At 39.1% G+C, this 144,179-nt stretch overlaps 1 protein-coding gene across 7 annotated transcripts; it reads right to left on the bottom strand.

The window, feature by feature from the left end:
* Positions 1 to 47,395: 47,395 nt before the first annotated feature.
* Positions 47,396 to 122,876, bottom strand: DDHD1 (DDHD domain containing 1). 7 transcript variants are annotated; one of them, XM_055131058.1, is made up of 15 exons: positions 121,843 to 122,876; positions 96,493 to 96,666; positions 95,966 to 95,986; positions 88,875 to 88,976; positions 86,612 to 86,740; positions 85,513 to 85,660; positions 79,432 to 79,538; positions 76,258 to 76,364; positions 72,458 to 72,720; positions 69,568 to 69,646; positions 65,573 to 65,722; positions 62,819 to 63,071; positions 61,085 to 61,276; positions 57,899 to 57,982; positions 47,396 to 50,217 (listed from the first exon to the last, which is right to left on the bottom strand). In XM_055131058.1, exons 1-15 carry the CDS (start codon positions 122,678 to 122,680, stop codon positions 50,036 to 50,038), a joined length of 2,829 nt encoding a protein of 942 aa, XP_054987033.1. In that variant the 5' UTR covers positions 122,681 to 122,876; the 3' UTR covers positions 47,396 to 50,035. The 7 variants fall into 7 exon arrangements, with proteins under 7 accessions (XP_054987033.1, XP_054987035.1, XP_054987037.1 ...); XM_055131060.1 differs by lacking the exon at positions 57,899 to 57,982; XM_055131062.1 differs by lacking the exon at positions 88,875 to 88,976.
* Positions 122,877 to 144,179: the final 21,303 nt, after the last annotated feature.

Genomic DNA, 144,179 nt, shown 5'->3' with positions numbered 1-144,179 from the left:
GCTCTCTGAGCGGGGCAGAGGAATCGAACCCGGGTTGGTCGCATGCAAGGCAAACACCCAATCCGCTGTGCTATTGCTCCCGTCCCTCTTATCTAGTAAATGTTAGAAAAGTGAAGGAGTAGTTCATCCAATTTAGGATTTCCAAAGTGAACACTGGTGGGAAGGGAGGAGTTACTCAGTGAGAGTTCCATAAATCTATCAAATAGATATAGTACCATTACTAACAACTTGAAAAGGAGATGCTACAGTTCGACATGAAGTCAACATTTGTTAAAATTACTCCCCAAAGGGTTTTCAGCTCACATTCATTAGCAATTGTTTCCTCTGTTTTAGACCTCTATTTTTGTCTTCATGTTTGTCTTTTAATTTACGTTCCTAAATTGGAAGAAAAGTGTCACACTGAAAAGTGGTGTGTAAAGAGATGATGGAGATAGATCCTCTCCCTGCTTTAAATAAAATTAGCACACCTCGGCTGAGGCTTAGCTGTGTCCACAGATGGCCTAGCCTTCCTGAAGAAAGATGTGTTTGACTTCATGGGTTTTGTCTCATGCCCACTCTTTGGGTTTTGTTTTCCATATTTGCATGCAGAAGATTTAGCTTAGATCCTCTTCAGTGCACCTGGTCCCCCTAGAAGGGGGACCAGAAGGGACTCCTAGCCCCACTCTCCAAACAACTAGCCAGGAGTAGCTCTTGGATAATGCTGGATATGGACAAAAATAAAACAAAACAAAATTTCAAAACAAAATTTTCAAAAGCAAAACAAAAATTTCAACTTCTCATAGAGCTGAGTAGTATTCCATTGTGTCTATTTACCACATCTTTACTCACACTTCTGGCATTGAAGCCCAGGCAGGGGTGGAGATGCTCTCCCTCTCCTCTACCATTTGGGGACAATGAGCTCTTGTGGACCTGTAGTTAGTTCTAATGATATTTGATTCAGACTCTTCAACCCACCAATAGATGCACACGTGCTCTTCTCATGGGCGTTTCTCTCTAGGTGACTCTGCCAACCAGATGCACAGGAGGGAAAAATGGAGGCAATTCTCATTTGACCAAATGGACTCCTGGTGACTACAGGAGTAGGAAGGTGCCCAATAGACATGCAGCATTTCACAAGAATCTTTTTTTTTGTACTTTCCAGAATAGATCCTGGCACTCTGTTTGCAGATTGATGTACCGAGGTCTCCTTTTTGTAAACCTCTGCAGAAAACTATGCATTGGCATTCTAAATTACATCAAAATCCTACCCATGGTTATGGCTTAATGGGTGGCAGTGCCTTCTTTGCATACATCAATCTCGAGTTAGATGTTCATCACTGCATGCTCCCCTAAACATGGCTGGAAAAGGCCTCTGAGCACTGGACCTAACGCAACCCTCTGAGCACTTCCAGATGTGGCCCCCAAATGACAACCAAAAAAAATTAATGATTAAACATGTCAAAATATTGAGCCTTTTCCCCAAAGGGAATGCTGCCTTGTCCAAATGATGTTGGAAAAAAACTCTGAAGTTTACACATATGCTCCCTGCTCCACACAAATGAACTCATACTTTGCTGTACTCTCCAACACTCTTATGGACCAGTGCCCAGAAATGAACTCATAAAGTTAAGTAACTTTTTCAGACCTTGATCTATGGTTGAATCTTAATTTATTCTCTAGCAAATGTCATGCATTGGCTAGTTCACAGATAAAAGGTTTTAAAAAATAAACTGTATATCAAATATTTAAAAAGTCATACATTGATCATATAGCATCATATAAAGAAAAATATACACTATCAAAAGCATTATTTACAGAAATGGCTAGAAGCTAGTCAAATGTCTATCAGTGAAGGTTTTTATATAGGCTTGGGTGTAGCCTATTTTTTCTTCAGTTCTATTCTTAGCACCACAAATCATTTTTAACACGCACATTCTGAAATATTATGTAGCTGTATCAAAGAACTAGACATCAAATTATGAAATGTGGACAAGGAGGAAGCACTAGTGTATATTTAAAATCTGCTAGTATATGCATTAAAAGTTCCAAAACTAAGTGTATATACAATACTAAAAAGAGTGCTTACATATAAAGTGTAGAAACTAGGCTTCATCTTCATCTTCATCTTTCATCCTTCAGGATAGAGGGATCATTTCACTAATAACTTTTTATACATTAAATTTTTTATCTAACAGAATGTATTACCTATTCAGAAAACTAAAATTTAAAAAGAACAAATGTATTCAACATGAAATTCTACTTCACAGAGCAGGGAGAAAGGTCTGCAAAGTTTAAGAAGAGAACTCCCAGAACGACCACCAACTGGGAGCTCTTTGGCACTACTGCAGCAATATGGGAAGGTGCCATCGTTGACAACATCGACGAAGAATATGATCGACTGGTTCAGCACCTCCATGATTGCGCGAAAAATGCCAAGAGTGGGAAAGTCATAAACAAGAGCTTCGAAACTCTCGAGCTCATTCACCAACGTGGTTTGGCATGAGCCTTAGGCAACCACAAGCTAACATCCAAGCTTGAAAAGCTGTGTAGAGAAGTGATAAAGGAAGACCTCAAAGAGAGAAGAGCAGCAGTGTTGGCCGATGCGGCAAAAGCAGGGAAAAGTATTCGCAACACTCACCTGTCCTTCACCAACTACAAGATCAAGATGACTGCCCTCCTACGTCCTGATGGATCTATCACATCTTTCAGAAGGGCAGTGGAAAAGGTTATCCATGACTTCTACTCAGATCTCTTTGATAACCACATCCACCTGCCCACATACCAAATTCCACAGGATGGATATGTCATTCCCAGCGTTCTCCTTTTCAAAATTTGCCATGCCATTTTTTTTTTTTTTGGTAAAGAAGCATACAACACCTGGTCCAGACAAGGTCAGACCCAAACACCTGAAGAATCTGCCGCCAATATTTGTCAATATACTGGCTAGGCTCTTCACATGCTACCTGTTTGAATGCAAGGTTCTGTCCCAATGGAAAACCAGCAGGACCCTCCTGTTGTACAAGAAGGGAGACATCCACAACATTGGCAACTATCGCCCGATCTGCCTATTGTCCGTCGTCTACAAGATATTCACTTGAGTCATCCTGAATAAGATTGGCAGAACACTAGATGAAGAACAACCATGCAAGCAAGCTGGGTTCCGAAAAGGATTCAGCATGATCAACCATATTCACACGGTAACCAAGCTCATTGAGGTTTCGCCAGAGTTCAAGATGCCGCTCTGTCTAATGTTCATCGATTTAAAGAAGGTCTTTGATTCTGTTGATATTGAAACGGTCATCGAAGCCCTAGGCAAATAGGGTTTTCAAACTCAATACATCAGGATCTTCCATGAGCTGTACTATGGATTTACGACCAAGATCTCACCATTCTACAAAGATGTGATCATCGAAGTAGAGAGGGGTTCAGCAGGGCGACACCATTTCACTGAAACTCTTCAGTGCCACCCTCGAGAACATCATGCGACAATTAGAATGGGAAGGAATGGGAGTAAAGATAGACGGTTGGCAACTACAACACCTCCACTTCTCTGATGACATAGTTCTCATAACACCAAATATCAGCCAAGTGGCACGAAAGCTGGCTGACTTCTACTGTGAGTGTGGAAAGGTCGACTGCAGCTGAATCTCACCAAGACAATTTTCATGAGAAACACACTAGTTCCTGATGTTCCATTTGCCCTCAACGGAATGAACATCTTCGTCTACAGCAATTATGTGTACTTAGGTCGAGAACTCAACATGACAAACAAACTGGCACCTGAACTGTGCAGAAGGAAGAGAGCAGCATGGAACGCCTTCAAGAGTGTCAAAGAACTTGTTAAGAGAATGAAGAACCTCTGGCTCTGGGCACATCTTTTCGACTCCACCATTCTTCCTGCACTAACATATGCCTCAGAGACCTGGACCCTATGAAAACAGGATGAGAACGCTATTCGGGTATCCCAAAGAGCTATGCTTGGAGTACCACATTTCACTCAAGTGAGAGAGGGAATCCGGAGTTCTGACCTCCATCGATGATCAAGAATCAGGGATGCTGTCTCATTTGCCAAGGCATCGAAAATCAGATGGGCTGGACCCCTAATGCGATTTAGAGATGACCGCTGAACTAGAGCTGTTATCGACTGGATTTGATGGAATGTCAAAAGGCCACCCACCAACGAGATGGTCAGACTTCTTTGTCAAGACCCTGAATGAATGGTTTGAGGCTCTTTGTGTTCCTGGAGTGAGCAGACGCCATTGGACTACACTAGCACGTGACAGGGACGAATGGAGACGTTACTGGCACCTGCTCAAACAAATTGACAAAAAACGGGATGACAAGTGACACAAGTGAAATGTATTTAACGTAAAACTTTGGTTATTTAGATTCTACTCATTAGAAATTTGTGGTGAGTGAAATAAAGGCCAGGAATTATGTGTTGCCCTTCCTATGGGCATAAAGGAGACGCAGAGACTTTGGTAGAGTATCAGGTTTCTTCCTCCAACTCTCCAGATCTTACAGAGGAGTGATTGGGAAAGAATAGGGTCATACTTCCATCCTCATCCCATCTTTCTTTAAGTTCATCCAAGTTTTCATAAAATTTTAACAAAATCTAAAACCACTGTAGACATACAAATCAATACAGAGTGTTTGCTCCCAGAATAATAGTCAACTCTAGTCCTTAAGAGAATGAGGAGTGAGAGGGCAGATAGTAAGTATTATGAAATAGATTCACCTAATGTAATAGAGGAACACCTACTCCAGCTGGGATGGTTTGACTGTGCCTGGATGGACAGAGATGTGGGTTGGGATATGTGTCAGGATAAGGAAATGTGTTGGGACATGTGTCAGGATGAAGGTCCCTGGTGAAGAAAGATGAGCTGAGTTTGTACAAAGTATCTGTTCAAACTCTTGATACAACTAACTGCGCTAAATGGCTTTTTAGCGCAGTTAGTTGTTTAGCGCAGTTTGAAGCTTGTGTCCAGCTCCTGTGATAATTGCTAAGTGTAGTCAAGAATGTCAGGTTTTAATTTCAAAATATATAGCTCCTTTATTTCATGTTCCTTAAGGGCAATCTCCCTACTTCCAATTTTTATCTTTTATTTGATGGTCTTTGTCCTCCCACAGCATATAATACGCGAGCCCAGTCATGTCTTTGAAAGTTGTTAATAGCACATGGGGAACGGAGACTGCCAAGAATCACAGAAGTGATGCCACAAGAGGGAAAAAGATGACTCTCTTTAGATGACCAAGTTCTATAGTACATTATTATAAAGTTAGTTTTTCACGGATCCATTAACAAAATTAATCATCTGAATGACTTTTATTGTATAAGCTGTACTCTTGAAGAGTTCCTGAAAAAATCCCCCATGACTATTCACTCCTTTCATGTGGTTGATGATGTGTGTTATAATTTTGTCCATGGTAGTGAGTCCCACACACTCAGTAACACGATCTGAGAGCAGATTCCCTGCCTCCTGGCTTCATCCTCAGACACATTACAAGGCAATAGCAGGCATCACATTGAAATGAAAGAATAGGTGAATACTATTGAAAACAACTTTATTTTGAGTATCAAAATTATTTAAGCGAGTGAAGAATCCTGGCCGGCAGGCGCCTCAACACAGGAGAATGCTCTGGACCCCAAACCGAGCCGATATCACTGGGGTGCCCCAGATGGAGCAGGCGCAGTCTCCCCGCCTTCTTCAGATGGAATCCCAGCAACCATTAGCTTCTACAAGCAAGGCTCCGGTATATGGGGACCGGGACTATTTCTCCGAACTGCATGGAGGCACAGAAACCTGGCAGATCCATTCCAGCTCCAGCTTGCCCATGACCCCGGAAGTCATGCCCTCAACCTTTCCTGATATGCAAAGTGAGCAGTGGAAAATAGATGATCTAGCATCTGCCCCTAGAAGGCTGGATTGTATGGTGGTGGGAATATCCAAGCAAAATATAATGCCCAAAACTATAGAGAGTATCTGAACAATTGTCTGCTGTAGAGGCAGGGTAAGGACTGAAATGGAAAAGGAGGGAACAATGGGGATATTGGTGGTGGAAAGTTTGCACTGGTGGGGGGTTGGGTGATCGATCATTGTATTGGGTTTGGTGTCAAAATGTTGAATGTAATCAAAGTAGAGAGAGAGAGTAATGTGGAAATCGTATGCCACACAAGTAGGAGAGGGTGTGGGATGGGGGGGATACTGAGTTTTTTGGTGGTGGAAAATGTGCACTGGTGAAGGGTCGGGTATTTCATCATTGTATGACTGAGACTTAAACCAAACACTCTAACTGCTCTCACAGTGTTTCAATAAAAAGAAAAAAATTTAAGCACGTTACAGTGGAAATGAAAGACGCAGTCACCTCCATAGGTACAGTCTAAGAGGTGGTTGGATTGATTTATATAAGTGGCTGATCTAATTAGACTTCATTTGGATGATCTGACTGGTTGTTAGTTAGGTGATCTGATTAGTCATTTCCTGCACCCAGTCAAATTGGTGGGTTTTCAAACCTTCACTCACTTATATAGGGACGTATCCTGAATGCAGGCTACCAGGGAAGGCTCAAGAACAAGGAAGCGCTGGGTCAGGAAGGTAGTGGTGCTATTGCTGAGTGCTGACTGCCCTCTAGAGACACTCCGCCTGTGGAGTCAGTCTTTGAATAGTACCTTTCTTTTGAGGCTGTGAATGCTAGAGTTAGTATTATTGTAGAAAAATTCAAGGGGAAAGAGGAAGTCTTGACATGGTTTCCAAATCACATGAAAGCTCTCTTCTCGGTCCTTAGGGTTTTGGGAAGGGTCTTTTCTCTTTCTGTCCATACCTCTACGTTTTCCCCCCCTCCTTCCTCCAACCTACTAAAGTCTCCTCTCCAGGCAAGAGGCTTTGAAACATGTTTTCAGGGAGGTATAAATAATTGATGAGACAAAAATCAATAGGCTTTCTTTATGTCAGCTCTATGCAACTAGAAAATAGAAAAGATAGACCAGAGCAATAGCACAGCAGGTAGGGCGCTTGCCTTGCACATGGCCAACCTAGGTTTGATTCCTGGCAGCACATATGGTATACTGAGCACCACGGGAAGTAACTCCTGAGAGCAGAGCCAGGAATAATTCCTGAGCATTGCCTGGTGTAACACCCAAAGCAAAGCAAAACAAAACAAACAAAGAAGATAACTTTTAAGTTGCAACACAATAACGAAAGCATCTAGGAATGAACAAAAAGTGTTTAGAACTCAATAAGAAAACACTTTGTTTTAATTTTTGGTTTTTGGGTCATGTCCTGGTGGGGGGGGGAACTACTCCTAGTTTAGTGCTCAGTGCTCTGGGGTCATATCTGGGTACTTCTTGGAGACTATACAGGTCAAATCTGGGTGTCTTGCATGCAAAACTTGTACACCAGCTTATTTGGCTTTCTGCTTATAAGGAAAAGTTTCAAACTGTTAAAAGACATAAAAGATATTTGAGGTCCAGGGAAGTTACTCTGTGCTAAAGCACTTTCCTTTCATGTGTGAGGCCCCAAGATGAATCTCCGACACTGCCTGGTGTTCCAGGAACACCAAGAAAAACCCCTGAGCATCACTGGGTGTGATCCCTAAACAAGTAAACCAAAAGACCATCTGAATAAATGGAGAGGTATGTCATATCCTGAAAAGAATGTTTTAATACAAAATGTAGATTTTTCTCCAAACCTATTAACTCAATTTAACTCCTATCAAAATGGCAAGTTTTCTCTTTATTTCTAGAGGAACACTTAAAATGTATTTAAAATGTACATGGAAAAACAATTTCATTATTTATATATGTCTACTTTGAAAAAGAAAGGCAAATGGGAATATTTGAGACAAACTGCTAAGCCCTAATAGCTTAAAAAATTCTGGTTGTCATTTTTTCAGACCACGATGCGCTGAAGATAGAAGCTAACCACTCACAAACACGGAAAATCAAATCAAACACCTGGAAACTAAACAATTCAATGTTGGCCAATGAGTGGGTCAGGAAGGAAATCCAGGAAGAAATCAAAAGATACTTAGAAACTAACGAGAATGAAGACACGAGCTACCAAAACCTATGGGACGCAGCTAAAGCCGTGTTAAGGGGAAAATTTATAGCTCTCCAAGCATTCCTCAGGAAGGAAGAAAGGACCCACATAGATAGCTTGACTTCACGACTCAAGACCTTAGAAAAGGACCAGAAAAAGGACTCCAAACCAGACCGAAGGAAAGAAATAATAAAAATTAGAGCAGAAATTAATGACATCGAAACCAAAAAAACAATCCGAAAGATCAATGAAACAAAGAGTTGGTTCTTTGAGAAAATAAATAAGATTGATAAACCGCTAGCAAGACTCACAAAGAAAGAAAGAGAGAAAACTCTAATAAATCGAATCAGAAATGAAAAGGGGGACATCATAACAGAAACCAGTGAGATTCAAAAGATCATTAGAGACTACTTTGAAGGTCTTTACGCCACAAAAAAGGAGAACCTAAAAGAAATGGATGGATTCCTTGATTCCTACAATCTCCCAACACTGAAGAAAGAAGACCTGGAATACCTGAATAGACCCATCAATGTTAAGGAAATTGAAACTGTAATCAAAAACCTCCCCAAAAACAAAAGCCCAGGCCCAGATGGTTTCACTGGCGAATTCTTCCAAACATTTAAAGAAGACCTATTGCCTGTTTTCCTCAAACTTTTCCAGGAAATTGAAAAAACAGGAACTCTCCCAAACAGTTTCTATGAAGCACATATCTCCCTAATACCAAAAGCAAACAAAGACACCACTAAGAAAGAAAATTACAGACCAATTTCCCTGATGAACACCGATGCGAAGATCTTCAACAAAATACTAGCAAATAGGATCCAACAACTCATCAAAAAGATCATACATCACGACCAAGTGGGATTCATCCCAGGGATGCAAGGATGGTTTAACATTCGGAAATCAATCAACATAATCCAGCATATCAACAAAAGTAAAGACAAAAACCATATGATCATATCAATAGATGCAGAGAAAGCATTTGACAAGATCCAACATCCTTTCATGATGAAAACCCTCGCCAAAATGGGGTTTGGAGGAACTTTCCTCAAGATAGTCGAAGCCATCTATCACAAGCCTACGGCAAGCATTATCCTCAACGGGGAAAAACTAAGGGCCTTTCCTCTGAGATCGGGCACAAGACAAGGATGCCCACTCTCACCACTCCTCTTCAATATAGTACTGGAAGTACTTGCGATAGCTATTAGACAAGAAAAAGAGATTAAGGGCATCCAGATAGGAAGGGAAGAAATCAAACTCTCACTATTTGCAGACGACATGATACTATATCTAGAGAAGCCTAAAACCTCTACTAAGAAACTCTTAGAAACAATAGACTTATACAGTAAAGTTGCAGGCTACAAAATCAATACCCAAAAATCCATGGCCTTCATATATGCAAACAATGAGGCAGAGGAAAGGGACATGAAAAAAGCAATCCCATTCACAATCGTGCCCCAGAAAATCAAGTACCTCGGAATCAGCTTAACCAAGGAAGTAAAAGACCTTTACAAAGAAAACTACAAAACGCTACTCCATGAAATCAAAGAGGACATGAGGAAATGGAAACATATACCCTGCTCGTGGATAGGGAGAATCAATGTTGTCAAAATGGCAATACTCCCTAAAGCATTATACAGATTCAATGCGATCCCTATAAGTATACCCATGACATTCTTCAAAGAAATGGATCAAGCAATCCTAAAATTCATATGGAATAACAAACGTCCAAGGATAGCTAAAACAATTCTTGGGAAAAAGATGATGGGAGGCATCACCCTCCCCAACCTCAATCTTTACTACAAAGCAGTAACAATTAAAACAGCATGGTATTGGAACAAAGGCAGAGCCGTAGACCAATGGAACAGGGTGGAATATCCCTACACACAACCCCAAATGTATGATCATCTAATCTTTGATAAGGGAGCAAGAGATGTGAAGTGGAGCAAGGAAAGCCTCTTTAACAAATGGTGCTGGCACAACTGGACAACCACATGCAAAAAAATGGGTTTAGACCTTGACCTGACACCATGCACAAAAGTCAGATCAAAATGGATTAAAGACCTCAACATTAGACCACAAACCATAAGGTACATTGAAGACAAGGTCAGCGAAACCCTCCACGATATTGAAGATAAAGGTATCTTCAAAGGTGACACGGAACTAAGCAATCTAGTAAAAACAGAGATAAACAAATGGGACTACATTAAACTAAAAAGCTTCTGCACCGCAAGAGATACAGTGACCAGAATCCAAAGACTATCCACAGAATGGGAAAGGATATTTACACAATACCCATCAGATAAGGGGTTGATATCAATGGTATATAAAGCACTGGTTGAACTCTACAAGAAGAAAACATCCAACCCCATCAAAAAATGGGGCGAAGAAATGAACAGAAACTTTACCAAGGAAGAAATACGAATGGCCAAAAGGCACATGAAAAAGTGCTCTGCATCACTAATCATCAGAGAGATGCAGATCAAAACAACCATGAGATACCACCTCACACCACAGAGACTGGCACACATCCAAAAGAACAAAAGCAACCACTGTTGGAGAGGATGTGGGGAGAAAGGGACCCTTCTACACTGCTGGTGGGAATGCCGGCTAGTTCAGCCCTTTTGGAAAACAGTATGGACGATTCTCAAAAAACTAGAGGTTGAGCTCCCATTTGACCCAGCAATACCACTGCTGGGAATATATCCCAGAGAGTCAAAAAAGTACAATCGAAACAACATCTGCACATGTATGTTCATCGCAGCACTGTTTACAATAGCCAGAATCTGGAAAAAACCCGAATGCCCCAAAACGGATGACTGGTTGAGGAAACTTTGGTACATCTATACAATGGAATACTATGCAGCTGTTAGAAAAAAGGAGGTCAAGAATTTTGTAGTCAAGTGGATGGGCATGAAAAGTTTCATGCTGAGTGAAATGAGTCAGAAAGAGAGAGACAGACATAGAAAGATTGCACTCATCTATGGTATATAGAATAACAGAGTGGGAGACTAACACCCAAGAACTGTAGAAATAAGTACCAGGAGGTTGACTCCATGGCTTCGAGGCTGGCCTCACGTTCCGGGGAAAGGTCAACTCAGAGAAGCGATCACCAACTACATTGTAGTCGAAGGCCATGTGGGGGAAGGGAGTTGCGGGCTGAATGAGGGCTAGAGACTGAGCACAGCGGCCACTCAACACCTTTATTGCAAACCACAACAGCTAATTAGAGAGAGAAAACAGAAGGGAATGCCTTGCCACAGTGGCAGGGTGGGGTGGGGGGGAGATGGGATTGGGGAGGGTGGGAGGGACACTGGGTTTACGGGTGGTGGAGAATGGGCACTGGTGAAGGGATGGGTTCCAAACTTTGTATGAGGGAAGTATAAGCACAAAAGTGTATAAATCTGTAACTGTACCCTCACGGTGATTCTCTAATTAAAAATAAATAAATTTGAAAAAAAAAAAAAAGAAAAGTTTCATGCTGAGTGAAATGAGTCAGAAAGAGAGAGACAGACATAGAAAGACTGCACTCATCTATGGTATATAGAATATCAGAGTGGGAGACTAATACCCAAGAACCGTATAAATAAGTACCAGGAGGTTGACCCCATGGCTTCGAGGCTGGCCTCACGTTCCGGGGAAAGGGCAACTCAGAGAAGCGATCACCAACTACATTGTAGTCGAAGGCCATGTGGGGGAAGGGAGTTGCGGGCTGAATGAGGGCTAGAGACTGAGCACAGCGGCCACTCAACACCTTTATTGCAAACCACAACAGCTAATTAGAGAGAGAGAACAGAAGGGAATGCCCTGCCACAGTGGCAGGGTGGGGTGGGGGGGAGATGGGAGTGGGGAGGGTGGGAGGGACGCCGGGTTTACGGGTGGTGGAGAATGGGCACTGGTGAAGGGATGGGTTCCCGAACTTTGTATGAGGGAAGTATAAGCACAAAAGTGTATAAATCTGTAACTCTACCCTCACGGTGATTCTCTAATTAAAAATAAATAAATTATAAAAAAAAAACAGGAAAAAAAATTCTGGTTGAGAACAGAAAAAAGGGACAATTGGGATAGAATAATGGATGGCTCAAGAAATAGCTGTGTTTCTGATTTTTTTTCACTTGGCCTCACATATAAGTATGGAAAGGATGAATAGTTTATGACATGGGAAAACTGGATTACCATACTGAGAAAATAAAACTGAATTCTCACAGTCTACATAAATAAATGTTGGTTCCATCTGGGTTAAAATAAATGAAAAAGTTAACATAATAAAAATGCTTCAGAGTACATACAAAACAAAACTAATAAAAATCTTTAATTCTCTACCAATCAGAAGGAAGTATTGGGCTACAAGAATCAGAAAGTCTGACTTAGAAGAAATCCATTAAAGGATAAAAAAAGTACTACAAAAATGGCAGATGAGTCAACAGACTCAATTATGCAGATGCTGTTTTCTGCCTCTCTTCATTCTTGTTTATAGGATTTGTCTGAACACTATTCGCTTGTGTTTCAAACCGACTTTCTACAGCAATTTGGCTATGTAATTCCATTTCATATTCACTAGGTAAGAGAGTAAGTCAGCTCCCACTGGGACACCTTATTTCACATGTCTGTTTATGAACCTGTTGACTGTCACCAAAGGGATTGTCACGTGTAATTTTGACACAAATCTGGGTTACCAAAGCAAACACTGGACAAAGAAGGAGAAGAGATTTCTGAAACTGGTTTAGATCAGTCAGAACCCACTTCTTAAGTGGGAATAGAGAGGACGGGTCCTTTGTGCCTTGAATCTCCTGGTCTGCATGTGGGAGTATTGAATGCCTGAGCAAAACGGGGATTCTATTAGGAAGAAGAGAAAGGAGAATGGATACTCAGTGAACAGCCAAATGTGACTACTGCAAGTCATGATCTAGGACTGCAAGGAAAGGCATCCTGATGTAGCAAGACCAGTGAGGTCTGATGCAGATACCAGCAGGGAATCTGTAGTTTGAGACTCAAATTCCCTGCATGGAATAATTTGGGTGAGAGTGCAATGCTCCTTGTTGGACATGATGGGGACAGGATGCTTAGGCTGACTGTAAGGGTGTCTAGGTGGTATTAGGGAATAAGAAGAGGGTTGGCATAAATGAAAAATGCATATGTTCTTTCTATAGTTGCCAAAAGTGGTCTTATCAATGAAGTGTGGGAAGAAAAAATACCTATGAATTGTGAACAGTCCCACCACTGATTGATTGTTAATTGCCACTGAGTGGAACTTCTCTCTTTTTCTCTCTCCCTTTCTCTCTCTCTCTCTCTCTCTCTCTCTCACACACACACACACACACACACACACACACACACACACACACACACACCTTTGCATTACAAAGGAATCAGGGAGAATTTTTGCCATCGAAAGACACCAGTTTAGTTCCTTTTTCACTTGAACCTTCTACAAATTGCTCTTCTGGAAATACTCATCTCTTGCCTGACTTTATGGCCTGTATGTTCTTAAAAAGCTGTTTACTTTCTCTGTAATTTTGCTCTGTATAAAAAAGTATAATCATACTACCCTCATTGGGCTATTATAAGTACACAATAAATTTATATATATGTATATATAAAGCACTTATAAAAAGTATTTGTATTTTGTAAGCACAGTGTAAGCGATTGCTGATGGTGGTAATTAAAAGAGGAATAATGTAAAGGAAATTCTAGGAGCCCCTAGAGAGACAGTACAGTGGTTAAGGCACTTGCTCTGCATATGGATGATTCTGGCTTGCTCAGGGTCGATCTCTGGCATTGCAAATGGTCTCTTGAGTCTTGAACACCACCAAGAGTTGTCTCTGAGCACAGAGCAAGGAGTAAACCCTGAGCCCCAAATATGGAAAAAAGCAACAAACAAAAATACAAAACCAAAAAGGAAGATATAGATAGATAGAGATATATAATACATGAAAAAATCAACTAAATGGAATAATATTGCTATTGAGCCATGGGAATTTTGAACGTATCTTGATGTCTTTAGATGCTATCAGTTGCCTGTGCGACCACTGTCTGGTGGGTATAAAAAGCTACTTATCTCATTGATTTCACAGGTTCATATCTGGAGAGTAATTGTGTTCTGGGAACTTCACTCAGTGAATCACATCTGAGAAGCCCAGTTACTCTGGGGTCTGATAGCAATGATGAGATCATGGAATTCAACCACTCTGTCATGGGATGACAATTTGGGAGAACTGGAGAGGGGTTGAGTGTATTTTTGCAGATGAAGGGACACAAGTCTTTGGAGGCCAAAGGGTAGGTTGTGACAGACAGACCTTAGAATGTACCTCAACGAATCCCCACCTCCTAGTATTCACTCCTTTATGCCCCTTCCCTTGAGTGAGAGCATGATCTATGACTTGCTTCAGTGTAATCTGGCATAGTGATGGGACATGATCTCAGAGATCACAACAGACAAAATTGGAACTTACATCCTGCTGGCAGATGAAGAGAATAGGCTTACTGAGAAGCACATGTGGTGAGAAAACTAGACTGGCCTGCAGCAGTCACTGAAGAGCAGAGACCTCTGTCTGACAACCTGAGATGAAGGGAGGGAATCCTGCTGACAGCCACGTGAGCCTGGACGCAGTGTGTTTCTCATCCTGCTCCAGAACGCCCCCATGCCTGCTGGCCTTCAACTGCAGGTGTGCAGATCCCCAGGGAAGCAGTGGACCTGGCTAATCCAACTCACAAAACCTGCCAGGTGATAAGTGTGCATTATTTGAAACCATTACATTACATTCGTGGTAATTTTTTTACATAGCAATAAATAACAAAGACATGAAATGAAGTTTCTGATCAGGTAACATTTTAACGTAATGGGAGAAGAATTAGATTATTCATTTTCTCCAGTGTTGGAACATGGGAGAAAGATAGAGCCCAACTTATCTCATCACTGCATCTCATATTCTAGTTGGATCACAGATTTAAATGATAAACACAAAATAATAATTCATAGAGAAGGAAATAGGGGGAAATTTTTTATAATTTTTCTAAATATAAAAATTTTACCAAATTACCATCTAATTATTTCTGAATAATGAATTGATTATTCCCAAAAATATAAAACAATTAGAACCTTATAATCAGGCGGATGCTTTTGTTTCTTTGGCTGGAAATAATAGTTTTGTTATTTTGTGGAACCCAGTCATGTAGAAATTTCAAAATTTATGAAATCTTTTGGGATACCCATAAAAAAGCAATGATACCAAATAAATAACAACATTATGGAAAAAAACATCTTGGTGCTCAGGATAAAATAAATAAATAAACTCAATAAATAAATAAAGTCAACAGCATGAAACTAAAAAAAGCTTTAGTTTTTAGTATGAAATAAACATTGCAAGTATGGAGGGAAGAAAAAATTGCGGGAGGGGGAATCATGTATTATACACGGAAAAAGGACTGTTTCCCTTCATACACAGAATTCAATGAATAAAAGCAAATAATGCAATAGAGCCTGGACTGAGAATGCAGCTCACAGAACAGAAACCCCCAGTGTGGGCGGGGATGGGGCAAGCCACAGGACCTTCCAAGCAGTGCTCAGAGTCCCAAACTCCACTACTCTCCAATCTGAGGAAGGGGTTCAATGTAAGGGCTGGAGGTGGTGTTGCTGCTGGGAATTAGTTGGGTCATTCTGGTGTTGGCTGGGCGTGGGTGGGTGGGGGATTAAACCATGTTATTACAGATAACTTTGCATGTTATCTATATGCAAGGAAGGAAATTTATCTCCTATCTCCTCCTCTTCTGTCCCAGTAAGAAGGAATCAAAATGAAATGAGAATGAGATATCATTTCCGAACCTGTCAATTTGTGAAGGAAAAAAGGTCTGAAAACCCCACACTGTGGAATAGGGGGCATCAACTCTCCCACGCAAGTGAATCTGATTTGCCATAATCCTTTTGGAGGGCAGAGTGATAAATAGCTATAAGAAAATTAAATTATGACACAGCAGTTCTGTCTCCAGAAATTATTTTCACATAATATTGTTCAAAGATAGTCACTATAGTCACTGTCACTGTCATCCTGTTGCTCATTGATTTGCTCGAGCGGGCACCAGTAACATCTCCACATCTCCATAGTGAGACTTGTTACTATTTTTGGCATATTGAATATGCCACGGGTATCTTGCCAGGCTCTGCCGTGTGGGTGGGATACTCTAGGTAGCTTGCCGGGTTCTCTGAGAGGGACAGAGGAATTGAACCCCGGTCGGCCGCAAGCAAAGCAAGCATCCTACCCACTGTGCTATCTCTCCAGCCACTATAGTACTGATTATAATTGGGAAGAGTGAAAAATCTACAACGTGTGTATTAACATGGCACTATTTAAGTATTTAGTCAAAATGTATAATGAACAGGGTAATTTTATTTGTGCTGACATGAAATTGTTTCCCAGGTTGTTAAAAAAACAAAGAATGGAACATTGTGCAATATATACTCTCTGTTTAAAAATGTTTTACATATGCCAGACATGCTTGAACATGCAAAGAACGGTTTTGGAAAAATACACAAGGAACAATGGTTGCTTCCAGGATGGAGAACTAGGTGACTGGGGTGGGAAGAAGAGCGGCACTTCTTGATTTATAGTTTCTCAAATATTTTGGATGAGTATAGTGAATGTACCCTCTAAATCTAGTCTTTACTAAAATTTTAACATACTGGGGTCTGAGAGATCATTCGCCAGTTAAGAGACTTGCTTTGGCAGCCACATGGGTTCAATTCCTGGCACCACATTTAGGCCCTGAAGTCCTCAGAGTGATTCCTGAGCACAGCCAGGTTTGACCTAAACCCCTCTTCCTCAAAAAATACTCTCTTGGTACCCAAATATTCTGCAGGATTTAAAAAGAGTCATTTCAGGCAGAGACAAAGCAGGTGAAAGCCAACTCTGTCGACATTAAAGGAAAGCACAATGCTATGATTTTATAGCTCATCTCAAAATAGACAATTTCTGAGTTCAATGTGTTGGGCCCTTTTGGTATTTGGGGAGAGGGACTGTCATGGATCATTTTCCAAAAGCCAACTGGCAACTGATGGTTCTCTATTGTCAAAGCCTTTCTTCCTTGTGAACACTGAGGATCTAGAGAATGTGGCTGGATTAACTGGCAGCTCATGTTGGGGATGGGGGTGGGGCTTGGGGAGTTTGATAGGGTGTTTGAACTCCCTGAGCGGCTTTGTCTTCTTCCCACTATCCCCCTTCCAGCCAATACTGCTGCTCTGCTAACCTGGCTGCTGGCTTTGCCATAAGCCCCCGTAGCAGCTGTGGCGGGTGCCTCCTCCCGGTTCCCTCTCCAAGTCTGGAACAGCCTTGGCTGGCACCTCTGCAGCTGTGACTCATTGCAAATGCTTTGCATTCCAGGATGCTCTGCAGGGTTCTGGGTCTCCCCAGTGGCTGGAAGCATTAGGCAAGTTGAAAGGGAAGAAAAAAGAGGCCTCACAGCTGCCCAAACATTGCAAGGGTGAAAGGGAAACTTAGAAAAACTGAAGGGGTTTCGCACCTATTCCAGCCAGCAGCTCCTGCCTCGGGCCTGAGGGGAACATGAGCAGAGGGCTTTGGGGTGCCACTAAGGCCAGGGAGCTAAGCCAACCCTGGTGAGACCCAGTCACCTCCAGAAGCTACTACTCACACCATCTGGAGTCCGGCTCCCTCCACCTGGGAGGCTCTGGGTTGAAGCCATTCTGGAAAGCAGAAATATGTCTCATCCAGCACAGCTGTTTGTCTAAGATAGTGGTTTTTTCTTCAAGTCATTGAAATTATCTTCCATTAGCTTATTCCTCCACCCCACTGTTCAGTTGAATACATGGTTATATTCAGGTTCATTGGCAAGTTTTAATTCTTCTTTATTTTAATTTATCATGTATAGGCCACACTCAGCACTGCCGGGAGACCTAAGAATGCCCCACAAGATGTTCTGTCCAGTGACTGTAGTGAAGATGGGAGTGTTTGTGATGCTGGGTTTGAACCCAAAGTCTTGCTAAGGGCAGACTTTGCACCATCTGCACCATCGCTACAGCAATAGCTCTATTGCCCAGGCTCTGACAGCTACATTAAAATACTGGCTTGCCTGCCTTCCTTCCTTCCTTCCTTCCTTCCTTCCTTCCTTCCTTCCTTCCTTCCTTCCTTCCTTCCTTCCTTCCTTCCTTCCTTCCTTCCTTCCTTCCTTCCTTCCTTCTTTCCTTCCTCCCTCCCTCCCTTCCTCCCTTCCTTCCTTCCTTCCTTCCTTCCTTCCTTCCTTCCTTCCTTCCTTCCTTCCTTCCTTCCTTCCTTCCTTCCTTCCTTCCTTCCTTCCTTCCTTCTTTCCTTCCTCCCTCCCTCCCTTCCTCCCTTCCTTCCTTCCTTCCTTCCTTCCTTCCTTCCTTCCTTCCTTCCTTCCTTCCTTCCTTCCTTCCTTCCTTCTTTCCTTCCTCCCTCCCTTTCTCCCTCTCTCCCTTCCTCCCTCCCTTTCTCCCTCCCTCCCTTCCTTCCTTCCTTCCTTCCTTCCTTCCTTCCTTCCTTCCTTCCTTCCTTCCTTCCTTCCTTCCTCCCTTCCTTCCTTCCTTCCTTCCTTCCTTCCTTCCTCCCTTCCTTCCTTCCTTCCTCCCTCCCTTCCTTCCTTCCTCCCTTCCTTCCTTCCTTCCTTCCTTCCTTCCTTCCTTCCTTCCTTCCTTCCTTCCTTCCTTCCTTCCTTCCTTCCTTCCTTCCTCCCTCCCTCCCTCCCTTCCTTCCTTCCTTCCTTCCTTCCTTCCTTCCTTCCTTCCTTCCTTCCTTCCTTCCTTCCTTCCTCACCTCCTCCATCCCTCCCTCCTCTCCTCCCTCCCCCTCTCTCTTACTCTCTTTCCCTTCCTTTCTCTTTCCCTTTCCCTTTTCTCCCTCCCTCCCTTTCTCTCTCTCTCTCTCTCTCTCTCTCTCTCTCTCTCTCTCTCTCTCTCTCTCTCTCTCTCTCGGATTAACATTGATTTGTCATTCTCCCTGACCACAGGGAGCTTATGTTTATTGAATTACACCATTCACACTGCTCCTGAGACGCTCATATTCCTCCATGTTTATCTTTAGTTTCTCTGTGCTCTCTTCCCCAACCGGTTAATCACTCATTTTCCCTAAACAGTGATGTATAAAGTGACTTTTAAAGATAAATTACGCAGAAATTTATCTGGATAGGTGTTTGAAAGTGAACTATTGCTTTTCTCCTTCCCTTATGTCTTTTTGCATAGTTTACTTTAGAGCAATGCCCATTTTTTGGATAGACACAGGAAGACAGTTAATGCTATGCTTTTGTAACTTGGGAGTTAACTGATTTTGAATAATATTCACTCCTGGGCATCTGCTTACCCAACTTAAGCCTTAGTTGCCCTTAGTTCCTAGCACCCTCAAAGCAGGGTCCTGACAAGGAGCTGTGAGCTACCATGGCATTGAAATGGATCTGGCCATAATCCCCGTTGCTCATCGATTTGTTCGAGCGGGCACCAGTAACATCACTCATTGAGAGACTGATTGTTACTGTTTTTGGCATATCCAATATGCACGAGTAGCCTGCCAGGATCTGCTGTGCAGGCTCCATATTCTCAGTACCTTGCTGGCCTCTCCGAGAGGGGCGGAGGAATCAACACACGTCGGCTGTGTGAAAGGCAAACGCCCAACCACTGTGCTATCGCTCCAGCCCCTGGCCATAATATTTAACTATAAGTTAATGAACAAATTCTGTCATGATCCAAAGAGCAACAACTGGATTAGGACCCTGCTAGGGTTAGGAAAGACTTATCTGGCTGAGCACTGTAGTCTGGGATCTATAGTGAGATGTCTCCAGGAGAGTCACGCTATAAGCTTAATGTATTTCTTACTGTGTCCATACAAAATGACTAATATTAAGAAGTAGAATTAAGATGAATGTTTAAATGGTTGTTGGACTAAGGAAAGGAGAAACATACCCTTAGATGATATTTTGCCCTTGAGCATATCTGCCATAAATTCTGCTTTACAAGACATATTTCCTCCCTGAAGGAACCTGTTGAAGAAGTTTGGAAGGCCCCGATGTGGCTCAGTGGTGACTCTACTCCCTGGCGTGTAGGAAGCCCTGTAATAGCCCTCGGTGTCAGAGTGGGTCTGGGCACTGTCAGTGATGCCAACTCTGTCAGGAACCCCAGGAGCTGTTGGGGATCCCAGGATTTGTCAGGGGATTTCCAGGCTCTCCGACCGACCGTGTGTCCACCTTCCCACCCCCAACACACACATACATACACCACAGCAGCAGCAACAGTGATAAGAAAAGAAAAAAGAGGGTAAAGATTTTGAAAGTTGTTAAGGGATTTTTTTGTTTTGTTTTGTGGTGCCAGGGTCTCATGCACGGAGGGCATGGGTTGACTCCCATTCTACACCCCATTCTGCATTATTTGAGGGGAGATGACACACCTGCTGATGCTCAGGGATTGCTCTTGGCTCTGCACTCAGGAATTATTCCTGGCAGTGCTTAGGGGACCCCGTGGGGAACCCAGGATTGAACCAAGTTTGGCGGCATGCAAAACAAGCACCCTACCTGCTGTGTTATCTCTTCCTGTGCTTCATTCTGCATTTTGAATCTTGTTTCCATGTGGCCAACCAGGATTGATTCCTCCATACCTCTCGGAGAGCCTGGAAAGCTACCGAGAATATCCCGCCTGCACGACAGAGCCTGGCAAGCTACCCGTGGCATATTCGATATGCCAAAAACAGTAACAACAAATCTCACAATGGAGACATTACTGGTGCCCACTCGAGCAAATCGATGAACAATGGGACGACAGTGCTACATGCTTTCCATGTTCCGTGTTATGTGTAATTCTATAAAAAATGGAAGTAATAACATTTAACATAGTATTCCCTTTGATCTAATGTTTATGCTATTTTTATCTTTTATTTATTTATTTATTGGTTTGGGGGCCATATCTCTAGGTGCTCAGGACTTACTCCTTGCTCTCTGCTCAGGGTCACTCCTGGTGATGCTGGGGATTGAATCTGGATTCTTGATTGGCCACATGCAAGGCCAGTGCATTAACCCTATGATATCTTATGGACCCCTATACTATTATTTTTGTATTGTTGGGCTTTCTACATAAACATTCTTTCCATGGGCAGACAGTACAACAAATATGTACTTAAATGAATTTGGAAGTCACCAAATCCTTTTCTTATGGCTTCTCTGATCCTTTTCTTATTCTAATTCTGTTAAAAGTCAGGATATTGTTACTAAGTAGTTTTTTTGGAACTACTGTGATGGATTTCCTGGGTTTTTCATACTGTTTTTTTCTTGTGTTGCCTATTTTCTGAATGATAGCTTGGGTTATCTTGGGATAACTCTTGGGTCACTATTCTTGTCTACTGCCATAGAATTCTGAGGTTAATCTGTCCTCTGCAGATCATTTGAATGCCTTTAGAAATCATTCTATAGTTTTGAATTTCAATAGGTGAGCTCACTTCATTTCAGTATTGAATGTTCCATATTGAAGTTTGCTGAAAAACAGTGTATATTTTTATTCTGTAATTCACTTTTGTTTCAAGGGTAGTCTTAAGTATTTTGTTTAATTTGATGGGTTTACTTCATGAACACTTAATGTCATTCCATTAGAAAATTATAATTTTGTCTCCACTACCTACTTCCTTTATTCTACTTACAGTAATTTCATCTTGGTTTAAAAAAAATTGAACTTGTGCTTACTGGGATTACTTCAAACTTTTGCTCTATCTGCTCACTGCATTCTAAAATTTCTTAGTTTTATAATTATGTTATTTTTGTCCTCATTTTCTTTAGGCAAGTCTGTTCTTTCTTTTTTTTAATCATAGGATATTGAGCACTTGTTCTATTTAATTTACATTCTTAAAATGTTGTTTTGCAGTGGAAAGCATTTGTATGTGATTTTCTTGTTCCTAGGGTTAATCTAAATAGACTCTCTTATTGTGTTTATTCCTTTCTCTTTCCTTTGAACTGTTTTAAAGGCAAGGATGTTTATAAAATTGCTGTGAATTTTAAAAATTCTATCCACATTCTGTATTATCTACTTTAAATTTGCTTTGAATTTGGATTCTTTATCTTTTAAAAAATGTCCATATATGAATCCAGCTTGTTCGGTTTTTTTTTCTTCTCTATACCACAGTGTGAGATCTGGAAATAAAATGACTTAATATTTTACTGTGTGACCCAACGTGCTGGCAGGGCATGGAGGGACAGATATCAGCTAAGGAATATAGTCCTAGACATTCTAAGCTCTGCTTTTCTAAATTTTGTTAAATGTCCTATACCAACTTTATTTCACTTAGTTGGAGACTGTAGTCTATTCTTGGGGAAAGGAAACAAGTTTAGGATTATTTAACAATTAGTAGTAGTCATCTTAGCTGTATTTAATAATTAATAATGGATGTGGATGGTTCTTCCTCAGAGTTAGTTGGCAATTAGTTACTGCAATTCATGGCATTTTGTGAAGTTCCTTCTCCTAGTTTAATTACTGCAGGTAAATATTTGTTTACTATTAAAAATTATGTTTTTATTTTACTTGACTTTGGGGAACCCTTTTAGACTGGATGTCTCAATAGTTTCTCCTATTTTAAAAATGTCAAAGGAAATATTTAGATTAATAATTTCAAACACAGAGAAGAATTTCAAGAATAGCTCTATACGCCAAGGAAATGTTCAAATACATCTCTGATGTTGAGAACCTGGAGTGTATCACCTAGGTTTTCTTCAGCATATTTTATGGTTTTATGTCACGATCATGATCACGATCACGAAATCCCGTTAATCATTGATTTCTCGAGTGGGCTCAGTAACCTCTCCATTCGTCCTTTCCCTGAGATCTTGGAAGTCTCTCTCAACTCGGCCCTCCCAATGATGTCCCACTGGAGGCTCTTTCAGGGTCAGGGGAATGGGATCCAGCTTGTTACTGGATTTAGCATATAAATACACCATGGGAAGCTTGCAAGGCTGTCCCATGTGGGCAGAAAACTCTCAGAAGCTTGCCAGTTTCTCCCAGAAGGAGAAGTAGGCTACAAGACATAAGCGGCCTTGTGCTTCTAGGAGCTCGCTTTTAAGTCTCTGGATGTTGGCCGTTGATGGGATTACACACACCTGGGTTCCTCTGCCAGTACCTTCATGCATGAGGCCCGTCCGAATGTGTGGAGAGGGGCCTCGAGCATGGCTGTAGCTAGGTTCCAGTGGTCTTCAGCCGCCGGGAGCTCTGCTCGGGGTGGGGAGGGAAGCTGGAGCCCATCCCCTTTGAGGGGCCCCGAAGAAGACAGCCAGGCATGCGGGCAAGAGACTCTCTGGTTTTATGTAAAAAAAATTAATCCAGTCTGAGCTGATTTTGTGTATGGCACTAATGATCCAGTTTGATTTTTTTGCACATTCAGTTTTCCCAACACCACTTATTAAAGAGGCTTTCCTTTCCTCATTGTGTAGATTCGACATCTTTGTCATAGAGTAGAAGCTCACAGATGTGTGACTGTACTATAAATATGTCATAGATGTGTGGCTATCTTTCTGGGCTCTCTATTCCACCCCTTCCACTGGTATGTGTACTTGCTTTTGTTTTGATATCATAAGATTTCATTAACTATTGCTTCATAGTATCTTTGAAGTCAGGGTGTATGATGGTTCCATTTTTCTTCTTTAATCTCAAAATTGCCTTAGCTATTTGGGATCTTTTGTGGTTTCACACAAATTTTGTTTCATGCTTACCCTGAGAACTCTATTATTACTCTCATCTAAGATAGTGTGTGTATGTGTGTGTGTGTGTGTGTGTGTGTGTGTTGGTATTGATTTGCTGTCTTTAGACTAAATAAAGAGATTCTATCCTGTTTTCCTTCCCTTTGATGCTTTGTTGTTTCATTTTATTCCTGTTTATATTTCTGATTCCGTATTCTATCCCCAGGCTCAAGGTTTAATATTCTTCTTTCCTTTTCTAGTACAAGGACTCCTTTCAGCATTTCTAGTAGTTCTAAACTTCAACAGCTTCTTCTGTCTTTATTTTCCTGTCATATTTGAATGATAATTCTTGGCTGGGCATTTTTATATTTTTGAATTGTAAACATGTCATTCCACTCTCCTAAACCAACAAGGTTTCTGCTGAGAAATCTGAAATTGAGGTGATTGTATGTTCCTTATATTTTTAGAGAACAGCCTTTAGTATTTCTGTTGCTATTTCTGTCTATTTTTTTATACTTTAGTAAGGATTTGTCTTGGTGTCTGTCTTTTAGCTTTTAGAAATGTGTGTATTCTCCCAGTTTCCTGGACTTCCATGGTTAGTTTTTTCCCCCAGGCCTTGAAAGTTTTGTTTTTATGTCTTTAAACTTGCACTCAGTTCCCTTATATCCCCTTTTACCTTAGAAGATTCTCATTATCCTAATAATGCCTCTTCTAGTAGCGTCTGATAATTTTGTAGGGTGATTTTTTTCCTGGGGGCTGGAGGGATAGCACAGCGGTTGGGCGTTCGCCTTTCACATGGCCGACCATTCGATTCCTCCGCCCCTCTCTGAGAGCCGGGCAAGCTACGTAGAGTATCGAGCCCGAGTGGCAGAGCCTGGCAAGCTATCCATGCGTATTGGATATGCCAAAAAACAGTAACAATAAGTCTCTCAATGAGAGACGTTACTGGTGCCTGCTCAAACAAATCAATGAGCAAGGGGATGACAGTGACAGTGATTTTTCCCTAAATCTTATTTTCATCTTCTCTCTCATTTAAGTCATTATTAGAATTTTATCTGCAATTTCACTTATTTATTCCTTTGCCAGGTTAAGCCTATGAAGTTTTCCATGGAGGTTTTCATTTCATTCATTATTCTGCATATCCATTATGCTTGAAACATTTTTCTAGCTTCAATTTCAATTTCTCTCTGCTCTTGAATTTCCTTTGTTATTTAATTAATGTTTCCTTTTATGTTAGTGGGAATTTGATATCTTATTGATTTTCTTCATAAGCTCATCCTTTGTTAAACTCTCCATTTCTGCAACATTCAGATTGATATCTGAAAAAATTTATTGTCACTGATTTTAATCTTTACTTGGTATTTGCTCTATCTTTCCACTAGGAGGCGCTGTCTTTCAGGACCCCAGGTATGTGGGGTGGGGTCCATTAGCCCAGGTTTTGTTCATTGCTACCCTGGCTGGGGAGGATTAGCCTTGGTAGAATCCTCTTAATGTTCCCTCTCTCTTGTGACCAGAGGCACACCAAGCTTAGTGGGCCCAGTCAGGGGCTCTTGTTTCTGCACTTCGTGAAGGATGCTTCCTGCCTGATTGCCTCTGCAGGACCTGAGCTATGGGGTGGAGTCTTGCACCCTATAAAAAGTAATAAGCTACAGATGCTTATCACTGCAGCAAAGGTTAAGAGGTTTCTCCTGCCATACTGAAATAGCTGGAACTTTTGTGTAGCCACAGATCCCCCCCTTAGAGCTGTATGGATTGGTGAAGGAATCTGCTGGTGTCCCAGAGACCTGCATGGTTCCAATGTCCATACACCTTCTCTTCTTGGACCACAAACCAACTCAGTCAAGGGGACCCATTTTGTAGAGCAGAAAAATGCTGCCCTAGGCTCTCTCAGACTTGGAGGTTCAGCACCAGGGCCTTGGGGGAAGGCATCTCATGCAACAGGTGCCAGGTGTTGTTTTTAATTCAGAGTCTAGCAAGCACTGACATTTGAAGGGTCACCTGAGGTCCTGGAGCGACCCCCCCCAACTGTCCCTTGCACTGCAAATCCTACCCTTCGTAGTTTCAACCTCCTTTGTCTAGGGAGTAACAGGAGATTCGCAACCTGTTTCATCAACACTGCAGATTATTAGTCACCCACATTCAAAAACGCTGGTGTAAAGTGATAGCGAAGAATTCCCAGGTGGGATTTAGTTGAGGAATGCACATTGTGTGGACACTTCTAAAGCTAATTGTCTAAAGGGACCATTCCCGGACTCAACCAGACTACTAAATACTTTCTCTTGAGTCCAGTTTTATTGTTGTATTTTGGTTTTTCAGCCACACCTGGCAGTGCTTGCTGTCTACTTTTGACTTGGTGCTGGGTGCTCCTGGGTGAATGCTCAGAGCTTTTTTCCAGTGATGCTTAACCCAAGCATTGCATGTGTTTGGCCTTTTGGGCCACCTCACCAGCCCCTCTCATTGGGGGCTTTCAATCATGGGGTCCAGATATCTTCTTCAATAGTATTCAAAAGCTGACTAGTTCAGACACTCCAGATGCTTTACCTTTTTTTTTCTTCAGCTTTTGGGTCACACCTGGCGATGCACAGGGTTTACTCCTGGCTCATGCACTCAGGAATTACTCCTGGTCATGTTGCTCGGGGGACCATATGGAATGCTGGGAATCGAACCCGGGCTGGCCATGTGCAATGCACACGCCCTACCTGCTGCACTATTGCTCCAGCGCCTGATTTACCTTTTTCATTGTAGAAGCCAGATAAGATGCAAATTTACTAAATAAACAAAGATACACTACCACATTGACTTGCTTTCTAGTTTCTAACCTGTCAAATGTGCAAAAAGCCCCAAGCCCAGTTCTTTTCCTTGTAAATTCATAACAAATCTAAGGCCCTATTCTTTCTCAGAGTATCCCTGAAGGTAGACTTTTTTTTTTTGAATGCACAAGTTCAATAATAATAGCTCCACATTTCCCCTAACTTCTATGTGATAAGTTAGAGAATTGAAATAATTGAGGAGAATTTGCATTTGTGGGAAAACCAAAAAAATCTCTTAAAGTGATTCAGCTTCTTTCCTATTTGTGTGTAAATTTAGTTCTCTTATGCTCAGGCCCCGCCTGGCAGCAAGAAGTGAGAACTGTGAAGGAATGGAGGCTGCCCACTTTCCACTCTCCCTGCAGAGCACTTAGGACCAAGCCTTCTCACTGGGAAAATACAATCCGGAGACTTAATACTGGTGGGTGTCGAGAGTCAAACAAGAGCTTCATTCAGGATCCTAAGGGTTGCTCCCAGTTACACTGCTGTGAGGATCTCTCTGACCATGGATCATGCATATTAACCAGTTTAACTTTTGTTCCTGTTTCTACACTTACAGCAAATGATCTGGGCTAAGCATCCCTCTTCTCCCAATCCTGTCTTGTGACACAGATTTCTGCCAAGTATGACTGAGGCTAGAAGCATATTCTGAATAATAAAACAGGCAATTAGCTCCTTGGGGAGGAGGTGGGGTGGCTTGACTTGCCAAATTTTCAGCCCCTAGCACCTAAGACAGTCTCATGGCACACAGTATATGATTGTCCAGTTGAATTGAACTAAAAGGAATGGGGCTAACGAACCCATAATATCAAAACCATACACAAACAGAAAACACATAATAGTTATTTACACAACTAAGTTAATAAAGCAATACCAAAAGATAAAGCAACTTTTAGGTACGGAGAGAAGCTGGTATATATTTTTCCTTGTTTCACAATACTTCAGAAGTCTTGGCTCCCTTCCCTCTCCCCTCTTCTGCTCCCTTCCCCTCTCTTCCCCTCCCCCACCTTCCCCCTTTCCTTCCCTCCCTCCCTTCCCTTTCATCTCCCCTCCTCTTCTCCAGGGAATTTTCTTTTTTGCAGAACACAAAGCAGTGAGTAGGTATTTTTTTTTTTTTGCTTTTTTTGGGTCACACCCAGCGATGCTCAGGGGTTACTCCTGGCTTTGCACTCAGGAATTACTCCTGGCGGTGCTTGGTGGACCATATGGGATGCCGGGGATCGAACCTGGGTCGGCCGCGTGCAAGGCAATCGCCCTACCCGCTGTGCTATCGCTCCGGCCCCGAGTAGGTATTTTGGAGCTGTTTAGATTACAATGATTTCATTCAGGGTGAAGCATCCATCATTTAATAGTCTTAAACTACAGAGATATATATATATACATACCTCTTGGAGAGCCCAGCAAGCTACCGAGAGTATCCCGCCTACACCGGCAGAGCCTGGCAAGCTACCCGTGGCGTATTTGATATGCCAAAAACAGTAACGATAGGTCTCATTCACCTGACCCTGAAAGAGCCTCCAATCATTGGGAAAGACGAGTAAGGAGAGGCTGCTAAAATCTAAGGGCTGGGGGGAATAGAGACGTTACTTGTGCCCACTCAAGTAAATTGATTAACAACGGGATGACAGTGATGACAGTGACAGTGTTTCACAATATAGTAGATTGAAGATTTATTTATAAAGATTTATTAAGAATTAGGGGAATAGAGGCCAAAGCATTAGTACAGCAGGTAGGGCACTTGCTTTGCATGTGGCTGATTCCTAGCACCTCATAAGTTTCCCCCAAGTCTGCCAGGAGTGATCCTTGAGCACAGAGCCAGGAGTAAACCTTGAGCACTGTTGGGTGTGTGCTGAAGACAAAAAAAATTAAAAGAACAAAGAAAGGTCAGTTTATTTTTAAAATATTATTTTATTTTTTCATTGAATCACCATGAGATACAGTTGCAAAACTTTCGTGATAGTTTCAGTCATAGAATGTTCCAACACCCATCTCTCTGCCAGTGTACATTTCCCACCACCAATATTCCTTGAATCCCTCCTGCTACAACACACCCTTGCTCCGCCTGCATCTGTGGCAGGCACTTTTCTTCTCTCTCTCTCTATCTCTATCTCTCTCTGTCCCTCCCTCTCTCTCTCTCCTCTCTCTCTCTCTCTCTCTCTCTCTCTCTCTCTCTCTCTCTCTTTCTGAGCATTTTGGGCATTATGGTTTGCAATACAGATACCAAGAAGCCATCATGTTTGAATTTTTTTCCCACTTTCAGCACACATCTCCTATACAGAGCATTAGAAAATTTAGTTTAAAGAAATGAGGAAAGATAATAGAAATGAGGGCCATGAGGACTGATCCATGGACGGAAGCTTGCCATAAGGAAGTGGAGTGCACTTAGGAGAGAGAAGGGACCACTACGACAATGACAGAGTGTAAAAAAACTACCAGGGCAGCTGGGGGAGAAACCTGGTGGCTCTCCGCATGAGCACCCAGGTTCGGGCGAGGTCCCCGGCCACTTGCTCAGCGGGGGCGGCCCAGGTCATGGGGCAGACAGAGGAGGAAATGAGGGCCAAGCCAGTTGATCAATCAGTTGCCGTTTATTCCATTCTCTCCACGCACCTGTTCCAGTCTCTCTTGGACCCCCATTCTAGTCTCACACTGCCCCTCATTCCCGTCTCGTCCCGCCTCTCCTGCTCATCTCGAAGCCTGGGCTCTCTCTCTCCTCTCTGGATTCTGCCTCTGACTCTGACCTCTGGATTCTGACTCTGCCCGGCTTCTTCAATGAGTCCCTCACTCTCTCTTTCTCCTCTCCCCCACTAGTCTCTCCACCTTGCCCTCTGGGCCCACTCTACACCTAGTCTGGTAGAAAAATAAACATAAGAAAGCCCTTCCCAACAGCCCATCAGACTCAAGAGTGGAAACACCACATAGAGGTATTCCAAAGCCCTTCCTGACTGCCCACAGGCAAAATATCTCTTAAGGTGTTTTTCTCCTTTCCTCAGTCCAATAACTCCATCAACATCTTAATCACTGTCACTGTCATCCCATTGCTCATTGATTTGTTTGAGCGGGCACCAGTAACATCTCTCATTGAGAGACTTATTGTTACTGTTTTTGGCATATCCAATAGGCACGGGTAGCTTGCCAGGCTCTGCCGTGTGGGCACAATACTCTCGGTAGCTTGCTGGCTCTCCGAGAGGGTCGGAGAAATCGAACTCGGGTCGGCCTCAGGTCGGCTGCATGAAAGGCGAACGCCCAACCACTGTGCTATCGCTCCAGCCCAACATCTTAATACTAGTTATTTTTGTATGGACACAGCAAGAGTTACATTGAGGCTTGTAGGGCAGCTTTCAGGTCAGATTAATCACTCCTAACCCTAGTAGGGTCCGAATCTAGTTATTACTTTTTGGATCATGACAGCATTTGTCCACAACCAAGCTCTTAACTTATAGTTAAGTATTAGGCACTTTGGCCAGGCCCATCTTGATGCCAGGGTAGCACATAGCTCACCGTTTGCCCTGTGTCCATCCCGTCCTCATCGGGACCCTGCCTTTGGGGGTGCTAGGGCAGCTGAGGCTTAGGTCAAGAGACCAGATGCCTAGGAGGAAAATATCATTTAGAGTCAATTGACTCCCACGTTACAAAAGCATAGCATTTATTGTCTTCCTGTGCCCATACAAAAAGGACATGGCTCTGAACAAACTATGCAAAGGACTTAAGGAGAAAAGGAAAACAATATTTACAAGTCAACAGAGTACAAAGAAAGAAGTTACAAATAAACACAGAGGAATGGGAGCACTGTGATGGGAGTAACCCAAATAAACCTAAGCGTCCTGTGGCAATTGGCCAAGGACTGGGTGCTGGGTGGAGGTAAAGTGATATGCATATATGTTTTATAATGCCCTTTCAGTAACAGTATTGCAAACTGCAGTGCCTAAAAGGGAGGGAGGGGGAGAGAGACAGAGACAGAGAGAGAAAGTGAGAGAGAGAAAGTGGGAGAGAGAGAGAATGAGAGAGAGAGAGAGAGAGAGAGAGAGAGAGATGTCTGCCATGGAGGCAGGAGGGAAACTGGGGACACTGGTGGTAGGAAATGCACTGTACACTGGTCAAAAGATGTACAGAAACTCAATCATGAACAACTTTGTGTATCTCATGGGGGTTTAATTAAAAAATAAAATATGTAAAAATAAAAAAGTTCACGAGCATGTACACACCCTTTGCTGTTGCTGTGTTGATAATGGGAGTCACCTTCACTCCGTGTGACTCACTTCAGCTACCACTCTTTAGCTATGGTGCTTGCACACAGGCTTGCTGGGATCACACTGTTTTGGCCACGGTGCTCAGGCACATTCTGGTTGTGGTGCTCACTGGGGGGTCTCCATAGTTCTCAAGCATGTTCTCATCGCTTCCTGGCTGTAGTGCTCAACCGTCTTTTGAACTGAGTTGTTTGCCAGGAGTTGTGCCACTTTGGGGTGCTCGCACACACCTGGCTGTGGTGCTTGCAATCAGGGAGCATCCAGGATTGCACTTGACCATAGGCCAACCCTGAGGATTGACCTCGGACCTCACAAATACAAAGCAGGAGGTCTAAGCTTCAGGGCTCTTCCTTCAGGATCTGAAGTGGCACTGCTTAAATGTCAACACAGTCTGTCACTGTCACTGTCATCCCGTTGCTCATCGATTTGTTCGAGCAGGCACCAGTAATGTCTCCATTGTGAGACTTATTGTTACTGTTTGTGGCATATCGAATATGCCACGAGGAGCTTGTCAGACTCTGCCATGCGGGCAAGATACTCTTGGTAGCTTGCTGGGCTCTCCGAGAGGGGCAGAGGAATCGAACTCGGGTCGGCAGGGTGCAAGACAAACGCCCTACCCTGTGGGCTATGGCTCCAGCCAAAGGTCAACAATAGAATTTTATTCTATTTTTATGTCAACTTATTTTTTTCAGCTTTATTGAGATATCATTAACATTGTATACATTTAAGGTATACAACATGGTGATTTTATATAGTTACATTATAGAATGATTACAGGTTTAAATTTAATTAACAAATCTATCACCTCACATCCTGGTGCTTTTGTTTGATTTTAATTTGGGCTTTGGGGCCAGACCTGGCAGTGCTCAGGGCCTTCTCGTGGCTCTGAGTTCAGGGATCACTCCCATTGGGGCTGCGGGACCATATGCGGTACTGGGGTTTGAACTGGGTTTGGCTGTATGCAAGGCCAGCTCCTTACTTGCTGTATTATCTCTCCAACCTAATTTCATTTTGCCCTATCGCAAAAGCCTAACAAAATAAAATGCAAGCACAATTGTGCAGTGTATTTCTTGTGTGAAGATCTGAGGCTGAGCAATGACGAATGCATTCTAATCGTGGAGTAACAATCTCAAAAGAATTTTGGAACCCGAGTTGGCTTGAATGCTGTACAATGAAACCCTGGCTCTTGGCCTCCTTCCCAGATCTTTCCTTTTTGGTTTTTGAGCAAGTTTGGTCATGCCTAGGAATTTGCTGAATATAGTACTTGGATCAGTGGCTTTCCAAATGTGACCTAGGGGTCAATGACATTTGACTGGGTAGAGTTTTTAAGCTAAATATTTAAGGTATAAAATAGTTGTAAATGTGTTCTTTATTAAACTGGTGCTGAAGAAGTCCTGACATGAGGATGTAAGCAAGAAGGGCAGCTTGTGAGTTATGGATGGCAAGGATCTTGAGAGAGAAGGTAATTTTGTAAATACTTGAGCACACTAGAGGTCTGGTTAGAGGATCTTCAGGTCTTTAAATAAATTACTAATGGAGTAAGAAGGCTATTTTTAATGCCCCACAAATTGCCCCTCAGGAAGGATCAGACAAGACTCTACATAGTTGATAATTTGTAACAACCTGGGCATTTCCCACCATCCCCTAGTCCACTTGCCACCAGGGAGCTAGGAGACAGTTACATTAATTTCTTAATTACTTAGGATACAAATATGTGCTGACACACTTCGGAGTAAGGACATTTTTGGATCGTAATACAAATATTTTCATTATTCTGTTTCAGTCAACATTTTTTTCCCTCATCAACGCTATAAGTAATTAAGAACTGACTTACATAAAATATTTTTTAAAATGTAATATGATATGCATACCGAGGTAATGTCTGAGGCTTTTGGCCACATCCTAAATGAGAACATTCTTTAGCTCTTCATTCTGTAACAAAGACTACTGTGTTCTAAACAAGAACGTTATGTAAGAATATGAATAGCATATAGTTTACTGAATACTGAGTCTGTTTAGTTACACGCCAAAAAAGTAGGACAAAGGCTAAAAGCAAAAATGTGGGGCAAGTCTTAAGCAATGAAGTTTAAAGGCTGATGAAATCTTTAATTATTAAGGATGAGACCAGGCTTTAAAATCTAGTTAGTGAAAGGATAAAGATGAGTTGAGAATGAGGCTGCTGTTTAATTCAGTGATCTTACTGATTTGTTGAAGACTGTTGTCAAAATCTTCATCAGGCCTTTCTGCATAGAGAATGGAATAGTCTAATGGTTATTACCATTTGTTTTTTATTTCCAATATAATGACACCACCTCATGTGACAAAATCAAGAAATTAAAAAAAATGATGGGGGGGTAATATGAATGTGGCAACAAAAGTATTGTTGGACTGTGGAGAGCATACCTTGCATGTATGAGGCTCTGTATTTGATTCCCAGCACCAAAATAGTTAATAAAGCAAATTTAGCATGTGGCATTATGTTAGGAAAGCATTTTGAAAGCTAGAGATATAAGACTAATTTTATAAATTTCTTATTGGAATTTGCCTCAGTTCTTATGAGAATGTTCTATAAAACAACTGTGCTTTTGAGTCTTGACACCATTTTTGAATTATAATGGAATTCTGTGGTTAATAGATCTAACAAATTTCAGATAAATGGAAATCTGTCTGAGAAGCCTCGCAGAGAAATGCAGAACATATTTTATGCTACAGGGCATCCTAGTTCCTTCTGATATCAACTTTTTAGATTTATGAACACCTTAGGGACCTCCAAAGAGCCAAGAACCTGAATTAAATATGAATATAAATATCTATATTTACATAAGCATATGTGAAATATATACATATAACCATGTATACACATATAGTTTTATGTATATAAAATATATTTATATAACTATGACATCACTTTTATATACCATATATATGCACACACATAAAATTATAATTGCCTTACCTTTCATTAATTTATTTTGCTAAAATTTAGATATACATATATATATACATATACATATATATACACAAACACACACAGAACATACACATTCACACCAAAGAACTATGTAATACAACTATTGAAAGCTTGCAGTGTTGGTCTACATTCTGGAGAACACTTCACACCATTAAACATGTGTTTCCAGTCCCAAATTGTAATTTCAGACGCAATTTGAAATGATGTATGCACAACTACTGCACTGCAGCATTTAGTACACTAGCCAAGTTATGGTAACAACTGAAATGTCCAACGACAGATGGATAACTAAATGTGGTATATATTCGTACAACAGAATACTATGCAGCTCCCAGAAAAGATGGAATTATGAGTGGTGCAATGTGGATGGGACTGAAGGAGATCACTGATAAGTGAAGTAGGAGTGCGTTGACAAATACTGGATGTTCTCACTCACCTGTTCAATACAGAGATACAAAAACAAAGGAATAGGGCCAGAGCAATAGCACAGTGGGTAGGGCGATTGCCTTGCGAGACCAACCTGGGTTCAAGCCCCCGGCATCCCATATGGTCCCCTGAGCAACGCCATGAGTAATTCCTGAGTGCAGAGCTAAGAGTAACCACTGAGGATTACCGCATCGCTGGGGGTGACTTAGAAAGACAAAAAATCCCAAAGGAATAGATAGCATCAAACAATGGATAAACCTTGAATCACATGCTAATTTATATCCATCTGCAAGCATTGTGGCTAATATTCTCATTAACCAATAGTAAAGATGACAAGTTGCTGGAGTAGTAAGCCAGAATTCTGCATTCTGATCCAAAGGGCTCTAAATACAGACAGAATTTGGTCTTGAGGCTCAGCCTGAATGTTTTCTACATATTACCCTGAAAGAGGCAGTAGAGAACAGGGTTTTAGCACATGCACTCTGGGGTTCCACCATCCTCTTGAAATGTGGGTTTGGTTACCTAAATCTTTTTTTGGCTTCCTCATTGAAAAAGGTGACTAGAACAGTATTTCCCTTATAGGATTATATTGAATATTAAATGAAGATACACCTAAAACATCTAGAATAGTTTAGAATATATAACAAACACATAATTTTATTTAATTTGACTTTTGGACCACCCTAAGCAGTGCATAGGGGCTATTCCAGGCTTTGTGATCAGATTCCTTGAGGCGCTCAGGGTATCAGGTGTGGTGAAGGGGATTTGAACTAGGGTCGTGATGAGTTTACAAGTACACAAGTCATAAGCATCTTCCTCTGTGAACTACCATATGAAAATAAAATGTATAAAAAAAGAAAGCATCTTCCCTATTGTATTATTGTTCTGATTTTAAGCAATTGTAAACAATGATTTAAGTAAAAGCCACAGGATTAAGCAATTAATAAATTTGGCAAGAAAGTACTGTCCCATGTGTGCAATTAATTATTCTTGGTTGAGAAGGGGAAATGAGAAGAGATTTCTTTCAAACAGGTGTTGGAAGTGAGTGTTCACAATCACAGATGTAGATGAGAAAAATCCACAGGCTTTGATGTGTCAGAAATGGGTGTTCTTAAGGCTGGAGCTGGTACAGCTGGTAGAATGTTTGTCTTGCACACAGCCAACCTGGGTTCGATCCCTGATCCCTAGCATCCCCTATGGTCCCCCAAGCACCACCAGGAGTAATTCCTGAGTGCAGAGCCAGGAGTAACCTCTGAGCATTGCTGAGTGTGACCCAAAAAACAAAACAAAACAAAAGTGTTCTTCAGAATCTCAGGCTCAGTCTTAGTCCCATCAAAAATACCCCAGTTGTTCCCATGACCTAAGCAGCTTTTCACTGCCAGTACCTGTGGGAATGGTTTCCCATTTGCAGGGGAATACTATTTTTTCACCCCATTGAAGCCATCCTTATTTATTTATTTTTAAATTTATTTTTAAAGTAAATTTTATTGGATTACCATGAGATAGTTACAAACTTGCATGATTATATTTCAGTCATACAATGTTTGGGCACCCATCCCTCCACCAGTGCATATTTTCTACCACCATTGTTCCCAGTGTCCCTCCTGCCACCACCCACTCCATCCCACTCCCTGCCTCTGTGGCAGGTACAATTCTTACTCTAATTTTGGGCGTTAATAGAGATATTAAGAGGTCATTATGTTTGGTCCTTGGTCTACTTTCAGCACATATCTTCCATCCTGGGCAATCCCTCCAATCATTTACTTAGTGATTCCTTCTCCATCCCAACTGTCTTTTCCCCCAGCACGTGGGGCCAGCTTCTGAACATTGGCGTTATCCTCCTGCCCTTTGTCTCTACTGTCCTTAGTGCTAGTACATATTCCACAATGGTTATGGGGGAGGGCATAACCATGCTACCAGACTCGGTGCCAGGTTGTTTTCACTCGGGGTGCCCCAGAGGGGGGAGGGTGATAGCCCTCCCTACCCCAAGGGACCCAGCCCCGAAAACCGACCTTCACAACCTAACAGCTGCCACACTCCAGGCCCCTTCCCACATGCTCAGGCCAAGCTTCATACATGAGTGAAGTCTTATGGAACCCAAGTAATGCAGAACTTTGTGACCTTGGGCTCTGGACTCAACGGGATCTGGGATCAGAGATCCTCTGCCTGCTTCCCCCAGTCTCTGGTGCCCAGGGGTCACGCCCATAAGCCACCTCCTGCTGGTGCCAGATAATTTCATTGGCCACTGTCACAGCTGCTTCTCCTGGAAGGGAGCAAAAATGAAGCCCTCTGTAACCATGCCACCGGATTCTGTGCCAGGATGCTTTCACTCGGGGCACCCCAGAAAGGGGCGGGTTAGAGCTCTCCCCGCCCCAAGGGACCCAGCCCTGGTAGCCAACCTCCACAACCCAACCACTGCCACGCTCCAGGCTGCTTCCCACATGCTTGGGCTGGGCTTCACATATGTGTGAACATACTCCTGGACCACGCAGTGTCAAAATGGCCATGCATCATAAGACACATCATTAGACACTTCCTACTCATTTTTCATACCTCTTGGAGAGACTGGCAAGCTACTGAGGATATCCTACCCACATGGCAGAGCCTGGAAAGCTACCTGTGACATATTTGATATGCTAAAAACAGTAACAATAACGTGCTATTCATGTTCCTGGAGTAAGCAGATGACATTGGGCTACACTAGCATGTTACAGGGATGAATGGAAACGTTACTGGAGCCCACTTGAGCAATTGATGAGCAACGGGATGACAGTGACAGTGATACAGTGATATTCCACAAATGAGTGCAGTTATTCTATGTCTGTCCCTCTCATTCTGATTTCATTTAGCATGATACTCTCCATGCCCATCCACTTATATGCAAGTTTCATGATTTCATCTTGAAGCCATCTTTAGCACAACATGAGGTCAGCTGGCCATCATTGCAAACTTTTTGTCTAAGAACTGACTTGAAAGTGCACTGTATAGGTACAAACTATGACCCTCAGTTTCCAAAACTATTTTTTGCAATACAAAAATATCTTAGTTTGGGATATGGCCATTATTTTAGAAACAAAATGCGACAAAATACTGTAACTCACAAGAAAGCAAATTAACCAATATTTCCCACAAACAATCCTTTTCTTTATCTCTTTCCATTATGTTTCAGCAGTGGACAGGGTAGATCATAAAATGACTGGTATTGGGAGAAAATAGTCTTCAGATGGAAGGCACTGGGGATTTTTTCTTTTTAATTTTGATTGAATCACCATGAATTAGTTACAAAAATATTTGAGTTTCAGGTGTGTATTGTTCCAACACCAATCCCCTTCACCAGTGTCCACTTCCCTCTACCAGTGTCCCCAGCTTCCCTCTTGCTTGCCCCCCAACCCTACCCTAGCCTACATTCATGGCAGACATTTTTTTTTAATTTTATTCTTTAATTAGTGAATCACCATGAGGGTACAGATACAGATTCACACGTTAGAGCTTGTTTTTCCCTCATACAATGTTCACAAACACATCCCTCCACCAGTGCCCGTTCTCCATCACCAATAAACCCAGTATCTCTCCCCCCATCCCATCTCCCCCCTACCCCACCCTGCCTCTGTGGCAGGTACTCCCTTTTGATCTCTCTCTCTCCAATTGGGTGTTGTGGTTTGCAATAGGGGTATTGAGTGGAATGGCAAACGTTTTCCCCCTCCCCCATTGCCCTCGTGTTCTCTTCCCTAACTTATCCCTCTTACCTCTGCCCCAGCACTGGGAATTTCTTTCCCCATTCAATGGATACTTTAAAAATTTTTATTTTTATAAAGTTGTTCACAATAATTTATTATTCAATATTTCAACACCAGTCCCATCACCATTATGCCTTCCCACCACCATTATTTCAAATTTTTTCCACCATCACCCAAGCGTGCCCCAAAGACAGATGCTAAATCATTTATTTTGTGTAGATTGTTATGAATATCTACTAAAAATGATCCAGAAAGTTTTCCTTAGAAGAAAGTACGTGAAAATTGTTCTATCTTACGTTGGAGCCATTAAGCACCTTATAAAAGATCACTAACATGTTGAGCTTTGTGTGCTTATATGTATGTTTGTGTATATATACTATCAAAGTCAGTTATCTAAAAGGAGAGAGAGAACAAAAGGGAATGCTCTGCCACAGAGGTGGGGTGGGGGGGTAGGGCAGGGGGTGGGTGGGTGGGAGGGATGATGGCATCATCAGTGGAGAAAAGGCACTGGTGGAGAGATGGGTACTCAAGCTGTGTATGATTGAAACACAAGCACAAGAAGATAAAAAAAATCGGTTATCTTCTACCTTACACTCCATCAAATGTGCTACTATTGATTGGTACATCAGTGCACTCCATAAATTCCAAATTTTTTTTTCTTTTTTGGGTCACACCCGGCGATAAACAGGGGTTACTCCTGGCTCATGCACTCAGAAATTACTCCTGGCAGTGCTTGGGGGACCATATGGGATGCTGGGAATCGAACCCGGGTCAGCTGCATGCAAGGCAAACGCCCTACCCGCTGTGCTATCACTCTAGCTCCACGAATTCCAAAATTTTAAATAGGGTGCTAGAGCTGGAGTTAAATTTTTTTTGGGGGTCACACCCAGCAATGCACGTTACTCCTGGCTCTTCACTCAGGAATTACCCCTGGCGGTGCTCAGGGGACCATATGGGATGCTGGGATTAGAACCCGGGTCGGCCGCGTGCAAGGCAAACACCCTACCCGCTGTGCTATCGCTCCAGCCCCCGTGGAGTTAAATTTTTAACTGGATGGTGATTTGGGGATCAAGGCATCTCTGCGGTGTGTTGCTTTCTTCCGAGACTTATTTGTGAATTTCTAGATCATGGCCATTAATGGCGCCCAGAGGCAGTTCGTGGGCATGACTGCCAGGCACCTGGAAGCACAGTGAGATGCAGAGAGGGAGGCCATTCTCGACTCTGTTTGAGCCCGGAGGTTTCGGTAACAAAACCTGCATACCTGGGTTTTTCAGCGGATTCATTCTCATGCATGAGGGACTTGTCCCAAGCCTGTGAAGATCAGCCATGAGAATGGCAGCTATTGGGTTCTGAACTTTGCAGCTGCCAGGGTTCTGTTGGGGCAGATGGAGGGACACAAGCCCCAACCCCCGCCTTACTCCAAGGTACCCTGGATGAAGTCAGCCTGGTGCAGGGTGAGGAGGTATCTTTGCAGCGTGTTGCTCTCTTCCAAGATTTATTTGTGAGTCCTGACTGGTGATTATTGACTTCAAAAGAAGTACTATTTTATTGAAGGGGAGGAGATGGAACACATTGAAGGATGAAGGAATTGCAAGTGCATAGGTACAGAGAAATTATATGCTTAGGAGCAACATCAGACAAGAAGAAAACAATACATGGTCTTCATAGGAAACTGCCACTGAGTTAGTATTGGGCCCAGTTGGAGAAAGTCTGTAATTATAAACGTCTCATTAGTTTGGAATACATAAGAGTTCGTCTTTGAAAATAGCACACTTAGTTCTTTACTCAAGTTCACCCTGATATCTACTCTTTGATGCCACCCTAAGAACTTGGCTTTCTCTGAGTGTAGAAAAAGTAAGGCACTTTTTTCCTGAGTCTCTTGGCTCTAGGTAGCTTGTCTTCTCTCAATGTGTCTTCAAATTCTGCAATTCCTATGAATTCTGGTTACATACTGTTTCCTCTTCGAATGCAAACTCCATGAAAGGATTTAATATTTCAAATTTAGGTTTATTCCTACCACACAGAACTGCAACATAGCATTAGCCTAGATGTAATTCAACAAGTTACAGCTACGATGGAGTGCCAGTGGAGACTCAACTGACAATTTATATTTATTGCCATTAAAAATTTGCAAACAAGAAGAGATAATCAAATCCATTATTGAGACCCACATTGTTAAGAGGTGGTGTTATACAGTCTATGTCTCACTCAGATCACATTATGTGAATAAATCTGTAACGTGCTAGTGTGTGAGGAAGCAGCTGATATGGTGATTAATCACTTCATGTTATTAAGTATCTTTCGACACTACATTCATAATTCTGCACTTCCCAGTCTCCAGAATCCAGAAATGTTTACAAAATACACTCATGGTACTTTAATTTTTTTGCTAGAGCACCCCAGTTATCTGGAGACTGGGGGCTCACAAGTCATTAATATTAATCATAGTATTAGAGAAAGACTTTTGACATTATCAAGAACAGAACTTCTTTTAGGGATGGTGAGGTAAGTTTTGATTACATTAATTTGAATTCTACTGGATTTGAGACACAAACTTCTATCAAAGCAGCTTAAGCAGGATTGGAGCAATAGCACAGCAGACAGGGCACTAACCTTGCACCTGGCTGACCTGGGTTAGATCCCAGATACCCCTTTTTGTTCCCAGAGCCACACCAGGAGTGATCTCTGAGCAGACAGTAAGGAGGAAGCTCTGAGCACTGCTGGGTGTACCACCCCTCTCCTACCAAAAAATAAGCTTAAGTGATAAAACAAACTTTTAACTGGGAAATCTGGGGATAGCATTAGCTTTCTCGTGGAACTCTTGGCCCTGCCTAGGCAAATGTGTTTCCTTGGCTCCTATAGTGGGTGGATACACTTCATGCCACTGAAGAAAAGGATGGGATTTGGCGCTAGATGACTTATGCTCAATTTGTATCACATGTCATGTGCCAATGTTAACAGCTGTCTTCACTTTGGGGTCAGCAAATAGAACTTTGTGTAAGAACTGGTGTAATTTATGTCATGTGCCGATCTCAAGGTTAATCACTGAGGCCCATGGGGAATGAGGGGAAAGAGTCTGACCTAACTCACGTACTCATCAGAGTCACAGGGCAGTGTTATAATTGACACATGTATTAACAAGGATTCACACAAAACAGACCATATTTCTAAGGGTGCAAGTAACAAGATTTTTATAGGATGGGCGCATTTAGAAATACATAAAGGGCAAGGTTAGGGCAGTGTGTGGTAAGGAGATGGGGATAAAGGACCTTAAAAAAGGGTAGTAGGATGTAGGGTATATCCAAAATAAGAGGTAATCGCTACATTAACTAAAATATGTGCATTCCTAGATGTATGTTGCAGTTTGCACAACAGAAATAGTTTTTTTGTTTTTGTGGCCACACCCAGCAATGCTTAGGAACTACTCCTGGCAGTACTCAGGGAACCGCAGGAGATGCTGGGTATTAAACCTGGGTGGACTGCATATAAGGCAAGTGCTAACCCGAAGTAGTATCTCTCTGGCCCCCAGAAATAGCTTAAGATAAACAGTGGACAACAGGCAGGAGTGAGGTTGACTAGATTTAAAGAATGTTGTGATTGGACTTATGTGACCCCAGTCCTCCTTTTTCAGCAACAGTTCCTAGGATATTTCCTGAAATGTTTAAGCATTTGACTACCATGACCATGTACCAATTGGCTGAGTACATAAGGACTTTCATAATATTGGCTACCTTTTCTATTCATTGTTCTCCCCCAGATATATTTCCTAAATCCTGGGATTTACTACCCAGTCTACTGGCAATTCACCTTCAAAAAATTATTTTTGTCAAACAATAAAATTTCAAATTCTTACACATATGCCTAAACTTGTTTCTCAGGTACCAGCCCTTAAAGGGTGGAGAAATGAGATATGCAGTAGTAACTGGCCTTATTTGTAGGTATTCTTGGGGTTATTTTCTGTTATCTCATATCCAATGTAGCCTGAAATCCTGAGAACTGCAATCATCTTTTGAACCCTATCCTAATCCTAATGCACACACATATGCATACATATATATTACTCCTGACAGTGCTTGGGGGACCATATGAGATGCCAGGGAACCCAGGTTGGTGGATTGCAAGGCAAGCACCCTACCTGTTTTATACTGCTCAGGCCCCAGATTGAATTTTTTCTTTTTGGGTTACACCCGGCAATGCACAGGGGTTACTCCTGGCGCTGCACTCAGGAATTACTCCTGGCGGTGCTCAGGGGACCATATGGGATGCTGGGAATCGAACCTGGGTTGGCCCTGTGCAAGGCAAACACTCTACCTGCTGTGCTATTGCTCCAGCCCATATTGAATTATTCTTACACTTTCTTCTCATTGCTTTAACTCAGCGAGCAGTCTTGTTACTTTGAAATTTTCACCCAGATGAGAGAAGACTTCTGAGTTTGAGGTTTTTCTTGGGATTTTGTTGTTCATTAATGTTGCTGGATTCCTCTGCTTCCTTATATTTATTATACTTCATTGTAGCTGCCTTTCTAGGCAGGGATCTGGGAGGTCCTCAATGGGTGGAACTGTGCTTCCTCTGGGTAGTGTGGAGCCAGAAGCCATGCAGGGTTTTACCTGGTTCACCTGGGGATGGAGGTCCCTAGTATATTTTGAATGGTCTACTCTTTAAAGTTTTTTTTGGGGGTCACACCCAGCAATGCTCAGAGGTTACTCCCGGCTCTGCACTCAGGAATTACTCCTGGCAGTGCTTGGGGGAGTATATGGGACGCTGGAGATTGAATCTAGGTCAGCCGCGTGCAAGGCAAGCACCCTACCCACTGTACTATCACTCCGGCCCCACTTTGAGGTTTTCCGATATATAGGACACACTTACTCTTGGTGAATGAGGCAAGTCAGAAAAATGCACTGTGATCCAGGAGAAAACCACCTCTTGCTCAAATTACATGAACTTGCATTAGTTCCAGTTGAGAAAAACAGGATATCGTTAAAATTTCAGCCTCCTCTCCCTTCCTGGTCAAGCGAATTAATTCAGACATAAAAAAAGAATAATTTTTCAGTAAAGCAAGGTTTGATGAAGTTAACTTGCTATGCTGAAATGAGGTAACGAGCTGGAGATGTGGCTCAGATGTGAGGTTACTGGGTTTGAACCTAACCCCACTCCCACCCACTCCGAACACTGGTGCCATCCTAACAGCAGCAAAGTGGGAGGAAACATAGGAAAGGAAAAAGATAACAGGCACCTTTGAAAGCTGTTACTAGAGTCATTGCTCATTTTGCACTATTAGAACACGATGTAATAGACGATAAAAAAGGAAACATTAAAGGTCTGTCACAGCACAAGCAGTGACAAAGAGCAAAGAGCCCCATACGTGAATTTTCAGCACATTAATATCTTGGTGAGGTCTGTCCCCAGATGGTGGAGTTGGGCCAGGGGAATTGCTGGCAATTTGGGATTGTGGAAGTGGCTGCTGGGGCTCTGGGTGGGCTAACCTGCCTGCCTCCCATGTCCCCTGGTCTGTACAGCCTTGTGCAGATTTGAAACTTCTGGTGGTTTAATTTCTCAGGAATCCTGGTTCTGAGTTGTTGGAGTCCAGCTAGAGACACAGTGGTGATTTTGGGGTATCAGGAATGATACCTGCGGGTCAAGGTTGACCAGCTGTCAGCACCGCGCCCCAGACTGCTGCTGTTTGTGGTCTAGGTATTCTGTAGCCACCAGCCCAGCAGATCCTGACCAAGGGTCACATGCTCCCACAGTTGGTACTCAGAGAGGTTTTCTTCCATAATATGCTCTGGGCAGTGCAGGCTGGTCTGGGGAAGAAATGGCAGTGGGGCTGCCCACCAGCAGGGAATCGCCAGGGGCCCCATGGTTGGAACCCACACTCTACAGTGGTGCTGAGTTCAACCAAAAAGTCCTATTCAGACATCTTAAATCTCTGCTGCCACCCAGAGTGCTGAGAGCTGCAACAGCTACACCAGCTGGCAGCCATGCCACCGCCATCCTCATGAGTCCTCATTACTCCAAGATGCACCACTAGTCAGTGTTGTTTAATGGCGCTCTCCCACAGACGGGATATCCAAGGGTCAACCCACATCCACTCATGCAAAAATTTCATGACCCCATCAGTCAGCTCTGGTGCTTGCTGCTGTGCTGCCACTGTATTGACTGGAACTCAGAAAATGCTTAAACTTGTCTATCACAAAGTCCACAGGAAACTGTTTTCAGAGACCAAGCAGGATGGTAATGGGTAATGGAGTCCAGGTGGTGTGAATGAAGCTCATGTTCAGTTTCTTCGAGGAGAAAGTATTAAAGGTGAGGAATTTATATACTGTTTTTCACCTTACTCCAATAGAAGACCAGATAATCTTCCCGAAGAATAATTTCTCAATACATCTTTCAACTGAAGGGTGTGGAGGAAGCAAATTGTCACATACAAATGAAAAACTCTGAGACAACATATAATGCTAGGCACACTCCCACCCATATTCAAACACAAAGGCAGAGGAAACGCTCATGCTAATTATGTCAAGACACCGTTTTTTTTTTTTTTGGGAACACACACACACACACACACAGAATCACACACACTTTCTCTTAAAAACTATTGTTCCCCAAAAGTATATTTTAAAGTTTTTATCAGCTAACTTATGTTGGAACAATTTTTTTAAGTTACTTGTTATAAATTGATAAGGTCAATGTTATCAATACTGTGGAAAGGAAATATTAAGTATTTAACACTGTATAATTTATTTCCCTACCCTACTTGTGTGTATATAACCAGGACAGCATATATCTCTACATATATTTTAGTTTTCTTTTTCCTTGAACATTTGTTAATTTGACTCTATCATTAGCTGACAAGGGATCTTATGGAGTGTACTTGTCACTTGTTACTTACACTTATAAGTGTACCTACTTATAGAAGGTACTTGTAAATGAAGGAATCATTTGATGGGTTACACTACTGTGGAAAAGAAGAATTAGGGATAGTACAGCAGGTTAGGTGCTTGCCTAGCATGAGGTCAACCCAGGTCCATTACTGGCACCCCATATGGTCCAATCCCCTGAGGATCACCAGGAATGGTCCAAGTGCAGAGCATCACCAGGGTGGCCAAAACCCAAAATATACAAAAAAAAAAAAAAAAAAAGAATCCCACCAAAACCCAAACCAAATTAAACATAACCAGCATTTCTTTAAGTATATTCCAGTTGATTTTTTTTTTTTGAGGGGCAGGAGACTTAGTACAGTGAGTTACAGGGGGTAAGGCACTTGGGCAGTCTGGGTTCGAGATCCCCCCCCACACACTGCTGCTTCCAATTCTGGTATCACCAGAACTGATATCTGAGTGCAGAGCCAGAAGTAAGCCCTGAGCACAGCTGGGTGTGGACCAACACAAAACAAAACACTTTTTTGTTTGGAAAAACTCCCCTCTTCCCACAGCACCAGATAAATTCAAACTGCATTTAGTGTAGCAAAGGCTCTTAGAGATAATGATTTATAGTGATCCTTTAAATTTAGCATTTCACAAACTTATTTTCTGGGATATCTGTGGAACTTGCTTTGATAAATTTTGGTGTCTAACTCCTTCCAGCTTTATGATTCTATATTGTTGAGGAAAATGTTCTTGGAGACTTCATCACTTTTCTCTCAAGCTACTGTGCAGTCTTTCATTGAGGTTTTGGGCTGACCCTAACATGTCACCCCTCTTTACTTTTACCTTTACTACTGTTTAAAAGTTTTACAAAAAACCAAGACTGTTGGATTTTATCTGGTCAAGCCTCTACATACTCTGAAATTTTAGAACTCTTTGAAAACAACTACAAAAAGATTGAAAAGGATGCACAACCCAGACTGTTAACCAAGACAGCAATGGCAGTTTACTAAATGAGAACATGGAGCTGTAATTCTATACCTGCCATTCTCTAAACTGATAAATTCAACACTATTTTCTTGGCATCTTCCTTTCCCCTTGACTAATGCAAAGAGAGGATGTAGGGAGATAGTGTGGGTTGAACTGGCTCCCATCCACCCTAAAAGTAACACTGTTAAGAATTTAGTGGGGGTGCTGCCTGCCAAATCTGTTCTTCATAGGTGTGGCATAAGGTGGTTTTTTTTTTGTCATGTAGGTAAATTACCATAAAATTTTAGGATATTATAAACTTTGTTCAAGACCTAAATAGAAAAATACTGAATGCCTTTGTTTCAAATTTAGTCAGTGTACTATCTGATGCTGGGTAAAAGAGGTCAGGTCCAAGTTGAAGATAGGTAAGTAGTAATTTTTTAGGGTGTGGGTTATACCTGGTGATGCTCAGGGGTTACTCCCGGTGGTGCTTGGGGGACCATGTGGGAAGTCGAGGATTGAACACTGGCTGGCCGTGTGCAAGGAAAATAGCCTACTCTCTGTACTAGCCACGCTCTGGCCCCAGATAAATAACTTAAGAAAAATTATAGAAATGATTAGTTATTTCTCCAGTACAATTATTGTATCCTCTTTATAGCTGTCTTGACCCTTCTTTAACATCATATACTTTAGTCTATGCCAACAAAATTGTCAAATAGTTTAAAGTATATACTCAAATTAGTTTTCTCAGTGAAGTCTTGTTATCAGCTGAGAAGACAGGAATGTCAAACAATTATATTAATTGAAAAAATTAAATTATATGGCTGGTTTGAGGGTAGGGTGCTTGCCTTCCATGTGGCTGACGTCGGTTTGATGCCTGGCATCCCCTGTAGTCCCCAGAATACCACCAGGAGATCCCTGAGTGCAGAGCCAGATCAAGTTCTAAGCACGGCCGGATATGACCCCAAAACCAACACACACACACACACACACACACATTCTATAATAGGCCTTATGGTGAAACATCTAGGACCCAGGTTTAGCTATTTTTTTTTACCTTTCAATTTTGGATATAATGCATAGGGGACCAACCTGGGTCTTTCATTATATAAACTGTATGCGTCCACCCTTTGAGCTGTCTTCCCATTCCCTGGTCTGTTTCCATTTCAATTGGCTCAAGTGCCATCAATGGAATAATTTGTGTAACTGGGTGTGGCACAACACCGATCTTTACTTTTCCTCCTACTCTTTGGGGAATGTGAAGCTGGGGGCATACTGTACTCCAGGAAACGCTGCCCCCCTAGTGAGAACACAAAAGAAAAAAGGAGGATGAAGATAAATATTTACAGGTACTATCTAAGGGGTCTACAAAATGTTCCATGCGACAATTTCAAAAAGCTGACAGATGCTGTGTAATATGAGTAAAATATAAGCTTTAAAAACTTGCTTCACATATAAAGGAGTGGCTACTGGAAATTATGTTGTAAAATAGAACAGCACTGTAAGCACTATTACTGGTAAAAGTAAACTTAAGAACTAACCAAAGGCCTTAGAAAAGATTAATCTTAAAGTAATAATAAAGCAAGATTTAACCCCTAAGGTGTTTCACTAACCATCTGAGAATCTAATAAGTTGGATTAAAATGAAATGATCAGATCCACCACACTCAGAAGAACCATCATAGCATGTACACAAAATAGAGAATAAAATTTTAATGGTATCAAAAACAACTTTTTGGCTAATTTAGTACTTGCTGGAATAAAGTTGCAAAATGTTACTCAGTAACTGACTTAGCTTCTAAATCAAGCCAGAATTACACATACTCTGTATATCACTTGAGTATATACAAGTACATTCCATGATAACATGCAGAGACATGGAAATAAGAGTACTGTAAAATCAAAATCACCATCTCTATTGATGAAATAACTGAAAACAAAAAACACATGTTCAATAATCTAACATCTGATTTAGAAAAGGGGATTTTGAATGTTATTCTTTTCAAGAATTCAAGTAAGTTCACATGGTTAAATTTGACTTTGTTTTCTCAATGTGAAAAATAGGAAGCAGATATACGCCAACAGCTATGATAATATACTTTTAAACTCAATCAAATGAAAGGGTCTGATAGATTTTCTCTCTGCATGGGTACAAAGGGTTCTTTGCATTCTGGTAACTAAGGATTGTGTCCCCTAAAGCTTAGTCAATTTGAACGTCATACCACATACAGCAACATTTGCTCAAGTACCTTTAATGACACAGTCATATGAGACATGAATTTAGCTTGCCTGAGAACTAAATTAAACCAATGAAATAAACAGGGTGTGCAAATGACCTGAGTTCACAGGAGTCTAAATTTGAAAGTGATTACTTCAGCTTTGCTAAGAATCTCATCAAAAGCCTCTTATAGCAAGGGTTTCTTAGTGAGTTACTCATTTTGGTCACGAAGTCTTGGGATATTTTTCTAAACACTAAAAAGAAGTGCTTTATGTTGTGCAAATTTAATAAAAGGCCAAAGGCCAAGAGGACATTGATGGTGCTGAGTAAAATCTGTAAGTCACAGATCCTACCATCTTACAAAGAAAGGAGCAGGTGAAGTGTCACTAACCAACTTCTCTCCCAGTTTGACAATGGTGACTGGGAAGCTAAGAGAATCCTTGCAAGATAAGCAAAGACAGCACCTTAAGTGGAACCCAGTGGAAGCCACTCAGAAGTGAGGATTTAATGTGGCAGAGATGGCTACTGATGCCCTCTAAGTCTCCTTCTCTGTATGTGAGAAACCAAGAATGCAGAGAATGAAATACTGGTTTCACAGTTATTTCTCCAAATTATCAATTATAACTTGTCATTACTGCTTGCAAACTACCAAGAGGTTACATGTAAATTATTAGTCATTGAACGAGAGCATATAAAACAGTTTGCTTTCAATCTAAGTTCTTTTGATTTTCTCTGTAATCTAATTCAAGGCACTTCAAATGTTTTGGTGCCTTAGTTTATTAGCTAGCCTGTAACATCAGAGTAACATTTACTTACCTCAAGGAGCTACTACATAATTATTCAATCTGAAAGCACTTTGAGCTCCTCAGATGAAAAACACTGTGGAAACAATGATAGATCAGGAAAACTCTTCCTATGCCTCAGAATCATGATCTATTGTGCCTTATGTCTCAATCATATCTTCTTAAACACTTTAAAGTAAAATTTGTTAGTGGCACGCCATTTTTTTTTATATACATTTGGCACACAGATGTTTATGTACTTAAAATAGTCATCATACTCCCCATTCCAAATAAGTCTACAAAGTTTCCATTAATGAACTGTACTCATTATGGAGTACTGTCAAATTTAGAAAAGCTTAACTTTCTCTAAGGTACAATTGACAAAAACATTCCCCTCCCTTAAAGTAACGGACTAGTGTTATTTGGGTGAAACAGTAAGTCCCCCCCACCTTGGTTTTCGGGGCACTTCTGATAGTGCTCAGGGCTTATTCCTGGCTCTATACTCGGATATCACTCCTGGTGAGGCTTGGGGGACCAGTGAGGGTGCTGGAGATCAACCCAGTCAGCTGTGTGCAAGGTAAGTGCCCTTTCCCCTTGTACTATCTTTCTGGCTCCCGAAACTGCAAGTTTTTAGTGGAAAAAAAAAATACAGGAGTATACCACAGTGTCTATATATTCATCTGAAGAGTACAAAGATTAATTTCTGAGAAAAGATCTGAATATCATAGAAAATAAAGATGCTTCTTAAATTGTTTAAAGGAAATATAAAAAAATGTAATGTTTCATACAATGACATAAAGCAATTAGAGGTAATAAATTATACAGTAGCTCAAATATCTCTTTTTAGCATTAATCTTTCTAAACAAGTTAGAGTCAAAACACTTTAAATCCATTCTTCTTTCAAAGAAATTGTGGAAATATAAGCTTTCATAGCAACCTAAAACAATGATACCACCTTGTGATCACAACACTGGATTGTGACCATTTGGGATTACAACATATTTGTGGTTAATAGAGTCAAACTTGAAGATATCTTGATATTAGGGAGAAATTATATATTTATAACCCTTAAGTTTTCCCAAAGCTTCCTCACTTCCAGGTCCTTGTGCGGCTCTCTGCAGGGGATTTACTGGACTCACAACCAAAATGGTAGAAACGGTAAATAACTCCTTTTGGACTGGAAACTTGTTTTGTTTTAAATAAAGTGCTTTCAAATTCAAATATTTTCTTGCCCTAAGCAAAACTGAAACATACATAAACCTGAAATCTCCATATCTCAAACACATACTTTAAGAGAAAAAAAACATCAGTTTTGGGAAACTAATGTCCTTCAAGAGTTCAGATTGGATCTAAATTGGGTTTTGCATCATTATCCTGCTCATGTTTATACATGAAAGTTAAAAGAAAGAGTGCAACATCCAAGGACGACCAGTAGGCAGTATGCGATGTGACAGCTGACCAATAGCGGCTCTCCACAAGGCCTTCTCTGAGTTCAAAATCAATTCTGTGATCCAGTTCCACTAGAAAGAAAAGAAGTCAGCAAATAATTAAAGATTATAAAACAGAATGTTGTACACAAGTTTACTAGAAGTGAATAGAAAAATTTCGGTAATAGCAGTGATTCTCCTAACTACCATTTCTTCTTTCTTCTATTATCTAATTTAGAGGGACTTTCCATTCTAATCTTATGGGGAAAATATTCAGTAGCTCAGGATTCTAATTTGGTAGATTCCTTTGTATGTATGATCAGGCCAATACTAAGAAAGGAAGAAAACACAATGTTCAGTTTGTATCACAGGACTTTCAAGTTGATCCCCCTTATCCATCCACGGGAAAAGAGTTCCAATGGAATTCCCACTAGACACCGGAATTGACATATATGCTGTTTTTCCTACATACGTAGCCAGAATAAACTATAATTTATATATTAATGATGTTATGTTTAAAATAGTAATAAAATGTGACAATTGTAACAATATTTATAATGAAAGTTATATAAAATGTGATTTTCTCAAATATCTTGCTATACTTAATATTTTCAGAATTCAGTTGGGTTCTGAGAGGTAAATAAGATCATAGAAAGCAAAAAGGTGGATAAGGGTGGAGTACTGGATTAAAAAAACAAGATTGTATTGAATTAAAGAAACTAGGCTCAAATCCTGGCCTTCCCATTTAATCTTTCTGTCCAATCAAAAAATAAGGAAGAAAACCCTTTTGCAAAATTATGGGCCAAGACAACATGCCACAATGCTTGTGGGAGTCCAAGAGGCCATTGAAAGTCTCCTTGGGTGGCCTTCTATTCAGTGGACACTGTGGGCTAGAAGATAACCATTTATAGCTGTCCTCCCCACTTGGCTGAACTCTTCAAAGGCAAGCCCTATCACACTCTGGTCTCCATCCAGTCAGTACTAATGTGCGTCTGTGACATATAAGTACTCATCAAATGCTTAGTGAGTAAAACAATCTACTGAGTTACTGGGTAGGTTAAACAGGGAGGAACAACTGCAATGTTAACAACAATGCTATCCTCAAACAATTCAATGAACTCAACAGCCTTTTTAAAAATCAAACTCACAGATAGTCCTGGTAATTAATACCTGTCAGGAAAAAAAATCTCAGTGAATCCTTAACTATCAGAGAGGTGCAGTGGATTCATTTAATAAATCCTAAGAGATACAATACTAAGAAAAAAACGACCTTCTCATCTGTAGGAACACTTTAAGAACTTCCATCGAGGCCTGGGAAGACAAGTTAAGGAGCTGGAGTGCATGCCTGGAACTGCCCCTGGTATGACTAGGCCTGAGCAGCGCCACATCTCTGAGTCCTCAGACCTATACAGTCAGGCCAAATATTTCTGGGAGCAACATATCTAATATTACCAATATTAGATTAATATATTAGAGCAACATGTCTAATATCAGATCATACATGCTATTAATCTAATAATCACTGTCACTGTCATCCCGTTGCTATCGATTTGTTCATGCAGGCACCAGTAATGTCTCTCGATTGTGAGACTTATTTGTTACTGTTTTTGGCACATCCAATACGCCATGGGTAGCTTGCCAGGCTCTGCCATGCAGGCTCGATAGTCTTGGTAGCTTGCTGGGCTCTAATCATACTGATTTAATATTAATTAAATTAATGTTATAGTAATCTCATATTAATTTAAATATTTACATTAACCTAATTCTAAGTTGATATATTAAGTATATTAGAGCAATGTATCTAATATCTCCAGGTGCTGGAACAGTGCTGGGAAGGTTCTCCTCTGCTCCTGCCCCCTGCCATAAAATCAAACCAACAACAAAGAACAAAAATAAAAAAAACTTCAACAGAACCACAGAGTATTTGGAAGGATCTATTTCAAAGACAAAACAAAGATGACTAAATAATTACCTCACTGAAATCAGTATAAATGAGGAACTTTCGACAGGGATTCTAATGATCACTCATACAAAGAAAATCACCTAATTCTAAAGAATTATATTATTTATATGCTTAGCAGACCCCTACTTTATATAGGTAAATTGTATCAATGCCACTTAGTAACTTAGCTTTTCTGATAAAAAAAAAATGTCCATGGAACTTACCAAACATTGTCACCTACAATTTATACATAGCCCAAGCAGTCAGCATAAGTACCAATTAGACAGGGGGGAAAAAAACAGCCATACAAAATATTGACATAAGGTAAATATTTTTTCTTTAGATTATAAACTAATCCATATGGATAGGAATTAGCTGAAATCTGTAGTATAGGGATGGCAATTTTTTTTAATCCGTTATCTTTTCTATTCCATGGGCATTTGCGTTAGATCTTTTTAGGTACATTCAGATATAACATGAAGGTAAAGATGAAAATTAAAATTTTCAAGTATGATGAAGATGAAAGAGTCTGGGAAAAAGTTATTTTAAAAAGGGAGGAAAGGAGAGAAAAGGAGATAAGAAACAGGCATTAATATTGGTGCAGATCAAGTTATAATTTCTAAGAATTCATTCTCAAATGCCACTATAGGATGCTTTGTTTGATCAAGAATCTTAGTTGTCTTAATGTCAAAGAAAGGAGTTTTCCTGTTTTAACAGTTATTTGGATTAAAAAAAATATTCTCTGGAATTTAATAATATGCTTTAACAGTTGTATAATACTGTCTTTTATTGCATACATAGACACTCGGGTGTTAAATTTGGTATTTTCCTGTTACAAACCATCGTTCTCATTGCCTACAGTGGCTTTAGTGAGAATCAGTAACTAGACTGGCCCTCCTTTTTCTATTTATTGGTAAGTTTCCCTACTGAAATGGGAATATGCACCTGTTGGTCACACAGTATGCTCAGAGCTTACTCATGGGCTCTGAGCTCAGAGATCATTCCTGGCAGAGCTCTTGGGACTACATGTGGTGCCAGGGACTGAACTTGAGTAGGAGGTACAAAGCAAGTGCCCTACCCTCTGTACTATCTCTTAGGACCCAATGTGTACCTCTTTTATTTCTTATTGACTTTAAAAGGTTACCTCTTGTAGTCTTACTGCCAACTTAGTTGACCTCACTGTGTACTGGTTTTTTAGGTAAATGGATTAAACTAAGCAGGCCTGTGGCTCTCTCTCTCTTTTTTATGTAGAGCATGGAATTCCCAGGGAGTAATTTTATATATATATATATATATATATATATATATATATATATATATATATCAGCATTTCATATATGCTTTTGGTTTGATCTTAACCAAAGTAAGCACAAAACTAGATGGAGTAGCTTTTGACCTATTTTCTCATTATTACTGCATCAAGAATGGGTGGTACTACACAGGATGACAGTTTTCTCCCTAGTTCATCTCAAAAGTTAGATTGAAGAGAAACAAAACATAAAATTACCACTTTATGCGGTTTTCTTCTTTTTTTAAAATTTAGAATTTTTTTTTTTTCAGTTTTTGAGTCACACCCGGCGATGCACAAGGTTCACTCCTGGCTTTGCACTCAGAAATTACCCCTGGCAGTGCTCAGGGACCATATGAGATGCTGGGAATTGAATCCGGGTTGGCCTCGTGCAAGGCAAATGCCCTACCAGCTGTGCTATCGCTCCAGCCCCTATCCTGCTTTCTTTCTTCAGGGCTAAAACTCCTTTGCTTCTAAAGAAAGTAATGAGATTCCTGAATAACTGAAGCAAAAAGGAGAAAAAGTCTATTAGCTTTCTAAAAAAAATCAGCAGTAATTTTCTATATTATTTTAAAAACATGTTCTTTTTTCCTGCAGAGTCATGCACACTGGCTTATTCTTTCTTCTTTACTCCGCAAAGTGATTTTCTGTAATCTACAGCAACATAAAGGCAAAAATGTCATCAGTATTGTGCTTTCATCAGAGAATTCTCTTGTACACAGGTCTACAACTGAAGAAAAATTACGTACATAGAAAGCAAGCATCTTAGTAGTATAATGTGTACTACAGGGACAAATTTCTCCTATTAAAAATACGGAAGAATCTTAACTTACCCAGAGAGAAAATTTCAAAAAATCTTATAAAAAATCGAATATAAAAAGTTATCTACTTCTATAGCAATAATTCAGGCATAATTGCAAGTAAAATTGTTTTTGTTTCTAAGCAGCAGGTTATTTATTTATTTATTTATTAACCTAACAGATATTCTCAAGAAGTGATCTTACATAATTGCTCTGTCTGGCCCTGCTCATGTTATAATTACTTCCAACAGATATAAATCTGTGCTTTTTTCATATTTAAAGCAAAACTACTTCATAACATTTGACCTATAACCAAGAAACCCTTATATAACTCAAGTAAAATGCATAGCAGACTATCAAGTAACTAAAGCATTAGTAGAAAAACTGTTTACACATACTTGTGAAAGATTCATTTGTAATAAATATTAAGCTCAAACTTCTAGTTGGCTGATGTCTTATTTGTGTTGCTCAAAGCAACTATCTATTTTATGTCGTTAGGTACTCAGCATTCGAGAACTACTTATATTTTGTAAATTACCACAGTTTCAAATACTAAATTTAATAAAGCTCTCCAAGTACGTGATTGAGCACACAGGGGGAAGACAGGTTGGATCCCTGGCATCACTTGGTTCCCATGGAAAAGGATGTGTCCCTAGCACCACTGGCCCAGAAACAAAAACGAGAGACAAAATTCCCCATTTGATATTTGGAAAAAAAAAGAAAACGGCAACAAAATTAGTTTTATAATTAGCTGTCTTATATGCTAAAAAAATTTGTTTTCTCCAAAAATAACCTACCCCCAAATATAATGAAATAACAAAAGTTTATTAAGAGGGGCTCTATATAGATAAGTATAGGTTAATCCTGAATAAAAAAAATTAATCTCTAGATAAGGGTCAGATTCTCGGAACCCTCTCATTTTGACAAAAGGTTTTCCAATGATATTTGGAACTATTCTCTTCTACTCATCTTTGGTACGTCTTAAGAAAATGAACTTCTGGATCTCTACATTCTAGATCTCTACATGTGAGTACCACTCCTGTCTTTTGCTTATTCTCCTCTCCCTGCAATGTCTTTTTATCTCTGCATGTCCAAACACTTCAACAAAGTCTTATTTTCCCAGGTGAGAAAATTTTTCTCATTACTTAAAATTGATAGACTTCTTTATAAATATCTCTATTATGTGGTTCATCAAAAAATTTAGCATAATTATTTATGTCCTATCTACCTTCCTTATTAGTATATATTCTCTAAAAAATAATTACCACAGCGCACACACACATACATATGTATATATTGGCAGTTCCTGGAATCAAATTCAGGGGTCTCACACATGCACGTGTACGTGCATGGTAAGAGTTCTACACCACTGAGCCACATCCCTGATCTCAGTATTTAATATCTTTATAGGGAGTACTGATATTTGTTTCATTTAGTATCTTTTACAGTGATTACCAATGCCGTGGTAAACTTTCGGTAACTGCTGAAAGAGTGAAAATAGGGGACAAGTTTCCCATAGCACTGGAGAGAGTCTGACATACTTTGGGTTAGTAGTCCAATTGCTTAGGCAATTGGGATGGATTTAAGACAGCATATATAAGGGTCACTGTCACTGTCATCCCGTTGCTCATCAATTTGTTCAAGTGGGCACCAGTAACGTCTCTCATTGAGAGACTTACTGTTACTGTTTTTCGGCATATTCAATATAGATATGGATATATAAGGGTATCTTGGTTATAAGACAAATGTTATGAGTGGAATAGTTTTCCTTTAAATATGAAAAAGCACAAAGAAATTTATTTCTGTAGGAAGTGACTATGACATGAGCAGGGACCAGATAGAGCAATTATGTAAGATCACTTCTTGAGAACATCTAAGTTAAAGCAACAAAACTGCTGCTTAAAAAAAAAAAGGAAAAGATAAAACAGTCTGTTATACCAAGACACTATTTTGTTCCACAGAGTTTTAAAAAGGAAGGAAGGAATGCCTATTGAAGTAGTTTGATGATTTGTTTGGCATTATAGGTAGTTAGCTGATGCTAAGAATTTTTAAATGGTTATGTAAAGCAAAGCTGACCTCTTCATTTCCACTAAAGAATATGTGAAGATTATGTAATGGGTGTTAAGGCTAATATTAGGCATGGTTAGATAATCTTTTATGTTCTTAAGAGGTATCTGTTCCTTTTGAGCTTTTGGAGAAAAACATGCAAACATCATTTTGTTGTATTTCTTCCATTCTAAGTTTTTTTTTTTTTTTTTAGGAATATAGTAGTGGTCCTCCGCCCCTCTTGGAGAGCCCGGCAAGCTACCAAGAGTATCCTGCCTGCATGGCAGAGCCTGGCAAGCTGCCCTTGGTGTATTCGATATGCCAAAAACAGTAACAACAAGTCTCACAATGGAGATGTTACTAGTGCCTGTTCGAGCAAATCGATGAGCAACAGGATGACAGTGAGAGTGATACAGTGATGGTAGAGGTGGTGGTGAGTGTGTGTGTCGAGAGGGGGAGGGTGGGGCGGAGACTCACACCCAGTACTCAGGGCTTACTCCTGACTCTGAGCTTAAGGATCATTCCTGGTGAACTTGGGTGATCATATATAGTGCTGGGCATCAAATCTGGGTCAGCCACATGCAAGGCAAGCACCTTGCCTGCTGCACTATCTTCTCCAACCTTCAAGAAACTTTTTTTGGGGAGGGTGTTTGGGCCACACCCGGTGATGTTTAGGGGTTACTCCTGGCTCTGCACTCAGGAACTATTCCTGGTGGTGCTCGGGGGGCCATATGGGATGCTAGGGATTGAAACTGGTTGACCATGAGCAAGGCAAGTCCCTACCTACTACTATCACTCTGGCCACCCATTCTAGTTTTTTAAGAGAACAAGTTCCAAGTGGCACCGATGTTTTGCACTAAAATTTCTTATTCAAATTGAATATTGTCAAACATAAAAACAAACACCCCCCCACCCCTCCCACAATTTTGTGATTAGTATCAGGGTTGCTTTTTTTTTTGAAAAAAATTTGCAATTAAATAAATCGGAAACTTGGCTATGGTTAAAATGATTTAAAGAGGGAGAATGTCGACTTTTTGTTAGACAAAATCCAATACTGATGGACAAAAAAGGAATAGCAGCAGAAAAAGGAATGACTGATAGTAAGAACAATGATTTTATATTCTGAGGATTAATCTTTTGTGATACTTTTAGAATATGTTGAAAATTTAAAGAAAAGAATCTCTTGCATTTAATATTATTATTAAGAAGTAAACCTATCCTTCTAAATAACATGAATATTTGTGTTGAAACCAGTTATCAGTGATTGCATACATATAGCTCTAAATGAGAATATTACTATACATGAAATAACTAGGAATGATTAAATTCTTTATACTCTGAAGCCCTTTAAATATATACGCATATTATATGAAAAGAATAGTGAACCTCTTTGAAGCCTTGAGGATAACAGGAAAGAAAGAGAATGACTTAATGATTTTCTTCTTTCCCTAATAAAGTTTCTTTTTTGCAAGAGAATAAGACATATATTTTAGTGCTTTAAGTAGATAATCAATATTTAAGTTTCAGGAATGCCACTATTTAAGATGAGAAAATATAGGAAGAAAATATATATAGTCTATAGTGATAATATTCAAGCTGATCTCTTAGAAGAATTGTTGCAGTTTTTCAACAAGCAAAAGAACTCTGAATAGATCATTTTCACAGTATTCTGAATGCTATTCCTGACATATACCATACCGAGGGCATTATCTTTATTCTGCATTACACTTTCCGGAAAAAGAAGTTGTGGGAGATTAAATAACGATTCCTGAAGTCTGAAATCTGTGAAAAGAAAACACAAGATGCTGTAAAGTGTTGGCTGATGGATACAAATGGCCTTCAATGATGTAGTGGCCAAAAGTTAGAACAATGCTCCCAAATAAGCGATTAAACCTAGCATTCATAAAGAAGTATACACTTTGGATTTTATGAAGAGCTCTTCAATGGAAAATATAAGCATAATTAACTAAAATATATCACACAATCTTTTTAACACCCAGATACCCCAAAATCTACAGCTCATTTCAGTTCTAACTTAAAGGCAAATAATGCTGAAAGAAAGTGATCTCCTTTTCATAACGTTACGAACACAGGGGGATAGAAGAAATGAAATAGCAGAAGCAGTAAAAACACTAAAAATGAGCCTAGACTGTTCAAAGGAAATGAATAGCAGCTACATAAGATGCTTTGACTCGATGACAAAGTGTTTCCATAGACAGCACTCTTCAAAGCAACCCTGTATGAATCATGAATTTAAAGTTCACATTCTTCTTACTCTCAAACAGCAAGGGAATCAAAGTTGGCGGTTTCAGAATAAAAGGTCACTGAGAAACACTGAGGCAATCAGTGTGAGCAGAAAAAGTAAGAGAAAGCCAGAATTCTCCTAATCACAGTAACCGTACTTGAAAGACTACTTAAGAAAGATTTTATGATTTGCAAGATATAGCCAAGATAGGAATTATAACAGAGAAACAGTTTAAATCAGGAATACACAGAAGAGTATATTACTGAAGCAAGTTCAATAATTAGTAAGGCAAATCTTGGGGATTTGATTTGAAAGGCAGAATCCTATTGCAGCAGCAGTCTAATTTAATGTTTACATCTAAGTCTAGAATGATATATGTAATAATGAAGACTAATGATTAGTTGAGTCTTTAGTCAACAAGGAATTTACACTTGGGACAACAGAAACTTTATGTAAGGATGACAGAAAAAGTGTTTTGTTAAGCTAGCAAGAACTAAGTTGCAATACAACTATCTCTACCAAGTAAACATTGTTCTAACTTTTGGCCACTACTACACTGAAGGCCATTGAAGTAAACTTGGTAGAGATAGTTGACTAAAAGAATAGATTATCACTTTGAAATCACTGTTAAATAGTAAATAAATGAAAAAAATTTCTTTGAATAGCCTATTTTCTCTGTCTTCATTATCCTTATTTGGGTTATCCAGCTCTCTTCTTTATCCCTGATTTTCCTTAATGTTTACTAGCATCACTTAATAAACTCATAAAAAATATGTAAATCTTGTACAAGCAATAAAGTGAAAATATATTTCTGGGCAAGAATTTCCAAAAGAATTACAACTATAAAATTTTCATTACTGAAGACACCGATACAAGGTTATCAGAATAAAAGCTACTGGCTCAAATGGGAATATCAAACTCAAGAATGTCTAGTATAGTCTCTCCTGGAGAGAGGCTGACTTCAACAAGGCTGGTGGGTCAATGAGGACGCGGAGCTGCTCGGATCCTATAGTGCTAGGGATACTTGTATCACCCCAGGATGTTTGACGTCTTCAAGGTCACATCCTGTGGTACTTGGGGACACAGGCTTATACCAAGCAATGTGTGAAGACCACATGTTGCCAGGGATTGAACCAGAGATGGTTTGATGTGCTCTGGCCCCTGAAATTCCTTTTTCAGTAGGTTTTAAGGATGTCAGTAGATGCAGGTCATTTTAAAATTTAGAGCAGCAGACAGTAGAAAATAGAACAAAAATTAAACAAGGCCTAAGTATCTAAATAAAATGTTCAAAAGGTTTTAGAGAAATAAAGTAAAATTGTCCTCTTGCTAGAATTACAGAAAGAAGTCAAGCTAGTCTAAGAATTCGTCTTTCCTTAAGAAGTCAACAAAAAAGAGTATTTGTATCTTAGTCTTATTTTCTCATTTATAAAATTAGATTCTTAGGTTCCAATTTAGGCCTTTGGAAGGAAATATATACCAGTTGTAATAGTGTCTCACAACTATTTAAAATCTTAAACATGATAAATCCATGGGAAAAATTAGTTGGATGTCCATTTTAAAACTAAGTCTAGCATAATGATACATTTATTCACTAACTTCTTGAGTACCTAACTAGGCATCTCCGGTAGTAGTAAGGGAAAGCATACAGTGGATCATATATGATATAACCCTAAGGTTCTAAAATTAGAATAGATAAATGGAACCGTGAGATTAGGTGCAGGATGACTTTGCTATAGTAGCTTTGTTGTTGCTAGGTCTTATACATGCGAGATGAGACCTGTACCACTAAGTTATATTGTCTGACATAGCAGTTTTGAAAAAGCATCAATATGGGGGGGTCTAGGATATTGTCTGGGGTTGGTCCCCCCAAATTTGAAAGTATCAATACTAGATAAACATAGATTTGAAGCAATTACATAATGTTTACATATATCTTTTTTAAGGCTGAGAAGCCAGTTATATAAAAAAAGCTTTATAAAAATTAGGGGGTGAATTTACTTTGTAGAAATTTGTCATATGCCTGTTTGCTCTGACCCAATACTTGGGCTGCAGAGATATTGCAGCAAGGAGGGTGCTTGCCTCACATGCAGCCTGTCCAGAGTTGATCTTTGGCATCCCATGTAGACCCTGAGAATGCCAGGGGTGATTCCAGAGTACAGACCCAGGAGTAAACCCTGAGCATTCAGGATGTGGCCGGAAAAAAAATCCCAAAACAAAACAAGACTCTGATGATTAACCTTTTATGGTTTTGTTTTGGGGCTACACCCCGTTGTGCTCAGGGCTTATTCCTGGCTCTAGACCCAGGAATTACTCCTAGTGGTGTTCAGGGGACTATATGAGATGCAGGGAATTGCACCTGATTCAATGGCATGCAAGGCAAGTGCCCTATCCACTATACTATCACTTCAGCCCCCTGATGATTAATCTTATTTATTAATTTACAAGGGAAGACAGTAAAGTTCTGTTTACCTGGGCGGTATTCTAAAAATCTAAGCAAAGTAATAAAAGTTTTTTTTTTCTTTGAAAATTATGACTTAGATTTCAGAGTTAACCACTACTGTTAATATCTTAATCCTCTCTGCCCTTCTCAATTTTAAAGTTAAGTTTCTGTAAACTTAAGAAACAAACTATGAACTGACATGCAGAATCAAGAAAGCCAGAACTGCTGTGTGGAAGAGTCTGTGTCGCCACAGTTGTAGTGGGAGGTGAGCAAACTGGCTTCTTCTCCTCGTCTGTTGACTCTTTTGCTGTCTCAGATGGCTGGGCTATACTTGCACGTCCAAATCTTGAAAACAGCATTCCTCCGAGTCCTTTCCCAATGCTAGCAGCCCCTGTGTTTTCACAAAACAAGGCAGTTATTTTGCTGAATGACACCACATGCAACCCATAATTGCAGGCAACTGGCAGAGGGACCAACTCGAGTCATGTTTTTCCAGGGTGGGAACATAAGCAAATTACAGTTTATATTGTAGGTTTCTAAATAGAAATGGTATTCAGCAGAATGAAAGCCATACAAAATTCTATTAATCTTACCAAGGAGTAGTTTCTGTAATATTCAAGTGATCACTCAAGGATAAAAACTTCAATAACTATGCACGCGCTGACATGAGTGTGTGGTTACTTCTGATATGCTTATTACTGAAGTTAAGTGAATATGTTACAAAAGGTTATCAAACAATCCATAAGTAAGACTAACTGAAATATACAATGGTTCAGTAGATAAAGTCCATTTATAGTGCCACCTTGTGGCATTTTTGTATTAAGTCAACTTGTAACCTAAATCAACAGACAAATTCAAGAACTAGAAAATGATAAGCTTCTGTGGGACACCAAACACTGTGGCTGTTAGTGGAAATCAGAGATAAAATAAATATCCTTCTTTCTCAAAGGAAGGGCAGGAAGGATATAATTTGAGACTCCGAGAATAGAGATCAGAGAAGTGGCTGGTGAGGGCACTCTCAGAATTTAATTTGTCTCATTCACACATTAAGGTGATTATTAAAAACTATATGACTGAAGTCTGACTGATAGCACAGTGGGTAGGGTGCTTGCCTTGCTGGGCTGACCTAGGTTTGATCCCCAGTCCTCTTTATGGTCCCCTGAACCTGCCAGGAGTGATCTCTAAGTGCAGTCGGGAGGAGTCTGCACTCAGTCCTGAGTACTGCTGGGTGTGGCTCCCAAACAAAAACAAACAAAAAAACACACATGACTTGCCAGCCCTCTCACAGAAAGTGGTAGGGCTATGACTGAAATGAGGGACTTGGGGCTATAGAGATAGTACAGTGGGTATGGCACTTCTCTTGCACTGGATAACCTGGGCTTGATCCCCAGCATTGCATATGGTCTCCTGAGCACTGCCAGGAGTGATTCCTGAGTACAGAGCCAGGAGTAACCACTGAGCATCACCGGGTGCGGTACAAGAAACAAAACAAAATAAAAATAATAGACTTGATGCCCAGACCTTTTCTTATCTATCTTATTTTCTGAAACTACAGAATCTGATCTAATCAGAGAATCTGATGGCTTCTAAACGTGAACAGGATAGTTAATTCCAACCTGGAGAGTAATTTGATATTTAATAATAGATTATTTCCAAGTAAAACAAATATAATGCTTTTATTAACAGTGCTTGTGTTGGGGCTTGTATTGGGGCTAGAGAGATAATAAAGGGGTTAAGAAGCTTTGCCTGCATTTGGCTGACCCCAGTTCTGTCCTGGTACCACTGGTCTTCTTCCTGGTCTCCTGAGTAATGCCAAGAGTGATCTCTGAACACAGAGCCAGAAACAGCCTGAACAACTGCCAGGAATGGACACTCCCCACCCTCCAAAAAGTGTTTATATTTATTGATAAGTAGCACATAAGAGACAAATTACCTAGTATGCTTGCTTTGCCTATATTTGTTATAGATTCCCCATAGTGTCGGCGGGATAAGACTGGTGAGGTTACGGGGCTTGGTACTGTTGAAATGCCTTCGTTCTCTGAAATTGAGGTAGTTTCTTTAGCTGGATGGAGAAAGCTTGGCTTCATACTTTCATAAGGTAGAGGATTTGAAGTATTATACCAGTGGATTTGGACAGGCGAGATGTTGCTGTAGTGTTTCAGAATTAACGGTTCTAATCTATAAGCCTTGATTAAAAAAAGTTCAAAGAAATATAACATTATGACAGAGTGCTTGGAATTTAATAAACTTCATTTATTTGTATTCTTCTGCATGCTCAATAAATATAAAAGAGGTGATTTAAAAAAAAAAAATCCCGGGGCTGGAGCATAATACAGCAGGTTGCTTGTCTAGCACGCAACCGACCCAGGTTCAACCCCAGACAACCAAATGGCCCCTGGAGTCCTTCTAGGAAAGATCCCTGAGCACAGAAGTAGGAGTTGGTCTGAGCACCACAAGGTCAGGCCCAAAAACCAAAACCGCAATACCTGTTGTTTTTTTTTAAACATGCATTCCCTATTTGCTTATTATTAATATTATGTAGTTTGTTTAATTACATATTCTTAAAAGGGATAAAAATTATGGCTTTAAATATAGGTTTACAGTTACTAATTGGTTTTCTGGAAAAATAAGACTGAATTTTTTTCTGTTCTGTTGTTCTAATAACAACATTATGCCAACTTCACAATCCAACTTGAAAACAGTAAATAGCAAAAAATATTTGCTGGAACACTGCAAATAAGATTAATTTTAGTATCACAGGCGTCTTTGCCAAACTCTATTTTATATAGTAATAGAGTAAATGACATCATAGATTCCAACATGACCACTTATCATGTGAAACAGGAATGGACCTGGTGGCAGTCTTCCCAAGTTCACATTCTGGCCTCTGTCACATATTAACTGTGTGGTTTTACTGATCAAGTTACAAGGTCTCAAAGTCACATGTTTCTGAGTTGTAGAAAGGAGATTAAGATTTCTTATCTCACAAGCATGCTGGGAAAAGATAACACTTCCTAGGCAATGTCTCACACAAACTGTGGGGAAAAAAATGGGGCCAGAGCGATAGTACAACGGGTAGGGCATTTGCCTTGCACGTGGCCAACCTGAGTTCAACCCCCAGCATCCCATATGGTCTCCCAAGCACCGCTGGGGTAATTCCTGAGTGCAGAGCCAGGAGGAACCCCTGAGCATCGCTGGGTGTGACCCCAACCCCCCCAAAAAAGAAGTACTCAAGTGACAGGCATACATACAGCCATGAATCTAACCCATCCAACTTGTGCTCCCGGGAGCACTACCGGGGTCCAAGCAGCACAGATCAGATCATCAGGCCTGTTCCCACAAAACTGCCTCAACAGGAGCAGCCCTTCACCTTGCTACAGCCCCACTGCAGTGTGGCCTCTATTTAAAAAAAAAATCACAGGAAAATATAAAATGAATAATAGAAATCATTTATAAGTTTGGAACTCTCCTAAACCTTTATAACAAAGTGTCAAACTGCACAAAGTATAGGACACACACGGAGAGCTTAGAGTGCAGATGTACACTCGGTTTCAAGTGATCAGAGAATGAGTTACATTGCAAATTAATGAGATATTTAAAATGTATTTGGGTTTCACAGATCTTTTAGCTATCTTTTAGCTAGGTTCCTGGCAACCCTAAAGGTAATGAAATATTAGTATTTGCCTCAGATAATCCTGAATTGGTCAAGACTGCCTATATATAAACTTATAACCCAATTCAACGAAATTCCAGCTCAGTGAGATTTCTTAAACATAAGTGTTCATTCTTTAACAGATTTTCTAAGATTCCAGTGTTCAGTCAATGATTTATTGACTTGGCATTAGCCATGGCATTTTGAAAAAGATTTCCCACAATTAAATAAAGCTGCTTTTCAGAGAATAAATGCTACTATTTAAAATGATTTAAGTTTGGTTATATGTAGCCTTGTCTCCAAAAGAATTAGGAAAGCATTTTTCCCCCACCTAAAATTGTACTTGGATTAAACTATTTTCTTTGATGCTTATATAAGTGAAATTATTTATGATACAAGCATCATAGAAAATTCAAGTCAAAAAAAAGCTACTAGGCTATGGCCTTCACTTTTTCATGTTCCATATAAAATATTTAAATAGTTTCATCTAAGAGGATCTACCAAACTTACGTCAACACAGTTTGCTTTAGAGAAAAAATGTACATAAAGTGAGAGTTAAAAATTACGGTGACTAAGTTACTGATTTTAAAACTCCAAATACTCTTGCTGTCCCTTGTATTAACTGTCAAGGCATAATATTTTTGCACTAAGCTCTTAGACTATAAGCACAACAAAACATATCATCTTTCAGGTTTATTTCCTAAACCCTCAATGAACTAAAACAAAAATATTACTAAAAATTATAATCCTATGTAAATATAATCATAAATATGAGCTCTTTCTAATGAATTTAGATGATCTGAATCAGGACTGGAGGGACAGTACTTGTGTTGCATGCAAACAACATGGGTTCAATCCTGGGCACCCCACAAGGTCCCCTGAGCCTATGAGGAGTGATCTCAAACACCTCCAGGTGTGGCCCCAAGCAAACAAACAACAACCCAAAACCGATTATCTGAATTATCCTACAAGACTTCTCATAAACTCTTAGGAACAACTTTACATTAAGGAAAAATGTCCATATTTGTAACTCACCACTGGATCTGTAGGATGAAAAATATTTAGTAACCGGTTACAAATCTCTCTGGGCAAAATATGATCTTGACTTCCAGAGTGTCCTGGTCGGATGCCTCGCAATGCCAAAAACACTGCTAGAGGGGATCCCATGCAGAAGAAATTCTCAACCTAAAACGACCAATTCATCCTAAATCAAAAATGATAAAATGTTTTTCTTTTTTGTTTTACTTGTATTTTAGGTAATAGGATTATCCAACAGTGATACATTTCATGGTTTTCTTGTACAAGGTCACCTTATCTTCACCATCATCAAAGGGTCTAAGACCCTCCTCCACCACAATCCTTGTATCACATTTAGCCCACCTCTTTCTCCTTCCCTGCCCCTTCACTGCTTGGAAATTTGTTTTGGGTTCAAAGACTACACCTTGTCATTATTCAATATTTTCCACTCCCATGTTTTTTTGTTTCTCTATATAACATACATGATCATCTGGTATTTGTCGTTTTTACTCTTATTTACTTCACTTAACATAATGCTATTCAGTTCTATCCAAGCTGCAGAAAATTGCAAGAATTCATCTTTTCTTACAGCTGTGTAATACTTCACTGTGAATAAGATAGCAACTTCATTCACTCATCTTTCACTGGGCATTGGGTTGTTTTCACATTCTGCTTCTTATATAAAGTGCTGCCATGGAAACACAGATGTGCATATGTGTTCTTGAGTTAATGTTTTTTATGTTCTTGGGGCAGCTGCCAACAAGTGGAATTATTGGGTCATATGAAAGCTCTATTCTTGCTTTTGTTTGAAAACTCACCATACTGTTTTCTATAGACACTGAATGAGAAGACATTTCCGGCAATAGTGAATGAATAAATGTTCCTTTCATTATATCCCCTTGTCTTTGTCATTGATTCTTGTGTTTTTGACAAGTCATCCTCACATCTGTGAGATATCTTATCATTTTTATTTGTATTTGCCTGACAATAAGTGACAGTGAACACTTTCTCATATGACTATTAGTCCCAACTATATCTTCAATAATGTTTTTTAAAGAAGTTGGATACAGCATAGTAATATAACAAAATAAAAAATAAGACAATTATTTCCATATACAGTTTCCTTTTTATGAACTTTATCTAGATGGTATCTGCATCATTTGTTAACTATATACTGATCATTAATCTAAAGTCTTTTCAGGGGAAATTTGGTTATCATTACATCTAACAGAAAATGGAAAAGGATATGGGAATAGAGCAACGAAGATCACTTCATTGTGTAAGCATTTCTATACTCTAATCAAAGATTTTTTAACCTACTATTCTGTGTGAAGTACTGTATCGGGTGCTGTTAAGGATTATAGGGACCAGTAACTCAAAGAGTCTGTGAGAAGGCAGAATGAAATAAGATCTAAGAAAATAATAGAGTACTGTAAGAGGGAGGAGAAATGAATAATTATAAATCCATGGGCTTACAAAAATGGAAAAGCTTCATGGTCATGAGAGATGAAAGATGAGAGTTAAGTGGGGGCATGAGGCGGGAAGGAAGGATGTTCAGGACTGTTTCCAGAAGGGCATTCTAGAGTCAAATGAGCAGAAGCAGGTAAGAAGTTGGATAGGGTTGAAAAACCGGGGAAATTCAGCTTCAAATGAAAATGTAGAGAATCTTAACTTTTTAGCACATCTGGACATCAGTACTTGTACATTTATTGTGGGGGTCACACTAGTCATATTTGGGGCTGAGGTCAGCCCAAGAGGTGAACAGGACAGGGTGACTGCAATGCTGGGGATCAAATCCAGGGTCTCATATATGAAAGGTATATAGTCTACCACTTGAGCCACATCGCTGAACCTTTTCTTTTTTAAATACGTAGTAAAGGAGAATTGAAAAAGCAGGTGAAGGAAAAGGGAGCCTGAAAGGAAAGTGAAATAAGATAATGCAGTGTCATGAAAGTAAAGGAGGACATGACTCAAAAAAGCCATGGTCATCATCACTTGACTAGATATAAAACATAGTACCTTTCCTCCTAAATCTGTGTTGATGAGTGAGACAGCCCAAACTCATCTTCTACCCCTCTCATCCCCAACATCTAACAGTCACTCTAAAAGACTCCAATTTTAATACTTCATCTCATCATCTTTCATTTACTTTTTAAAAGCTGGTAACAGTCTGCCAAACACCAATATTTCTTTGTTTTGGGGTCACAACCGGCAGTGCTCAGGAGTGACTGCTGGCTCTGCACTCAGGAATTCCTCCTGGTGGTGGTTGGGAGACCATACGGGATGCCAGGGATCAAACCTGGACCAGTCATGTACAAGGAAAGCGCCCTACTTGCTGTACTATTGCTCTGGTCCTAATTTTAAATGCCTTAAATCCTTTCTCACAACACCACTGGAGTAAAATTTTTATTTCTCAATATAAAAGTATATGAGTACCTTTATATTAAAGAAGGTTTGAGAAAGTTTTCACTGTTTGTTTTTAAAGGACTAGCTATATATTTGAAGGCTGAAGAAAATCTTAAAAAAATTAAAAATATTTTAAATTAACAAGACAGGGGCTAGAGCAATAGTACAGCAGGTAGGGCATTTGCCTTGCATGTGGCTGACCCGGGTTTGATTCCCAGCATTCCACATGGTCCCCTGAGCACTGTCAGGAGTAATTCGTGAGTGAAAAGCCAGGAGTAACCCCTGTTAATCGACAGGTGTGACCCTCCCCCCAAAAAAAACTAACAGGGCCACATGAAAACACCAATTTCTTCAAGGAGGAAGGCCATTTTTTGTAAAATGAGGAAGGAACATAAAGTTTTCTCTCCAGTTAAAACCATGACATGAAAGAAGACTTTTCCCTACTGATCAATTATATTCATGAAATGAAGATTAAATATAATAGTGGTAGTAGAGATGGACTTAAAATTAATGGGGATGCCATTATCCTTTACCATGTAGTTTTTAAATGTGTAAGTTTTAGTGAAACATGTACAGATAATAAATATAAGTTATATAAAAAATTCTTAAACACAAATAAGTTATCTATTACTTAGCTGTAGGTGATATTTTCCCCTATTATCAGGCTATTTTTGACATCTAGGCAACTTTTTTTTTTTTTTTTTTGCTTTTTGGGTCACACCTGGCGATGCACAGGGGTCACTCCTGGCTCTGCACTCAGGAATTACCCCTGGTGGTGCTCAGGGAACCATATGGGATGCTGGCAATTGAACCCGGGTCCGCCGTGTGCAAAGCAAATGCCCTACCAGATGTGCTATCGCTCCAGCCCCTATGACACTTTTTATTCTTGCAAACTCCTGTTCTTGGCAGTTCCATTCTGATCCTGAAAATCCTAGTAGTTTGTTTTATGTCTTTGAGAAAAGTCTTCCCACTGGTCATATGAAATACCTGCTTCAAACTAATAAGGGGCATCCCATACCTTTTGCTTTTGCTATATATTTCTCATAGTTAGAACTACCAGCTTTCTATTCTTGATACGTGTACATTTATTTTTCTTACCACCTGCAACTAGATGGTCACAGTCACTGGGTTTGTTAATTCCAAATACTAAATATTTCCCAGATTTTTCTTTCCCCACTATTTGAGAATACTTGGTATTTTGTGCAAGTACTATGAATTTATAGCAATCCATACCCTTTGTGTATATTGTTTCTTTTTAAACAGAAACATTACTCCTCTTTCTTTCACCTGGCAATATTTTTGCTTGCAGAGATCAAGTACAAATGCCATTTCTTTGTAAGCCTTTCCAGGCAAGACTAAAATCTCTCTCTCCTAATAAATCATATTTTACATGTTGCTGATACAGCACCATAACACTGTTTAAATATCTCGAGGATTGGGAGAACCATCTTATTTATTCTTTTTTTTTTGCAATTAAGTAGTTATTTGATTATTTATCAATCTTATTTAGGTTTAATTTGAATTTTTATTAGCATGCTTCAAATGATACTTGAAAAAAATGTACAGAGATAAATATCAGTAGTTAACAGAAAACCTACTTTTCTTACCTTAAATTTTAAGGCAGGGGTTTGCATTATAGATGATGATGCCTTCAATCCATGTAGTCGTTCTTCTATTTCCCTTAGCCTAGGAAGCAGTATGAAATTATGTTCAAATTCATACTTATAATTACTAGTTTACTAAGGTATAAAGAAAATGATGACCCTTTTATCCAGTCCCTCAGACTAGCCACTTATCATTTCATAAATATACCTGTGGTAGTATAGAATGTCTATCAAAGTTTATTAAATGATTAGTGAAATTAGAGTACCAACTGCTAACTGGGGATCCTTTAGTAAAATGTGAGGAATACCAAGTAGAAATAATATTGACATTATGCCAATGTCAATATTACATATACTTCTGTGTCTGTATTTATGTACCTAGTAATGAATACCAGCTATCTTTTTTATTTCACTTTTCCCTCACCAACCATTAAGACGTAATTGCCCATACTGTGATGAACCATAGTTTAACCAACCAGTTTCTGATGAAAATTTGAGTTATTTCTGTATTTTGATGTGACAGGATTTTGTACTTACATTTAAATTGAACTAAATAAGAGTGATTAAATACTTTAAAAACTGGATTTTATATGTATTCATTGCCCTGCAGCTTGTAAGACATGGCATTTCTTTTTGACACATAAAATGTATAGTGTATGACATTATATTAAATCCTTAAGACAACTTTTGTATAACTAAAACAAATCCAAAGCTTCGTAAAGATTTTAGTCAATTGCATTTGTTCTTTTTTTATATTCATCATCATCATCCCACTGACCGTCGAATTTCTCGAGTGGTCTCAGTAACATCTCCATTCATCCTAGCCCTGAGATTTTAGGAGCCTCTCTTTACTCCTCCTTCCCAACGATGTTGCATTGGAGGCACTTTCAGGGTCAGGAGAATGAGAGCCAGGATTGTTACTGGTTTTGGCATTTGAATACACCATGGGGAGTTTGCGAGGCTCTCCCACGTGGGTAGGAAACTCTCGATAGCTTGCCAGGCTGGCAAGCTGGCAATTCTTTCGGTAGAATTCCAAAATATTTTCCTCACTTTTCAATGCTGTAAATATTCTGAGCAATAAACATTTATTATCTTTACAATGTGAAGAGTGAAATGTAGTAAAATACTCAAGTGCCAGGGCCAGAGATACATGGCCAACCCAGGGTGCCCTGAGCTTGCCAGGAATGATCCCTGAGTGCAGTCAGGAGTAAGCCCAGAGCTTTAGTGCATAGCTGAGTGTGGCCCAAAAAACAAAGACCAAAATGATGCTTTACTGTTCTATTAGAACCAATTAGCTAACCATAAAAAGGATGAAAAGGTATTAGAAACTATAATAAATTTAGATAGGAATGTAATAAAGAATTAAAATACAGTATTCAGGAAGGTCAGAGTGATCACACAGATAGAAAATCTGTGAAAAATTTAATTTCCATAAAAAAGACTTTAAAATTATTTAAAAAATAAGAGAGGTAAAGGACCAACTCTAAAGCTTAGAAGATTAGTTTTCAGCAAGAACTCTACATGGTGATTCAGCTTAGATTAAGTCTGAGATTTCACTTCCAATGAATTACAAAGTGGGGAGAGTGGGGTGGGGTGGGGTGGGAAGAAAGAAGAGAGAGAGGGAGGGAAGGAAGGAGGGAGGGGGGAGAGAGGGGTGGGAGAGAGTGAGAGGAAGAGGGAGAGCACAAGGGAACAGTGGGCAGGGCACTTGCTTTGGCATGCACATGACCTGGGGTTGATCCCTCACACCCCATTTGGTCACCTGAGTTCCACCCAGGACGAAGAAGGTACAGCTGGCACGCCTTCTCCGGATGGAGCCCCAGCAACACTGAGCTTCTACTAACATGGCTCCAGTATGCGGGACTGGGACACCTCCAAACCGCATGGGGGGGGCACTGGAATGGGGCGTCACCAGACTTTTTCTGATATACAAAATATATGCTCAGGAATGGCCTCGCCACCCCTGAGTGTCCACTATCACAGAAGCACAGAAACCAATCTCAAAATGCAGCGGCTGCTGGCAGTTATACTCCTTTTGGTACCGGCAGCTCCTTGCAGAATGTCTCCAGACTGAGAACTAAGTCGAGGCTCCATGCCTGCACTGGAGGGGAAAGGTTTTTCTCTCTCGCCTTTTCCTTGCTGGAGGGGAAGGGCATGGCGACCGCCATACTATGAGGACCACGAATCAGAGATACAAGTTTGCAGTGATCCAATTTCTGGAAGAAATTTCCCTGGACTTAGTTGCTAAAATACAGAAATCCAAAACCGCAAGGCTGCTATTGTGGTCGCGTGACTTCGTATCTCTTCACAGCAGGTCTGTCTCTAGTGGGGAATTCCTAATAATCATAGTGAGTTTTTTGTTGAAATATTGAATATAACCAAAATAAAGAGAAAGTAAAGTGAAATTTATCAGTTACACAGGTGGGGGGGAACGGATGGGAGGTATACTGGGTTTTTTTTGGTGGTGGAATATGTGCACTGGTGAAGGGATGGTTGTTTCAGCATTGTATAACTGAGACTTAAGCCTGAAAGCATTGTAATTTTCTACATGGTGATTCAATAAAAAAAACAAAACAAAACAACAACAACAAAAAACCACAAAACTTAAGGGATATGGCTTGGTAGTGTATAGTGAATACCTCAGATGTGGGATTCTATGTTCAATTCCTAGCACCACAGGAAAATGAAAAGAAAAAAAAAGTTTTGTTTTTTGGGTCACAACTGGCAATGTTCAGGGACAATATTTTGTGCTCTGTGCTCAGGGGATAATATGGGGTGCTGAGAACCAAATTAGTTCAGCTGCATGCAAAGTAAATGCCGTAACCTCCAAAGGAAAGAAAGGATTTTTTCCATGAAGATATTTTAAATTCTCGTAAGAAATTGGGAATTTTACCGTCTTTTAGTTATATAGAGTTCATCAAGAAGATGACGTTCTTCATAGCTCATCCATCTTTCATCAGGCAACTCTTCTTCCTTCTGCAGCAACTGTTCATAGAGTCGAACTGGATTCCAGCCAGTCATTATGTCATAAGTAATTACACATCCCAAGGAATGTGACACTATTGACACTTTACCCCCTTTTTCTTCAAAGTCTGGATTCCGAGAACAGAAAAGGGAATATAATCGATTCAGCTCTTGCTGAAGGCCTTTAACTAGCTGTTTGAAATTAAAAACAAAAAACAAAAACCCATCAATCACTGCTATAAACCTTTTTCTGAACTCAAATACATCAAGAAAGATAATCATTACTGAGTAAATATATCCAAGTTGTTAAAATTAATGTTTCAAAATTTTGAAGTAAGATATAACATAAGATTAGAATTCATATTTTTAAAGAATAAAGGGGATTATTTTTGTGCCCTGTAGTTTCCAAGTTATAATAAATCTTAGAAAAAGAATTTCTGAGCTTATGAACCCATTATATATAAGACATTATGCATCTAGAAAAGAATAATGTAGCAAAAGAGCACATGATATCTAAAAAAAATTAAAAAGAAAAAATATTCATTTGATATCCCCAAATCCCTACTGCACTGATGAAACAAGCAAAAAGTTATTTTATATATCTAGAAAGTAGGGCTTTAAATTTATTTTTATTATTTGAGTATTCCTTTTGCAGTGACAGGGACTGAACCCATGCAAGGCATGCAAGGGTTCAGTCCTCACACATGCAAGGCACAACAGATTTTACTGAAATATTCCAGAAAGACAGAAGGATAACATTCTTTTCTTGCTGAAGCACATGTTGAGCCCTGCTCTGAATTTTAAGGTAGTCCTCTTCCTATCTTTTTTTTTTTCTTCTGGGTCACACGTGGTGATGCTTAGGGGTTACTCCTTGTTCTGTACTCAGGAATTACTCCTGGTGGTGCTCGGGGGGCAATAGGAGATGCTGGGAATCGAACATGGGTTGGCCACGTGCAAGGCAAACGCTCTACCCACTATGCTATTGCTCCAGTCCAGTCCTCTTCCTACTTTGCTACTCCTATTTGATTAAAGTTTATACTCAATTTCTCATTTCAGTACTTAATATACCAGTTGCTGCTTTAAATTATTAGTTACGTATTGTTTCTATGTAAACTTTTGCTATTTTTTTGTTAAGAGCCTGTATCGGATTTTACTGAATAATCCTACCTGTTGTAATAAGTAGAGTACCATTCAAGCTTGACTGAGTTAGTGTGACATGAATAAAGAAATGGTGCTTTCTATGTTGGTATCTGAGAGCTATACAATGCTGTTATGTACTATAGCTGGTTAAAACTAGTAAAACCATGTGCTGAGTCTGATGAAATATTTCAGCCAATGACAGAAGAGAACAAGAGAGATGGTAGTTTAAGTATGCAGTATGATTTGAAATGACATGGCTCCTTGCAATGACAGCTATAATGAAATACTGGGACTTAGTTTTGCTAAAAATATCCAAAAATCATAGTCTCTATAGAAAATAGTATTGAGGTTTCTCAAGTAAAAACAGCTTCCATATGGAATCCTGTGATTCCACTTCTTGGCATCTACCCCCATGCCAGTCACAAAAATATTAATTTAAAGAGATATATGCTCATTGCAATCCTAATTACTATAGCTTGGATATGGGGACAATGCAACTGTTGAATGATAGGTGAATGGATCAAGAAGTTGTGGTAGATAACCAAAGGAGTACTCTACAGCTATAAGAAAAGGTGGTATCTTGGATTTCACTCCAATTTGGATGGAACTGAAAGATATCAGAGGGAGAAGTACAAATAATGGATGCTCTTACTTATGTATGGTACACAGAGAAACAGAACATGGGAATATACAGTAGTGAATGATGCAAACCCTTGGCCTTGAATGGCAAAAGTGGGATTACCAGACAGCTGGGGGAAGGGGAGGAAGGAGAGGGAGGTGAGAACATAAGGACAGTATTGAGGTATGGATGGTCTTGGGACACTTCTGTGTGATGATGGTGCGGAACCTTTGTACATTAAAAGCACAACAACAACAGGGGCTGGAATGATAGTAAAGTGGAAGGGCATTTGCTTTGCATGCGGGCCAACCTGGGTTTGATTCCTGCCATCCCATATGGCTCCCCTGAGCACTGCTAGTAGTAATAATTCCTGAGTGCAGAGCCAGGAGTAACCCCTGAGCACTGCTGTGTGACATTCCCCCCAACAAAAAGCCAACAACAACAAAAAAGCACAACACTTTTGTAATCATGCTACCTAAACTAATAAAAATTTAAAACTTTGGGAAAAAATTAAGTTTTCTGGCTTATAATGTATATAAAGGGAGGTATAGGAAAAAATAATCATTATCACTGTCGTCCTGTTGTTCATCGATTTACCTGAGCAGGCACCAGTAACGTCTCTATTCCTTCTAGCCCTGAGATTTTAGTAGCCTCTCCTTACTCGTCTTTCCCAACTATTGGAGGCTCTTTCAGGGTCGGGGAGTGAGACCTATCGTTATGGTTTTTGGCATATTTAATATGCCATGGATAGCTTGCCAGGTTCTGCCTGTGCGGGCCAGATACTCTTGGTAGCTTTCCGGGCTCTCTGAGGTATGTGTGTGTGTGTGTGTGTGTGTGTGTGTGTACATATACATATGTATATACATATACATATGTATATACATATACATATGTATATACATATATATTACTCTCTAATAATATATATATATTACTCTCTATGATTTGTTACCTACTGTCTGAACTCCATCAAATATGGTGTGGTAATTATGGGAAATGGGTAGGAAGTGTCTTATGTCCGGAAAGCGGCCTGGAGCGTGGGGGCAGTTGGATAGTGGTGGAAGGCTGCTGGGGCTGGGTCCCTTGGGTTGGGGAGGACTCTCACCCGCCCCCCTCTGGGGTGCCCCGAGTGAAAACAGCCTGGCGCAGAGTCCGGTGGCATGGCTATGGGGGCCTCATTTTATACCCCGTCTGGAAGGAGCAGCCTCCCAGAAAAAAATAATATGGTTAAATAAATTTCTTTAAAGGTAATCACCTAATAGCTTTTACCTTTGAAGCCTTTAAGACTAATACCATTCAAGTGCAGAAATACTAAAAGATATATACTGAAGTACTTTGGCAAAAGGTATCCAAACTTTTTGTTTCAAATACCAATTCCTCTCTCTAGTTAAAAATCTAAAAAGGGAAGGGAGGGATTAAAATAAAAAATTCAAGGGTCTGGAGTGATATATTGTGGGTAGAGCACTTGCCTTGAATGCAGCCAACTCTTGTTTGATCCCCAATATCCCATACAGTGCCCTGAACACCGCTAGGAGTACCCCCTGAATATTATTGGGTGTGGTCCCCCAGGGGGAAAGTCTATCAGTAACTCTACAGTAACTTTATTTCACACTAAAAAACATTTAAAGCATTACTCACAATATCTAATTATATGTGGATAACAAAATAATGGCAAATATCCAAGTCTGAGAAAATCTACTTGACTTAATCATTTTTTAGATTAATCTAAAAATTAATCTAAAAATTTTTTGGGTGGGCACAGGGGGGTCTTTAGGCGGTGCTCAGGGCTTACACCTGGCTCTGTGCTCAGTAATCACTCCTTGTTTGTCTCAGGTGACCCATGTGGGGTGCTGAAGAACAAACCCAGGTCAGCTGTATGCAAGGCAAGCACCCTCCCAGCTGTGCTATCCCTCCAGCCCAACCCACAACGAAAAAAATACCAAGAGCAGCGAGGTAATTATGGTACTCACCTCATCCCTATAAAGTGGGCTGGTATAATACATGATGTCCATTGCACTGCTGTTTAACATATCCCTTAAACCTCGCACCTTGTCAGGAGTAATGGAATCAACAGTGTCTACAAACAAACAAAAAAACAAACTTGGAGAAAACTACTATTTTAGCAAAAACCAGTGTTGGAAAATCACATTCCCTGAAATAACTTCTCTTTATGTAAACATTTAATTTCTCTTTACCTAAACATAAAGAAAAACAGTTGGACACCCTGACTCGCCAGCAGCCACTCTCACAACCCCACAGCAGCTGCCACGCTAATGGCCCAACTCCACTGCCTCACAACTCATTTCTGCAAAGACGCCAAACTGCAGAAAATTCGAGGTACACCAGTTTTCAGGTTGAGAATTCTGGGATCTTCTTGGAGCAGAGGTGGGGAGCCCCCTCCCATCCCCTCATATCTCTGGAAGCCCTAGCAGCCACACCAATATCTTACAACTGCTGCCATGTAAAGTCATGGACCAGTTAAATATCTTGGAGTTTCTGGAACATGACACCTTCAAATTCTACAATACTGACAGCCCAGTAGTAGCACACCAAATTAGATGGGGAAACAACATAGATGCCAACTAAACTCAATAAACAAGAACATTAACAAGAGAGGCTCAACTAGACATAAACAGCTTAGTAGATCCTCAAAGACTTAACAACCCGGTAGTGAGGTATAAGAATTTACAAAGCTCTTTTCACATTTTTTTTTAAATAAAACCATTAACTATTTAATTGTAGCAAGCAATATAAAGTAAATTATTTTGTGCCTGCTAAGGGAGCAGACTTGGGGAGATGGCTGGGAAAATGGGGACAATGGTGATGGGAAGGTCACATTGATGGTGGGAGTGGTGTTGGAATATTGAATGTAGCAAATGTATCATGGACAACTTTGCAAACCACTGCTTAAATAAAGGGGAAGGAAAGTAAGTTTGAATCAAATGAACTGTGTTTCCTGGATATATTGCAAGTAGAAGAAAAAAACCAGTGAAAGATGGCATATGAGAAGAAAAGGAACTAAAGGGTACAGACTATTATAAAATCTATAAGGATCTTGCCACATTCAACAGAGAAGCGGCCAGGCATTCTGGTGAGCAACGTGGCCCGGAAAATGCTCCGGACCCGAACTGGGGCCAGCAACACCGGGGAGCCGATGGAGGAGGTGCAGCCGGCACACCTTCTCCAGATGGAGCCCTGGCGACACTGAGCAGCAACTAACATGGCTCCGGGATTCGGGACTGGGACACATCCGAGCTAATGCGGCCGCGCGACCTTTTCTAAAACCTGAAAACATACAATCTTTTAATGGAAAACTAATTATCAAATGCTTCCTTAGTAGGGCTATCTTGTTTGGGAGTATAACTCCCACAACAATAGTGAGTTTTGTGTTGAAATATGGAACGTAATCAAGGTGAAGAGAAAATGAAGTGAAATTCATCAGTTATACAGTTGGGGTGGGGGGCGGGGGGTATAATGAGGATTTTGGTGGTGGAATATGGGCACTGGTGAAGGGATGGTGTTTGAATACGGTATAACTGAGACATAAACCTGAGAACTCTGTAACTTTCCACATGGTGATAAAATAAAATAAAAAAAAAATCTATAAGGCCTCATCATTTATTTGTTTTCTGGGTCAACCGTGGTTGTGCTCTGGGCTTACTCCTGGCTCTGCTCAGGGATCACTCATGGTGATGCACAACATATTTTTTTAGCTTGTGCCCACCCACCTCTTTTTTTTCAGCATTAGGGATTGAATCAGGGCCTCACACATGCAAGGCATGCACTTTACCAATGCTGAGTCATGTTCCTGGCTCAGCCTAGCTATGTCTATTTTAAAAGTGTAAAAGTCAAGAGTTTCAATGTCATCTAAGTGCATTTTGATTTTTATGGCCTTTACTTTTAAATATACATACGAAAAAGGTATTTAACGTGGATAGCTGTTAAGAATGATTTGTATAATGGAAAACATGTTCCTACCACTTAGCTAAACAATACTACATAACTGGGGGGCTGGAAAGAGAGCTAAATGGCTTCCTTGTATGTGAGAGGCATGGGTTTGATCCTCAGCACCTCCTAATCATTGTCAGGAGTGACTTTTAGCACAGAGCTGGGAGTAGTCTGAGTACCTCCAGGTATGACTCCAAAACCAAAATTGGAAAAAAAAGATGCATTTATTTGGGGCTAAGAGGTTTGGGCACAACAGTCAGTGCTCAGGTGCTGCTCCTGGTTCTATGCTCAGGGGTCACTTGGTAAATGGTGCTTCAGCTGACCAACCCTGTTTTGATTTCTGGTACCATATATGTCCACCCCTGATTGGACTGGCCCCTTAGTACTGATGGGTACATGGCCCAGCCCCCACATAGTCTACATCCCATAGTAGCTCATCTCCTATCTGTAAGAAAACAAAATGATACAACTCCATGCAAAATGAAATGCTCAGCCATCTATTTCTCCAAAAGACAACTACATACACAGCAGCTAGTGTTACGTTCAGTACTACTCTATTATTTTTCTAGGTTATGTAAATAATCGACCCAAAATTTCCATTTTAATACTCAGAGGGCACAGATATAAGGAATGATGCATATTTTGGCTGATAACAGGCCTTGAGGGAAGTAAATAAAAGTCAAAATACATATGGAAGCATGAATGAGTGTCTTAGAAGTATATGTGATGTCTTTTCTGTCAAAAACTTAAGAAAGGTTCTGTTCCCTCTATCACACCTCCTCGATACTTTTCCCCCAACCCTAATCCACAGAGAGCATGGACAGTGTTATCTGTAAAATTTATATATTGGTACAAAATAACATAAATGGATGTCATTAAAGATGAATGAATTTTATTTTTTAAGTAATTGATAACAAAGAAATAACAAAGAAATAGGACAGTTCAAGATAACTGAGATATACTGAATATATCTGAGATAGCTAAATGTGCTGGAACAATTGCTTTGCATGCAGGTGGCCCACATTCTCACATTCAATTCCTGGCACTGTAGAGTTTCTCAACCACCACAAGGAAGGACCAAGCCAGGGAGTAGCCCCTGAGCACTGCTGGGTGGCGCCCAAACAAACAAAAGCTCAAGAGAACTACCTTGAAGACATTTTGTCTGGTTACTAAATCAAACAATTTTTAAAAAGTACCTCCATCAAGAGTAAGTTTAGACCGCCACTCAACAGGCAGAAATTCAACATGTGTTGCATGGTTGGAAAAGTGCCTTTCTTCTATTTTTCTGGCAGCCTCTCTCATCCTAGAAAACAAAATACAAATAACTTTATCAAAGTAACTTCACATGTATGACATAAATGTTTAAATCTAAGTACTTCCACTTCTTTTGAACTTTACTTGGACATGTCTTAATTACCATTAGACTACATGGTAGTTTATAATATCAGGAGACCTTTATTTCAAAGCTAATTTCTTAAATATGCCCCCTACTATTTGCTCTTTCAAGATTTTACATTCTGATCTAAATATCTTTATGGAGAAACTTATAGTTGAGTATCATCTTTGTCCATCAGCCAATTTCAATTATTAACAAGTATGGTCTGTCTTATCTCTTCTTTCCTCCATTAATTTCTCCCATGACATAAATTAATTTTTTTCAGATGTCTCTTACTTTGTTAGTGAAAAGATTCATAGTTACCACCATCATGATCAAGGTCCAGAATAATTTTCTGCCCCAAAAGAAACTCTCATATCTCTTTAGAGCTGCACCATTTGCCCCAAATATTTTATAGCAAGTCTCAGACACCACATCACTTGATCTAAATTTAATAGTTCAATATTTCTAAAATGCAAAAAAAGCCTTTCTTTACTCATCATTCTCAACAATGCTGATGCTGGATTAGAGGCTCTTTCAGGGTCAGGGGAATGAGACCTAGCATTGTTATTGGTTACCGTGGGGAGTTTGGGAGGCTCTCCCATGTGGGCAGGAAGCTCTCGGTAGCTAGCCAGGTTACCATATGGGATGCTGGGGATCTAATGAGGGTCAGCCATTACAAGGCGAATGCCCTACCTCCTGTGCTATTGCTCCGGCTCCTGGAGTGACTTTTTAAAAAAATTATTCCTTCTGGGCCATACTCAGCTGTGCTCAAAGCTTACTCATGTCTCTGAGCTCAGGATCTCTCCAAATGGGGCTCAAAGGACCACATATGGTGTGGGGCAAGTGCTGGCAAGTGCCCTACCCGCTCTACTATCATTCTAGCCCCTACTTGAGTCTTGGATACTTCATTGATGAATTAGGCATAATTATACTTCACTTGTAGGCACAGTGAATGACATATAAAACGTATTAATACTACAAAGTTCTTTATTCTAATGAATAGTTTCCCTTTCTGTTGCAAGCCCAAACAACTATCTTAAAGAAATTGCATTTGAAGTCACAATTTATTTTTAGTATTATCTCTCTTACACTACAACAAACATCAAAGAAAATTACCATTCTAAAAAATTAAGTACCTTCTAAGTCATTACCCATATTACAGAAGCCATATCCTTTATATATGTTTATATGTTTTCTTTACACTTAATACAGGTATGTCATTTTTAATTAATTTGAAATATTTAATACCCTTGATGCTTATAATTTGCTAAGTTAGTCCCACATTGATAAATATTTCTCCTAATGTGCAGTGGAGAAGAAGACATTGAAAAGACAACCATCTTATGCTTCAGATACTATGTGAACCTCTTTCTAGCAAACCTTGGGCAAGTTATTTCACACTTCCAAAATTCTTCAACTGCTTTAAAGAAGATGGGTATTAGAGGCCAGAGAGAGAATACAGGGCTGAGCAGGGTTAGATCTCCAGCACTCCATATGGCCCCCTAACCTGCCAGGAGTCTGAAGAGACTTTTTTTAAAAAAAAGAAAAGGAAAGTATGAGAAGTAAAGATGAAAGTTAATAGGGAAGGACAAAGGAAGGAAGGGGAGGTAAGAGATTGGCTATTCCAGAATTGGTAGAAACTATTGCTTAAGTATGTGTCTTGACTACACAAGAAATGAGTCCAATGAAAATTAAACATGAAAAAGTAATAATCCAATAAACTAGAGTTCAGGCTACGATACTGTGCAGTTGTGATACCATGCATGAAACTTATGATTTCAAGCTTTGCTAGAAGTTTATTAAACTTTCAAGTTCCATCAGCAAATGTAGAAGTTAAAAGTGCTTCAGAACTGCTGTCTATTTAAGGATCAAAGTAGCTCTAAAAAAGAAGTCTTTAAAATTCTTTAAAATGAGGGGTTGGAGCGATAGTACAGCAGGTTGGATGTTTGCCTTGCACACCCAGCCGACCTGGGTTCGATTTCCAGCACCCCATATGGTTTCCCAAACACTGCCAGGAGTAATTCCTGAGTTAACGGTAGGAGTAACCCCTGCACATTGCTGGGTGTGACCCAAAAAGCAAAAAAACCTTCACAATTAAAAAAAGGAATCGATAAATGATATTAAAAATGCTCAAAAAGATCTGAGAGTACACCCTTAAAACCAATATAACACAGCAAACCTGAATTAAATACAGAATCCTGTGAGGGGTTCCACTGAGAAAATGGGAGACTTGTCATTAAGAAACAAGATACTTACTCCTCAATTTATATAAATAAAGAACATGTTATACTGGGACAAAACTGATTAAAAGCAGTTTAAATCCATTAGCACAGTCACTGAAAAAAGGTGAGGGGGGTAAAAATTCTATGTCCAGGCATTGAAGAAGTAATTTCAAGAGTTCTTCAGAGACCAAAGTGTTGCCAATAAAGTACGATGTGAGGTATATTACATTTTGTCATTTCAATTGTAATCCTCCCAATCAAATAATAAATATAAACAAACTTCAGAAAGGCCATGACAAGCATCAAGTAAATTTTATTTTCTTTATAGTGTTTTCTTTATAAATATAAATAGTAAAACAGCTAGAGAAGTTTCTAGTTTCCTTATATCTATAATTAAGTAAAATACTTTGGATATTTTCCACCAATTGGTAATTTATGTGAGTAATTTTCTAATTACCCTATTTCTGCAGGAATAAGTATTTTTTTTGTCAGTATGTTTACTTGAGTCATCTTTGATTCATTTAATATTCACCCTAGTTCCAAAAATAAAGCTTATTTTTTATTTGTATCTCCATATCTTGCTATGTTTATGATGAAGCAAACTTCCATCTAATTCTAGAGTGAGAAGATGACAATTTTGGCATATTAAAGCTTGTATAGCTACGTATATATATTTAGAATTTGGGTATGACTGTAATCAGTCATTAAAATAAACTAGTCGAGGCTTTTATAAAAAAAAGACTTGTTCTTCAGAAGGGAATGCCCTGCCACAGTGACAGGGTGGGGTGGGGGGGAGATGGGATTGGGGAGGATGGGAGGGATGCTGAGTTTACTGGTGGTGGAATATGGGCACTGGTGAAGGGATGGGTTCCCGAACTTTGTATGGGGGAAGCATAAGCACAGATGTGTATAAATCCGTAACTGTACCCTCATGGTGATTCATTAATTAAAAATAAATAAATTTATTTTAAAAAAAAAAGACTTGTTCTTTCTTCTTGAACTTAAATATATGATTACAAAAAAACAGCCACATTAGGAACCACAGTAAATATTGGAGAACAGCCCAAAAACAAAGGAGGGTAAGACAGAAAGTGAATTCAGGATGCTGACAACTTGTGTTTGGCAATCTTAGATTTAGACTTCTTAATTGTATGTATCACTGTATCACTGTCATCCTGTTGTTCATCGATTTACTCAAGCAGGCACCAGTACCGTCTCTATTACATTCACATATACTTACATACATACCTAGTTGTATGTATTTTATGAAATCATTCATTTGGCTAAAGCCATTTGAGTTAGATATTTCCCCTCTATTGTATGCAAAGAAGTCAGGCCGACATCTTCACATTTATCAACAGTTCCAGAAAGAACACACCATACATAATCTACTTCTCAGATTCCTACTTATCCAAGCAAAGGATCTGCACTTTGACATAACATTTAAAAATATTACTGGAAGTTCTGTGCAGCTCATTTGAAAAAAAAATCAGAATGAGAGAATTCTATTGGTTGAATTTTATTTTAAGATTTTTCAGCTGGCATAAAGAAATGTTAGAACAAAGTTAAACAAAACAAGATTCAACATTTTATTATTATAAAGATGTTGCCGAGGACCTAACTCCTGGCATCACACATAGCATTTGTTTTATTAAAGATTTTCTATAAAAAATACCTAAAGTTTCAGAACCAGATAAAACTTTTTTCTTTTTGGGTCACACCCAGCGATGCTCAGGGGTTACTCCTGGCTTTGCACTCAGGAATTACTCCTGGCGGTGCTTGGGGGACCATATGGGATGCCGGGGATCGAACCCGGGTCGGCCGCGTGCAAGGCAAACGCCCTACCCGCTGTGCTATCGCTCTGGCAAGAACCAGATAAAACTTTTTCACACTCCTTGATGCTGTAGAAAAATTAGGATAGTAAGTTTGCTATTTATTCTCACCAACTGATTTGTTCTCATGATATTTTAAGCTTGAGCAAATTTTTCTTATACTAGCTGCTAGTTCAGAGTCAAATATATGGTGGGACCTTTAATCCTAAACATTTCCTTTAAATGTTAAAAAAATCAGAACCACAAAATACAATCCTACCCCTATAACAGCTAAAGAATTTTTAGAATAAAGCTGAATAAAAATAAGTTACTGGCAAATAACCTGCCTGGTATGTTGGCAAAGCACCCACTGTTCTTTGTACAAAATTTAGACTTCAGCTTCCTCTGGTAGCAATTAACTGGACAGGTTAAGCTGCTAACTGGCAATTTAAACAATTATTAGCCTTTTCAGAATTACACAACTTCGTGGTATTCCCAGTTTCTGCAGTTCAGCGAGTAAGATAAAAAGAGAAAACTAAATCATTTTTTCTTGCTTCAACCTTAGTTGAATGTAAATTATTGCATTAAATTTAAAAAGTTCCTTATTCCTTCTCTTTCCTTTGATAAAAAAAAAAATGTCAAGGGGCCAGAGCAATAGCATAGTAGATAGGGAGCTTGCCTTACATATGTAGCCAACCTGGGTTTGGCTCTCTGGCACCCCACATGATCCCCTGAGCTAACAAGGAGTGAGTCCTGAGTGCAGAACCAAACCACTGAACACTTGCCAGGTGTCGTCTAAAATCCCAAAATCAAAACCATAGCCAAAACGCAAAAAAACTCCACAGGGGGAAAAAAGTCAAATACCGATTTTAAAATCTACTCATAATCATGCTGCTCCTCCCCATCGAGACCCCAAGAGGTTGCCCATGAACGGCTCCTCCGCTCCTGAATGGTCATGATCCCAGAGGCACACAAACCAATTTCATAACCCAGCGGCTTCTTGCAGAAATGCCTCTGTCAGACTGTACACTAAGCTACGGCCCCATGCTACCCCGGCAGGGGAAAGATTTTTGTCCCTTGGCCTTTCCTTTTGGCGGCGGTGGCATGGCGATTGTCATCTTTTAGAGCCATTGGATGGAGGTAGGAGCTTGCACTGATGGGCGCGTGGGAAATCTCAGGATGTGGGGGTGGTACCGGCACTGCTCCCCACCCAGTCCAGACCCAGAGTGGCTGGCCACGAACCGCTCCTCCGCTCCTGAACGGCCATGATCCCAGAGGCACACAAACCAATTTTGTAACCCAGCACTTCTTACAGAAATTTCTCTGGATTTAATCACTAAAATACCAGAAATCCAAAACCACGCGGCCGTAACCTATATGCTCTTCAATATCAGCAACAGAAAACAAATTATCAAATCATGCCTTTTTGGCATGTCTGATTGTTTGGGGAAAATTCCAAATAATAACAGTGAGTTTTCTGTTGAAACACTGAATGTAATCAAAGTAAAGAGAGAGTGAAGTGAAAATCATTGGCCACACAGGCAGGGAGGGTGGGGAGTGGGATGGGAGGTATACTGGAGTCCTTAGTGGTGGAACAGGTGCACTGGTGAAGGGATGGGTGTTTGATCATTGTTTGAGTGAGACTTAAACCTGAAAGCTTTGTAACTGTTCTCACAGTGATTCAATAATAAAAAATAAATGAAAAAAAAATCTATTCATAATCACTCAGAAAATCTGGTCAAGAAATTTCATCTATAACTGTAAGACAATAAATGGCAATGGGAAGATTTGACAGAATGATAAAACTCAGGTTAAAAAATCCCTGTACAAAGTTTGGATTCTGGGTTTATTAAATAAAGAACTCACATGGCTGTATTTTTGATAATTCTTCCTTGGTCCATTTTCTGCCCAATGCCATGAACAACAAATACAATATGTGTTGTCTGGGATGGCTTGTCTTCTAGTGAGGCTTCTTCTACATAACCTCTATGAAGTCTGGTCCCACTGCTTGATGCTATACAAAAATTAGGATTCAAAAATTAAGTTTACAATTTATTATGGAAATCACACTCTATATTATTTGAAGAAAATGAAGTAAAAGGAATATTAAGAAAAAAATGGCTGAGTTGGGGGAGGAATAAAATCTTTAAAATGATACATATTCATTGACTCCTACATAAAGCATTGAGCTGCACATAACACTAAAGCCAGAAATCAAGGAAAAAGGAAAGGATAAACTGAATGAACAGAATTTATTTATAAAAAAATCATAAAACACAAATACATGCAAATTGGAAAATGTTTATAAAATTGTATGTTTAGTAACTAAGTATACAGAGTTTGCTATAAAAAGTGAAAGGATACCCATTCTTTTATAACAAATGGACTAAAGATATCAAGTAATTCACAAAATAAATACAACAAAGCACATAAGATATTCAAGTACCTGATATAAAATAAATTAAAGCAAAAAGTTAAATTATATCAGACTTTAAATATTTTGAAAAATTTGTAATGCTTTCACACTCCCTTAGGTTTTATTCCCTTTCCTTTTAGTCAATCTTCTTTCCTCACTTTCAATTTAAGCTTCAACCTAAGCCAATTTGGCTTTTGTGCTTTTAATCTATTGAAATCACCAAGGCTTCGATATTACATGTCACTAAATCTAAAGTAAGATTTTTAAGGTGTTCCATACAATGTTTCAGTTGCAATGTTTAATTTTCTCAGACATGGTTGCCTTGGGTCTGACTAGTTTTGTATTTTAGAAGCAGAAGATATTACACTAGTTAGATCACTAAATATCTATGTAAAGTCAATCACCTTAATACAAATTTTACTTAAAAGCAGAGCAGTGTTACTAAATATACATTGAAAGTACATTAAATGCAGAATTTAAAGTCTCCTGTGAATGAGACAAATCATCATATTACCAAAATTTTGACAAACTAATAGTAATAACAATTACCTTTAGAAAATCCCAGTTTCTGAGTAACGGTTCTTGCAATTTTCGATGTTGTTGCATCACTATAAAGATAGACTTCATCCACACTATGCCAGTCCACATGGTTTCGACTCAACTTGAAACTATGAATAGCTGTTGCACAAAGATAAAACTCACTTGAAAGTCTACAAGACAAACTTCATTTGTGTAAAAATCAAATTTCTGAGTCAAAAATTTCAAGTTTCTAATAACTCAAATATATGTCAGTTCAGTAACAATGAAACACACTGATGTGAAATAATGCATAAAGACTTCAGTGTTTACTCCTGGCTCTGGCCTAGGGAACCATAAGGGATGACGGGAATCTGAGCTGGGTAGGCTGAGTGCAAGGCAAAAGCCTGCTATACTATCACTCTGGCCTTGTCTTGTTATTTCTAATCTATAGTCAATAAGTTTTTATTATTAAAAATTTTTTTCCAGGTGACTATTCCTTAGGTTTAGATATATATCCTTCATGACAGTCTTCAATAGCTTTAACACAAAAGTTAAATTCCATTTATTTTATTGGTTTTATTCTTGGACTTCTGAAAATTTCTCTCAAAATAAGACTAAGCAATATTGGAGGTGGGGGATAACTTTTGAGTTGGGAATAAATACTAATTTAGTAGAGTACATTTTTGGAATGATTAAAAAAATTATCACTGGATATTGTTCACCATAATATAAATGCAAAATTGAAAGATGTTTTAATAAATTTTTTTTCACTGTCCAGATCTATACAGTTATTACATCTAGTAACTGAGTTATGATGGAGAAAATGAAATGTTAAAAATAAAATAAAATCAAACCTTTATGCGTTCCAGGATAAGTTTTGTGAACCAGTGACTATGTCTTGGCAATTGTATATTTGCTAAACAGTGTCTAGCACAGTACCTAACATGTATCTTAAATTCATTAAATTGTATGAAACATGTAAGAAAAATGTCATAACATTCACTGATTCATACTTTGATGATTTCTATTATGAAGGCATTTTTTTCTCTATCTCTGGTACAGAGGTAAAATAATTCTATAAAGTACATGACCTTCAAATCACTATGCCTCATTTACTTTTTGGAAATCCTCTTAAAGCAAAACACTATCTCCCATTATATGTAGACATAGAGGCACAAACACAAAAAGATTAATTTGCCACAAAATGAGCTACTGGTAAGTCTAACTCTTCTTGATTTGTTGCTGTTTTGTTTTGAGCCACACAAGACAATGCTCAGGGATTACTCCTAGTGGTCCTCAGGGAACCATATGTGGTGCCAGAGATATTACCAGGGTAGGGCACACGAAAAGGCAAGTGTACCAAAGGTCTCTGTTCAATTCTTCTTGATTTGGACATACGATGAAAAATATTTTAAAATAAATATTAAAAGGTATATTTCTAGTCAAGATTTAAGATCATAGAATACTCACGAAAGTCTAGTAGTTACAGTAAAAAGTAAATCCTTTCTAGGACAGTGTGTTTTCTAATTGTGCTAGAAATGTAATTTCAAAAATTAAGAAAATCCAATTTATGTTTTATTTACTTGCACACAAGACCAAATCCAAGTTCTACAAACTCAGCTTTTAAAATGAAACAACTATAAATTTTATTTTTATTTTTTATTTATTTATATTTTTGGGGCCACACCGGGCGATACACAGGGGTTACTCTTGGCTCTGCACTCAGGAATTACTCCTGGCGGTGGTCGGGGGACCATATGGGATGCTGGGAATTTAACCCGGGTCAGCCACATGCAAGGCAAACGCCTTACCCACCGTGCTATTGCTGCACTATCAACAACTATAAAATTTAAAAAATCTCTTAAAAGAGTTTAGTAAAACATAAGTTTCTAATATTCTGTCTAATCCAAGGAACTATTTTAAAAGGCTTTTAAAATCTAATGTTTCTAAACCACATTTTTATAAAAATAGCTTTGAGTACTATATGCTTAAATGGAAACTACGAAAGATCTAGATATTAAGAGACTAGTGTTAGACCAACAAAACTTTCATGATTCATATATTGTGTGAAAAGTTTCTCAATATTGAGAAACAGCTCATTACTGGGCTATATACATCACTTACAAATATTTCTACCACTTAAAATCAAGTAACACTAAGCATAGCATAACAGATGCATTTCTAAAAAACTAGTAGTTTCTATGCTTTAAATACAACTGAAAGCTCTAAGCAAAACTAATGCTGTAAGCCAGGAATAGAACTACAGGGAGAAATAAAGCTACAATTACTGTACCTTGGGAACGCTTTCGTTTAAGACCTGCCGCATCTGTACTCTCCTTATATCCTCTCCATTTGAACAGAGAAGGGAGGGAGAAGGGAGGGAGGTGGTGGACAACTAAGAAAGCAAAAAAACTGAGCTTCAAAGCAAATTTAAAATGAGATTTGCCTTTTTGTTGAATTAATTTAAAAAATGAGTTGTATTTGACAAACATTATCCTAAATTATTTCTTTATAAAACTTCTCACTAAAAATAAAAGTAAAACAGTAGTTTAATAATGTTTATCAAATATACATTCTCCTACCAAAAGAAAAAGGCAAATTATATAAGAGTTTTGAGTTAAAAACAACTATGTGATCATTACTTTTAATGTCTAAACAGAAAAAAAATACTATGGCACTTTGTATGTGTAAGAGATTTATAGTCTCCAACCTTTAAAATATTAAGGTTACTCACTTTCACTAACTTTGTGCTTAAGACAGAGCCATCAACAATTTGATGTGCAAATTGAGAATACAATTAGTAACAGTTTAAATATCTAATGCAGTTTTTCTGGAAAACACCACATCATACAATCCAAATCCACTAGATACTTTCCATTACTGAAGGATAATGTAGCCTTTTCATAAAAATCAAATATTTTCTTTAGAACTCTTTATATTGTTCTAAGACTAAAATTTTCACCAAAAAAATACTACTTTTTAACTCATTTAATAGTGGTACTATTAAAAAGATACTAATAAAAAAAGTATGCTTGACACAAAAATGGAACACAAAATGCAAAGAGACCAAATAGATGCAATATTTGGCAAATTAGTAGATATAACCTTAAAAAGTGTTTAATCTGTCAAATTTTGCCTAGTTATATATTAAATTCTTAATATCTTAAATATACACTTAAAAACCTATTTGAGCTTAAACCTAAAAAACATTTCAGTTAATGAAATACAAAACCTTTATTACTTAACTTCAAGTGTACATTCTAATCATTTTATTTTCATCCTTACTCCCTTAGACATTAAAGTGACATTCAAAGGTTAAATTTGGCTCAATAGAATATATTTAATTTTTGTTATATATCATTACAAATATAAATAATATGCTTAGACAAAATGTATTAAAAGTTTTGTGCAAAAAGGTAATAAAATATGTATGAGGCACTTAGCAACTACATGTATATATACCTAGGTGGCTATAAAAACTATGGGATAGGATTAAATGCTGAGTTATATAGGCTCATCAGGATTTTATAACATTTTATATAGGATCATCAGGATTATATAAAATTTTCAGTGTCACAGAAGAGTAGAATTGGCAAGGCAATCTTCATTGAAAATGTTTCTTCACTCACATGTCTATTGGTAAATTATTGAGAAATAGATGTACCACTTGCAAGAAGCACTTTTAAACAAAAAATTCACTAAGAAAAAGACAACAAAGTAGATCAAATGGACATAAATTTGATACTTCTCAAAAAACACAGATTTTACAAAACCATTATTAAAACTAAAATGACCCATTATATATTTACTAAAAGAGTGAGAAAAATATGAACCATCTAACTTCACTTTAAAATTATCAAAACTCCGAGAGCTAGTCAAAATACACAAAATGCTATTCTAGAAGAATAGTATTCCAATAAACTAAAATTAGAGAAGCACCTATTTGAAACATTTTATAAAGTTAAATATGATTGTTTATCCTTTACAATTTAATTCTTTGTCTTGAAAGTCATCTGCTTTGTCATAAAATCCTATATAGCATAGAAAATTTAACTTCTTCAATCTAAAGCACAGAAGTAGGGGCATCATTATAGGTACTATAGAGATAAAGGGGTTTATTGTCAATTCAGATATTATCCACTAAATTATCTATGAAAGGAAATTCAAGTGTCAGAAAATCTAACTGAATATTTTATCAAAAATGAGGTTTTAGAGTTAGGAATTCTACATACTGTTGGCAAAAGTATGATAAAATCAATACATTTGAAAATACTTATTAAAGGCTAACAGTTAAAGATACTTTAAGATAGTAGTCCCATCAGCAAAAGATTTACTAATCTCTTACAGATATTTTATTCAATATACTGATGGAAGCAAGAGAGTATCAAAAAAAAAAAAAAAGAGGGTGACTAATGACTTACTAACTCCTAAAAGAGCACAACTCCGTAACTTTTCTCTTTATAAAAACTGAAAACCTTTGGCTGGGGCTGCAGCTCAGTATTATAGTGCCTGCCTTTGCTCTGCGTATGTGAGGCCCTGAATCTGATCCCCAGAAATAAAAAAAATAAAACAAGTGAAACCCACAGTTATGGGCCAAGGAGATGGCTCATAGGAATAAAGTGCATTCTTTACGTGTTAGAATCTAAGTTTGATCCCCAACGCACTGCATGCTCCCTGGCTGTAGGCCCTGCCTAACAAAAACCTACAAGCAGAACAAAAACCTGACAAACTGAACAACCTCTATTTCAGGGATAGAAGGCATGTAAATCTGAAACCTGGCATATATGATCATCTACCATAAGACAGCAACCTTAGATATCAGAGATAGACAAGTTAATGCTTATAAAAAAATAAATAATAAAAGTTAGGTGAGAATCCTCTTCGGGATGAAAGGAAAGCTGGTTATAAAGGGTGAGCACCCTTCTTCCTTTTTTACTTTTGAAACACTATATTTAGAGGTCTCATTCAGCAATAGTGATATGAATTTTGAACAAATAGTGATAGCAATTTTCACATACCAAATTGTTAAAAATTCTAAATTGTTAAAAATTCTGAGAACATAGAATTAACTTCAGCAATAAAATATTCAGTTCAAAAAATTTTTAAATATATGTAGTCTCATGATCTTAACAAATCTGTCAATCTCTGTCTTTCAAGTCAAGTATTACTTCATTTGCATTTACTGTAGTTATTGATATGGGATGAATTTTGTTTTCTTTTTCTCCTTGATTCATCTGTATTTCATTTGTTGCTTTTTTATTTCTTAATTTGTTGTTTCATTTGTTCTTATTTCTTTTGGGTTAATACTTTTACTTTTAAATTACTCTAATAGCGTTTAAAAATAACTTTTGTGTTTTTGGGGTTGGAGCAATAGCACAGCGGGTAGATCCTTTGCCTTACACGCGGCTGACCCGGGTTCGATTCCTAGCATCCCATATGGTCCCCCGAGCACCACCAGGAGTAATTACTGAGTGCAGAGCCAGGAATAACCCTTGAGCATCGCCGGGTGTGACCCAAAAAGTAAAAAATAACTTTTGTGTTTTTAAATCAAAGCTATACAGATCACAAGCAGTGCTACTGGGGAATGAAATCACCCTTGGTGATGCTTGGAAGCCACCCAAAGATACTCCAGGGGCCATATGGTAGCAGAGATTAAACAGAGGTATGTTCTCTACCTCCTGAGCCATAGACCTGACCCCAATAATAATCTTAAAACCTTTTTTATGAAGTAACAGCTGGTTTGAAGAAGAGTTGCAAAAATAGCACAAAAGGCTATGATATATCTTATTCACTCAGCCTCCCCTAATATTAGCACAATCATCAAAATTAAGGAATTAACAGTGGCACAACTAACATTAGTTAAAATATAATATTTTATTCACATTTTTCTAACTTAAAATATTTTTTTTTGTTCTAGGTGCCAATCCAGGGCACCACACTGCATTATGTTGCTGCCAAAATTCTTCAGTTGCACTAATCTGTGACAAAGTCCTCGATATTTCTTTGTCTTTTATAAATAACCCTGATGTTTAAAACAAATTTGCAGCTTTACTGAAATAGTGACAAAACTGTAACACACATAAAATGTTACAGTGGTTGGATAACTGATAGCAAATAAAAGGATTTCTCACCAGTCCCCTTACTTCTCAGTTATGACTATGAAAATTCAGAAGAATACTTGTCCGGTTATTTTATAAAATATTCCTCAATTTGAGTTCATGTTTTATAATGATTGGATTAAGGTTATATAACTTTGTGATCAGTAACCAACTCAGCCCATTTACTTCTTTTATTTTTCTAATTACTAAGCATGGGTAAAGTAATTTTGAGTTAAATACTAATCTAGTACTAGGGTTAAGTAGCACTGCACTGCAGCACTGTCATCATCAATTTGCTTGGGCGGGCACCAGTAACGTCTCCATTGTGAGATTTGTAGCTAAACAAATAAAAATGCAGTTTAAATAGAAACAGGTTCTACAAATCAGGTATTCAAATAAGTAACTTTTGTAAATACTTAATCCTAGCCAAAAACAGTAACTAGGATTAAGTATTTACAAAAATCACTTATTTGAATGCCTGATTGTAAAACCTATTCACATTTAAACCCTGGTTTTTAATTGTTTAGCTACTAAATATTTAGGAAGTGAATTCGGAAAGAGAGCCAGTTTTCATTCTAACTCTCAAAACTACATTTAGAATACTAAATCACAAAAGGTGACTGTATTTTCGTCAGTTATCTATTTTCAAGCTGAAAAGCTGTACCAAACTTCAATCACTTTAATGTTTACTTTGATATGCTGGAAAATTTATCAGGAGAAAATATTAACCATATCCCACTTCTATGGGCTAGAGTGATAGCACAGCGGTAGGGCACTTGCCTTGCATGCGGCCAACTCGTGTTCAAATCCTCCGCCCCTTTTGGAGAGCCTGGCAAGCTACCTATGGTGTATTCGATATGCCAAAAATAGTAACAATAGGTCTCACAATGAGAGACATTACTGGTGCCTGCTCGAGTAAATCGATGAGCAACGGGATGACAGAGACAGTGATTCCACTTCTATGACACACCAGCCATCCTAACCAAAAGGCAGACAAGGTCAGAAGAAAAGAATTCATGAATTCTTCAAGGGCAAAACATTTTTGGGTATTCCTTTAGAGAACTAGTAGGTCCCTAATAAAACATTTTTCATTTTTAAAGGGGACTCTTCCCAGAAAGTCTTACTTTAATAACTCCATCGTAGGTAGTGTCAACTACTTTTATTCTAAGTATCTTTTCAGATTTATAGCATTCATTTCTGCTGCATTATCTTGTACTTACACTTAATCATTCTCCTCTATGGGTTTTGTCTTCCCATTCCCATATATATATATATATATATATATATATATATATATATATACACACACACACACACATATATATGGGACATATATATGTCCCATATATATATATGTGTACACACACACACACACACACACATATAAAATGCCTTAATGGAAGAAACACTAACTTCTTTCAAAAAAGTATCTTGCACTATACTATCTGCACATAGATGCACCAGGATCTAACAATATGAAGAGCCGTGGAAACAGAAAAACTTTAGGTGGGAAAGGTATTTTCCTTTCTAATGAAATATGAAATTTTAGTAACCTGGAAACTAGAAGAAAATAATCAAAATACTAAAATTTTAATCCTTGCAAATGTGGTAAAATTGGGTTATTTTTCCAATAAATGTTTTCCTTAGAGTAATAAATTTCAAATGTACTACATAATCTTTAATGTGAAAATATCCCATATTGATATACATTAAATATTTTATATAATACTGAAAAACAACCGGAAATTTTATTACAATGGTATATATCTTTATTGGACTGGAGCGATAGCACAGTGGGTAGGGTATTTGCCTTGAACATGCCAACCAGGGTTCAATTCCTCCGTCCCTCTCAGAGAGCCCGGCAAGCTACCAAGAGTATCCTGCCCGCAAGGCAGAGCCTGGCAAGCTACCCGTGGTGCTGTATTTGATATGCCAAAAACAGTAACAAGGAGTCTCACAATGGAGTTGTTACTGGTGCCCACTCGAGCTAATTGATTAACAGCGGGGACGACAGTGCTACAGTGCTATAGTATATATCTTTGTTAAACAATAAAACACACTGGTGCTTTACCTATATACCACAATATAGTTTTAATGGTTTTTCTAATGCACCTCAAAGGACTATTTTGAAAGATTGAAATGCAAGAGTTTGTAACAATTTAACAATTTTGTTATCAGTTATAAGAATTTACCATTCAGTGTATATCGTGAAAGCTAGCAAAAATATTATATACAGTACCTGAGGATGAATATTCTAGAATTGACAAATATACACAAAGTGATGCTAAAAATCTACTAAAATATTATACATGCTTATCTCAGACATTTTACTTTATATTTTGTGGTGCAGGGGACTGAACCCAGGTCTCATGCATGCAAGACAAGCATTCTGCACTGAGCTACACCCCCAGCTCTGTTCTTAGGCATTTAAATAATTGACCCATAAATTAGATACTTTGGAAAAAAACTAAAATGTCCTGCTAGAGCTGACTTTTAAGTAACAAGTAAAAGTAAAAAAGACAGATAAAATTCTAATTTTTATTGTTAACAGAAATAAGATTATGGGATCTAGATGTGAAAATTGAGCTTGTGACTAATTTCCACATAATGAATCACCAAGTATAGAAAGTTTTATATACTTGGCATGAGAATACAGCATGAGAAAGGGGAACAATCTACTTATATTTTACTTATATTAATTTGCTTCTTCAAGCCAGCATTTTTTCTTTCACCCATTAGTAGTAAGGAATTTCAATGATGTTAAAATGAATTACTATTTTTAAGGCATGACTTGAAAACACTCTGAATATAGAAGTCAGTCTACTTAATAGGAATGAAATAGTTTCGTGACTAAGTGGTTTAGTCTTCTATGCAGTAGGCTCTTGTAATTACTTTGGAGTAGTGATGAGGTCACAAAATAATCATTAACAAACGATCACAAATACAAAAAATTGCTATCTCCAGACAAAGTACTATTTCGATGGCAATCTGTCAGCTCTGTAGTTCTCTAAAATGTTTTGTGGGTAGGGGGGCTCCCAAAATATTTATGGGTTAGGCCCCACTCCCAGCATCCCATATGGTCCCCTGAGCACCGCCAGGGGTAATTCCTGAGTGCAGAGCCAGGAGTAACCCCTGTGCATCGCCAGGTGTGACCAAAAATTAAAAAAAAAAAAAAAAAAAGAAAACATAACAAGACAAAACAAAAGGCAAGAATAGATGATGAAATGCTTTTAGAAAAAATTAAAGGAATCTATAAATTCTAAACTACCTGTACAGTAATACTCACCAGAATAGTTGATCCCACTGCCTGCAGTAAATGGAACAATAGAAGTATTTTTAACTTTACTACACATTAGGAATTTTCTCAAGATTAGATATACATAATGAAATTAAGTGACTATTTGATAAATATTTCTAAATACTACAAACATCTTAATGATAAATATATAGAGCAGATTGTCTCAAATTTAAAGTTCATAAGATTATCAACATATTAGACAGCTAAGAAGTGCTTACACAAATGTAATTAAACATTTTTAAACTTCAGGAAGAGAGTCAATATTAAAATAAAATTTATCAAACATTGAAACTGCTTTTTGTTATAATGACAAGGAAATTTTGGTAAATTTTATATTCTTGGAACATGCCATTATCTTAAAACATAAAATTATAACAGTTTAGGAATTCATAGAAGCCTTAAATTATAAAATAATTAATGTTTAAAATGCAAATCTTAATACAACTTAGAAACTAAACTTAACACAACAACTTACTTGGTTTATAGAACGCATGAAATATACTAGCTGATCTTACCATCTTTTCCATCTATGGATTTTGGCACTTCGATATCAAAATTTTCCTGTGTCTGATGACCTCTAAAACAGTTGAGATGTTCTTGCTCAATTAAATTGCTCTCTTCTTCTTCGAGAGGCTGCCAAGTACCATCAATAAACCACTGCCCCCGCATGACTGGTATTTTATCAGACTCTGAAAAGAAAGACCACAGAATTATATATTTACATCCAATCTTACAGAAAGGGACACAGTAACTAGAGTTTAATATTTTGCTATGGATGTGGCAAAAATAAACCTTTATGATTCAAGTGTATCATTTACAGTTTGACATTTCAGATTTCAAGCCATGGTAAGCAATTTCACTTTTTTTAAATATTACACAAATGCAATTACTTTGGTATTAGAAAGTTAGATGGGCAGTTCTCTATTTAACTGAGTAACCAAAATTCCAAAATTAGTAGTAGAAGAGTTAAAACAAGTTCCATGCAAGACTCTGGTGATAAAATATCTTAGAAAATATTGATATAAACTCCCAGAAGCAGCTTAGAAAATGTGCAGTGTTTAAAAATTTGTTATTATTTCTGTTGGTTTGGGGGCCACTGCTGGTACTCAGTGATCACTCCTGGTAGGCGTTAACCTATGTTAACCTATGGGGTTAACCTATGTGGTGCCGGGGAATAAACCCAGGTCAGTCATGTGAAAGTCAAGAGTCTAACCCACTGTCCTATCTCTCTGGCCCTATATTTATTTTTAATAGTTTTAGTGGAATCCTTAAGAGTTTCTATGTATATTGTCATGTCATCTGCAATAGTAATGGTTTCACTTCTCCTTTTTATTCACCCTTTATGGGATTTTATTTTTACAAAGTTGTTCATGATTTACATTACATTCACTATTTCAACACCAATCCAATCACCAGTGCACCTTCCCACCACCATTATGGTTTTATGTCTTTCTTCTCAATTTGGACACCTTTGCTTAATTGCCTAGCTAGAAATTCCAATACTCTGCTTGATAATGATGAGTAGATATTCTCTTGATTTTAGCTTTGTTTTTTGCTGTTGACTATGGTATTAGTTATGGTGATCTTCAATACACTGAGATATGTTTCTTTTTGTACCTTTTTCTGGAGGGGGGTCACAATAGATGATGCTCAGGGATCACTTCTAGCAGAGTTTGAGGTGTCAGGAGTTAAGCTCAGGTCAGCTGCCTGCAAGGCAAACACACTACCTGCTGTACTATTGTCCAGTGATTATTTTATTGTATATCTATTTTATTGAATCTGGTCTGAAGCTTTTGGTTGTTGGGAGACTTTTGATTACTACTTCATTTTGTTACACATGATTCATCTGTTCAAATCGTCTCTGATTCAATCATGGAAGGTCATACAAGTCTAAGAATTTGTCTATTTCTTTTAGATTTGTTTTGTACATAGATATTCCTCTCTTTAATGGCATATAAATGTTCATTAGTAATCTCTTATCATTCTATTTTTTTGGTAACTGTTGCAGCTTCTCTTTCGAGTCTAGCTAAATGCTTCATATTTTCATAGCACCAGATCTTGGTTTCATTGATCTCATGTCTTTCCAGAGATCATTTTATTTATTTCATCTTTTTTGAATACTTCCATCCTTCTAGTGACTTTTGATGTCATTCATTCTTTTCTGAACTCCTTAAACTATACCGTTTCTTGGAGCAGTCCAAATAGCTCTAAACTTCTCTCTCAGAACATTTTCTTTTTTATGTATTCCACAAATTCTGATAGCTTGTGTCATCATTTTCATTTGTTTCCAGGTAGTGTCTGATTTTGTTGATTCAATCACTGTTCAATAGCATGTTGTAAGTACTACATTTTAATCTTCTAATGGCTAATTTCTAGTTCCATATTATAATCAGAAAAGATGATTTCAATCTTTATTAAATTCATTGACAACTGTTTTTTATTCCTACATGGCATGTGGCCTACCCTTCAGATGTCCTATGTGTCTTGAGAATAATACACATTGTTATTTTGGAATTAATGTTCTATATAAATCTATTAATAAAATCTGGTCCAATGTGTCATTTAAGGCTGCTTTCTTATTTCCATTTGGTCTGACAATACCAATAATAGTAGAATACTGATAGTGGCTGTTTCCTTGTTAATCTTTGGTCTGATAATACTGGTAATGGAACAATACTGATAATAGGGTTTCAAGCATTTGAGCTCCACACCTCCACTAGTGTCTTGTTATTCTGGAGATTTTATTATTTCACATAAAGTTCAAGAGCATTTTTGGTCAATGTTTCTCAAAAATGCATGAGTATATAGTTTTTTAGGGACTGCATTGAATCGGTACATCTCTGGGCAAGATTTGTCATTTTGACAATAATAATCTATCCAATCCATGAACAGGGATGTGTTTCCATTTTCTTGTCTCCTCTTTTGTTTTAACAGTGATTTATAGTTTTCCACCTCTTTTGCTAAGCCAATTCTTAGTACCTGATTTTCTAATGCTCAATTAAGAATAGGATTGTTTATAAAAATTTCTCTTCTGCTTGCATATAGAAAAGTCATGGAGTTATGCACATTGACTTTGTAGCCTGTCATTTTACTGTACTAATCTATGATTTCTAGTAGCTTTTTTTGTATTCATTTTAGGCTATCGTAGGTACAGAATAATGTGATTGGCAAATAGAGTTTAACCATTTTTTTTCAGTCTGGGTGCCTTAATACTTCTTTCTTGCCTCACTACTATGGCAAAGACTTCCAATACTATAGTAAGTTGTAGTGTGAGAGTGGGCAGCCTTGTTCTGTGACTGATCTTAGAAGGAAGGCTCTTAGCTTTTCACCATTGAGTATGATGCCTTCTCTGCATTTATCGATAAAATCATATGATTTAAATTTTTTCTTGTACTGATTTGGTATGTTACATTAGTTATTTTGCATACACCCTGGAATCCCAGGGATGAATCCTACTTGGTCCTAGTGTATAATCTTAATGTATTGTTGGATTTGGTTTGTCAACAGCTAATTATTTTCATTCTGGAGAGTTCCCTTAATTACCTTTCTTAATTTTCTTGTGTATTTTTTTTTTTAATGACAACTGTTTTCGATTCTCTGTAAGATCACAATCTTGTATGTCTCAGTTTTTGGAGATCTGTCATTCACTTGCACTCTGTATCAAACTCATAACTTTATACACGCAAAACATACTCTCTTCTACAGTGGTACATCCATTTCCTTGTCATTATCTTGTAGAAGAGAGTATGTTTTGCGTGCATAACTTTATACATGCAAAACATACTCTCTTCTACAGTGGTACATCCATTTCTTTGTGAAAGATGCCATGTTTCACACCTCGAAGTTTCATCCTCCTTACTATTATATTCCTGTCAGTGTGTCTAATATCTTTCCAAATTTGTATCATGTTTTATTTTAAATTTCCTATTAGATGCCCCTTCTCTTTTTCAGCCAGCAGGTGGCACTATAGTTTCAATTTTTTGGTTGCTGTTCTGAGCGCCGACAACCCTGACTTGCCCCAACAACCCTGACTTGGTAAGCACAGCTGTTATGCCTGTTGCATCAAGGAAGAGGATGGTAGCTTCTACTGACAGGTTAGGAGGGAAGCCTTGTTTGCATGGTACCCTTCTTGGGGCCCTGCATCTGAGTCTTGGCTACTGGTACTTGTTGGAGGCACTCATACTGTTATAGGGGAGGTGAGCTGCAGCTGTGCTGGCCTTTTCTCTGCAACGTTCCACCCCATGGTCTGCATTCGAGCCTATGAGGTATATCTCACCACTTTCTTGGGATCCCTCTGTTTACTTCTCTGCCATCTCTGCCGCCTCTTGCTGGTTCTATAGAGGTGCTGAGGCTGAGCCATCTCTGCTTCTCACATGACTTTTGTTTTGCTGCCTCTCTTAGACCCAATCCACCAAACCTTTAGTCATAGAGATGCCTGCACTTCTGGTGTGATAAACTCTGTTGAAAATCTGTGTGTGACAGATTCAACAAAGTACCATCTTTCAGTACTATGCTTGAGGGAAAAAAAATTGAAATATTTGCTTCAGAGTTTTCTGTTTTACTTTTAAAGTAGCTTTGTATGACATTGGATTTGTCTTTACTCCTAAGCATTTTCTGGATAGAGTTATTAGCTTAAGGGTGTCTTCTGTATATTAGGAAGAAAAACCTCTATGAATGATGGATGTCCCAGTGGTAGGGATGGTGTGGGACTGGGGGCCAGTGTTTGTTGACATGACATCCTTTATGTCCCCTTCCCCAAGATCTGCTATTTCTGTGCCCCCCTCACTTTCTCATATACCTTCTTCCCTTAGTTATGACTTAAGTTCCAAGCCTGTGTCTGTCATTTGTCAGATGTGTGTAAGGAATAGTTTCTTCCTGAAGCTGATTTCAATGTGCTTCATTTTAACCTCTGAACTCTCATCACTTCCTTAGGTCTCTCCTCTACCCATTCTTCCAGTTTAAATTTGCTGTTTCTTTACATCTAGTAATTTAAAGTTCACAGTATTTATTTTGTAGCAATACTGAAGGTGTTATATATGTTTTGTATACCTATGGTGAGGTCCTATTTGGTCAAGATGCTTTGGGAAGGATGTAAGGAGAGACACAGACTTAAATTGCTGTGATTATTCTCTAGTCTTAAAAGCTCATCTTATTTAAGCTTAACAACAACAACAACAACAAACAAACAGGGGCTGCAGCAATAGCACAGCGGGTAGGGCATTTGCCTTGCACGCGGCAGACCCGGGTTCAATTCCCAGCATCCCATATGGTCCCCTGAGCACCGCCAGGAGTGATCCAAAAAGGGAAAAAAAAACAAAACAGCTATAATAGGACTGGGATGTTAGCTGGAGCACATATTTGCATGCAAGAGAGAAGGTTCAATCCTAGCACTACATAGTCCTCTGAGCATTACTAGGCAATGTCCCTCAAGTAAGAAAATTAATAATAATCCAAATTTTACAAGCGATTAAGTATTAATGAAATGAGCTAACTTGTCCAAAGGCTTATAGCTAATAATATGGGAACCAAAATTCTAACCAAAGTTTGTTTCAAAGTTTATTCAAACTTTCTACTACATCATAAAATATATGTTCTCAAATAGAAAATATCCTTTTTAGTTCTTTCCCCAAGAAACATGGTCTTTTATGAAACCAGTAATTTTTAAATAAAAGAAAATCAGAAATTTTATACTTTCGTCTGAGACTTACTAACCAGAGTCAATACTGTCTGACCATAAAGCTCACAGGTAAAAGCAGAGTTAAAACAGTTAAACAGGTTTATAGTAAACACATAAACTTTCTTCTGCTCTTGAACCAAATAAACCTAAAGATATACTTATTTGATGGCCATTTTTGGGAGTTTTATTTAGGCTTAAGCCTCATTAGTTATGTTCTCAAGTACTATTTCCTGTTCAGGTCTCTGCCTTGAACTCCAGATCTGTCACCTGTTCCTAAATATCCCGTGTTTATATATCAATGGGCTGGAGCGGTAGCACAGGGTAGGGCGTTCCCCTTGCACGAGGCCTACCCGGGTTCATTCCTCCACCCCTCTCGGAGAGCCCAGCAAGCTACTGAGAGTATCTCGCCCACAGAGCAGAGCCTGGCAAGCTACCCGTGGTGTATTTGATATGCCAAAAACAGTAACACCAAGTCTCAAAATGGAGATGTTACTGGTGCCCGTTCGAGCAAATCGATGACCAACGGGACGACAGAGACAGTGATATATCAACAGTTAGAAAAATTACAACTGGCAAAGGAACACAGGTTCTGTGGGAAAAAAAATCTGAACACAAACATGTTACTATACGCATTTCCTACCATAGTGAACAATGAACTGGTAATGTTCAATTCAATAGGTCAACTAAGAAACCTGGAAGTAATCCAATATGCCTAACTCCTCAAATGCCTACAATTATAAATGAATACTAAGTACACTCTATCTTTTAACTCATCCTCAAATTCATGTGACAGAGCCATGTTTGATCTCTGGTGTCTCATACGGTCCCCCCAACACTGCCAGGAATACTTCCTCAGTGTAGGGCCAGGAGTAGAGCATGGCCCAAGAAAGCAAAACAAACAAGCAAAATCATTCTGGAATGTCCATGAAGGTGTGTTTTGCATAAGATTAACATTTAAATTAAGAGAATAATATAGCACACTGCTATCCACAACGGTGGAAGGGCCGCATCCAATCAGTTAAGAAGTTTGAACAGAGCAAAAGGGCACCCTCCCCACTCCACCCCTGACACACACACACACACACACACACACACACACACACAAACACACACACACACACACACACACACTCACACCCTTTAAAATCAAAAGGATTCGATACCTAATAACCTTCAGCTTAGACCTTAAACTATTCCTGCTGATAGTCTTAGAACAGGTATATGGGCTCTACATGGATTTCACAGTACCCTGCTTCTGACTCAAACACATTATTTTCTCCACAGAATTTGAACTTACTATCCACCATAACTCTGTGAGCTAATTCCTTATGATTTTACCTATTCTCTTTTGTTCAGGAAAAGTATTACATAATTTGGAAGAAACTGATCCAAGTTAATCATATGTGTGTTTGTGTGTGTGTGTGTGTGTGTGTGTACATTGTACATTACCACATTATTCAGGGCACCAATATGTTCAGCTGAAAAACTAATTTTAGGTGTTGGAACAACAGTGACAGTGGGGAAGGTGTTGCCTTACACATGACAGACCCAGATTCAATCCCTAATTCCAACACCACATAAGGTTCCCCATAACCTCATCAGGAGTCCCTGTGCAAAGAACCCAAAGTAAGCTCTAGCACTGCTGGGTGTGGCCTGAAAACAAAACAAAAAGAAAAACTAGTTTCCATTTCCTTGTACAACTAGGTTGTCATGTGACTGAATTTGAGTAATAGAGTATCTGTTGCTGATGGTATAGCACCTTGACCTTTTCCTTTTTCTTTTTTGACCAACCATTTGTCTTAAGCTCCTGAATCAGGCCACTTACAAAAAATGGAAAGCTGAATGGGAAGAAGCTTTTGTATCTGATTATAGCAGAGCTGCTTCATAGCCCTAATTTCAAACATCCCCCCACTTCCTTTAGGTTGGGGAAAATGTGCCATTTTCTGTTTATTGTTATTCTGAAATTTTTATTAAATGTAGCAAAATATCCTGCTAATGGGAACTTACATATTAACCCTAGTAGTTAAAAATGGTGTGATTAAGATGCATTCAATACAAGACTACAAAGACAGGAACTTGAGAAAATGTGTCACAGGACAAGTGGATGAACAGAGTATGTTGGAAGTAGATTTACAAAAGTGATTTTTATTTCTAACAACATAAGAAAAGCACTTATCATTACTTATCAAAATTGATTTAGGTCATTATTTTTAAAATTTTTTTAATTTTTATTTTTGCTTTTTGGGTCACATCTGACAATGCATAGGGATTATTCCTGGCTCTGCACTGAGGAAATGCTCCTGGCAGTGCCTGGGGGACCATATGTGATGCTGAGGATTGAACCCGGGTCAGAAGCTCATGCAAGACAAACACCCTACCCTCTGAACTATAGCTCCAGCCTGACTTAGGTCATTATTATACCCTTAGACAAACCATGACAAAAGAAGGACCTTTATAGTAACCAAAAGAAAAATATAGGCTCTTTTTATTGTAAAGTAATTATAAGATCTATTTTTCACTAGGAAAACTCCTTCATTTAGGCAAAAACTGAGTGGATGTCTTTTGTGTGGGAAGGAAAATTTTGGCAATAAAACATTTTTTAAAGGGACTGAAAGTGGTTTTATTACATCTATGATGTTAAATTACTTATGCTAAAAGTGAAATATGTCACCCAGACCCTTTGAAATATACTTCAGATAAATCATAATATCAGTAATTAAACAAATGATATCTCTGGATGGTAATAAAACTTATAAGTATAAATCCACAGTAATTTTGTTGGTAAATGGAATGAAAAATTAGAATCTAGATGATCTGATTTTTACCTTCCATTTTACCTAAACATTTAGCGTTTTTACTAGATAGGAACCATAATCAATAATAATATTGGACACAAAGTTAAATAACCAGCAATCTAATCATCATTTAGTTTAGCTACAATGTTAGAACTGAAAACATTGACTTGTATGTAGCAATCACATAAAATTCTATCTTTTAAATAATTCAGATATATCTAGGATCACACTAACAATAATTCAACAAAGAGAGCCAGAGGAACAGTACAGAGGTTAGGATGTTTGTCTTGCATGTGGATGACGCTGGGTTCAATTCCTGGCATCTTATATGATCCCCTGAGCACTATATCAAGAGTAATTCCTAAATTCAGAGACAGAAGTAAACCCTGAGCACCACTCAAAATGCCCCCAGACCCCAGAAAAACAAAACAAATTTCTCAACAAAGAAACCTAAATGCTCAGGCTAAATGCTCAGTCAAGAGTTACTGTCAAGAGTATCTATCATTTACCAATTTTAAATGAACTCCACACATAAAACTAGGAATATTTAATACCACCCATATACATATATTATACTGTAGCAAATACCACTACATATGAACCAACTGATGAGAATTATACTGTAGCAGCACTGTCATCCTGTTCATAGATTTGCTCGAGCAGGCAACAGTAACATCTCCATTGTGAGACTTGTCACTATTTTTGGCATATTGAATATGACATGGATAGTTTGTCAGGCTCTGCCATGCATAATTATACTGAATCATGTAAAAGTATACTATAAAATTATTTTACATGACTCAGTAGACACAGCTGTGAGGCTAGGATTTTTATACATTTCTTTTTTAAAAAAATTATTTGTTTATTTTTGCTTTTTTTTTTTGGTCACACCCAGCAATGCACAGGGGTCACTCTGGCTCTACACTCAGGAATCACTCCTGGCGGTGCTCAGAGGACCATATGTGATGCTGGGAATTGAACCCGGGTCACCACGTGCAAGGCAAATGCCTTACCCACTGTGCTATCACTCCAGCCCCAACTTTTACACATTTCTTAATTTTACATAATGCAACTGTAAAAACTGAGTGGTTTACTGTACTCATGTTTGTTAGGGCTGCCATAACAATACGTATTCTGAGGGGTTTAAACAGGAGAAACTTATAATTGAAGCCATCCAAGTTCAGTGCACTGGCAGTTTGAGTTTCTCCTGAGACCCATCTCCTTGGTATGAAGATGACACCTTCTCTCTATAGCCTGACAAGGTCTTTTCTTTGTGTACTGGCATCCGTGATGTCTGTGTGTACATATTTCCTCTTACAAGAACACAGTCAGGTTGAATTAGGGTCCACCCTATTGGCTTCATTTTAGCTTACTCATGTTTTTAAAAGGCCTTATCTCCAAATACAGTCACAGTCTGTAATGCTAGTTAGGGTTTTGACATGAGCTGGGGAAGTTGGCGGGGGACACAATTTAGTCTATAACAATCATCTTTACATGATCCTTTCAGATACCCACGTATGTTTCTATCATTTCTGAACTTTAATCCACAAAAGACTGATTTTAGATGTTTGTAGTGGTCTCACCATTTAAAATTAACTAATTTAAAAAAATTAGAACGCTTTTTGTCTTTAACCTTACAAGTTTTATATGTGTGTGTGTATAAAAATGTATAGGGACTGGAGAGATAACAGAGAGGGTAGGGTGCTTGCCCTGCATGTGGCTAATCCAGGTTCTATCCTTGGAATCCCATATGGTCCCAGGACACTGTCTGGAATAATCTGTTATCATCGAAGGGTGTGGCCCCAAACCAGTATCAACAAAAGAAGTATAATACATAATTAAAATAAATTAAAATTTTTAATGTTAACTATTTTAGTGGAGATAATCAATTCAATATTGGTTATGGCCATCTATCAGATTAACATCAAAAGAAAATTAAATTTCCTAATCAGAACTTTGAGAATCAGAAGAGTGCCATAAAAAAAGCACTCTTAAAAAAGGTGCCCAGGGCTTACTTCTGGCTTTGTGGTCAGGGATTACTTCGGATAGGCTTAAGGACCAAATGGGGTGCTGGGGATGGAACCCAGGTCAGCTGTGCGCAAGACAAGCACCCTACTCGCTGTTTTACCTCTCATTTTTTTTTGTATTTATGTATTTATACTTTTTGGCATTCATGTATATTTTTGTATTTGTTATACACCTGTATCATATTCTAAAACATTTTTTTTTTTTTGCTTTTTGGGTCACACCTGGTGATGCACAGGGGTTACTCCTGGCTCTGCACTCAGGAATTACTCCTGGCGGTGCTCAGGGGACCATATGGGATGCTGGGAATCGAACCCGGGTCAGCCGAGTGCAAGGCAAACGCCCTACCCGCTGTGCTATTGCTCCAGCCCCTCTAAAACATTTAAAATTATTTTATTACTTATTGATAGTTCAGGTCATGTATATGTTAATATTTACAGTTTTAAGGCTATACAACTTTTCTCATAAAACCTAAGTGTCCAAGACCCTCCCCACCAATGTCTGTTATTTCCAGTTCATATCATCATTCTCTCTTACTCACTATCTCCCCTTACTTGGTATTCTCAGTTCTAAAATCAGTCAAGGGTTGTCATTGTTTGAGCTGGTTCATTCCCTTGTTTTTATTTCTCTAGATATGACAATATAGCTATGTGTGAGATCAAAGATACTGTCCTTCTCCACCTTACTGCATTGAACACCATACTCTCCAGTTCTATTCATTTTATAGTGAACTACATACATATTTTCTTATGTCTGAATAGTATTCCACTGTATTTATACACAAGTTCTTTATCCATTCATCTGTAACCAGACATTTGGGTTTTCAAATTCCCAAATTTTGGTTATTATTACAAGTGCAATATAAACATAGGTGTGCATATATCTTTTGGAAACAATGTTTTTGTACTGGGGGTAGATGCCAAGAAGTAGAATTGCTGGGTCACATGAAAGTTTAACTATTATCTTTTGTAAAATCTTCATACTGTTTTCTATAGAGGTTGAACTAGACAATTTTCACTAATTGTGGGTGAAAGTTTCTTTTTCACCGTATCCGTGCCCAAACTGTTTCCAGTCTTTTTGATATATTCCATTTTCAATGGTATGAGATATCTCACTATATTTTGATTTGCATTTCTCTAATAATAAGTGATGACAAATACTTCAATATATGCCTACCAGCTCTCTGTGTTCTTTTTTTAAATGGGTTATTCATTTTTCTTTATTGCTAAGCTTTGTGAGTGCTTATAAACTGTGGATGTCCCACCTTTTCTGATGTATCATGTATAATATTTCCCCCCATTGGGAAGGGTACCCTTAAATTTTAGACTGGATTTCTTTTGCCATCTAAAAATGTCTCAATTTAATTTAGTTCCATTTGTTCATTTTTGTTACTCTGCCAACTGAAAACACCTTTGAGACCAATATCCTGAAGAATTCTGCCTGTATTTTCCTCAATGTATTTTATAGATTATGGTTTACAGAATCTCAAGATCTTTAATCTACTGTGAACAAACTTTTGTGTATGGTGTGAGGTACAGATACTTTTTTTTTTTTTTTTGGCAAGTGGCTATCCAGTTTTCTGAACATCATTGTGTAGAGGCTTTTCTTGCTCCACTTTATGCCTTCTGTGCTCCTTAGCCATAGATTAAGTGACTGTAAATCTGAGGGTTTATTCTGGGTTCTCTATTCTATTCCACTGGTTTGAGAGTATATTTATTCCATTATCACAGTTTTTATTATTGTAGAGTACTAGTATATAAAGTATATAAAGTCAGCAAATGCAATATCTCCCCATCAATTTTTTTCTCAGAATGGTCTTGGCTATTCATCAATTGTCATGATTTCATACAAATTTTAGTAGAACTTTTTAAAGTTCTTGAAGAAAGTCATCAGAATTTTGATGGAAATTATATTAAATCTGTATAATACTTTGGTTAGGATGATTATTTTGAGAATACTGATTCTTCCAATCCATGAACATGGACTATTTTTCCATCTTCTGGTGTCCTTCTCTTCTCCTAGAGACTTAACAGTTTTCAGTATTTAAATTTTCACACATTTTTTGAATACTTTTAAATGGGGCTGTCCTTATAATTTCTTTCTCTTCTAAGTACATTGATTGCATATACAAATGCAACATATTTTTGTATACTGATTTTGCAAACTGCTGCTTTGTTGAACTGTTTGAGTCTTTAGTTTCTAAAGATCAGTAACATCTCCATTGTGAGACTTGTGAAATCCATTGGTAAAGAAAAAAAAAATTTACAACTAAACACTTTCTAAATTTGATGGACATTGAAAACTCACTGTTCAAAAATTTCAACAAATCACATTAAAAAATATGGAAAAATGCACCAACAATTGGGGAGATAGCTCAGAGGTCAGTTCGAGTTAGACTAGCACTGCACGACCAACAAAGCACCACCAGGTATAACTCTGGTCCCCTCTGCAAAACAGCACTGTATCACTGGGCCCTAGCATGGAAGTGTTCTTGTTGACCAAGTGACTTGGTCAACTTTGGAAGTGACTCCTGAGCCCCCTGAGCACTGTTTGGGAAGCACCCTAAACCCACCTCCCCCAAATCTAAAGAAATTATAATGAAATGCCAAAAACTATCCATAAAAAGGTGAAAAGTTTTTATGAATAGAAAATACAAAAATACATTTTAAAAATAGTTTAATAGTTTTCTATATATTAAAAATATAAAAATACATCTCTTAAAATGTAGAAAATATAGAAAATATTCTATAAGATAAATGCAAACATCTTACCAGAAATAACACAAGTGAAAGACAATAGAATAACATATTAAAATTCTAAAGGTGGGGAGTCGGGAATCAACCTAGGATTCTATAAATCCAGCAAAAAAAAAATCTCCTAAAATGAGGCAGAAATAAGCATTTTTAAGATGAAAGCTTAGAGGATTTATCACCAGATCTGCAAAATGAGAAAGAGTACAGACAATCTTCAAAAAGAATAACTGAGTTAATTTTCATAAAAGGTAGAAATTTGATATTATAATACACTATAAGGCACAGATATGACAGAAGTACTTAACATAATATTCTAAATTTAAATAAATCTCTTTGAAACTGCTTAAAACAAAGAATATTTGGCATTCCTATAACATGTATTAGTAATAGGTATAACTAAACCAAAAAGGCTGAGGGGATAAGTGTAAGGGAAGTACTTGCTAATACAATTCTTTCACTGTACATGAAATAATTCCTAAAGCTAGACAGTGACAAGTTAAAGATATAAACAAAGCTCCTACAGCATCAGTACCAAGAAAAAAGTAAATGAATTTCAGCAATTGCTTAGGATGTGGATGTTAACAGTATCATTCCTATCTTAACAGAACACACAATTCATTTAAAAAAATCCTCTGGAGATCTCAGGGCAACAGAAAGAAAGAGAGGAATGTGATCAGAATATTTACTTATGTGGGTAAATACCACAAGTCATACAAACCGCAAAAATATCCAATTAAAAAAATTGTTAGCAGAGTCTGTACTACAGTAAAGAATCAAGAATCTCTAATAGCTCAAGCATAAGTGTGCAACTGTACCTCTCTGTGCATTCTTCTTAAAGAATTCATCAAGAGCTCATAAGAAAGACTAGGGAAAGGATAAGAAACCCTGTGAATTATCCCTTCATACTATAGGCTTTGGATTGAATTTCTAACACTAAAATAATGAACAAGTAAAGTATCAGGCTACAAAATTAATGCACAAAATCTGTTTTATTTCTATATGCAAATAATGAAATAGAAAGGAAACAATCCCTCTTAAAACTGCTGTTCCTAAGAGGTTAGGAACAGAAGACATGAAGGTCAAAGAGAAAGTACAAGTGCTAAGGTGGTTGCCCTGCACAGCCTGGTTCTATCCCTGGAATCCACATATGAAGCTAATCACCACCAGGAGGAATCCCTGATTAGGAGTAAATCCTAAGCACAGGGCTTCTGTGTGGCTCACTCCAGCCCCCTCAACCCCAAAACAGGTGGTAAAAGATCTGTACAATGAAAATGATAAATATTTAAATAAGACACTTTAAAAATGGAAAGATGGGGCTGCAGCGGTAGCACAGCAGGTAGGGTGTTTGCCTTGCACATGGCTGACCCGGGTTCGAGTCCCAGCACCTCATATGGTCCCCTGAGCACCACCAGGAGTAATTCCTGAGTGCATGAGCCAGTAGTAAGCCCTGTGCATCTCCGGGTGTGACCCAAAAAAGCAAAAAAAAACAAACAAAAGTAATAAATTTTTTAAAAAATGGAAAGATGTTCTATATTTTTAAATTGAAAAATTAACAGTGCTAAAATAGCCTACCCAAAGCAATGAATTTAATACTTGTTCAAAATCCCAATGATAGTCTTCAAGAAAATAGAACAAACATTACTGAAAGATGTATGAAACCACAAAAAGCCTATAGTAATCAAGAAAGACTGTAGACACCATGATGCCCAGATTCAAACTATATAACCAAGCCATAACAATCCAAAAAGTATGGTTTTGCAACAAAATAGACACACAGCTCAAAGGAATAGAACTGAGAGCCCAGAAACAAATCCACTCATGACAAAGGAGCCAAAGACAAACAATGCAAAAGGGAAAAAAATCTCTTCAACAAATGGTTTTGGGAAACTGAACAGCCCTATGCCAGAAGAATAAAATAAGACAAATACCTCACATCTTACACAAAATATAATTCAAATGAAAGGCTTTTATTTTGAGTCCTGAAACTTTTTGAGTATAGGAAACGTAAGTCAAATCACACTGGCTTCAGTGACATCTTTGTGGACTGAACTCCAACAACAAAGCAAACACAAGTAAAAAACATTGGGATGACACACCAAACTAAAAATGAAAATCTTACTGAACTCAAAGAAAATATCTGCACAGCATACATCTGAAAAAATATAAAGAATAAAATTGAGCACATAAACACCACAAAATGGGCAGAAATAACACCTTTTAAAAGACATACAGGACCAACAGACACCACAACAATGATCATCATCTATTAGCAGGGAAATGTGAAAATAGCCTATATCAATGTTACTAACCCAGGGCCCATATGGCACCTGTGGTAATCAAAATATTCCAAGAAGACCGTAGGTGAAAACTGTGAATGGGGACCCAACCCATAGCACAAGATCAGGAGGTCAAGTAGTAGGATGGGGGTGCTACAGGAAGGAAATAGTCACAGTAAAAGACAAACAAAAAAAACCACTTGATAAACACTGGCCTATATCATAATGATCATAAACAAGTGACAGGGCCATAGATGAGGCTCAGGGTTGAGTGCAAGCCTTGCAAGCAGCTGGGTTCAATCCCTGGTACACCATTATAGTTCCTGGAGCTCCGCCATGAGTGATCCTTGAGTGCAGAGTCAGGAGTAAGCCCCAAGTACTGCTGAGTGTGGCCCCAAACAAACCATTAAAAAAAAAATAAAGCTGGGGGCTGGAGTGATAGCACAGCGGGTAGGGCGTTTGCCTTGCACGCGGCCGACCCGGGTTCGATTCCCAGCATCCCATATGGTCCCCTGAGCACCGCCAGGGGTAATTCCTGAGTGCAGAGCCAGGAGTGACCCTTGTGCATCGCCAGGTGTGACCCAAAAAGCAAAAAAAAAAAAAAAAAAAAAAAAAAAAATAAAGCTAAAATAGACTTACCATGTGATCTAGCAATTAAACTCCTAGAAAACTATGCAAATAATATATAAGCACTAATTTTAGGGCCGAGGATTATAGTAAAGGGTTAAGGTACATGTCCTGTGTATGGTCAGACTTGGATCCTCAGCACCATGCAGTCTTTGAAGCCGCCCTTAGTGGTCCCTGTGTACTCTTGGGGATGGGGAGTGGCCCAGGCAATTTCCAGTGCTGCAGGGCCCAGGAAGGACTCAATCTTGGGCCCTGCATTGAAATCACAGGACCAGTTAACTATCACTACGGGTTGAGAATCACTAGAAGTCACCAGACAGTGACTCTTACCATTAGCTGAGAATCACTAGGAGTGGCCCTCAGATTCCCTTGAGATTCTCCCCACAAGTCCCCCACTACTTTGAAAAAATATATGTATACTTATATTCTTTCCAGCTCCATTTTTGATAACTAAGATGAGCACAGCATGAATGAGTAAAGATGTAGTATACATAATACATATGTATCATACACATATATGCATACACAAAACTTAATAGCATTCAGCTATTAAAGAAGATGAACTCTTGCCATCTGCAACAACTTTGGTGTAAAGTTGGGTGGAGGTTATTACACTAATCAAAGTCAGAAAGGAAAAATACTGGATTGGCCAATGTTCAATCTCTAGCACCTCTAGAAAAGGAAGAAACAAAGCTAGGGAATAGACAAGTCCAAGTTGGTAATCTGAATTTGGGCCACATAACTGTTCCTCAGGGAGGATAACTAAGGGAATAACTAAGAGTGAAGAGGGTCCAGTAAGAGTGGCAGATGGCATATTAGCAGTGGATGAGATGGAAAATAATTTTTTTTAATAGGGGCCATACCTGGCGGTGCCTTGTGGACATAGTGCTAGTCTCTGTGGTGGGTACTCGGAGGTGCATGAAGTAGGTACATGTAGACTCTACTTCAAAAATAGTGTGAGAGAAAAGAATACTTGCATACATGTATTATGTGCATATATGTATATACATATGGCTACCGTATTTGAAGCAATTTTGATAAAGCCACATCTTCTCATATTTCCCCCAACAAATAAAAAAGGTCAATGAGTCACTTCTTAATTTCTAGAAGCTAGGCTTCTGGTTCAAGGACCAACACAGACAAACTTAAATACAATAGTTAATATTTATTGAACCAAACACTGTACACTAAGCACTCAACATACACATTATTTCTTCTTTTAGGGGAGGGGTTCCAGTACACATATGTATTTCAACAGTTATTATAATAAACCTGTCAAAACCGATCCCCATTCACAAAGGAAAAACTGTGCCAAAGATGGTAAGGTCCCCAAAGTAATACAACTATATAAAGGATCCAAACCAGAGCAACTTAAAACAAATATCTTTTCTGAGCTCATTCTGCTTTTACTGCCAAAGCTGGATGAGGCGTGACTACTTCAAATTCATGGATTAAGGTAGATTCTACATTTGAGATTACATCTTGAACTAGGTGCCAAAACCTAGCTGCCATCCCTACCACTGCTGGTTCAACTGGAGATCAATTAAGAATCATCCCTCAAAGTTTTTATACTGAGGTATTCACTCTAGAGGAATTAATGGTCTATTTCTTTCTTGCCAACATGGCAGAAAACCAAGAACACTACTGGCTCTGCCTCAATAGAAAACTGGGCTGTCTTTTAGAAAGCTATAAAGTTCTCTATTGTATCAAAAATCCTGGTAGTCTGTATAGATGTTCCAAATGAGTTTTTGGAATAGCCACATCTGGGAGATGGGATCTGCATAGCAAAACATTTTTAAAAGGTTAAAAAAGAGAGATGCTCAAGAATTTATGAATGTTTTTATAGCAAAGAATTCCTCCTTCCCATGGGCATATCTGTAAAAAGTGAATGACTGATACACTCTCTGGGGCCCAAGCCGGGGAAAAAAACAAGATAGCACAGCTTTTTCTAGAAATTTCAAGTTCTCTCAAGTAACAGAAAATGGAGAAATAGTACAGGGGTTAAAGCTCATGGCTTGCATGCAGCTGACCCCAGTCCATTCCTGGCACAACATGTTACCTGGGTGTGACCCTGGAGGCTCTTGAGCAGTGCTGGCGGCCCAGGCAATCTGCATGACAGGGTCCAAGTAGCATCGAATCCTCAAATCTTTGTACTGAACCTCAGACCCAGTGAGCTGAGAACTGCTCAGAGGTCCCCAGGCCTCTGCAGGATTGCTCGGAAGCCGGTCTCCCACCACCCATGAAATTAAAATAGAAGGTAACCTTTAGAGGGGCCCTAGGGCTATGCCTAATTGAGAACTAAGAAGCCAAGAAAATTCTGTCAGCAAAGAGACTGCAAAACAAAATAGGAGAATTGAAAGCCAAGAATGTTAAGAAGGCTGCAAATATGAAAGAATAAATCAGGCAGGAAAAATAGCTATTATTAGAATTTACTAGTCATGATGGACTATTTCAAAATCTTTAAAATATTTCATTACAACAATCCCAAGTGGTGAGAATAAACATTTTAGAAAACAAACAACTGAGGTACTGAAAATTTAAGTTGCCAAAGCCACACAATACAATGGCAGAGCTGTCTTTTGGGGCCAGACAGCCTCCAGTGGTCATTTACATTCACAAACACTACACAATGCCGCCTCTTTAGAAAAACCAGTAGGAACTGAAAGTGACAGAAGAGTGGTAGGCTAAGAGTCGAGTTGAAAACAAATGTAAATCAGCTCTCCCTTATATCTGTGACTGACCATACATTTTGATGGTTTCAAGGTTAAATCTTGCCAGGAAATCAGAATTCCAAGCAATTCAATTCAGTATTCCAAGACTAGAGGCATTTACTATATTTGAAGTAGTTACAGATTGCTCCCCTGCTAAAAACCATATAATAGATAATGTACTTTACACAAAATATAACAGGCTAAATAGAAAACAAGATAAAGATGTTCTAAGATATAAGCGTCCCAATTTTTTCCAAAGAAAGTCAAAGAACCATGCGTAGTATTGGTGTAACTCCAAAATAAGAGTTGTTGGCTACATAATGAAAATGCCAGGTAAAGACGTGTACCTGCTCATAAACCTTATGGACATGGACACCTCTTCTCATTTAGTCCTAGTCATACTGGCAAGGATCATTTAGCTCACAGGAAAGAAAAACTTAAAGTGTTTGAGAAGCCACATGGTGTTTTCCGGAATTGTAATGGTCTCCAACCAATCTCTCTGAAGAAGACTCTTTCCAATGACTACCTTTTTTTGACTCAAAGCAAAGATTTTGTTTTCCAAAGCATAAACACACTTGATTCCCCTAATATCGAAACATGTTTTACTGAAGGTCCAAGTATGTGAATCAGATAGATGTGCAGTATTCTGGATCTACCATGAAGTAATAAAATGGTGGAGTCAGTCAATAAAATACTCATTCAAAGTTGATCTTAATAATAAAATACAAGGTTGGAATTACATCTATGCATCAACACTCAAAGTTATCATCGAACACCACATTCCACCACACAATTTAGAAATCTAATGTTTCAAGGGCCACAGGCATAGTACAGCAGGTCAGATGCTTGCCTTGCATGCAGCCAACCCAGATTCAATCCAACATCCCATATGGACCCTGAGCCTGCCAGGAGTGATTCTGAGTGTAGAGCCGACTTATCCCTGAATCAGGTGTGGTTGCAAATCAAAAATAAAGAAGGGGGCTGGAGCAATAGCACAGCAGGTAAGGCACTTGCTTTGCATGCAGCCAACCCTGGTTCAATTCCCAGCATCCCATATGGTTCCCTGAGCACCGCCCCAGGGGTGATTCCTGAGTGCAGAGTCAGGAGTAAACCCTGTGCATTGCTGGGTGTGACCCAAAAAGAAAAAAAAAAAAGAAGTTAGTTTATTCCTTTGTCCCATATCATATGTCTCAAGGTTATGTTGCATCAGTATCAAAAAGCAGCCAAACATTCACTCTGAAGCAAAGAGAGAATTTTTAGTTATACAGATAAAAGTTTAACATTAAACTATTTGAAAAAGCAATCCACTTGGATGAAATTTTTATTTCAGTTATCTGAAAGTCCTTTGTGTAAAAGTATCACTAACAATGCAATTACCAATGGTTGATCTGTTTCTCACTCATCAGTCAACAAATTTTATTTGAACAGTGCAATGATTATAAAGATTATGTAGACATAGCTTGATACATATTAAGTCATAAGCACTAGAATATTAATGTATAGAATTTACTCTTGTGTGGCAATATGATAAGATTAGAAAGCAACATGTAAATAGAACTACATTTATACTATCATTTCTGCAGAATTTTAGTTTTAGGATTCCTACTTTTCACCATCTTCAATTTCACTTGTCCCCTAATCCAGAGATATCAAAAAGTATTACACTTTTCATCCTATTAATCCACTCTCTGGTCAGAGATTTAACATCAGCTGTTGGAAACAATTTCACTTTATTGACAAGGACTCAAATGAGCAGAACTATAGGGAACATGTAAGTAGATTTTAAAAAAATAATTCCCTGATAGGGATTGGGGCTTGGGATGGAAATATCCTGAATCTGGTGACGAGAAGGTATAATGGTGGTGGGATGGGTGTTTGAATATTAAGTGTAATCGAATATTGTGAACTACTTATAAAATAAAAAAATTTAAAAAAACCCTGAAACCCCCTCAAAATATACTTTTAAAATTGAGTTTTTAGAAATATATTTGGCAAAACAGAAGACTATCTATACTTATACCCTGTCATTGATGTTGAAGTTTGTCTTTAAAGTTTCAATTCTATCAGATGACGAAATGATAGACGTCTTAGGGTCAGATTCCCCCCAATCAGGGATCCTAGAACTGCACACTTCCCCTTATCTCTTGCTAGTAATTGTCATGTGAGCATATTAACCATTTCCTTCTTCCTTTCTATCTTTTTACCTCATTCAGTATCCACAATTCTCAGAGGATTCTGTGATTACAACATAAGGTCTTTTATTCTATTATTGTTCTTTACAAAAAAGATACAGTTCTTTGGTTCTAAAAAGATCATAGCAAAAAACCAGAATAAAACAACAGTTTTAAGTTATTGTGTAGAAATAGGAAGTATTTGTACAGGCATGCATTATTGCATTTGAGCCATAAATAAATAAAGTAGCTCAATAAAATGTTAGATAATTTTTCAAACTAATATTACAATGCTCAGAAAGAAAATTCCTGAACAATTGGTCAAGTGGTACCATGTCCTGCCTTCCATCTACTTCACTCACTAGTCATTCAAATCCTTGTGCTTTTCAATAGGTCATTGAAAAAGTCAGTCTAAAGCCAGCCTGACCTGGAATGGTTTCTCAAAAGACTCCTGCCAAGATTCTGCAGTTGTCAGGGATTCCAAAAGCAAGCCATGGCTTCTTTTCAGTCTGGGCAGTACAAGATAACAAAGTCATAAAGAGTTAAGAGACAGAAGTCAACATGTGTTCGGAGTTTGGGAGGCATGTCAACCCCTGTTCTTTATTCCCTGTAAGTCTGCTTTATCAGAGGCAGACTCTTAGCAAGTAAGAGTCTCTACCAGCTTGGAATTCATTACCTTTCCATTAGGAGGTGTGCTTCAAAAAGGATTATTAATTATAAAAGGTTATTGACCCCTGAATGAAAAAGTCCTACAAGATGGTTGAGTTAAAATTAATAAACATGGAGTGATAGCACAGCAGGTAAGGCGTTTGCCTTGCACACGGCTGACCCGGGTTCAGTTCTTCCATCCCTCTCTGAAAGCCCAGCAAGCCACCGAGGCATCTTGCCTGCACGGCAGAGCCTGGTAAGCTACCCGTGGCGTATTCAATATGCCAAAAACAGTAACAACAAGTCTCACAACGGAGAGTTTACTGGTGCTGCTTGAGCAAATTGAACAACGGGACGACAGTGCTACAGTGCTATGTAATTTGGGTAATGACAGAAAAAAGTTTTAACTTTTCTACCTCATTTTCCTGAAATATTCTTTTCTCTTTAGTAGATCTTGAGGTATGACAATTTTCTAAAATGTTCAAAACTGAAAAGGGGTTAGAGTTATCATAGTGCAAGTAAGCCTTATAAGTATGCCAGAAAGTGACAGGAGAGGAAGAAAATTAAAGCCTATTTTTAATGACTTCTGGAAACTACCTTCATGTGAATAATTAGTAAATTAAATAATTTTATTAGCTACATACTCCTTAGAGCACAATGGAGAAATCACTACCATCAGAATTGCGATGAGGCTTCTACACTCAACAGATATCTTTATGTGTCATATGCCTTCCCATCACTATAACTAGTTGGTTTGCTATCTTATACTTTTTCACCTCTGATGAGGTATAGGCCTAATTAATCTTCACATAAGCTTCTACATTATACTGTTTTCTGAAATCTACATAGAAATAGTACTTTGGCCAACCACTGTTCTAAACATGATCTGTATAATTATCCTTAAAACAAATATCTTAGGTTGCTACAAGCAATTTTGGAAGAACATTGGACAAGGGAGTTCACTTAGCCATTACTCAGCAATGATCAAGTTTTTATCTAAAATGTCCATATGCAGTAGGAAAAATATCTAAACAGACAATAAAATTGTATCCTATAACAGTTCTTTCTGAATATATAATATTGGCTTCCCATTGACAGAAGACAAATTGTTCCCCTTCTGATTCATGCCTAAAATGGTTCAAATCTTACCTGCTAATAAGAATGCAAAAGGAAGAGTAAATATAAATTAACACCTTTCTTTTAGACTATGCATAGCTCTCTTGGCCTATTGCCCAGATGCAGAGGACTCAATTAGGTCAAAGTCTCAATGGCCACTGGAATCTTACCATCATTCTAAGTAGGACTTCATTGGATTCCCCCCCCCCCTTAGTCTTTTATCATCACTATTCAAAAAGTTTCTAGGAAGGTTAAAAGAGAAAAATGGAAGAAAGGTCAAAAACGGCAAAGTATCACATGAGCCCTCACATTTGAACAAAAGTTGAAAAACTTAAAAGACCATGTTGGGATGGAATTCTGAGATGTGAAAACGTATATAATACGCGGGGACTTTAGGAACCAATGGAAGCAAAGTCACATGGTATTTTGCAAGTGGTAGTAATTATGGACAAAAAAGTACTGCTTCATTTTCATTGTAGCTCATACATGAAGGCTTTTAATGTACCTTGAATTCTCTCAAGAACTGTCTTTTGCAGAAAACTATTTGAAAAATGCAAATGGATGCTGCGGTTATGCTAGTTAAAAATTAAATTATAAGTGGTCTATTCACTCTGCATTCTGCAGTAAGACAGAAGATGTGATGCTAAATTTAGGTTTCTCTTTAGGTTAACTTTTAGTTAATCTTGATTTAAGACACTAACATTTGGTTTCTTGATTTTGATACATTCTAATGATATTTTCCAACTCTGTTTCAACCTTTGTCTTGTCACTAAGTTTGGTTCTTCATTGTTTGGTTCTCCATTACTCAAAGGATAAAGGCCAAACTCCTCTGCAGTGCACAGCCACCCTGCCTTGTTCCCTCCCTTTCCGGTTACTCTCCAAGGTGTGTCATTTGAGGCAGGTGTTCCTTTCTAGTGTCCTCCAATACTTGGTCAACCAACCATCACTGTGGCTGGTGGTCAAAACCCAAACATACCATCTGTTTTAATCCTGCAGGTATAGCCCTCATTTCCCAAAGTATCCCACAGGTTCAATGTTTCTCTGTTCTTGTACATATTCTGCATTAGCCAAAATGCCCCACCTCTTGCCACATACCTGATTCAATTCATCCTTTGAGACTCCGTCTTATAACAATATACCTAAAAAAGCTTTCCTAATTCCCTTACCCATAAGTTGGTCAGATGCTCTTTGGACACTGCAGAGTATTCTATCATTAGACTATGAACTACTTCAATACATTCTGCAAAGTTCATTAATTTCAGTAAGCCTATTAGTTTATCCCTTATTCTTTGAATCCTTTCTTCTTTAAAGCCCAACTCTCTATAAAGTATTAATTTAGTTCAACTATAGAATTGCATATGTGAAACTAAGTTTGTAAACAGCTAAACTATTTTATCACAAATCAAAAGAAAACATTATTCCAGGTGAAAATACTTCAGTTGACTTAATGGTTGAGTAATTTCTTGATTTCTAGTTCCCTATCTTTAAATGCCCTGATTTTATCCAACTTCGTAGCTCCAGTAAGTCTTTAGTGCTTTTAAAGAAAAAAATATATATATATATAATAGTGATGTCTAGGTGATTTGTAGAGTGAATGAAAAGGCCCTAAAGGGTAAGAACTTTTCTTTTATCTACCTTAATTCACCATTTCTATTTACTTAAGAGAAGGTCTTACTAATAAATACTTATTAAAAAGTGAAAGCTGGATAAATAAGTGAATACAAATATACCTGATCTTTAGAGTACTTAAAATCAAAAGGATGTGAACTTATTCCACACAAATCTAGTTTTGAAAAATAACAGGAAATGGCTTAAATGCTATTGTGAAGTACAGTAAGAAATTAAAATTTGGGTTGTGTTTAGTTTATTTGGAGATTTAATACACAGTATATTGCTATCTTAGTGACTCATGCTTCATGGGAATGTTTTGATACTATCAGAAGCACAGACGTAATTCAATACCTATTATTAGGTTTATTTTGATTCATTTGATTAATTTTATCTATTGCACTAGGTCCGTCGAGAGTACAAAGATAAAAAGTGATGGACTCTGCCCATAAAATGTTAATATACAGAAAGAAAGCTAAGTCATCAATATTTACAATTAATACCAAGCAGTATGTTGTAAGAGGTACTAAGGACCTAAGACTGGGAGTCAGTTGGCAAAGACATTTGAGTTAGGGCATCCGTCTCATAAAAAATACACCTCCCAACGATTATTACAAATTATTGGTGATCAATAACTTGTAATTACAAAGTGCTATACAGGACATCTAACATTTGCTCCACGGAATGGCAGACATTTATGATCGCCTTCCTCCTTCCTCTCTCTAATTTAATTACAAACCCAACTATGGGGTTGCCAAGTTGGGCTCACTGTAAACACTTCTCTCACGTTTGTGACGAGCAAGAGTTTCCAAGCCCTTGAGGCACATCTGTCACCTCATTTAGTCTCCACCATCAGCCTTGAGAGATGTACAACTGCCTCAATTTCACAGATGGGAAGCACAAGGCCTTGCCTTTTTTTTTTTTCAAGGTTACAGGACCCAACTCAATAGGTGTAAACAAGGACCTTGGGGACGAAAACGCTTATTCCGCAGAGAGGGGGGCGAGAGCGGCGGGCCCCCACCGCGCTCCTCTCTGCCTCTCCCGCCTGGGACTCATTTTCTTTTCTCGACTCCATAAGCGAACTGTTGATTCTCGCTCAGAACCTCCAGCAAAAACAAAAAAAAAAGAAAAAAGAAATCTATTCCCACTCCCGAGGCCCGGCCGCTCTGGAAATCCTGCGGCAGCATCGGGTTGGAGGAGAGCGAATCCGAGACTTGCCCAGGTCGAGGACCAAGACGCGGGTGGGAGCCCACGAGGAAACCCTTCGGGGCTGGGCTTCAGCTGCGGGGTCGCCTCCAGCACCCCCGGGCTCCCGACCCCTCGGCCCTGGCGCCGGTCACCAAGCACCAAGCCCCTTCACCTGCAGACGCTCCCCGCCAGCCGCAGGCACCCCCGGCGCCCTCCCCTCCCCGCCGCCCCGCCCCCGCCCCCCTCCCTCTCCCCCGGCCCGCTACTCACGGTTCCAGTACACCGGGTAGCACTCCTCTTGGATCACATCCACCTCGTAGAGTCCGCCGCGCACGCACACCCGCTCCACGCTCCCCGGCAGCTCCGTCTCGGCTGCGGGCCCCGCCGCGCTCCGGTACCCGCCGCGGACACGGTCCTCGGCCGCGACCTCGGCGGGGGGCACCGCTTCGCTGCCATGCTCGCGGTCGGCGGCGTCCTCGGCCCCCCGGGGCTGGCCGCCCGGGGCCTGCGGCAGGCTGCGGAAGGCGAGCTCGATGCGGAGGGAGTCGTAGCCGATGAACGGCTTCCAGGTCTTCTTGTCCTCCTTGTAGAACCAGCGCACCTCCTCCGGGCCCAGCTCCGTCACTACCTCGTAGCGGTGCCGGGCGGGCGCGCCGGCCGGCCGCGTGCGCTTCCTCTCGCCCGAGCCCCCGCCCGCGCCCCCGCCGCCCCCCGAGTTCGACGGGTCCAGCGGCGGCTGCGGCTGCTGCAGCAGCGACGAGGAGCTGCTGCCACCGCCGCCGCCGCCGCTCTCGCCCTCGCTGTAGTAGCGCAATGACGAGCCCGACTCGGCCGAGCTGAAGTCATAGTTCTCGTCGCTAAGACACGGGTCCAGGGTCAGGTGGTGGTGGTCCTCGGCGCCCGGCGCCAAGTGCAGCCCGGGCTCCCCGCGCAGCAGAGCCAGCGTCAGGAGCTGCTCGTCGTCCGGCTCGTCGTCGGGCAAGTGCTCGAAGGAGCAGACGCCGGTGCCGCCGTAACCCGGCTCCGCCTCGGAATCGAGCTCCCAGGCGGCCGCGCCGCGGCCGTTACGCTCCGGGCTCCGCGGAGAGCCCAGGCCCGGGTAATTCATGGTCTGCAGATGCCGCCGCCGGCTGCCCGGCCCAGAGCCGAGCCGTGGCCCCCGGCGCTTCCGCCACACATTCAACGCCGCCGCCCTTTTTTTTTCCCCAGCCCGAGTTTTTAATCTTTCAAATCCCGACCTGGGTTGCGGCGGAGAGTGGCGGCGGCTCCGCCTCCCCCGGGGCTCGCGGCCGCCGCAGCGGCGTCCCGCGACCCGCCCATTGTCACGCAGCCCCACGTAGGCGGCGCTCGGCCTCCGGGCCACGCCCCCTCAGCCTGTAGGCTCCGCCCCGAAGCCCGCGCGCCCCGCCCCGGAAGCGCGTCTCCGCAGGCGCCGCGCGTGTACGCTCGCGCCCCCAATTTCTCCCGCGGAATAAGCGGCCGCCTTCCTCGTTGTTGTTCGCAAGGCGGTTCAGAACCCAGAGGGAAAGAGGCTTAGTTTTACGTCTGTGCACTCTGGGTCTTAAACTGCAAAGGCCTAAACCACGTCGTTAGCCGGCTGACATTGATTATGTAGCGTTAGCCCCGCCTGCCCTGCCGCGTGGGTCACCTGAACCTTCCCTACCACCTGCTTCTGGCGCGTCCACTTCCTTCATACGGCCCCTCTTAATTGTGGCTTGTTTTTCAGTATTTAATTCCTGCTTTTTCACCTCCGTGGGCGGGCTCTTGTGGGAGACCTAGTCTGTGTCCCACCATCTCCCACAATGGGGCACACAGCCAATTTTTATTATGGTGGTGGAACGTGGCAATTGTGACAGTTAAGACGGAAAACCAGAAAATGGGTCCGAATTCAGTTTTGCCACTAACATTAGGCAAATCACTTCTCCATTTGGTTTCAGCTGTAAATCTACTGGGCCACAGGCCTCTCAAGTGCTTTTCATCAATGGAATCCCTTGTCAAATTTTCTGCTTGTTCCTTATGCATCTCCAGTTCTGTAAATTCACTTTGAGGGATTAGGTTGAATTCTTTTACACCACACAATTTTAATTTTATATGGCCATTACCCTATGTTATCACTACACAGGAAAAGTGTTCTTGAATTCAAGACCAGACTTCATTATTTTAATCCTCCTGTGGTGGAATCAAATCAGTTAATTTTCATGCTTCTCTCTCTAACCTGTCAGATATTAAGTCATTATTTAAAGCAGAACCATCTCTAGTTTGCATAATGCTTTTATAGGTATTGGGAATGGGGAGCATTTAAAAAAGCATTTCTTCCTGTGGGTAGATATAAGCAATGCTATATTCAAAGCTTGGTAAGCAGATCTCTGTCTGAATTCCTGCTCCTTTGTAGCTAGATAGTCCCGTGCAGTGAACAGCCTTCACAACAGCACAAAACAGTTAGCTACTCAAAGTAGCTAAGTTCAGAGCCCTCATTCCCATTTCATAGCTTTCTGAGTACTGCTTTTCAGTTTCTTCAGTCTTTCTATGAAAATTAAAGAATATTATATTGGGTGTGAACTTTGATTCCATTTGCTACACCCCCATAATAGCAACATGGGAAGAACTAAGTACTTTAATGGGAGATTTTAAATGAAAAGTAATACAACATTTGCAATATCTTAGAGACTGGGTAGATATTACAGGGTGTAGAGCACATGCCTTGCACAGCCTCATCCTGGTTCTATATCCTGTTCCACATATTCCCCCAAACCTCACTGGTGCTCTCATCCCATAGGACTGAGTAGCACCACATCCTTAAACTCTAACATCAACTGAATGGCATGGTCAACAGATGCTGCAAGTGACCCCCTCAGATCTCCAAAGCACTGATTAGAGGTCCAAAATAAAATGAAATAAAAAAAACTTGATCCTTTTAGATTTCTTTTAGTTTTTATTGTTGTTGTTGTTTTGTTTGTTTTCTGCCACACCCAGCTCTGCACTCAGGAATTGCTCTTGGAGGTGCTGGAAGACCATATGGGATGCCAGGAATTGAACTCTGGTCAGCCGCATGCAAGTCAAACACCATACTATCTCTTTGTCCCTCACCCCTTCATATCTTTTCTTGGTGATCCAGGCCTTAGAGACAGCAGGGTTGCCAGGCTCAAATAGCCGACTGAATGACACCTGACACATAAAGGACACTCAGGGTTTGAACTCATGACCACACATTTGCAAGGTAGATACTCTTAAGTCATTACACTTTTCCTACAGACCCTCCTTTTGGTTTCTTGCTGACTTACATGTGTCGCAATCTCATCAGTCAAGTTTTAACTAATTATGCACAGTACAATTCCTATTAATATTATCCCCTATATAAAATTTACTTCCTGTCCTTTATTGAAAGAATATTTCCAGTGTTTAAATGTTGCCTATCAGATTATATTGAAAAGATTATTAGCCTCTTAGAAACTTGCATAAAGCCACACTCTTAGGTAGCATGCTTGTAAAATGTTGATCCCTAAGGATGAAAAAGAATCCACAGACCAGTTGGAAGAAGGGAGCCTCAGATTCTTTCCTGACCTTGCTCTCTATTTATCTAGAGTCTAGACCTTGCTGAGGGGAAATATTAATCAGTACTTGTGGGAGCTGGGATTCCTTCTGTCCTTCTGACTCTTGGGAGTGGACTGACGCTAGAAGAGAACCACCATAGTTAGACCCAGACTGAGAGTCAAAGATATTGGAATATATGATGCTTACTTGATTGTATGTACTTATTTTCTTGTTAATCTTTATATATATGCATATATATATATATATTAGGACTGTATCCAGCGAGTCTCAGGGCTTACACGTGGGTCTGAGCTCAAAGATTACTCTTGGTGGTACACGTGGTGCCAGAGATCAAACCTGCGCCAACTGTGTGAAAGTCAAGTGTTACCTGCTGTACTATTTCTCCAGCTCATTATTTAGTTTTATCACATCAGGGTCTATGAAGTCACTCTCTCTGAATGCTTTGAAAAAACTACCACTGGGACCAGGGTTATGGTTCAAGTGGAGTATATGTCTAGCATGAACAAGGCCTTCCTTTGTACCACATGGTTACCCAACCCAACCCTGAGTCCCTGAGCAACACTAAATAAAGCACATATATATCTATATATTTAATAGGCATTCTTATCTGATTATTCTTCCTGATACTGTGTTCATTTTGCTTTCTAGAGCATCTATTTCGGTTATCTAATTCTGATTCAAGGGGGAAAAAGTTCCTCTGTTCCAATCCCTTACCTGTTGGAATAGTTCTAAGTAACTCCTCACCTCTCTACATCATTATTGGTTTCAATTGACCACTGAGATTTCTTGGTTCTGTGTAAGATACTCTGTTGCATGTTAATTACCCAAGAGTGAACCTTCTTTACATAAGCTACGTAAGTATGATTGCTTCAAACTTATGGCATTTGTGGACCTGTATTGCTTCAAGAACTAGGTGCATGTGGAATCATGCCTGAAGAAACTATAATTGGAGTGAGAGAGAAAAATATATGAAGCCAGCTATTTTTTTCCCTGAAAGACTGAGCAGCTCATCTACGCATTTGGCCAGGCTCCTTTCCACACTAGACAGGTGGAAGGGACTATCTAGCAGCAATAGCCATCTTCCCTTTTTGATGTCTCCAAAGTTACATGATGCAATTTTGTATTATCTTATCCTTCTCCTCTTCCTTTATTAATTTTTTAATGTAGGTCTTTATGTAGAAGTTAGATGATGTTTTGTGATCAGAAATATGAAGAAAGAATTTAACTTTTATTTTTATCAGTTAGCCCATGGGAAAATGGGTTTCATTCTGTTGTCCCTAACTCAGTAAAGTAGAGAGTAATAGAGATTGACTCAAGAAAAGAGTTTTTCTGCTTCTCTGCTCGACCCACATCAGCCACCAGTGGTCAGGGAAATGACTGATGTATGTCAGATCTGTCCTAACCTTGACACAGGCGTTGTGGGTTTGTTACCTTTCTTTCATAGAAAAGAATTTCAGGAGATCTAATAGTGAAGCAAGGCAGTTCTTTTTTTTTTTTTTTTTTGCTTTTGGGTCACACCTGGCAATGCACAGGGGTTAATCCTGGCTCTGCACTCAGGAATTACCCCTGGCAGTGCTCAGGGGACCATATGGGATGCTGGGAATCGAACCCGGGTCGGCCGCGTGCAAGGCAAACGCCCTACCCGCTGTGCTATCGCTCCAGCCCCCAAGGCAGTTCTTTTTTATATTTATTTTTAATTATTGAAATATACTTAGAGGCAAGATGAGAGAAAGAGAAGAAGTGTGTTCAAGAGAGAACATAGCAAAGAAACAGACAGCAAGCAAGATACATGTTCAAAAGAGAACACGGGCTTGAACAGTCCTTGTTCATTTTTACCTTTAAAGACTGTTCTTACTCATTTTTACTTGTATTTATTTTATGAAAATATTAGGAGTTGCCAATGACTTATGATTTATTTTGAGTCTGTATCCCAAATCTACATTAAAATTACTTTGTCCAAATTATGATTGGTTATATGATGTATCTATCATATGATAAACTGGATACTACATTTCAGGTTTCATTTTTATTTTTCTTTGAAAAATATTTATCCAGTTTCATGAAAGTAGAATTTCATTGTGTAGGCTATTACCACAAATTGGATGTATGTTAGCCACAAACATATTCCCACATTTATTTGTTTTCACATTGCTGAAGTCTGGGAAGTTCAAGATCATGCCAGCATATTTGGTGTTTAGTGAGAGATTCCTGGTACAGTAAGAGATTCCTGGTTCATTAGTCATCTTTTCACTGGCTCTTCACATGTAGGAAGGGGCAACGGAACTCTTCAAGGTCTCTTTTACAAGGATCCTCATAGTCTAATACCTCGCAAAGGTGGTTATTTATTACAAAAACACTATCACTTGGTGATTAGAATTTCAGTATATGAATTGGAAGACAGGGACACAAATAATCAGATTGTAGCAGGTGCTTTTGGTGTAGAGATTAAAAACTAAGCTGAGGCAAGGAACATTCAATTGAATGTTCATTAGATATCTACTGAATTCCAGGCACTATAATTAGAGACCCTGTAATGAAACATTCAGAGACTAAAGGTATCTTTAAACCTACAGAAAAAAAGAACACAGAAAACCTACTTTTGAGTTTCTAAGAGGAATAGAATTATAATGTCAGAATGAAAGACCGTAAGTATTCTAAAGACTACCTAAAGACAGAACAATAGAGGAGGCCCAATTACAATCAAACTAGGAGAGCAGAAGTAATATAGAAATATGTAATAAATTAATTCATTCTTCTGATTATTTAAAATACATTTATTATTTGGTGATATTTTGATGATGGTTTATTATTATTACTGTAATTATTATTGCTTTTTGGGTCACACCCAGCAATCACTTGTATCACTTCACTTGTCATCCCATTGATCATCAATTTGCTCGAGCAGGTGCCAGTAACGTCTCCATTCATTCCTGTCTCATGCTAGTTTAGCCCAATGATATCTGCTCGCTCCGGGAACAGGAAGAGCCTCAAACCGTTCATTCAGGGTTTTGACAAAGAAGTCTCATCATCTTGTCGGTGGGTGGCCACGTGGTCTTTTGACATCCAATGGAATCCAGTCGGTAACAGCTCTAGCCCAGTGGTCGTCTCTGAATCGCATTACGTGTCCCTAATTCTTGACCGTTGACGGAGGTCAGAACTTCGGATTCCTTCTCTCACTTCTCTTCACTTGAGTGAAACATGATACTCCAAGGATAGCTCTTTTGATTCCTCTTTGGGATACCTGAATAGCATTCTCATCCAGTTTTCGTAGGGCCCAGGTCTCTGAGGCATATGTTAGTGCAGGAAGAACAGTGGAGTCGAAAAGATGTGCCTGGAGCCAGAGGTTCTTTATCCTCTTAACCACTTCTTCAATGCTCTTGAAGATGTTCCACACTGTTCTCTTCCTCCTATGCAGTTCTGGCACCAAGTTGTTCCTCATGTTGAGTTCTCGACCCAGGTATACATAGCTGCTGCATTCAGAGATTTTGGTTCCATGGAGAGCAAATGGAACATCAGGGCTAGTTCGTTTTTCATGAACATTGTTTTGCTGAGACTCAGCTGTAGTACGACCTTTTCACACTCTCGGTCAAAGTCGACCAGCATTTGTGCTGCTTGGCTAATGTTTAGTGTTATGAGAACAGTGTCATCAGCGAAGCGGAGGTGATGTAATTGCCGACCATCTATCCTCACTCCCATTCCTTCCCATTCCAGTCGTTGCATGATGTTCTTGAGGGTGGCACTGAAGAGTTTTGGTGAAATGGTATCACCCTGTTGAATCCCTCTCTTTATGTCAATGATCACTTTCTTGTAGAATGGTGAGATCCTGGTGGTGAATCCTTAATATAGCTCACGGAGGATCTCGATGTACTGAATTTGAATGCCCCATTTGGCTAGGGCTTCGATAACCACTTCAGTCTCAACAGAATCAAAGGTCTTCTTTAAATCGATGAACGTTAGATAGAGCAGCATTTTGAACTCTCTCGAAACTTCAATGATATTGGCACCGTGTGGATATGGTCAATCATGCTGAATCCTTTTTGGAACCCGTCTTGCTCGCATGGTTGTCCTTTGTCTAGTGTTCTGTCTATTCTATTCAGGATGACTCAGTGAATAACTTGTAGACGATGGACAACAGGCAAATTGGGCGATAGTAGCTGATGTTGTTGATGTCTCCCTTCTGGTACAACAGAACGGTCCTGCTGGTTTTCCATCGGGATGGAACCTTGCATGTGGACAGGTAGCATGTGAAGATCTGAGCCAGTGTATTGACGAGTACTGGTGGCAAATTCTTCAGGTGTTCGGGTCTGACCTTGTCTGGACTGGGTGCTGTATGCATCTTTATGGACAAAATGGCGTCTCAGATTTAGGAAGGGAAGATGTTGGGAATGACATATCCATCCTGCAGAATTTGGTATATGGGCAGGTGGACGTGGCTGTTGAAGAGATATGAGTAGAAATCGTGAATAATCCTCTCCATTGCCCTTCTGGAAGATGTGATAGATCCATCAGGACGTCGGAGGGCAGTCATCTTGGTCTTGTAGTTAGCGAAGAACAGGCGAGTGTTGCGAATACTTTTCCTGACTTCTGCCATATCGGCCAACACTACTGCTCTTCTCTCTTTGAGGTCTTCCTTTATCGCTTCTCTGCACAGATTTGTGAGCTCAGACGTTAGCTTATGGTTGCCTGAGGCTCGTGCCAAACCACGTTGGCAAATGAGCTCAAGAGTTTCCAAAGACAGGCATCTGTTTGTGGTTTTCCCACTCTTGGCATTCTTCACGAAGTCATGGAGGTGTTGAACCAGTCGATCGTAATCCTTGTTGATGTTGTCAGTGATGGCATCTTCCCACATTGCCGCAATAGTGCCAAAGAGCTCCCAGTTGGTAGTCATTCTGGGAGTTCTCTTCGTAAACTTAACCTTTGCAGCCCTTTCTCCCTGCTCTGTGAAGTAGAATTTTGCCTGAAGAAGACGGTGATCCAATCCCATTTGGAATTTTGGGACAACAGCGACATCGGTGAGGCAAAACCTTTGATTGAATATGATGTGGTCAATTTCATTTTGGAACTGTCCGCCGGGAGACTCCCATGTCCAACGTTTTGATTTGGCCTTCTGGAATTGTGAGTTACCATGGATGGTCTTGGTTGACATGATGAACTCAGACAGTCTCTCACACTGTTCATTTTATTCTAGGACATGGGACCCAATGTGGAGTTCTTCAGGTGACCATAGAGCCTGGGAAGCTACTGAGAGTACTCCGCCCGCACGGCAGAGCCTGGCAAGCAACCGTTGGCATATTTGATATGCCAAAAACAGTAACAGTAACACCCAGCAATATTCAGAGATTACTCCTGGCTCTGCACTCAGGACTCAGGTCCCCCTGGCAGTACTTGGGGGACCATATGGGATGCTGGAGATTGAATCCAGGTTGGCAGCATGCCAGGCAAATGCCCTACCCACTATATTATCACTCTGACCTCTTGTTTTTGTTTTTATGTTTGAAATCACTTAAAATGTAGAATTCTCAAATGTGTTTACTCTATTTTGTAAGGCATTTACCCAGAAAAGTATACTTATAAAAATCTCATTAAGATTTTTTCATTTCTGAAAATAAAGGTCAAAGGTACCGAAGATCATATGGTACTGAAGATTTAAATGGTATTCATTTAAGTGAAAGAAAGTATAAATCAATACAATATTGATGCATACGCTATGAAGGCAGTCATAAAATTCTTATTGTTGGATAACATTGGGTTGTCTTTGCTCCTCCCACAGGGAGCTTATGTTTATTGAACCACTCCCACAACAGTGCCCCTGAGGTACACCCAGTTCCATCAAGCACTGTAGCACTGTAGTACTGTCATCCAGTTGTTTATTAATTTGTTCAAGCAGACACCAGTAACGTCTCCATTGTGAAACTTGTTTTTACTGTTTTTGGCATATCGAATATGACACGGGTAGCTTGCCAGGTTCTGCCATGCAGGTAGGATACTCTTGGTAGCTTTCTGGGCTCTCCGAGAGGGATGGAGGAATAGAACCTGGGTTGGCTGCATGCAAGGCTAACGCCCTACCTGCTGTGCTATTGCTTCAGTCCCCATGAAGCACTAATAATCCTTTATTGCTTTTCTCTTTCCTTTATGTCATTTGTATGGTTAGCATGTCCTTTTTGTATAAACACAAGAAGATAGCTGATGCTAAGCTTTGTAACAGAGGAGTTAATTGAATCCAAATAATATTTACTCCTGGACATCCATAATATTTACCTGACTTAAGCCTCAATTGCCTTTATTTCCTAACACTCCCAAAAGGAGGGTCCTGACGAAGGGACTGGATGGACCCAGGGCCAACTGTAAGCTACCCTGGAATCCAAAGGGAACAAGCTAATGACCAGAAGTATAATAAGTTAAGAGCATGGTCATGGAACAAACTGTCATGACCTAAAAAAGAAGTAACTGAATAAGGACCCTGCTGGGATTAGGAAAGACTAACCTGGTCTGGGATATACAGTGAGATATCCCCAGGAAGAGCCAAGCTTTAAGCTTAATATATATCTCTTAATGTGTTCATATAAAATGCCTAGAAATATTATCAGAGGTAAATTTACTATGCTTTTTTAAATGGGATTACTAGCTGAGGAAAGGAAAAAGCAATATACCCTTCGATGGAATTCCGCCCTTGAGCGGATCTCCTAGTAATCTAGAGTGCTGAACCCTCAAATGAGATTTTGTCTTTGAGTTAATCCCCTAGAACTTCCCCTGATGGAGTGGTTTTACCTCTATTTGTTGTTATAATGTCCAAACCCACCTATGTGTACCCCCACCCTTCATGGTTTCTATATAACTATGCGGTAAGGGGAAATAAAGGATTACGAGACTAGAAAGGAGATAAGAAAGAGAGGACTTTGAGGTCTATGAGGAGACTAGAATGATGGAACTATGATGACTGGGACTACAACCAAACTAAGACTACGATTGTGCTGTAAGAGGAGAGATCGAACTACACTGGGGAGCAGAGAGAAATAAATTGACTACTGAAAAGCCTGGGGCCCAGTTTCTGTTTCCCGGGTCTTTTGTCTGTCTGTCGCCATGAACCAACCTGGGTAGGAGGCTCTTGGCCACCGAACACTCGAGTTACTCTGGCGCCCTCGTGTTTTTTCTTGGAAATTCACACCTTGTCAGCATGTTTATATCAGAAATAAGATTTGGCTATAACTTTGTACATAAAAATGTAACCGTAGCCTGCTGTAAGGGCCAAGTTATGCATCCATTGTAATTTGAATTTTTGACATATTTACTTCTTGATACATTTACTTCTGTGCTCCAGTTTTTTTTTAATTTCACCCAAGATAAACTAAAAACACATCTTTATTTATTCACAAAGTATATAGTATATAACTTATAGTGCTTTCAGTAAACATAATTGATAATCATGTTGTGCGAAGAGAGACTTCTAAGTAGTGTATGTCATATGTATTCCATATTATGTGTTCTTTATATTTGTTGCTTATTTGTATTTTTGTATGAAAAGTGAAAAAGAAGAGTAGAAGAAGTTGTGTTTCCATTTTGCTTTCTACCAGTGCAACTCTGGGTAAATTGCTGAGTTTTTTTGCTTGTTTGTTTTGTTTTTTAAGGATTAAAGGGCAGTATCAGCAGTATCAGCTAACTACTTTTGAAGTGTGGCTTAAGGAAGCATCTTTATCCTCATATCATAAGCCAGCAATTTCAGTTTGAACAACATATGCACAGATGTTTTCCATAGCTCTTTTACGGACTTTTTGGTAGGCCCTTCCAAGCAGTGGGAAATACCTACGAGGCCATTCCTGGAGTAAGTGATCAACTTGACTGGATGATTTCAGTGATTAAGCCTGTAGATACTCTGTTTTTGGGTCCAGCTGGGACTACAGTGCTCTAGTGGAGCTGCAGGCCTTTAGAGTTAAGCCTAGTGGCACTTGGAAACCATATGGTACCGAGGACTGATCTTGGGTCCTTGAACATGTGAGGCATGTGCTCCAGCCCTTTGAGCTCTCCCCAACAACCCACACCAACCATTGACGTTTTGATCCTTAGTAATAGGCAGTAGAGCAATATCATTAATAAATTATGTAACTGAGACTTAAGCCCTAAAGCTTTGTAACTTTCAACATGGTGATTCAATAAAAAAATAAATTTAAAAAAATTCAACAGAATATTTGAAATGTGAAAAAAATATCATTAATAAATTAAAATGAGATGGTGGAATAGCAGTGTTCTTCAAAGAATGGTTATTTTTTAAAAAATAATAAAATACTTTATTTAAACACGTGGTTTACAGAGTTGGTTCATATTACAGTTGTTGCCAGCTTTCAATGTTATATTACCAGTCCCACCACCAGAGTGACCTTCCCTCCACTACTATCCTCATTTTGCAAACCACCTCCCAAGCCTGCCCCCTAAGCAGGTACACAATAATTTATCTTATATTGCTTGTTACAACTAAATGGCTAATAGAATAAAAAATATTTCAGTAAAGAAAATAGGTGAAAGTTGTTATATCTCACCAGAGGGTGGTTAAGTCCTTGTTTGAGGATTTACTAAGCTCTTTTTTCTTAGTTGAGCCTTCTGTGTTATTATTTTTGTTTTTTTGAGTTTAGGTGGCTACTATGTTACTTTTCCATCTAATTGGGTGTGCTCCTACTGGAATTTCAATATTGTGGAATTTAAAGGTGTCACACAGCCCTATATGTGGCCATATGATCGAGAGACTTTAGGATCTGTAGTTTGGACCAATGAGTTGACATGACAGTGGCCGTAGGAGGTAGATGTGGCTGCTGGGACTTCCAGGTGTTCAGGGGAATTGGAGGGAGACTGTCTGCACCCACTTCAAGAAGCCCCAGAGTACCTGAAATGTTTTGTGGCTTGGTGTCTCTGCAGAGATTATTAGTGAAGCAGTGGAGTTGAGCCATTGACATGGCTGCAGTGGGGTGGGGGGTGGGGTGTGCAGCTGCTGGGGCTTGGCAGGGCAGGAACTTGGCACCCTTCCTAAAGGCACCCCAGAGTTTTCAGCTGGGAGACTGGTGTATTCATGAATTTTAGCTGCTTGGCTTGCCTATCCTTGGAGATTTGGCTGTGGATTGGGAGAGCAGGGCCGATAGGTGAGTCAACATGGTAATGTTTGTGGGAGGTCGGTATGACTGCAAGGGCAGAGATTTTTATCTTTTAATCTTATGTTTAATGTGAAAAATGAGTGACAATGTCTTTGCATTTATAACTTGTTCTTTCGCAGACTATCACTCCAACCTTCAATATTTTTTTAAGTGAAGCAAATAGTTTTTTTGAAAGAAATTTAGTGAGATGTGAGAGGAGAGAGAGAGAGAGAGAGAAAGAGAAAAAGAGAGAAAGAGAGAAAGAGAGGAAAAAGAGAAAGAGAGAGAGAGGTGTTCAACAGAGAGATGTTCAACAGAGAACATTGGTTTTTCCAAAGGGGAAAAAGTCTACTCTCAGTTTTCTAGCAGATTCTTTATGTGATTTATAGTCTAGATAAATTAAAGTTGGTTTTTAACATTTCTCATTTTGTATGTAAACAAGGAAATAAAACATTATTTAGCAAAGAGAATTACTTTAGCTAGAAAAATACTTTTTGTAAATATTCCTCTCTGAAATTTCTCAGATAAGCCACAGATGTCCTTATAAACTTTATATGATGAGGGGAAAAGGGAGAGGAACTATATTTTATTAAATCCTTATTGACATAGACATAGTACTACACAAGATATTTCTGGTTATCTCTGTTTTAAAAATAAAACAACAAACAAAACAATAGTAGGAAATAGTTTGACATTGGAATCAAAGTAGCAGAATAGTTAAACAACCTATTGCAGATTTATGATAATGGAACACTATGCAAGTAACAGTCAAAACGGAGTATACTGACTGTTACATAAAGATATCTACATCATATGAGTAAGTAAAATAGCTAGTTACAGAAAAATTATATGTGGCTTGACATTTTTAACATTCAAAACAAATTAACTTGCAGTTATTTTGTGCATGTATACATTTGTATGGACTGGAGCGATAGTACAGTGGGTAGGGTGTTTGCCTTGCATGAAGCCAACCTGGGTTCGATTCCTCTGTCCCTCTTGGATTGCCCAGCAAGCTACTGAGAGTATCCCGCCCGCACAGCAGAGCCTGGCAAGCTACCCATGGCGTATTCGATATGCCAAAACCAGTAACAACAAGTCTCACAATGGAGATGTTACTGGTGCCCACTCAAGCAAATCCATGAACAATGGGACGACAGTGCTACAGTGCTACATATTTGTATGCAGTCACCTATTATTTACTATAAAACATAAATTTTATGTATTGAAAAAATTTGAATGGATAAACCAGAAGTCACACATATAGTTACGGATGGTGAAGAGGATAAGGTTTTGCTGTAATGTTTGTATCATTTGAGCTTCACACGATAAGCATAAATTTGCATTTACTTTAATAAAAACAAATAAAGCAAGAAAAATAAAATAAAGAATATTTAGTGTTGATCACTTCCACCTGTATTAGACCTCCCACCTCCTTTAAGTAGCCTTCTGTTAAACAGTACTAATCTAGTTTGTTGACTTGCATAATGTGAATAAAATCATGATCTGTAGCTGTCAAAGAAATTATACACAGGTTACCAACAGACTTACGTCCAGTCCTTATGTTCTCCAGACACAAGCAATGTAAGTTTTGAATCTAGATTTATCATCACTTACTAAGAATAGCGACAATAGTTCCTATAGTCCTAGACTTCTTATAGTCCAATAGTTCCTCAGCTCCTCTAGTCAGGACTTATTTAAGACCAAATGAAGTAATGTGCATGGAAGTACATGTGGTGCCTCTCATTATTGTCACCTGCCACAGCTGGCAGAACACACATTAAGCAACAAAAAACTTTCTCATAGCTAAAAAATTTCTCTTCCTGTGGCTTCCTTGCTTTCTTTTTGCTTCTGAGTCTTAAGTAGAATCAGTGGCAGTCAGCATCTTAAGTCCTGGATTTATTAGCATTTCAGCCATGTGATTCCTGTTACCTTGCACTGACTTGTCAGAACTCTTGCTCAAGTCACACAGAGGTCAGAGAGTAGCTGTATTTACCCAGATCTTCTTTTCTGGATCGATTCATAAACCCTTTCTGGCTCCTCCACCTTAAGCAACTCCATGGACAGGCCACAGACTTGACTTTTAGGTCACATGGAGACCTTGTTGCAACTTTGCCCTCTCCTCTACTTAATACTGCTCACTGCCTTAATACCAGTGGCACAGCCAGGGTTAAGAACTATATTTAAATACTAGTTCTTATCAGGGTTATGAACTAAAATTAAATATTAGCTCTTATTTGGGATAAGTACTAAATTTAAACTACACTTAAATGTACTTTGAAATCTCTTGAGGCATCCAGGGACACATGAGATCCTTTGCACCCTATAAATTTCTGATCTTCTCATTGATTGAGAATGCCATTAGAACTAAATGAAATTTTCTTGGGATGTTTTGATGTGAAGACTTAGTAGTATGAATCAGAGATGAAAACACAGAATTTGTTATTTTAATCTTATGGAGGAAAAAGAGGATGTTCTTATTTTTCATTTTTCAGCTTTTATAAATAATGGTCAGGCAATATTTCCTACTTGTAAAATGAGAAACAATTGAAGTGATCTCAAGAAGTACCCCTCAAGAACAATCCTTTATTACAATTAATAATGAATTATTACTATAATATAATTATTATATCATTATTATAATCACTATACTACTAATTATTATAGTATTAGTTACTATACTATTACATATTAATTATAATTACTATTAACAGATAATTATTACTGTACTATTACTATATACTAATCATTACTATAATCAATGATATGTATTTGGATGTCTTAATAATTGTAGTAAATTGTAGTCATAGAAATTTAAAAGGGATCCAGGGAAGACTCTGGCAAAAGCACCTGTCTTGTGAGCATGATGCCACAAGTTTGAGATCTAGTGTTGCCTACATGCTTCAGCATGATGCTAGTGACTCTCCTGGTTGGCACTTCCAGCTTCACAGCAGAATGTATGACCTCTGGTACGCTGCAGCCACATGTGTGGGGCACAGCCACTAAAGTGTGTGAGCTCAGGCAAGCACCAAGACTAAGCGTATGTGAGTGCATGTGCATAGTAAGAATGCCTGAATATGACAGTGCCCCTCAACCTCAATCCATCACAGTAACAAGGAAAGGGGGAAAAACAGGAAAGTCTGACAAAGATGAACTGAGATGAAGAAATATATGTCAACTGCCTACAAATCATGAGCTAAGCAGAGTATTAGAAAAGGAATTTAAAATCTAGTCAGGGGAAATGGTAAATGAAAAATGGAGTAAGAAAGTTAAAATGCCTTTAAAAGGCCACAAAAGGTACTTCTGATAGATGCTTAATCAACCTGTGAGATTAACAATAAGGTCTGTAAATCACAGATACCTTTCCAGAAAGAGAGAAACCTAAACTAGAACTCAGAAATAAAAAAGGTAGCTAAAAAGGGACTTGGTGTTGGACTGTAGGAAACTTTTCAGGTAGAAAGAATCTTGAATACTCTAACCTAGAGTCAATACAGGGTTTGAAAAACTGAATAATGGAGAGTGGGACAGGAGAGATGAGCTAAGAGTCCATTATTAAAGAAGCAAAACTATACAGTGAAAAGTTATTTAATATGAACTTTTTTGAGAGACTTATTACTGGGTTTAAAAAGTTGAGAGATTTGGGGAAATTCTCAAAGAAGCACTGAGAGCACTTTGATAGCTCCTTCATCGTCTTAGCATGGGACCTTGCTTGTAACTGCTACTCAGTCTTTACTAGTGAACTAAGGCACTTCTGGGTTTTTGCTTCATCCATGATCTGAACTGATATTATTAGTATTCTTAGATGCTCTCACAAGCTCTACCTATGCAAGTCATTTTTCCCATTCTGATAAGAGAGATCATACATCTAACCAACTTCAATAGGTCTGCCAAACTGGGTCTTGGTTTCTTACCTTGGTCTTGCTTCTATCCATAATTTGAGATACTTGTTGAGTTACATAATAAGGGAAGAACATTGTCCTCATAAAGGTCTGCAACTGGTATGGCCAGACTTTAAGAAGTTAGAAATGAGGTCATATGAACTTTTTAATGACAAAATTATAACTTAAGCCTTCACTGATTTGTAAAATATTTTCTAGTTACTTCCTGTTCTCCTTACAGGATGGCTTATGTATGCTCACAATCTGTTCTGTCCACTATAATAATCACAATCTGTTCTGTCCACTGTGTCCTCATCCACCATGTTCCTTTTCTTCTGCTCTTATATCACTGTGTCAACCCATGCCAGCTCTTTGGCCTCTAATTAGTTTGAAGTAATATTGATATTGCCTTGCTAATATGCTTCCCACTCTTGATATCAGCAGCGGCTTTGTAAAGATGCTGTGTTTTGACACCGCTAGTTATTTTTTTTTCTTTTTTGGGTCACACCTGGCAATGCACAGGGGTCACTCCTGGCTTTGTACTCAGGAATTACTCCTGGAGGTGCTCAGGGGACCATATGGGATGCTGGGAATCGAACCCCGGTCGGCCGTGTGCAAGGCAAACGCCCTACCCGCTGGGCTATCGCTCCAACCCCGACTGCTAGTTTTGACACTACTAGTCAAAACACAGCATTCAAGTATCAGAGCAGTGGCCTGGTGAGAAGGGACTATCAACACTCTTGTCAACTCAGGACCCCACCTTTGTAGAACAGAAATTAGCGAAAGAGAAACAAAAACTTAAAAAAAAAGCTCCAAAGAATAGGATACAATATTCACATGTTAACAAAAATGATATAAAGTAAAACAATATTTCAGCCACTTTATGCCATGCAAAGGACTGGAGCAATAGTACAGTGGGTAAGGCATTTGCCTTGCATGCTGCCGATCCGGGTTTGATTCCTTCGCCCCTCTCCGAGACCCTGGCAAGCTACCGAGAGTATCTCGCCCCTACGGCAAAGCCTGGGAAGCTACCCTTGGTGTATTTGATATGCCAAAAATAGTAACAAGTCTCACAATGGAGACGTTACTGGTGCCTGCTTGAGCAAATCGATGAGCAACGGGATGACAGTGATACAGTGATGCTATGCAAAGTTATTTGCATCACATCACAGGGGATCCAGAAAAGCATGCCCAGGAGACTAGACTTTGCTCTGTACAAAATAGGAAGACATTGATAGATTATTTGAATAGGAGAGTAACATCATCTCACCCCCTCCTTTTTTTTAAAAAAAAAAGGAAAATGAATTGGTCAGTGGGTTATAGGACTGGTTAAAAAAAGAAGAGATTGCCTACAGTAATTGTAAAGATGAGGGAACAGCTTCAAAAATGATCCATTGAAGGCATGTTTTGGGGGGAAAATCTCATGCTGGAAAAACCCAGGAGAAAGGACTAAATCATGCACTGACTGCATTCATTCATTATCCTGTCTTTCAGTAGACATTGCTGCCTGGTAAGTACCACGAGATACTATACAAAATGATATCATACAACTAGAGCTCAGGACTCATTTTTCAAATTGGACAGAGGGACTTTTTAAAAGACACATTGTTTTCTACAAAAATTAGGATGTGTCAGCATTAAAAATGAGGGAATTTCCATTTTCAGAAAGTGCTTTGTTTTCTTAAAGTCCATAACACGTTAGTGCCAATTTTCTCAGCTTCCTTAAAATGGCTAGGCCATCCATTTCTAATGCCCCTGATTCATTGCAAAGATAGCCTACTATCATGAAGCTTCCTCAAGTTTGGTTTTACTCCAAGGACAAAGAGTTTTCTGATACATATTTTTAAAATATTGTAATCTATGAAGATTCCTTTCTCCAAATGACTACAAATAATGTTCCTTCTTTCAAAGAAATAACTGAACAATGATTTTCTTTAATTGGCAATAATATTAACCAAAACCCTACGTTCCTGCCCAGATTTCTGCTGTTTACTTCCTAGGATGGATCCTTAACACTCACTAGGGGCAGGGTGATGCAATGAGGTTTTGCCTTTTACCCAGATAAAGTCTGTTGTTATTCGAATCATCAGCTATATTCAGTGACCAGAGAGCTAATGAAATTATTTTAAAAAATGATCTATTACTATTGCATAGAAGAATTTTTTCAGAAGTTTTCTAGGAAGACCTCTAGATAAAAAAGAAAAAAAGTTTTTTTTTTTTAATATATATTTACGGTATAGTTTTTTTAAAAAAAATATTTTTGTTGTAGGTGTCATCTTGCTCTGTAAAGTTCGCTGATCTCACATTTCCTTAGGACACCTTCATACCTTCATAGAAATAGAAAAGGAAAGAGTTAACACTGCTGTTGGAGATTTGGGAAAAGCTCGTGGGTTTCAAGTTGTATAGTAGATAACATATGGAAAGAAGGTGCCAAATAAACATGGAGCAGGAAATTAGGAGGCCTTGATTCTATACTTAGATCTATCATAATTAGACATGCTACCTCTGGCAAGGGCTGGAGTGCTAGCGCAGCAGTTGGGCGTTCGCCTTTCACACGGCTGACCGGAGTTCGATTCGTCCACCCCTCTCAGAGAGCCCGGCAAGCTACCGAGAGTATCGAGCCCACGCGGCAGAGCCTGGCAAACTATCCATGCATATTGGATATGCCAAAAACAGTAACAATAAGTCTCTCAATGAGAGATGTTACTGGTGCCCACTCGAACAAATCGATGAGCAACGGGATGACAGTGACAGTAGTGACCTCTGGCAAATCTTTCCTCCTCACAAAAACTTACTTTTCCCCTTTGAAATATAAAATGAACTTCAGGTTATTTCTACCTATGATGTTTTATGGTGGTGTTTTCAATTTCAAAACTCATTGTCTATAGCTAATAAGATTTTTGACCCTTTTGCCAAGTAAGGGCATGCCACTATTAATACCCACCAAGATGTAAGCTATTGAATTGCTATGTCAGTCAGACTGACTGAGAGGAAAGTAAAGCTATTGAAAAAAGTCAGTGTGTTGTGGAGGTAGGTGTTAAAGGATGTGGCTTAGAGACTGCTTACATGAGTTTATGCATTGACTCTTTCCTATATTTCTCTAACTTTTGCACTGTCTGTTACTTTATATTCCTTTTCCAATACTGACCTTCACAGTACTCTTGGAATTTTCAGAGTTCAGGATCTGAAAGAAATATATTGTAACTTTTGTGAAATGAAATCTAGTTCTAGCCAAATTCCTGTACCGGTTGACACTGGACAAGGTCTCTGGAAAGTGAGTGGAAGGAATTCCTGGCACTGGGCATCTGGGGAGCAGATCTTATTCTGTCCTTCAATGTAAGAGCCATGTGACTTATATGACATGGGAAAAAGACTCTTGATTTGTTCTCATCCATGCTCACCTTCTGCCCTCTTGTTCCTAAAAATGCCTTTTTCTCTGGTTAAAATGTAACTTATTCCATTTGCTAAGATTTAGGTTCTTATACATCCATACAAGAACCATACCATTTTAGTCTGCATATACATATATGCAAGAAACATATCCTCTCTTACTTTCTATTCTACTAATAATGAAAATTTAACTAGGTGACAATAGATTAATTGGGTGAGTTCTGGGTTGCCTACCTATGCCAAGTTAGGATATCTGTTTATGCCATCATTAGTTATTTATCCTGCCAAAAGTACCATTGCCAAACTTCTCAGCATTCCTATAGATCTGGGATTGAGTAGTAGATCACTGTTTAGTTTTCCTGTTCCAACATTGAGACATCTTCAGGATTTTTAGTTTTCTTTTAGCTGCATGTTGAATGTGGTTCTGTTTGGGTCCCATAGTAGCATATGGAAAACACTCTGATGTTGTCTCAGGCTTTCTGGGCAAGGGGTATATTGTGTGGTTATCTCTATCCTCTCATGTTAGGTTGAATGTTGAGTAAGATAAAGGACAGAGCCTGCTTTTAGGCTCTGCTTGAGGCAATGAATATTCAAACTATAGGACCCAGAGAAAGACCTAGGGGTTCTCAGAACACTGGGTGGATGAAATGGAGAGAAGGGAGAGGAGTTGGAGTGAGGAGGAGAATTCTAGGTTAATATCTTATAATACTATTCCCCTACATTAATATAGGCACACCTTAGAGATATTTCTGACAAATGGTGTCATTGTTTCTTAGATTTCATTGGATATTCTCAACAAGGAGTCACTGAAGTCACTCTGTGAGAGTATGCGCAACTGGTTGGGACTGGTAGAGTCTTCTATGTTATTTTTATTCATTGAACTTGGTGAGCTTATATTTTGCCCCCTCCTGCCCCCATTGTGTTTGTTCTATTCTTACTGTGTTGAAGATGAATCTTTGTAATTGGCCCTTCTGGACACCTCTGAGGAGTTAGGCTAGGTGTTTCACTTTTTCTTCTCTCCCTGTCTTCACCTAGTGACAATAAGTTTAAGTCTGAGCTGCATGGGGTGTGATCTGTCCAGGGCTGCGCAGTTAAGGAGCTGTGGAAGTAGGTCTGGAGGGTTGGAAGAGCCATCAGCGGCTTCGGAGATGTGGAAGTGGGCATACTGAGCTAGTTTGACGTTTCAGTTTAAAGATGCTGCTTTTAAAAGACCAATGTTGTGCATATTAATAAGTGAAACAAAAGGAATATTTTTCCTTTTCTTTCCCTCTTGTTTTCTTTCTTTTCTCCTTTCTTTCCTTTTATTTTTTTGTATTTTGGGCCACACTTGGTGATGGCATTACTCTACCTCTAAACTGAGGAATTACTCATGGTAGTGCTCTGGGGACCATATGGGATGCTAGGGATCGAACCCCAGTTGGACTCATGCAAGGCAACATCAAACCTATCTCTTCAGCCCTCTTTTTCTTTCTTGAAGTGCTTTTTTTTCTGTAAGTTTCTTGTTATTCTAGTTTCTTCTGAGCCAGGAGGGAAAATAAGATAAATTTATTTAAAATAAAATTCTTTGACCCAACCCAATTCTTTTACATTTCAAAAGAATATATTAGGAGCAGATTATAGATTCATAGGGGACAAAGAAATGCAATACTTGGGTGGAATTTGAGATCTTTGTTGGGGGGATATTTCACTGTTTTCTTTTTTAAATTTTTTTATTTTATAAAGTAGTTCACAATATTTGATTACATTTAATATTCAGACACCAATCTCACCACCATTGCACCTTCCCACCACCATATTTTGAAAGTTTCCATCCTGACCTCCAATCCCGAATCCAAAGCAGAACCAAAATAATATATTTTGTATTGTGTGTTATGAAAAACCGCTGAAAATGCTACAAAAAAAAAGTATTCTTAGAGGAAAGAGTGTAAAGATTGTGTTTCACTCAGGGACCATTAAGCCCTTCTATAAGAGATCATTAACATGTTGTTAAAGGCTGAGCCTTGTGTGCTTTTTATCGGTTAAAAAAAATTTCCCTTTAAGATTGGTTGCCTCCTACTTTGAACCCTATCAAATATGGTGCAATACTCTTGGAGTACGGGTGGGTTGTGTGGTATGAAGTGTCTGGGAATAGGTTCACTTGTGGGTGAGGCTCGGCTTGAGCATGTGGAAAGTGGCTGTGAACATGGTGGTGGTTGAGTTCTGAAGGTTTTTAGCTGCTGGGGCTGGGTCGCTTGGGGCAGGGATATTTCACTGTTCTTTTACTGTTGGAATTATCTACTGTGTGTTTCAGGGGAAAATAAGTGGTGAACAACTTGAATAAATGGGCAGCCTCCTGAGATGACCTGAGAATATCTTTAGGGATGTGAAAGACAGAACTACAGAATCAGTCAGAAGGAGACAAGCAAAGACAAGCATGGGTGCTGAAGGTACCATGGAATTTAGACAGGTGATGAGTATTCAGGGGACTGAGGGTTTCTCGGGTGAGGTCTGAGACGGTGAATGGAATATATATTTACTTTATGCAGTACCTGGTGTGTGCTGGGAAGCTTAAATACTCAGAGTGAGGCCAACTGCAGGTTCTTTCTAATGCTCAGATGTTCTAGATGAGGTCTGAGGACTCTAGTATTCTTAAAAAGTTTTCATTGTTGGGGCCAGAGTGATAGCTTAGCAGGTA

This window comes from Sorex araneus, chromosome 3 (assembly GCF_027595985.1).
Source record: "Sorex araneus isolate mSorAra2 chromosome 3, mSorAra2.pri, whole genome shotgun sequence".
Lineage (NCBI taxonomy): Eukaryota > Metazoa > Chordata > Mammalia > Eulipotyphla > Soricidae > Sorex > Sorex araneus.
This window is presented reverse-complemented; position numbering and strand designations above follow the sequence as displayed.

Excerpts from the sequence above, each read along its gene's own strand:
- DDHD1 (XM_055131058.1), bottom strand. The coding sequence starts at position 122,680 with ATGAATTACCCGGGCCTGGGCTCTCCGCGGAGCCCGGAGCGTAACGGC. Across the intron at positions 86,741-88,874 it reads TAAACGAAAGCGTTCCCAAG|CTATTCATAGTTTCAAGTTG; the intron begins GTACAGTAATTG and ends TTTGTGCAACAG. Across the intron at positions 50,218-57,898 it reads GAATAAAGATAATGCCCTCG|TGGAACTGGATCACAGAATT; the intron begins GTATGGTATATG and ends TTTTCTTTCTAG.